This window comes from Phragmites australis, chromosome 19 (genome assembly GCF_958298935.1).
Source record: "Phragmites australis chromosome 19, lpPhrAust1.1, whole genome shotgun sequence".
Taxonomy (NCBI): domain Eukaryota; kingdom Viridiplantae; phylum Streptophyta; class Magnoliopsida; order Poales; family Poaceae; genus Phragmites; species Phragmites australis.
The window spans coordinates 25,586,524-25,708,594 of record NC_084939.1 but is presented as its reverse complement, the minus strand read 5'-3'; the positions used below and the strand labels follow the sequence as shown (position 1 = coordinate 25,708,594).

The following is a 122,071-nucleotide window of genomic DNA, read 5'->3' as shown; positions in this document are numbered from 1 at the left end:
GCGGCAGAAAATAACTGTATGGAACAAAATAACAAGTTAATTGACCTTACATAGAACTAAAACAACATATTGCTAAGATTACGTAAATATACAACAATATTACAAAGAAATAATTACATAAAGAATATTTATTTTTCAACAAAATAAAAAATTCTTAGACTAAATAAAAAATCTTATAGTAATAAAATTACCTGATTAGGGAGTGGAGGCTGAGGACTAGCATATTGCTGGTAGCCAAAGGCGGAGGAAGGTCATGGGGTCCTCTGAGTGGAATGCGTGGTTGAAGGATCGCATACAATAACGTCGGGCTGTCAGCACGATGTGCACTCCACGATACGTCGGGCCTTGGCGGAAAAGCGAGAGAACGCTTCAATGATATAATCGATCGTCATACCACATGTGCCTTGCTAGCGCAGTCTCGTAGCTGAACTCATCGCCTCCTCATGAATCTCTCTCGCGACGTTAGACTACGGTACACAACTAATCATTAGCAATAGTAGTAATGTGAATGTTGAAAGCCGTAAGAATTTGAACATTTCATGTACCGCAACATGTAGCGTCACTCCTGCGTGTCCTGGGTACATGGCAGCAGTGTTAGCGGAGGAACAATGTGGGGTCCATGACACGAAGGAGATATGTGCGAGTCCATGTGCTGTACCACTGCAGGTATTGCTGGTAACTGTAGTCATCGTAAGGCGCACCAAACTCAATCACGCTCGCAAGAGCATCGCCCCACAGCTGCACCTAGGGCTGCATCCTGATGGTCATGTCTACCATGCTCCTTGGTGGCCCCTTCATCAACAAACTACAATGGAGTGTCAATTAGAGAAAAACAATACATAGAATAAAACGATGTATGTGACATTAGAACTCATGTGTGTACGGAAGCAGGAACACGGTCCCCAGCGGGACCAGGACCTCCTGGCACCATCCAAACTGGCGCATCATGCGGTGGATGGCATAGTCTTCGACCAATGCGTCGAACACCAGTTTTTTCCTCGTCATCCAAAACGCCGAGTCCCTGAAGCACAATTCAGAGATCCCACGGCTAGCGGATCGTTGCAGCACGAAGTCGGCAGTGTACGGCTCCCAAACGACCATATCAGCCCTCAGGTAGTCGAACTGCTCAATGAAAGCTTCATACACTGAATGAACCCGAACTCATGCCCACTGTGGCTGTAAAATTATAGTTTATCTAAGTTAGGTTATCAATGTTACAACAGTAAAATTTGAATGGTACTATGATGGGCATACCCGTCGGCGTGTCCAAAATGATCCCATTGTAGGCTTGTCGATGTCGTCGCCAGCGTCTATCTCTAAGGTGTAATGCATAGGCACCACGAGAGGTCGTCCAACCTGAAAGCGCTCAAATGACCATAACTGAAGTAGAAGAGGCATACCCGTCAAGTTGGACGCATTGTGTGTCCTCACGCAGGCATAGCACAGGGCGCGGTAAATGGCATAAAGAACCATCGAACCCTAAGACACCTGAGGCACGTCGCCGACTGCTGTGTCAGCAATACCCCGTGCATAGGCTATCCAACATGCGTCCACAGTGTTGTCGTGGCTAGAGGTTAACATCACCGAACTAAACAACCACAGCAGGTAAGCCTCCAGGTGTCGAGCAACTTGGTACTCCGTGGGATCCTCGGCCATCCTATCCACCTTCATAATTCGATTGATTGTCATTACTGATAATAAATGAACAAAGCACGTGCAATATGAAATTAGAGAAGCAACATAAAAATTACTAACTATGAACTGCTCCAACCACTGCTTCTTGGGCCCGTGCTTCGATGCTCCTCAATGGGCCACATGTTTAGTGGCTCAGGTAGAACTCCTTGAAACCTCTTAAACAAGTCTTGCTGCCAACCAGCTGGAGTGACAGAGGGACCGATCGGTTCACCAGAAATCGGTAACCGAGTCAGCATGAAGACGTCCTCTAGCGTGACTACCATCTCCCCAAACAGCATGTGGAACATGCGTGTCTCCGGCCTCCATTGGTCCACAAAGCCAAAATAAGGGAACGATCAAATGGGAACCGACGTGACCACTCCAGCTATCCCTCATCCTCCTGTCCCTCAGCCACCTGATGCGAACCCGCGTCCTCATCTGTGGCCTGAAGCATCCGTGCTAGCAGAAGAAGTCCTACACGACCCAACCTGCAAATACATGAGCTGATTAGTTACAACACAATAAATGTTGCTGCATGCAAATTGAACCATCTGTACGACATGTCGAACAAGTTCGGGTGCAGTTGCCAAGCCATCTTTGGCGCACTAATCCGTAACACAGGAATACTCAAAGCGTCACTCATGGCGTGTAAGAAGCCACGGTGCTGCTTGTCCACACAACGGTCGAGAAGCTTGTACGATGCCTCCATCTCTACGAAAACAGACCAATATATAACACATAGTTATTGTAAATTGATGACCACATAATTCATATGTCAACAGCATAAACCATACACAAACAACTTCATATGACACAAAGAACATAAATAATACATAAATAAAAACATTTAGTTCTTACATCGAAAACAAAAAAATTACACAAATAATACCACTTAGTTTTTACATCAAGAACATAACAGTTCACAAATAACCGAAGAAACATATTTTTCCTAGATAACATATCCGTCAAGGTTTGCCCCAGTCCCGTGCACTGCTTGTCCTCCACATGCAACTCTCCCACATCGACTACCGGTGGATGGTCACACTCCAGCATCGCCACGGTTAGAGTGTGGGCAATCCTTTGTCTTGTGACCATACTCATCACACTCACTGCACCTCCTCACAGGGCTGCAACTTCAGCTTCATTAATATCATTATACGCCTAGTCTGCGGCTGACCACCTTTTCCATAGAGATGTCTAAGCAACATCATAGGGGGCAGACATATCGGTATATCTCTATTGTAAACTGTAAAGTCACCATGTGTATTGAATCCACAGAACTCTCCAGTCCAACTCAGCACCATATTTTCCTTCAAGTAAAATTGTGACACATATACTGAGCTTCCCACACCCAATTGTGGTAATGCAGCCAGCGAATGAGAACATGGGACATGTAAAAGCTTCGATTTGTTGCAGGAGCATTCGCACTATCTATTGAAAACTTGCCCTACGTTCACCTCATGAGTGACAATTCTGGTATCGCTCCCCACTCCTCCTTTTGATCCCAGGGTTATCTCAAAGCGGTGCTCATTGATGCCCATGCTATGAACCATATGTTGTACTGACTTCGTGTTCTTCTTTTACAGGTACTCCATCATCCATTGGTCATACGGTGTACGTATTGTTGTGCAGTGTATCACAGTAGTAGCATGCCTCTTCTGGTAGTAACCAATAATATCGTACAACATTCCCTCAATTATTGCAACAATAGGGAGTCCACACAACCCTCTCATGACTCAATTGTAAACCTCTGCTATATTTGTAGTTATGACACCATACCTATCAAATAACATCAAAATAAATAGGTATCAACTTTCAAATATAATAGCTCACACTACACATATTTGATAAAGACGTAGCACAGTACACAAACCTAGCACCTCCGGTGTCATAGAGTAAGGACCACTTCTCCTTTGGCTTTGCCTCAATCCAGTGGGAGAAATATTTGATATTTCTTGCCAACCTTCTTCTCATATTAGGAGGATCAATGCCTTCTCCAAGAGGCGGCAGCACCTTCGGTACAGTTTCGTCACCAGTAGTCGGCTCCTTATTTCTCTCCTGCACATGCGTCCTTGTTTCCTTATCCAACTCCTTCCACAAAGCATCAAACTTGTGACTTTAGTTCTGGCTGCACAACCTCTTGAACATGCCCATCAGTGCTTTTCTCTTAAATTGCTTATGAAAATTGTCTCCCATGTGACGCATGCACCATCTATTCTGCAGGTCATTCCAAGGGAACGGCTTATTTGAATTTTCTTACAGTGTCTTTATAGCAGATAAGATCCCAACATGCCGATCATCTATGATGCAAAAGTTAAGTCGATCATGGACAACCCCAACCTTAAGATGCCTAAAAATCTAGAGCCAGCTCAACCTGCTCTCACCCTCCATAAACGCAAATATCAAAGGAAATATCTAGTTATTTGCATCAACACCAATTGCAGTGAGAATCTAATCTTTGTACTTCCCAGTTAAGAATGTAACATCCACGCAAAGCAAAGAATGGCAATGCTAGAAGGACTGAATACACTGACCTAAAGAAAAAAAGCACGCCGAAAAATCCTAGGCTGGTTTTCATCAAGTTCAATCTCCTTGAAAGCAGTATATGTGTCAGTGTTCCTGACCTTCAGAATTTCAAGCATGCTGGCTAGGTTGCAATAAGAAGCCTCATATGTACCCTGTCGCTTCTCCAAGGCTTTCTGCTTTGCACGCCAAGCCTTTTGATAAGTAATCTCATATTTAAACTGTCGTAATATCGATCGTTGGATGAACGAGTATTCCATGTCCCGCTTCTGAATAATCTCAATGAATAATTCATTTGCAACTAGTACAGCAGTGAGGTTGCGGTGCTTTCGACCAACATTTTCCAGCATACAATTGTGCTGAACCACTCTTGAGGCTACCCAGTGGATCGAATGCTTCGGCTTGTATGCATAAACATAAAATCTGCATCCATGAGTTCTGCACTTGACACTGTACTTTTCTGTGCTTGAGATAGCAACAAATACCTCTTTGTGTGATGTCACTGACCACTGTATCACTGCATCCTTCATTTCAGACCGATTGGGGAACACCTGATTTAGGTGAACCATACTAGAACCATATTCCCAAGGGGAGTCATAGTTCTCCATAACATGCATCCTCGCTTTGTCACGAAAGTTCCATTCTTCTGGGATAATAGTATTAGAACAGTCATCGTCTGCATCATCCTCATCATCACCATCATCTTCATCTATATTTACAGATTCCAATAAAACTTATTCCTCATGAATTACGTTACGCTCCACGTTCTCGAGCTCAACAAAGATTTCTTCAATTTCCTCCCCTGTATCATCCTGACCCTCCTCAACCTCTGTCTCCCACCTATGCACAACAACCTCTGCCTCGGTCGTCTGCCTTTGTTCTACTTCCCCGTCGACACTGCATGCCCGCGTGTATCCTCTTCTTCTACTAGTGTTGCTGCACTGCTATTATCATCCGCTTCTTTTGGACATGGTTGCACCAGGATATTGAACTCAGCCCGATACTGCCTGGACCACTCCAACCATTTCAACCACTTATTCGTCCGATACACCGGCTTTAACTCCCAACAAACTATATTTAACGTACGAGTCCACATGCATTGCATCGTAACAGAATAAATCTGAGGGTCAAGCTGAAAGAATTGGGTGAACCATATTTTCATCTCCTTCATACTTGTACCCTTAGGATTTGGGTGCACAAGGATGGTAAATGAAAAATTGCTCAAATCAACATCTGATGGACCGTTACGGATTTGATCATTTCCATATAATACTCTAAGTTTTATATAGTTTGACATAACTGTCATGTAAAAAATATATAAATTAGAAATGAAATTAAATTACATTCATACAATACGATTAACTTAAAATTGACTAATGCAATGGTCATGCCAACCCACTGTTTATGGTCTTACAATAAAAAATATTATAATCTTCGTTGCCTAAAATCTAATCAATATTACTGTCCTAAATCTACAACGAGGATATCATTATTACATAAATATATTACTAGCACCAACAAATTAAATATATTTAATTCTCAAGAACTTATTAATTAATACCATTTGATATTAAAATTTTAACATAAATACTTCGGTGTTGCATTGCTTTTTGGATCCTCTCTTTGTTTTATTATTTTCTGTTGCAAACCACTAGTCATAAGTCCAAAATAACTAGAGTACCGAGGTCTAATATTTACACGTACATATATTTTATTTTCTTAATATAATACTAAAAAATCTAATACAAAGATTTATACTAAAATCAACAAAGAAAAAAATTATTTTTTAATCGCTGATTTAATTTAAATACACATAGAACGATAAACATCCATCTAAAATACAAATATAAAATAATTACCTTAATATTCTTCTTCTTCCTCCTTCTCCCTTCTCCCTTCTTCCTTCTTCCTTCTTCCTCCTCCCTTCCTTTTCTCTCTTCTCCTCTCTTTTGCTGGTGCGCTCCATCTCTGCTCATGACTAAAATGTGACGAGCAGGCACAGCCATGCGAACGCATGGGTGAGGGGATAGGGGGCCGGATTTTTCAGCCTCTCGTTTGATAAAAATACAATTTTCGCTGTACGGTTTAATGACAACTAATTTTCGTCAAACCGTTTAGCGAAAATTATCTCAAAACTGTTTTCAGCACCCCAAACCTTCTACCGGTGCCACATCACACCAAACCTTAATACTTGTTTGTTCAACGGTTTGGCAAAAACAAACAGCTATTAATTTTAGAATTTCCTTATTTTCGATATTATTTTCACAATATCTGTAAAAAAATAATATTAAAAAAATCCTCCATATACCGACTACCGAGGGACCAGCTTCAATGCAACGCCGCTGCCACAGCCTTCAACTTTCCTTCCACGGCTCAGCTCATCGGCTGACACTCCAATGCATGGCTCCTGCCCCGCCGCCTCTTCTCCTCCCCTTCCTCTCTTCTGAGTTCTGACATCACGTCCTGCGCGCGCACCTACGCCGCCGCGCGTCACCTTCGACTCGATCGCGTCCCCGCGAAGCTGAAATGGGGGAGGAGGCGCCGCCGCCGTCGGCGCCAAAGCCGGCCAAGGTGTACTATGACGGCTGCCCCGGCTGCGCCGTGGAGCGGAGGAAGGAGAGCCACCAGGGCGTTCCGTACAAGGAGCTGCTCTTCGTTGGGACCACCACGTTCGCATCGTGTACGTATGAATATACGTCGATTATGCAAATCAGCGTGCTGCTTGATTATTGATTTGTTAATCGATCTCCTGGTCTTTTTCTACTCCAATTCTTGTTGGATTTGGATATTCTTGCTTCCCTCACGACTGCTTGTGCCAGATATATATAGATAATGGAGTATTCCTGTTCTGAAATATAATACTAATTCTACTTATTTCTAAATACGACCCATCTTATCTTTTTTTTTCCAGCTCTGCCAATAACCTCCTTGTTCCCGTTTTTGTACTTCATGGTAAGCTGCCATGGCATTCTATAAGCATATTTTCTTTCTCTGTAATCTGTTTTTTGGCTGTTACAATGCTGATTTGATTTCTTGCAAATAAAAATGCTGATTTGTAAAACAGATAAGAGACCTGCATGTTGCTCAAAGAGAAGAAGACATTGGATTCTATGCTGGGTTTCTCGGTAAGATTTGTCACACCCAAGCGTCAATGAGAAACAAAATCCATGCATATTTCCTTCACCCAAAATTAATACATCAATATTCAGTGCGTACCTGGTCCATGTAATATTTGTGTTCCTATCCTTTAGGTGCATCATATATGATCGGCAGAGGTTTTGCCTCAGTTTTTTGGGGTATGGTTGCAGATCGTATCGGACGAAAGCCTGTGATTGCAATTTCATTATTTTCGGTGTATGTACTCATCGTTTCTTTCTTTCACTAAATGTGATCAAAATGTATTCATGAAAGTTAAATAGTATCCTGTTCCCGTTACTATCTGATTGCTAACCCATTACTAAATCTATATTTCAGCATTATATTCAACACTTTGTTTGGATTTACTGTGAAATATTGGATGGCTATTACTACAAGGTTGCTTCTTGGTGCTCTAAATGGATTCCTTGCACCAATAAAGGTATTTTGATATGTAATAGTGACAATTGCAAAGGACAAATAATGGAATGATGTCACTATCGGTCACTGTTCTAATTATAGCAAATGCCTAGTCAATAATTACTTGTTGCTTGAGACTACAGGCTTACTCTATTGAAGTTTGTCGAGCTGAACAGCAAGCTTTGGGTCTATCAATTGTAAGTTCCAATTCTACATGTAAAACACTTCACAATTACGCATATGCCATAACTATTACATATCATGAACTCTGTTTGATCCATTTCGCCAAATTTAGGTTAGCACAGCATGGGGAATGGGTGTTATAATTGGTCCAGCAATTGGGGGCTACCTAGCACAGGTACCTCACAAAGATTATAATTTGTGAAACATTTGTATGATTTCTCATCTTTTGTGTCATTATTATTACCAGCCTGTCAAACAATATCCACATCTGTTTCATGAGAAATCAGCTTTTGGGAGGTATACTTTTCGCCTGAAATTGAATTCTTTTAACACTAAGACAGATTTTTGTTTATTTTCTCTGCTTAACCAAAATCATGCAGGTTCCCATATCTTCTACCATGTCTATGTATATCACTTTTCGCTGCCTTGGTCTTCATAAGCTGTGCATGGCTCCCGGTAAGTATGATATACTCTATGTGTATATGTATGCTACTAGTTTATATGTTTTAATGTTATCCCAAAGAGCTTTTTGTATGTCTTTTATGATTTATGTATACATAAATATGTCCTAATTAAACCCAGAAAGAGCGGGGATTCATTCTCAAGCCAAAAAGAAATCACAGGATTTGTTCCTAAAGAAAAAAGAGAAGAGCAAAAAGGGAAAGGACTTTGGTGGTTGGGTTAATCCTAATTTAGCCGGGGGTGTGAAAGAACCACCCTTGGTCAGAAAAAAAAAAAGAACATAGATGTCTTGTTGGAGTACTAAAAGAGCCAAGACATATATTCAAATTAACTGCATGATCCATTTGAATATCCTATCCTACCTTAAAATAAACAAAATTCTCTGCTAGTTTATTTTGAACTTACATGTGAGCTTACTTCTATTGTTATTTTTTACTTGTAATTTACCAAGTAACTAAACAGGAGACCCTACATAAGCACAAAGGCCTTGAGAGGGCAGTTGAAACAGCTGAAGGTTCCACAACTCAAGAAAGTACAGAATTACCTAAGAAGAGTTTATTGAAAAACTGGCCATTGATGTCATCCATTCTCACATATTGTGTCTTCTCCCTTCATGACACTGCATATAGTGAGGTAACATTTACCGACGTCATAACATCTGATCTGCTACATTGAAATGCAATGGTTCTAAACATTATTTGTTACAATTCAACGTCAGATATTTTCTCTGTGGACTGTAAGTAATAGAAAATATGGCGGGCTTAGCTTTTCATCTAAAGATGTTGGACAAGTTCTCGCAGTCGCAGGTAATTATAGTTCAACCAACTGCTTTCCCGAGAACTTTAGAGAATCTTAGGCAGCCATTTAATTGTACGATGTTTGTGTTTTATGGTTATGCTGTACCAAATGCAATTAAGGAAAGTCAATACTTATCTTTTATTATACTGTAGGTGCCAGTCTTCTAGTATATCAACTCTTTGTTTATCGTTCGGTTGATAAAATCCTTGGACCTATCCACTCAACCCGCATTGCAGCAGTGAGTTACTAATGTCACAATTTTTTGACTTTGCAATTTACTCATCACTGATTTTTGTCCTTTTTCAGTAAAAAAAAATGTTTTTAATTCTTATCAGTTGACCTTAAGCATTGCAGGTACTATCTATACCAATAATTGTTGCCTATCCCTTTATGACACACTTATCAGGACTAAGACTTGGTGTGGCTCTCTATAGTGCAGCAATGATCAAAAGTATGCTTGCTGTAAGTACTTACGGTGTTATAGCTCTGCGATTCAGCCCATAAAATATTTCACCACTTACCACTGTAAATGGTTAAATACGTTCGACATTGTATAGAATCAGAAATTTAGAAGAAAAGATATGCTGGTTATTTTAGTTTATGGCTTTGTGCTTTATTCAAATATTCATCTTTGATGGTACTAACCTTTGAGTATGTTGATCAGATAACTATAATTACTGGCACTTCTCTTCTGCAAAACAATGCTGTGGTACATGCCCAATTTATCTCAGTTCAACCGATTATTGTCCAATAACCTAACAAAAATAAATGTCAAATAAATCTAATATTTTAACTGGATCCTATTTATAGCCACAAGAGCAAAGGGGTGCTGCAAATGGAATAGCTACAACAGCAATGTCCTTGTTCAAGGCTGCCGCTCCAGCTGGGGCAGGCATTATGTAAGTATAAACAGGGCTGTCTACCGCTCTCATGGGTTAGAAGAAAAAAGTGAGCCAAGCTGCTAGGATTTTTTTCTCAATATCAACTGCCATGATTGAATAGTGTATTTGTGAGCCATGAACAAACATCTCTCTTATGGTTCATATGATATAATTGCAGTGATTAGAATATTTGTAGTTTATCTGTTAATTCCTCCTAGCTTAGCGATTGTTCTTGCCTGATGAGCATGAAAGCATGAACCAATTCTAACAAGTGTGTACATGCGTTTTGAAAAAAGAGTCACTGTTGAAATGCCTCTGATTGCAGATTCTCGTGGGCACAAAAGCGCCAACATGAGGCGTTCTTTCCAGGTAAATATGGAGTTCTGGAACTATATAAATTGCGTTGTTTACTACAGTGATAGTTAAAGCACAGGTGTTTGCTAAATTGCTGTATATAAGAAATAGCTAGATTATGACCTTAATACGATTAGCTTGGCCCTTGGAGCTTTTTTGTAGTGATGTCGATTTGAATTGTGTTTTTAACTGACGCACATATTCTTTTATGAGCAGGTGACCAGATGGTGTTTCTGCTACTGAATCTGACTGAGGTCATTGGGCTCATTCTGACCTTCAAGCCTTTCCTGGCAGTTCCTCAACAGTACAAATAAAACATATAGAGGTAGTGTCTCCAGAGGACAAAAATGAACTAGTATATCTCTTAGTGCTAGAAGATGGCATAGCATGATCGCAGTGCATATAGAAGACTGAAACACAGTCGCTTGTGCAATGGCAATTCAGTGTGGAGTCAGATGTTGATGCTGTTCTTCTAGTTGGAGCGCATGGACCCGTGCAATCAAGTAAGCTATGTAATCACTAGGGCAATTGGGTTATCGCACTGTTGGAATGGTTTGTTGTCCTTGTTAGATGATTTTATGGAGTGTCGGTCTGTGTAATACTGTGAAACCAAATGAAAATATATCTAGGTTTATATACGATGAGCGATTGATAAGTGTGTTGATTTGATCTGATGTTTTTAGATTGTAAATGTATATAGATGTATTGTAATTATAATCATGACTAACCAAAGTTGCAGAGAAAAATAGAGTCTGCGTGTTTATCTCTGAGTTCAGGAAAATTGTACATGTCGGATGGTCTGGCGTTCTAGAAACTGAATACGTCGGAAGGTCCGGTGTTCAAATATGATTCATGTCGGAGCATTTTCAACTCAAAAGCAAAAGTTAGTGTACCCGCCGGATGATCTGGTGCTTGGGCAGCATACACGTCGGAGTATTTTTTGCAAAGAAGCTGAAAATTGGTTCTTTGTGACTTATACTCGTCAGATGATCCGGCCCTCAAGCAGTACACGTCGGATGCTTCACTGGAGTATTTCCTGCAAAGAGGTTGCAGAACAAGTCTGGAGAGGTTGAGCATGCCGGATGGTCTGGCACTCAGGAAATGTGTATCCGGCGTACACGATTTGTTTGTGATGTGCTGATCAACAAAGGATTTTAATTTTGACTAACCCATAATAGAGTTGGAGATATGTGTTTGTTTGTCTTATATTGTGCAGGTGATGATGCAACTTGGTGGCCGACGGCGAGACGATCGAAGCCAAGCAGGGTACTTGGTGTTGGACGATCGAGTAGGCCGGGCGGAGTCAAGAGTAATCCTAGTTGTACACGTGGAGGTCAAGCAAAGCATGAAAGATTGATGGAGACGGTGTGTTGACAAAGTCAAGCGAAGGAATGCTGGTGCAAGTGATAAGGCGACTCGAGGAATCGGGAGCGGGAGAAACTTGCCGACAGTCAAGATCGCCAGATGGAATACACATGCCGACATCGGAAGGCTTGCTCGAAGTCAAGTAAGTGGCAGTGAGTCACTTTGAGAAGCGTGCAAAGGGTTTCACGGCTTGGTCTCAAAATCGTGGGAATGATAGAAGTGCACGTAGCATTATCGCGAAGTTTGCGTTGAGGCGAAGCTAAGTTATGAATGTGCTTTGATCGTCTGATAGATGGAGGAGAAAATAGATCAAAATACTATCGGTGGTATGTAAGAGTATACTACAACAGAGAGATATTTTGAGAAAAAAATTAGAAAACTTAGAGGTCAAAGAACATAAGCTATAAATAGAGGGGAAGGCTAGTTGAGCCTTTTGAACCAGCCACTTGAGCCCCTTGAGTCTTTCATACAAGAGTTGTGTGTTAGGATTTTAGAGCAGAGGAAGATGAGTACTTAACCTATGTATTAGGTGAGAGCTATGTGAGAAAAAATCTTTGTAATCTGTTTAAAATAGATTTGATCTCTGCAACCAATGAAATTTGTGTTTACTTTTGTGCTTGTATTCACCTCCTTCTAGTTTCCCTCTATCGGTTCCCTTGTAAGTTTACAAGTTTCTCCTTTTTTTGTTGTATTTTCGTTCTTGTTGTTGAGCTAAAAAATTTTCACTTTCGAAAGTTGTTATTTTTGTTGCTAGAGATATAAAATTCATATACATATGTATATAAGTGAATCTTGAATTCTCTTGCCTTTAAATCATCAACTTGAAGAATTTTTTGTACTGGTGATCCGGTGATTTTTTTCTTTACTTCGAAGGTTGCTTTCCTCAAGTTGCTATCTTTTATGGTGATGACCTATGAAATGAGTTTTAATATAAATTAGGATTCATTTACATCTAAAAGAGCCATGCGTTTTTCTGAATATTTTCTTAGCAACTTGATTCTTTTCAATTTTACTTACACTATTAGTTTTTAAGATACATTAGTGATAAAAAAACAAAATTATCCATTTCAAAATAAAGTGATAAGACGTCTATCACCTCTCTGACCACCTTTCTCAATCCTTCAAATACGAGCCACGGGAGAGAAGCAGAGCTCATGAGAACAAACCGGAAAGTGGCGGTTTCACAGCACAAAGCGAACAAAAACTGCAGATTTGAATTGTTGCTGAATCGAATTCGTCCATTTATTCGACTCTCAAAGATTGAACCGGCGTCGTGAAGCGTAGATTAATTAAACTCGATTGAACAAGGAAGTGAGCGGTTGGTATCGTACCCTCAAGGCTGAAGCATTCATTGGTGCTGCTGATCCGACCCAACGGCCGCCGACGACTTGCCGCGAGTCGAATGCGCCATTAGCATCGAGACGTCTCCGTACACCGCCGTGCTCGCCCCGGGCAACCATATGGGGAAGGAGCACAGTCGGATCAGAAACTGTGCGGCCCAGAGGGAAAACTTTCAGAGCCCGTCCTGCGGCAACTTCCGTCGTGTCGTCGAAGAGGAGCGAGCCCAGCTAATCTCCACTTTCTTCTGAATAATACTTAGGTATACGTGCGTTACAACAGAAATAAAAATATAAATATTAAATGTGGTAATTAATATAAATTCAAGTATAAAGATGTGAATACGTTATGAGATTGTCACAAAACGAATACATTGAGAGCGATGTCGCAGTTTGATTTTGGATAAAAAAGAGGAGATTATCCGTTAATTTTTTTTTCTAATTTTTTTAATTTATTTTTATTAGTAAAATCGGTCCTATATTCATAGATAGTAGCGAAGCGGGAGGGCTGTAGGAGGAGGGTGATAGCAAAAGTTGATAAATTATTTAAATTTATGGTTTTTTATTAGATAGGAGGAGAGTAGTGAAAAAGATAACGTAAGAACCAACTCTTATTTTATATAGTAGAGAAGAGATTAAATAGAAAAAACTTAATGACATTTGACTTACTCGATGAACCTAGTTAACAGCAATGCCAGCGCGTAGCTTTGTGATTGGGTGCGACGTTGCTCGCCCCACCCGCTCGGTTCGATCCCTAGGATCAAATCCAGTGTCTCACCGGAGATTTATTCTTCAGTAGGGTACACACGTCTGTTTAGTGGTACTATGTATTTCCGCGCACCGGAGATCTCGAGCCTTCTAATCTCTTTATATGAGTGTGGAGTACGTGGGTAATATATGTTACCTTGTACTAAAAAACAGGCAATGCCACCAATGCCTTAAAAACGGCTAACAGGCCACGGCAATATATAACAAGATGAAACTTTTTTTTTTCGGAGATAACAAGATGAAACGTACGTTTGCAGAAAACTTGAAGCGACTAAGTGGACTTATATTTAGAATTCGGAGTGGCATGAAAGATAACATCTGTGGTCTAACAAACTTGTTTAGCTGTTCTATGTAGGGAGGTTTCTCTGATCAAACCAAATAATGTCCCATTCAAGATGCAACGTCAGGGGTGACGAGCAAGTTTCACGTACAGCATAATATATAGTTTATAGGCAGATGGCATAATTAAACAAACACTCTAGATACTTCCCTAGATGTTTCTGGGTCTCATGTTTCTTTTAGAACTCATCTTTCATCCTCCAACAAGCGATACATGCATGCGTATGTGGATCGAGATGGCGATGGATCGATCGAGTTGATGACGAGACGATCGATCGAGCGGCACATTTCACGTTGTCTCACACACTTATCGACCGATCCTTTCCTTGCATGCATCGATCAGGTAGCTTGGTAGGTGCGTGCATGAGAGGCCATGATCGATTCTGACTTTGACTCTGCAGTCTGGTGATCGACAACATCCATCAGCGCTGACACGCATCTTAGTTATTATATGGTCTGACCTGATGCACACAGAAACAGAGACGTACATTGCCCTCTGTTTCTCAGACACTCTGTTACTTCATGCTTGTCATCTCTTGCATGTATTCTAGAGCAACGTAGTACTCCCAAGTCATAGTTTAGCATTGCATATATTCATTTGTTGGTAGCTAGCTGCTTAGCGCTACCCCTTGGGTAATAATACCCGCACAAATGATATGTCCTGACGATCGACAATGTGTTCTTTTCAGCTTTACCAATATATCATCGTTTCCCCCCTTCCTGTACTTCATGGTATGTTTTTCTCACCTTAATTTATGCTCACACGGTTGCAAATAATAGCGCTTTCAGATTTTATTTAATGCACCTGAAGATTTGTCCCCACATCTTCTCTTTGTTCATCAGGTAGTATTATTGCATTATTTTCTTTCATTTTCTTATGATGGTATTATAAATTAACCGATTTGAGGGCCCCCGTTAAGATGGCTGTTCTTTTCACTTGTCGTCTTTTGTGTCTGTATCATTTTTCCTACACGGTTTTGTTGCTTGTAAAGAGTCAAGCACATGACATCGACTGTTTGAATGAGCAGGGCCAGAAAGATTTGAAAGAATTACAAATTCCATCTGTTGAGCCATAGATGTTTTTGGTTGCACCATCCAACAAGAAGATTTATGTATCCAGTAGTGTGTATCCCAGTTTTGCTGTCATTTGTGTTGGTTTCTATGATCCTCTGTTCGAGGATGGTCAGAAATTTTGATCGGCTGGCTGGCATTGTGTGCGATATAGAAGATAAGGTTATGCACGTCCTGGATGGTAGTTCTGCTCGGTTCGCTAAATATTCTCCTTGACCAAAATGCCATTTTTTCACTGATAATTCAGCTGGATGTTGGCTTGGCTAGCCAAAAGTCTGGTCTTGAAGCAAAAAAAACTGTTTCCTGCATAAAAAGCTCGCAGCCTAGTTGGTGCTGAGCTAGAAGGGCAATTTTAATTGGTCAGTAACTCCTTTATTGAGTACATGCTGCATGCTTAGCTTAGGTATGCCACACTTGCACCTGGCATCCAATTGTGAGATGCTGCTAGTCAACAGCAATGTTATCGAGCATACTATTGGCTGTGATTATGGCTCACTGATACGAGCGCATACTGGAAGACCGGAAGGACGACAGTCTTTGTAGAGTGTGGTCGGTGATCTGATGCCAGCTTTGTTCGTTTTGGAAAAGTTGGCAGCCGCCCACATCCACATGTATATATGTGTTTTGGCCGAAAATTAAATATCAGTTGGCACATATTCTCTCTTTACAAGGAAAGACAGAGCATTAGAAAAATGTCGAGCCTTTTTTATTTGGTGAAATTCCATAGAAAGTAAGGCTCTTTTTTACATGAAAAACTCGTGTTGACGAGCAGAGCAGAGCAGCTTGCTCCTCTGCACACCCCTGAAGCGTTTGCTGTCCCTCCCTGCTGCGTTGATGCCAAGCTCCGAATGTTCGCGACACTACGTGCATGCAAATTACGTACGTGACCAAGTATATAATGTGCCCTCGGCTCCTAAGTTTAGCCAACACAAGAGCAAGAACAGCAAGCTATTAAGAGAAATCGGTGGTCCTCCCTGCCGATCGAATTCCATCGATCCATGGTTGCGGGTGCATCAACCGATCATGCGGCATCTCCAACGGGATCACAAGAGATCAACCGATTGAATTGAGAGAAGAATGGATGAGGTGGAGCAGCAGCTGTCCAAGGAGCAGATCGACGAGTTCCGGGAGGCCTTCAGCCTCTTCGACAAAGATGGCGACGGTACCTTGTGCTTTGCCATTGCATTGTTCACCAATGAATTGCGCGCGCATGCATGCATGCAAATGCAGCAATCGATTGATGCAAATTAAAAAGAAAAAACATGGCAGGGACGATCACGACCAAGGAGCTCGGGACGGTGATGCGTTCGCTGGGGCAGAGCCCCACGGAGGCGGAGCTGCAGGACATGGTCGACGAGGTGGACGCCGACGGCAGCGGCGCCATAGACTTCCACGAGTTCCTCACCCTCCTCGCCCGCAAGATGCGAGACGCCGGCGCCGACGACGAGCTCCGCGAGGCCTTCCGCGTCTTCGACCAGGACCAGAACGGTTTCATCTCCCGCGACGAGCTGCGCCACGTCCTGGAGAACCTCGGGGAGCGCCTCTCCGACTACGAGCTCGCCGAGATGCTCCGCGAGGCAGACGTCGACGGCGACGGGCAGATCAACTACACCGAGTTCGCAAAGGTCATGATGGCAAAGTGAGTCGGTCCCAAGCTTCTTCGATCTTGGCATTTCTTTTCTACTTTCTTGCATTGCATTCGTCACCTTCTTCTCGATTGCCAGGTAAATTAGACTAGATTATTACCTAATCATAGGGTCGTAATAATCACTGGGTATTGATAGGCTGTTGCTTTTACTTAATCGGTTAGGCTTAGTTGTCGTTAGCGATATTGAGTTATATGCACCGATCAGTTGCAAGCGAAAACGCCGGTACCGTCGCTCCTGAAAAACGGATATCGCGTCTGTCGCTGGCTTCTTGCGTTTCGGATCTTGCAAATCGGCCGCCAAGTTAGACGACGGTACTCCATGAATGTGTATTTGCACGTACACATACTTGCATTGCATTGGGTGTCGAAAGTTCAGTAACGTTAGTAGTAAGCCAGTAACAGTGCACTCATGCATCAAACGCGATCTGAAACAATGCATGATTTGTATCTGAATCTGATAGCATATGATGTTCTTGTGTCGTTGTGTAGACGAAGGCAGCATATGATGGACGACGAGGGGAGTCATGGATCTCACTCTCACCGGAGCGACATCTGCTGTACAATCCTCTGAAACTCACCGAGACACCCAGCCAGAGAAATGTAAAAAGCAAGCAAGTAACTGCATGATTTACAGTGTAAACGGGAAATGAAATGATGACCAATATGAGTTCCCAATTGATTTGCTGGATTTTTATTGGGTAAAAATAGCTTAAGCTCTTCTGGTTCAGTACTGGACAATGGGGCAAGGTAGCAAGAAAATGCATAGCTACATTTCGCAGACTCTGATCATAGTGTTTCCACATGACTCATAGGCATATGGTGATATGGATTTACAATACTCACATACTCACAAAACCTACTGAATGCAGCATTTACAACAATGGTGGAGGGCGAGCACATCTTTAAAGGCCACCCACCAGTACTTACAAAATGCAGTGAATAAATTTGCAAATCCAGACTATGAAAATGCATTCTACTTGGAAGAATGGGACACAAATATCCTTTCCCGAGGTTGTGCTAAGAAGCAGGTTGCATTTGCAGATCGTCAGATTTCCAGACAACGTCCTTTAAGGTCTTCGAAAGGTTCTTGTAGAACTGCATAAAATTACAGCTTACACATTTAAGTATATATTGTTCAAAGAAAAGGTGCTAGAAGAACAAAACAAAAATTACAAAATTCAGTAACTAAGTGAATCCAAACTGCTGATGATCGGAAACGTATGGATAGGAATTAAACCACTTCTCCAACTAATGACAGCTTCTGAATCATAGTCCATGAATACATATGTTTCTTTTATTGGCATGATCCTTGTATGTATGGTAGTTACCTTATGAAATTCCAGCGTGTCGCCTTTTGCTTTTCGGACTTCTACCATATGAAGGGAGGGTGCAACTTGCAGTATCTGGATGAAAATGCATAATAAAAGTTAGGCGGAAGAAGTTTACTTAAAGCAGATTGCAGTTCAGTATTTTTTTTTTTTTTCCTGCATTACCTCGGTAGCAACATTGAGGTTTCCCTTCCTCCCTGCTTTTACCTTCTCGAGCCTCAACTGGTCAAACAATAAAAGGGAACTTCAGCATGCAGAAAGATTGATTTGAAGTTTGCATACATTATTGAGAAGTCGGGCCTTAACTAAAGAAATTCAAACAGTCAGTTATTAATGAGTTTGTGGAAAGGAACCTTGTAATTTTTCTTCTGAACGTCAAATCCTAGAGGTTTGGCAGCTTCCTCAATCTTGCGGACAATTTCTTTGGGTGGACATTTTGATGTGAATCTAGTTTCTCTTTTGAATTCCTGAAAAATAAAGTACAAAGTATAGAAGAATAAACTTTCGTAATCATAGCATGATAACAGTATGTTGATAGAAAATCTAACTTGAGAGTAAATGTATAATTTCAGAACGAATGTTCTAATCCTAGAGGCATATAGAACGATAGATTTTAACATGCATTACAAATGTGTGATTGACTTGACCTTCACTAGCTGAATTCAGACGAAATTCAAGTGCATATCATAGTCATGAGGCAATATACTTAGAAAATGATGACTTAAGCTAGCTATCACACATTGCAGTTTCAGTGTTCTAGGTTAATACAGAGGAATCAGGAACATACAATACCTGCTCTGAGTCGAATAAGTTTCCAAGGTTTAGGCCTGCTGACATTGAAATTAGTTGAAATGCATTCAGAGCTGCTGGTTCTTCTTCTTTCTTTTCTGTCACGTGGTGCTCCTGAATGAGGTCAAATAACAGTAGTAAAACTAATTAGTAAGTGAAATCTATGACATTCTGCATGAATTAAAAAACAAAAATGTGCCATTTACTCACTTCTGAATCATTGAAGACAGCATCCACATCATCCAATGTTGTGTCATATTTTTCGTCAAACTCTGGGCGCTTGTAGCCCTTTTTGAACCACCCATCCTCTAGTATTTCTGGGATTGTTATTCTCTGCCATGGTTTATCAAAACATGAGCCTAATGTTATGGAGAAAGATAAAATAATGAAGGCTCATTCTTCTAGAAACCAAACTCAGAACATCCTCATGATGAACCACAATCCAGTGTCAACTCTTCCCCCTTCACAATTCTTTCCTCACACAAAGGGTTTTATTTTGAAATTATGCACGTTTTTTGGTGTAGGAAAAATGAATGGATGGTGCTTCTATACTTTTCTCGAAGCAACTGAACTAGGTTTTTTTTTTCTCAACAACATCTATCAGTGCCTAGGTGCGTACTAGTAAGTACATTAGGAACTTCTAAAATGAGTGTCAATGTGAGTTACAAGACAACCGCTGTAGCAATTGGAACATCATTTTCTTGATGAATATCAGTGACATCAGGTGGTCTACTAGCCTACTAACGGATACATTGTATGGTGAGTACGAATCCGTTCTATTCAATTATTTTTAAGAAATTCTGTTGCGTTAGTATTTTTCCAAGCAGCTCTTGTGATCTGGCATACCGTCATTGGATTTGGATCAAGAATTCTTGTTAACAACCTCTTGGCAGGAAAAGACGTCCATGGTGGAAATGTAAATTCTGCATTTGATATCTGCCAGGAATAGCAGGAAAAAGTCAAAAACATGAATGAGCAAGACAACAGCAGTGATCTGAAATCCGTGCAATGCTCACTTTCTTATACAACGTCATAAGATTAGAGTCCTCAAAAGGCAAATACCCTGCTAGCAGAACAAACAGGATAACTCCACATGACCACAAATCTGCCATTGCACCGTCATAGCCTTGATCTTCAAGGACCTATGACGAAGGTGATTGAAATATTTAAATCATGATATTCCTAAACCAAATGTGGGTTCCATTTATTCATTTTTCTGGCATACCTCTGGTGCGACATAGTTTGGAGTCCCACAAGTTGTGTGCAGCAACCCATCATCCTGAACAAGAAAAAGAGAGAGAGAGACAAGGAACATACTTAAAAATATGTTGAGGGTTATGATAAATGTTCAAACATCAAGGAGGTATGATTATTTGTTAATGCACCAAGTGTGAACTTTTAACCTGTCGATACCCAAGTACTCGATACTAACTTAGAGGCATAACAAGAAGTCATTACCTTGATTTGCTGAGACAGCGCGCTCAGCCCAAAGTCAGAGACCTTCAGATTTCCGTATGAATCAAGCAGTAAATTTTCTGGCTGCAAGTATTTTTAGTTTAGATTCTGAAATGGAGTTCTTATTAATGACAGGGAAAAGCAGGCAAAGAAAATGAGCTCACTTTTAAATCCCGGTGGTACACGCCCCTGCTATGACAATAATCAACTGCGTTGATTAATTGTTGGAAGTATCTCCTTGCCTCATCTTCCCTCATTCGACCATAGTTAACCTATGATGAGGATTAAAAAGATTATCCGTTAATGAAAATTTGTCAACAATAGATTGAACTTTGTGGACGCTGAAACAGTAAGGCGGTGGGCATAGCAGAGACTACATATATTGGAATGGACAATGTAGCATCTCTCTTACAATTGTGTCAAAGAGCTCGCCGCCGGTTGCGTACTCCAACACAATGTAGATTTTTGTTTTACTTCCCATCACCTGAAGATTAATGAAAACGTTGATTTTGTCGAAGATCAGCGATCGCTCCAAATGGAAGGAAAATAGACGTGCTAAATGATCACGTACGTCCGAAAATTTTGACTTGGATCTTTTCTGATCAACAACTTCCTAAGATCAACTGGAATATCAACAAAGGAATAAGGACTTTTTCGATTACCTCATATATGCGGACAACATTAGGATGCTTAATCAACTTCATCGTCGAAATCTCTCGTTTAATCTGCATTCGACCATGTAATTTTTTCGTCAGCAACATTACTAATTGAACTCTGAACAAAGTTGCAAGCCCACTGGCCATTTAAAAGTGAAGACACTAAAGGAGGGAGAGAATCTGAAGGACGGGGACATAATCTACTAGATGTGAAATATCACCAAACATTAGAAATGCTGCAATAATTCAAAGTGTATATTTGACAATGACCTGCTCGACCATCTTGTGCTTGAGAACCTTCTCCTTATCCAGGATTTTAATGGCTACCGGCTCTCCGGTCTCAGTGTCCTTCGCAAACCTGACCTTTGCGAATGTGCCTTCGCCTATGGTTCGGCCGAGCTCATACTTCCCCACACGTCTCTTCACCTTGGTTGTACTCATCCCCTGCCTTGTTCCCCCTTTGGAGCCTCGGGAAGCTTCCACGCGCAGTCAAATTGTTTCACTGTCCTGTGTGGAAAACTCTACCCAGATTGTTACAGGTCATCAAGGAAAAGATAATATGCTGACACTTTTTTTGCTGGATGAAGTTCTTAAGTCTACTAAACATCAGTCATCACACGAGTTCAATTAGATGCATTCGGCAATTGTTCATCTATGATATGAAACAAAAAATGATATGCGAATGCATCTAATTGAACCAAACCTTAGGAGGTTTTTTACAACAAAACAACTTTTGGGAGGAAAGTCAAAATCCAAATGACTTTTGGGGGATTTTTGCATTTTTCCCATCTTATAATAGGGTACAGAACGTGCCCACATGCAAATCCAGGACTGGTGAACATCCCAAGCAAGTTAAAAAATCGGTGAACATGAATAATCAACTAGTTCTTCTATGATATGAAACTGGTTCTTGTGAAATCCAAAAACTGGTTCTTTTTTCCCCTCACATAGAACATGAATAATCAACTGGGAGTCAAAGAGGATTTGGTATCTGGACATAATATATCTCAATTAGCCACATGGAGCCTGCAAAGAAGCCATTGAATATTGGGCATATTCCATCAACTGGGCAACCCAAGAACATGAAACTTTTAGGGCTCTCAAACAGGAAAGAAAGAAGATGAGGAAGGAGTAGAAGAGAAGAAACCAAGAACAAGGAGGAGCAATGGAGGTTGCCGAAGCTCAAGGCATGCATAAAATCTAAGAGTGCCCACAAAGATCAGAAGTAACTCTACTTTAGATATTCAGCATAAGCCTTTAGCTTTTGGTTCATACAAAACACCAAACAACTTTTAATACATATGGTAGAGTAGATGCAGATAAAACAAGGAAGAGAAGAGGCGGCAGAACTTACAGGTAGCTCTCACTTAGATCAAACCAGGAAATGCAGAGTAGATGCCCTTTGCCCTCTCCTCTCCTGGTGGCTGGTGATGAAAAAGATCTCAAGAAATGGCTGCTGGGGTCAGGAAGCAGGAGGCAGCTGAAACAGGAGAGAACTTGGTGGCCTTCGTGCTGCGATTGTGATGTAGTTAGCTGCAGGGCCTAGCTATACAGTGGCAGCAGCAGAGCATGTGTATGAACGAGGGAAGATGAAGTGACAGGTGGGGAAGGGAGGAGACTAAGGACGTGTTGGAATAGTCCAAGTCCACCTATACGGACTTAGATGGTCTCAAACCATTTTCTTTTTATTTTGTTTCTTTCTTAATTATTTTCTATATTTTTATTTTTTTTATCTCTAATCGTTTCAATTCAAAGAGATTTGTAAAGAAAAAAATAAAAAAATCTCATTCTAAAATTTATAAAAAAAATCCTTCCACAAGAGGATTCTGAATGGAAATTCGTTTTTACGTTTTTATTTTATTTTTCTATATTCAACCGTTTCTATTCGAAGAGATTCATAAAGAAAAATAGAGAATTTCATCCTAAAATTTATTAAAAAAAAGTCTATTCACGAGGAGATTCTGAAATCGAAATTCACAAGCTCCAAGCTAGAAAAAGGAGCTGCTGTCGGAGGTGGGATCCACAGGGGGCAGAGTCCACACCATCTCGTACTGCTGTACCAGCATGCTGCATGATTGATCCCGGATTGCGATCGAGATCGGCGGATCTTGTGCACCGACCGTGACGGTACGGATCCACTGTGGCACATGTACCGCATGCCAGCCGCGGACGCGGATCCTCTGCGTTAAGCTGAATCTCCACCGTCTGATCAACATGTGACGGCCCAGATCAGACTGCTACAGAAGCAGCAAAACAGTGCGGTACAGCAAAAGACACACAATGCTCCTGATCCCGTACAACTAATACTGAAAGTTCTCCGTCAAATATATGAGTTTTGAAAGGTCTCTCTCACCATCCATGTTAGCTATACTAGCTAGATATGTGTCCACGTCATTTTTTTCATATGTGGAGGGGAGAGTCGGTGAAGAGAGAGAAAATATTAGCCAGTACTCTTTTTATTGTAAATATAGATTATTTTAAATTTGTGTACAAGAATTAAGAAAGTAGATCAAATGATCTTATTGTCTTTTATTTATTCTGTATTAAAAAGATAACTCATTCATTTGTGAGAGTGGTAATATTTATTGAACAAAGACAAGAAGGGAATGAAAAAGAAAAAAAGTGTATATAAGTTCGAGAATGATTTATATTTAGAGAATAATTGAGAAACCTAAAACAACATACATTTATAATCAGAGAAAGTAGTTAATAGATATACTACTTATTTAATATAATAAATTATAGTTTATTGTACGTAAGTCTACATCGATTTCGTAGACAACGATATCATTAGACTTTTAGCAACATTGTCTATAATGTTGTCTATTTTTTAAGATGTATAATATTATTTATTAGTGACATATATAATTTTTTATAGATAACAGCTATCTACACTTCTGAAGATACTCGGAGTGATAAATAGTATCCGCAATTAGCCACAAGGGCGCAGCTTGCCACAATCTAATCTGAAACTTGGCAGTGGTAGGTATATCCTGCTAACGATGTATAATAGCTAATGGTAGTATTCGGCACCTCAGTTGCCGAATTCGGCACCCACAGTTGCCGAATTCAGTGCATCATGTCACTTTCACGTCCTGTCGATGTTTTCGGTGTGTACGTGCCAGCGGGATGCTGCTTTTGCGCTTAATAAAAAGCTCTGGCTCGCAGAAGAGAGAAGGGAGAAGAGAAGAGAGCAGCAAAGGAGAGAAGGGAGAAGAGAAGAGAGCAGCAGTGGAGAGAAGGGAGAAGAAAAGAGAGCAGCAGTGGAGAGAAGAGAGCAGCAGCGGAGCAACGCTAGGAGAAGCAGCTCGAGCAGAGGGGGCAACCGGAGAGGATCGACGCGAGCAGCAGCCGCGCTCAATTTCCTTAAGGTAAGTTTTTAGATTACGTAGTTAATTAGTAATTGTAATTAGATTTTTCTTAGTTCGTTCAGAAGTATATTAGTCATTTCGTCAGTATATTGTTAAATTCATTCAAGTACATTTGATTAATTATATTATTTTGGTAAATTAGAGTATTTAAATTAATGATTTAGTTGGGTTATATAATTTTTATTAGTAAGTGTGATTAGATTCTTTACTTAATATAGTAACATGAATTTACGTGATTTAATTTAGGTAATTAGTTTTATTAAAGTAATATAATTAATCAATTAACTTGATTAATTAGTTTAATCACTTAGGTTTGGTAGAACCATAGAAGATAGTGTCCAGTAGCAACAAAGATGCGTATTAGTTGTATATTGTACTATTTAATTAGTATTATTTTTGTACTTATTATTTATTACATGTATATTTATTTAGGAGATACGGTATGATTTTCCATATTTATTATGGAGAACGTCCCACAGTTTTGCACGGGAGACTTGTAACAATTCAGAACTGCCAGCACATAGAGAGTTCGGTTGAGGTACCTATTGATCTAGATGGCCTGAAATCACATATTATGCGTCTTTTGCGTGTGAACCAGCAGTCCCATACTGTTGTCTTAGAGGGTGTACGGCCGCGGCTTGTTCCAAATAGCTCGGTCGTTGTCCATACGTTGTTCGAGATGAGTAGGAACAACGCATGGGCTTTGTACTCACGCAAGGCATTGGAGGAGAACTTTGATATAGCGGTGTACATAAACATAGTGTCACGACTGGTGCAAGGTGATGCAGTAACCACTGTGGAAGGCTCAAGCCAGCAGGTGATGCATGAAGAGGATGGAGGGCATGTCGGGGAGGGCAGTTCCAGTAGAGAGGGAGGTAGAGTGGACCCTGGTGAGGTCGATGCAGGATGCATGGATAATGAAGACGGTGGTAGCGGGGATGAAGAAGCTGCTGACAATGATGACCCGGTCCCGGCGATCCAGTACTTTCGTGGTACTGGGCTCCTGGAGTGTGTCGTCGTTGAGTATAACACCTTATCTAACTGGGGATACCAGAATAGCGACATTCAGGTCGGGCAATAGTTTTGTAACAGAGGGGAGGTCATCCACTTTATTAGCAACTATGCTGTAATAACAAGAAGGGACCACAAGTGCGCCCGGTCTAACCCTACGGAGTATGAGGTCAGGTGTACGAAGCACCCGAATTGCCCTTACTTCGTACGAGCACATCAGCCGAAATATGAGAACTATTTTGTGATCAGTAGACACACCCCACATACATGCAGCGAAGAGGCTATTAGGAATGTGAGCCACGCCGTTGATGCGAGGTTCGTAGCCCAACTCCTCATCACGCTTATTGGCACAGAAATTTGTTTGTCGCCAAAATCGATTATGGGGGAGGTGCACACTAAGACTGGCATGCTTATCAATTACCACACCGCGTGGCGAGCGAAGCAGAAGGCGTTGAAGATGCTGTTTGGAAGCTTCGAAGAGTCATACAACAATGCTCCGAGACTGCTGCAGAAGATTGCCATGATGAATCCAGGGACTCAATGGGCCATGGCGGATGAGCCGATCAGGCTAGATGATGGGTCATATAGCACCACTGACAGATACCTCATTAGGTTATTCTGGTCCTTTGGACAATGCATCGAAGCATTCAGGCATTGTAGGCCGGTTGTATGCGTGGATGCCACATTTCTAAGCAGCAAGTTCCATGGTACCCTTATGACAGCAATGGCGACGGATGCAAATAATCAGATTATTCCTCTCGCCTTTGCAATGGTTGAGAGTGAAAACAATGATAGTTGGCTGTGGTTCCTCACCTTGGTAAGGACACGTGTCGTGGGAAATAGGGAACGAGTTTGCGTCATCTCAGACCGCAACAAGGGTCTTCTGCATGCGTTGGACGTGCTGCATGATAGCACAAACTGCTCCATTGCATGGCCTGATGTGGAGAGAAGATGGTGCATGCGACACTTGGGCGCGAACCTGTACACAAGGTACCGCAGCAAGTCGCTTGTAAAGAGATTCAAAGGGCTATGTCTTCAGAACCAGCAGGCGAAGTTCAACGAGATATGGAGAGAGTTAAATGAGACCACTCGCAAGATGATGGCAGACCAGCAAGCAGGGGAGGATCAACTGCGGGTGCAAATGGTTGGGGGCCAAACTATCGTTAGTCGTTCACGTGGTACATTTAGCCAGTGGATAGCGGGGAAGCCGGCGGAGCGTTGGGCCCTTATCCATGACACTCATGGTGCCAGGTTAGCGCATAGAATTGTAATGATCATATTGTATCCCATGTTAGGTACTCCATCATGACAACGAACATAGCGGAGGCGTTCAACAATGTCCTGAAGGGAGTACGGGGCCTCCCGTTGTGTGCCATTATTGAGCTCACATTCTACAGAACGGCGGACTACTTTCGAGACCGTGGTAATGCTGCTATGAAGTTTAGCACACGGTTTGCACCTAAGGTGGAGCAAATCATATCAAGAAGGAGGAGCAAGGCACACTTTCATCGGTCGAGGATCTATGACTTGGCCAACAATGACTTTGAGGTCATGTGCCGCCGTAGGTATGCTTCAGGGTATAGCGCCGGGGACACCGTGCAGCAATGTCAACTTGGACCTAACGAGGTGAAGTGCACATGCAATAAGCCAAAACTGCACTATATCCCGTGCTCGCATGTCTTAGCCGCTTGCAGGGACATAGGTGGCAATGACGGATCACAGTACGTATCACCGTACTTCACGATCGATGCATTGAGGAGCACATGGCTTCCAAAGATGCGGTCCTTTAACATCGGAACCAACTACAAATCGATCGAGGGCCCTAAGTGGGTACCTTATCCACGAGCACGACGCACAGATCCTGGAAGGCCTAGATCTACGAGGCTGCAAGGTGACATGGATGAAGCAGATGCTGTTGATGGCTTTCGTAGGTGCAAACTTTGCAAACAACCTGGACATGACAAGAGGACTTGCCCGACCCGTCAGTAAACTATCAGCCCACTGTCAAACTGAACTGTCTTAGAGACTTTGTATTGTAAAATGTTATTCACATGTTAGTTGTACTACTTATTGTGCATTATGTGGTTTGCACTGTACCCCTTTAGACAAGAAGTGACCATTGTATTGTAAATGTAATTTTATTTATTTATTTTGTGTTTCTTAAATATTCATGGATCCGTGTTTTGATGCAGAGACAGAGCGTAGGTAGTCAGTGAGCAAGAAATCTATGGCGGGATCCTCTAGTACAGGCTTTCCATGGACACTTGCAACGATCGCTATAGCACTTAATGCCTCCTTACAGGTTGTGCGCGAAGGAAACGATGATCCGTTAAAGGAGAACAACATAATCCAAGCCGTGGCGAAATTGCATGCAAGACCCATATGTTCTAGGTTAACCGCGCCGCTCCAATGTGTAACCACCGAGTACCTTAGGGCCCTCTTGTATCACCGGCGTCAAATGTATCTGAGGGTCCGCGAACTGGCCGATCATCCTTCTGTGATAGGTTTCTCTAGGAGGCAAAGAACGATAGTAATGTCGCCGGACCAGTATGCATCCCATATTCAGGTATGTCATATAAACATTTGGTCACCCTACTTATCTTATTTCCATTGATTCGAACGGTCCTCTTCTGCGTCAGGCTTTCTCGGAAGACGAACAGTTGATCAACAAAGAAATCTCACACTTCTTGATGATGTATATGCTCTTCGGCGGGGGTGTGATGCCTGGTTCGCGTAGAAAATGACGACAGTCAGCGAATCAAAGGGGTACAGAGGCGACCTCTACGAATCATCCAGATAATGACGAGGACGAAGACGATGACGATTTCATGCCCCCCATGCCTAGACGTTCGAACAGAAATACAGGAGAAAGTTCTAGGAACACTGCAAGAGGACGTTCACGCACAACATCGAGATGCCATACAACTGATAGGGAAATAGGACGTGGTACCACCTCGGAGAAACCTCAAGATGATGACGACGACGACGATTTCATGCCACAACGACCCCGCCCTCCGAGGCTTCCATCTCCGGAGGACACCGATGACCCTGAAAATGATGATGGATTTGCTCGTACTCATTTTTACAACTTCCCAGAACCACCTCGGAGACGACAACCATCTTACCCGGATAGCTTTGACCATCGCACCTGGAATTCTTACGCTAATTTGCGTCGCCACTTTCCTTCGCCCTAAGCATCTATTGTAACCCTATATATTTTATTCCCTTAAGGCATGATATTATGTTCTTTAGGCGTATCGTACATGATAATGTTTGTTGTTGTTCGCTCTTTATGTGTAACCTCTGTACCAGGTTCCATGCTACTTATGCTTTACAACTACTATTGTTTCCTCTGTACTGAGAATTTTTTAAATTAACAATACAGTGAATAAGACATAATAGGGATGACCTCGACATTAAAATCAATAATACATGTGTCATGACAAATTGTCCTGGCTACTCAACGGCGACGATGCCTCACACAATCTCCAGGCGTGTAAGCGTCTGGCGGGTGTGTGGCTCTCATCCCAGCAGCCTGCGCAGGCCCCTGCCTTGCATGCCCTTGGTCGTCTTCATCATCATCTGCCTGCCCTGTGGGAACCCCACCGAACGTGTATCCCGCCCCGCTTACTCGGCTCTGCATGTACCATGCTGAAGGATCCTCGTGCGGAAGTGTGGACGGCCCTAGAACGTGCTCCGATGGAGTCCAGTGTGCCGAAGGCTCGCCATGCTGGTACCAATGTGAACTTCCAGGTTCATTGAGATCATGGGAGGACTGTCCGCCGAGTAGATCAGTGAAGGTGGCGGTCGCATGCATTGCAGCACCCCAGTCAAAAGCATTAGGGTCGCTCCAGCAAGGGGTCTGCTGCGTGTAGTCAACGACGTCCTCCTGATGAGTAGATGCTGCAGCCATACGCCATGGATCCCAATCTGCCATACGCCATGGATCCCAATCTGCCATACGCCATGGATCCCAAGCCTGGCGTGTAGTCAACCATCTGCAATTTCTTTTACTCGTGCCATACGCCATGGATCCCAATCCACTAGATCAGCGCTAAGGATGTCCAGATCACTTATCACCCTGGAGTAGTTACCATGGTCTTGCTGCTGACTCCATCTTAGCCTGGCATGAATCCACCGATACCCCATCGTTGCAGGCAACACTGCAGATCCCCAACTGTAAGATGTAGGCTCATAAGGATGTGACGCGAGGTGGGCTGCTAACCATACAATATGTGGGACGACATAATCGCCTGCCGTGTTGCAGAACATGATGCCTCCGAGCAGGACGTATAAGTACACCTCATAGTGTTGCATAAGTGTATTCTCGTCCGCATCCAGTGGGCATGGACCGAACTGTGTCAGCCCATGAACCCAGGACATGGAGAGGCCAGCATCCTTCCCGTCGTATTGCACACCAAACCTATAAGATACAGATGGTCAATGACGTTTTAATAGCACTGTAATATTTTAAGTGCATTACATAACAAATAATTACCTATCTGCAACATAACCCTTCCACTGCTCCCTTGCGGGTCGCGAAACTATTAACGGGGCACCCCTGATTGGCAGCCCGGTCAGCATGGCCACGTCCCGCAGTGTTACTGCCATCTCACCAAAAGGAAAGTGGAAAGTGTGTGTCTCAGGACGCCAGCGGTCGACGAGACCTGTGAGCAGTGCCTCATCAATTGCCGGGAGAGGTGTCCTACCACCGACCTCCATGGGAGCTCCGGCCATCATGAGAGCGAAAGGTAGTAGTCCCGCTCGTGCGAGTGGCTCGTGGAATCGAGGGTCCAACTCCTTAATCTTGTGCACACTCCGGGCTCGTAACGGACCCAACTGCATGAGTTATCCAATACATGTACAGCGTTAGTTCAAAATTCTCGTAGCAATGAAATAGCACATATAAACGTGGTACCTGTTGTCCCATGAATATCATCCTTCCCCTATAGTTCTCGTCGTACCACTGCTGAAGAAGCTCGGGAAGACCACCATGAGCCATGATAATGATTTAAGGCTTCTTGGTTCAACAAATAGGTGAACAACAGATTAGAATAATCTAAGTACTCTAATTAAATAAAGTAAGTACTCTTATTAAATAATCTAAGTAATATAATAACGTAATTAAATAATCTAATTTGTATAATCTCAGTACTCTAATTAAATAAACTAAGTACCCTAATTAAATAATCTAAGTAATAACGTAATTAAATAATCTAATGAGAATAATCTAAGTACTCTAATTAAATAAAGTAAGTACTCTAATTAAATAATCTAATAACGTAATTAAATAATCTAATTTGTATAACCTAAGTACTCTAATTAAATAAACTAAGTACTCTAATTAAATAATCTAAGTAATATAATAACGTAATTAAATAATCTAATTTGTATAATCTAAGTACTCTAATTAAATAAACTAATATAATTAAATAAATGTAATTGAACGGATTAAACAATCACAATCTACTTCTGAAAGAACTAATCTACTTCGAAACAGACTAACCAAATAAGCTAATTACTCTAAATACTATTACTAACCTAAGTATTAAATAGGTAATCTAATAACTAACCGGTATGAAAGTGAGTGCTCTCGAAGTATTAAACTGCCGCTGCTGCTGATCGCGTTGCTCCTCTTCTGCTGCTTTCTATACTTGAGCTGCTGCTACTCCCTTCTCTGCTCTGCTGCTCCCTTCTCGACTCTGCTGCTACTCTCTTCTCTGACGAACTCCATTTATTCACCTTACCTCGGGCCGTGCCAAACATCACGGGTTGCCAAAATCATGCATGCATCCGGCCACAGGTTGCAAAAAATGGTGAAAATGATTGATGTGACGCGAAAATGATTGATGGGACGCGGGAAAAAGGGATGGGATGGGTGGCCGGCTGTATTCGGCAACTGAGGTGCCGAATACGGCACTGTGGGCCGTATTCGGCACCTCAGTTGCCGAATACGGTGTTTTCGGAATTTCAGTTTCCGAAATCCAAATTTCGGAATTTGAGGTACCGAATACGAGTGCTAGATTTGCAAATACGTCGATATGTTATCTAATTTCGCAAATACGGTCGCGTATGTTGTCTAAATTTCCAAATTTGCCACTTCCCACATGTCCATCAGTTTACTATCAATTAGACTACTAGTATCTCTGCAAATCTTGTTGTTTGAAATAAGGATGCATCTAAAAATTATATGGGAATACTTTAGACTTATGATATACATACTTATTTTTAGTAAAAAAAATCTGAACATAAACATTTATTATATTTTTGGACATCCTTATATATGGACTTGTAACTTTTATCTGTGATCAACTTCAATGTATGGCAAAATACAGAGAAAGTATTTGATAAAAAAATCAATATGTATGTCTGTCTCTTAAATGCAGTTATATAAGTAATTTTGTAAAAAAAAAATTGTGAGCAAATTAGAATTGATTCGTGAGCAATTTAAGAAATATGTTAAGACAATTTAGATCGGGTATTCAACAATTTTTATGAGCAAATTACAACCATTCAAAAGCAATATTTGATCTAGCTACTACATATTTTCAATAAAAAGAGAACAAATTTGTTGCAAGTATGTTTCATAAAAATAAATTAGTTCAAACTCTCAAGCAATTTTTATACTTTTAAGAGCAAAATAGATATACATACTATAAATCTAAATAATACACGTGTAGTTTTTAGATTTTACCTTAAACAAAACAATCTTGCCAGACCAAACATGCATTGTAAGGAACCGTTGTACTCTACATGTTGTTGCGGCAAATCTTATGAAACTAAAATAAATTCCTGGCATTATATTTAAATCTGTATGACATGTTTGGTTTTGCGATCTAAATCCTTACTTAGATTACTAGTGAACTGAATTCTACTAGCTACTTACCTGTGTGTTGCAACGAAAACATAAATATAGAACATGATACCATTAAGCGCAAACTCAAGGTATAAAAATATGGATACGTCATGGGAGTGTCGTCGAACGAATACATCAAGAACGATGCTATAGTTTGATTTTAGATGAAATCTAAAATAAGAGGATATTATCCGCTAACTTTTATCATAATTTCTTTATTTATTTTAAGTAGTAAAATGTGTCTCTGTAACTGGTAACGAGATGAGGAGGCTCGATGGTGTGGGTGAATAGTAAAAGTGGATAAATTATTTAAATTTTAATAGCTTTTTATTAATAAGAGGAGAGTTAAGGAAAAAAATGATGTAAGAATCGATACGCAATTTATATAATAGAGAAATATTCTAAAGCAATCCTCCTCTCCGGAGCACATGGGCCTTCCAAGAAAGCCCTTTAGGTGTACTTTTTTTTAATATTTTTTCGAGTTTAAATTTAAATAAATAGATTCCCGGCGAAAAGATTTGCAAAAGTAGGCGCCCACCGCCCTCTCAGAGGGCTGCAGCCCTCTCAGAGGGCGGGTACGGGTGCTAACCGCCCCCTGAGAGGACGGTAGGCCTAGGCCTACCGCCCTCTCAGGGGGCGGTTAGGCCCTGGGGGGCGGTTAGCCCCTAGCCGCCCTCTGAGAGGACGGTTAGGGGCTTTTTTCATGTAAAATTAATTTTTTTTCCATTTTATCCTATAAAAATGTATTATTTTTTAATTGAAGGAAAAAAAAGAAGGGGTGTAAGGAAATTAAGAAATTAAATTTGGAGTAGGTTATGTAATAACGAGAGGAAAAAAAATCAGTAATTAGTAGTTGTAGCATTTTACGTGGGTATGGGGTGCGAACGAGGACAAACATAGTATTGAACACATGGTGAAAACATTACAATACACTGTAATCGCGACGACACGATGAGAAAACAAAGGTGGCATGTACGGTTCGCACTAAGACCTTATTAGTGCGCCGATCCTAATCATAACATGTCTTAGGGAAGGAAAGTATGTCGGGTTACATTAGGTACTCTCTACTGCGTGCATCTAGGATACTTTCCCTTTCGGAGGGCATTGGGACCTGCCGCCTTAGCACGGCGGGCTCTCTCCCGCTTCCTTTCATTCTCAGCCTCTCGAGCCTGAGCCACGGTACGGTCGTGCGCCGCCTTCCTCATGCGCTCTTCTTCCTCCCGCTTGAGACGAAGTTCCTCTTGCTGTTGCTCGTACTCCCGACGTGCGTACGCTTCCCTTCTCCACCTCATGTTCATGTCGATCCACAGCTTCTGTGAGTCATTTTGCTCATTGTTGAGCCACTGAATAAAATCACAGAGCGGTGAAGGGGACTAAACAAATGGAACAAGATGAGCGGTTAGTAAAAGAGGGTGCGTAATCGGAAGAGATGAGGTGGACATCTATTACCGTACCGGTCGATAACCAGTTGTTGCATTGCGAGGCTTGTCATACTCGTAGTTGGCACACATGAAGAAGCGTAGTCCATAGGTGTATGAGATGTCCTGCGACTCGCGGAGCTTACAAAGGTCACCACAGAAGCACATTGGTGGTTCGAGACCTTCAGGTACGGTAGTCCCCCAATGTTTCTTTGGTGGGCTCGATGGAGCTGAGGAAGACATTGCACTTGAGATATTTGAGAAATGAGCGATGCTTCTCCGTAAGGAGGTTTGGCTACTTATAGTTGGGGAAGGCAGGAGCATTGGATTCGCTCTTAAAGAAAGGAATTAGGGCATGGGTGTAGCTGGCGGGAGGAGCATCGAATTCCATCTTGAAGGATAGGACAGTTTTGTCGTTGCCCATGGTCAGAGATTCTACGTTTATTGGTACCCGTGTTGTCATTTACTGATTTGAAAAAGCTGGGTAGTGTTGTCACATCTTGTTTAAAGCCTGCGGCAGGAGGCATGTGTTGTCAAGTCATGGTTAAAGTTTAGTGGTGTGGTCACTTGTTCATTGAACATGTCTGAATATGAAATGCATTTACGAAATGCTAAGTCGACCATACAAAGTGAACGTGTCTTAATACATATGAGCACATCACGAAGCGAATACGCATATGTTAGTTACAAAAAATGTAAAATGCTACTCATGTCTCCCTCGTTGCCGTCGTCCGTGCGCCCCATCGTGGTCCCGATGCCGCTGGTTAACCCTCACGTGACCCCTGGAGTAGGTGAGGGGGTCAGGTGGGCCGACGTGTCTGCTAGGCCTAGTAGGGACCACCGGTGTCGAGGGCTCGTCATGCGTGGGCTGGGTCCGAATCGGTGCACTGGAAACCTGGGACCGTTGAAGGACGTCATAGTCAGGTGTGCCCCCGAAGAAGTCACGGACGATGTCGTATGCGGTGTCGGGGCCAGCCTCATCCTCCTGACTTGGGTAGGAGGACTGTGAAGGCTCGGCAGGCGTCCATGTGTACTGGCTGGAGGGGCCTGTGAACAAATAATCACGTTAGATACGAACAATATGGTATTGAAAGTAGTAGTAAAAAATGTATAATTGTACCTGCGTGGTACGACGGTGCAGCAGAAGAAGGCCACGCTGACGTGCCGTAGTACGTTGCGGGGGGGGGGGGGTAGGGTGTGGGGCCGCCGAAGACGGACCGGCCTCGTCACCGAAGTAATCTGAGCACAGTTGTAACTTATTTTGCTGAAAGTACTAGAAATTAGGAAGAAGGGTTCCCGGAGTACCTGACTGTGGACGTACAGGGCTCAATCTGCGAGGCTGCGTCGACACTTGTGCAGACGGACCTAATGAATGTTTAATAACAATAAGTAAAGGATATTGATCAATAATTTTCAAAAGTATAATTCGTACCATGTTGCTCGGACCCTCCAAGACGTGATAGAAGGGGTTGTGTGGGTGCCGACACTGAAGAACGTCGGTGCACGTCTGATGGCCGAGATGACTCGGCGTGTGCACCACTCGTCCTGGGAGGCGGCCCTGCTACATCTGTGGTAGATCGCCAGGAGGTGAGTTTCAGGGCGCGCGTCGTCTTGTCGAAAACCCGTCTAATGAAGCTCGCAACATCCGACGCACTTAGGTGATGCCCTTGCCGGACGCGGTCCATGACAGCAGCTGCATCCCTATTTACATCATAAATGATATCTGTCTGCGGATACGAACAATAGTGAACAATTAAAGTATACGGTTATGTTCATTCAATATGTAGTACGGACTTCAAAAAATGACTTACTGCTAAAGCGGCGTCCTCGTCCCAATGCACCGGGTATGTCTCCGTTGTCGATGCGACGTCCTGTAGCGCTTGGGCCCATGTTGCCACGTAAGGGGCCAAGCGGTCCGCCCAGAGGTGGCCAGCTGGCTGGCCTTTCCGCGTGTACCTGCATTGAAACCACAGTAAATGTAAGGCAAACTGAAACGAAGGTTGCTCAAACTAAAATTTATCAAATGTACCTGTGGACGTGCAAGGGGACTGTACGGATGGGGACGAGCGGGAATGCCTGGTGATGGCCAAACTGCCGCATGACACGCTGCGGTGAGTACTCTTCGACGTAGATGTCGAAGACAAGGGGCGCCTTGATGAGCCAGTACTCCTCATCACGGGTGCACAAGGGTGACAATCCCGACCCTGCACGTGTATGAACGGCCCGAACGTTGTATGGCTCCCATACCACATCGTTAGGACGTAGCCTGTCAAACTGGGTACGAAAATGCTCGTACGCGCTGCGAGGCTGCTCGTGGGCCCAGTGTGGCTGAGTGACAAACATCAATACAGATATTTAGAGAGTAACATAGTACGAACGAAACTGTTAATGTAAATTACGTACCCGTCGACGACACCACAGCGAGGCCATTGTCGGCGCGCCCTCTTCCATCTCGCCGTACCACTCCTCTGGGTACGGGGAGCGATCCACCACCGGCCTACCTATGGCGAAATGCTCGTACGACCATAGCTGAAGAATAAGTGGACACCCGGCAAAAGTGGCTAGCGCCTCCTTCTTCATGCATGCATCGCAGAGCGCCCGATACGTCGCAGCAAGAACAGCTGATGCCCAGCTGAACTGCGGTACATCCTCTGCATGTGCGTCCGCTATCGACCGGGCGTACGGCACAAGGGTCCTCGTAACCAGGTGGCCTTGGCCACTAGTGAACATCACCCACCCAAACAACCAAAGGAGGTAGGCCTCCAAATGTCTCGAGACCGCGTATGCGTTGGCTTGTGGGTGGATGTACGTCAGCTGCATATATGACTGGTGTCAGAAATAATCATTACGACATAATTTGTTAGAAATCGATAGGTTGCATGTTACCATACCTGGAACTGTAGGATCCACTTCTTCGTTGGCCCTCGTGCATCAGCTAAGAACTCAGGCACGTACGGGGGTGCATCCGCCTTTCGCTCCACCGGCCCAAATCGCTGATGCATGTCGTTCATCCAGTCAGCCTGCATATCGATCACCCCAACCGCAGCTCCCGTGCAAGGAAGGCCTAAGAGGTAGGAGACGTCCTGCAGGGTCGGGGTCATCTCTCCGCACGGTAGGTGGAACGTATGTGTCTCCGGCCTCCAACGGTCGACCAGTGCTGCTATCAGCGACCGATCGAAGTAGAAACGACGGGCCGCAACATCGGGGTCCTCCGTCGTTCGGGCCTCGACCAACCGGCAAAGCGGTAGGAGTCCGGCCGCTCCCAACCTATAAGTATTGCAGTACATCAATAATAGGTAACAACAGCAGCGAAATGATATGTAAAACCATCAGCTTTTCTAAGTACCTGTGGGTCCAGCGCTCGTCTACCGTCAGCAGCTCTCTAGGGCCTCGTGGGCGAAACACTCCTAGGTCCGTCTGGTGCTCGGCAGATAAGAAGCTGCGATGCTTCTTGTCCACGGCAGTGTCCAAAAGCTCTGGGGTCGAAGGCTGAGCCATCTTTGCATTTGAAAGACATGTACATTAGTACATTGAGAAATAAATACAAGAACAACAAACTTCGAATGCAAATTAACCGTACGCGAAATTAACACATATTAATACAAAGTACAAAACTAGCTGACCTAGACAACAGGTGCATCACCGCCTGCACTTTTGGGACAATATTTGTAAGTGTGACCTACTTCATTGCACTGACTGCATCGCTGCATCCTAGGGCCAGCCTCGGATTCATCCATATCGTTACGAATCCGCCGAGATTGTCTTCGGCCCGGTGCGTTCTTCATCTTTCCCAAATCAGGCACATATATTCTTGAAGGCCCTGGGTTACTTGTAAAAGTGTCAACAATGCTTTAACCATACAGCTCCTGGTTCCAGGTGTTCAGTACTTGATCTTTCATGAAATATTGTGACACATATTGCCTTGGAAGCATATGGTGCTCTGCGCACGCAGCTATGACATGTGTACAAGGTTTGTGGAGTAATTGTGGCTTCTGACAACTACATATGCATGTTCCACTCCTTAGCACACACTCTTGAACATGCCGCTCACGTCTACCCCCCCTCCGACCCTTATCCCGACACAGGACACTGAACCTGTGCTCTGCTGTGCCCTCTTGATTTGCGCGATGCATGTGGACCTTCCTATTTGCCTTCTCCATGTCCTCACATAGCATCCGACCATAAAGCATACGATTGTCCTCCATTACAACCTTAGCAGCTGCAAACCGATCAATGAAGTACTTGCAGGTGCCATGCAAAATGCCTTCTACAATTCCAACTAGTGGTAGGGATCTCATTCCTCGCATGACCCAGTTATAAACCTCTGCAAGGTTTGTAGTCATTACTCCATACCTGGCACCACCACTGTCGTACAGCAGAGCCAATTTTTCATTGGGCTCATTGCGTATCCACTGTGAAAAGCTCCTAATAGATGAGCCAGATCTCCGTACAATCTGCGGAGTATCGGTTGGGAGCCGACCGAGAGCTATTGGTTCCTCACGGTTAGGTGCGGCCTCCGCAGTTTGTTTAAGAGTCAGTTCATCAAGTCTTGCCCATAATGCATTGAACTTACGTTGTTGGTTTTGACTGCACAACTTCTTGAAGAGCTTTATTAACTCTTTGTTTTTAAACTGTCTGTAGAAGTTCGCATCCATATGGCGCATGTACCACCTGCTTTTGAGATCTGGCCACTGTACTGGTACACCCAGTCGCACGCTACCGTGTTGCATATCCAGCAAAGCCTGCAACAATCCTGCATGTCTATCATGAATGAGACACACATTTGGTCGGTCAAGAACAATTGCATGCTTCACCCGCTCTAGGAACCAATACCAGCTGTCCCCATTCTCACTCTCCATGAACGCAAACCCTAGTGGCAGCACTTGGTTGTTACCGTCGACCCCTATTGCAGACAATATCTGTCCTTTGTGCTTCCCAGTTAGGAATGTTCCATCTAGGCATATGATGGGTCGGTAATATCTAAATGCTTTGATAGTTGCACCGAATGCAAAGAAAGCACGCTGCAACACTCTTTTTCCGTTGTACTCCACATCAGTAGAGGGGTAATGCTTGATATCATAGTAGCTGCCTGGATTTCTTGCACAAATTGTGGCTAATTGACGAGGTAGATTGTGATACGAATCTTCATATGTACCGAACCTAATCTCAATAGCCTTTTGTTTCGCCCTCCATGCCTTCGCATAATTTATTGTGTACTGGAACATTTGCTCAATAGCACGGATTATTGATCGTGGCTCATACCTTAGGTTGTCCACAATCTCTCCGTACATAACATTTGCAATGAAAGCAGAAGACAGATTCCGATGGGCGAACTCTATTTCCTCAATATGACAATTATGTTCCTTAACTATTGAGCATTGCCAGTAGTTTGCCCATTTCCCTCTAAATGCGTGCACCCGCCAAGGGCACTCAGGAACCAAGCACTTCACATCGTACTCTCTTTTACTTGATTTAACAACCTTGAATTGCCTACGAAGAGACAACGACCAGAATTTCACAGCATCAATAACTGCCTCTTTTGTAGGGTACATAGCACCCTGTGACACCTCATTCTCATGGTATGGCCACGGTGTCTGGTCAGCCTCGCTAACCACCAACTTTGAAAATTCTTGATCCCGCCACTCCGTAGGAACTGCAGCATTACCCTCCTCATCAGAAGAATCCCCATCGGCAAGGCCTTCCTCCAACTCTTCATCCTCCAAATCCATATCTTCAATGATGCTAGGGATGTGCTCCCTTTCATCAGCTACACCCATCGGCTCTAGGTCTGGAACATCACCAACCTCCTCTCTGGACCCTACATTAGCCGCCTCTGACTCATCTTCCACTGCCTCACTTGGTCCTACTACTGCTTCTTCAGAGTTCACCTCATTTTGATCTTTCAGGTACGCCGCAGCTAATAAAACAAGCGGCATGCCACGTTCACAGCATATATCTACATACTGCCTCCAAGTTGATGTGGCTTCGATGGGAACAAGCTCACCAAAGTATCTATGACTAGCACGGCTCAGAACACCTTTCAACTTCAGCTCATATTGCTGCGGATCCAGTTGGAAAAACCGCATGAGCCATTTGCACACCCCCACAATAGTCCTCTCATTAGCCTTACTAAGCCCCTTCATAACATGGCGAAATCCAGAGAGATCTACACCGTTGGGACCGTACATAATTTCACCCTCACCATAATATATCTGAAAAATTAATTTATCTCCCATTCCTGGAAACACCCGCAAACATAACACATGTTAAGACAACAAACTATATTTCTGATTATCGGATAAAATAGTTTTTAAATGCCACCCTAGGTTCGCAAATTATCATCTACTGTTGACTCATACGTCTGCATGTATAAGTAATATACTATAAACTATATACTACAAACAACATACTAAAAATAATATACTACAAATAATATACTACAGGTAACAAATTGAAAATAATGTACTAAAAATAATATTCTATATTCAACTATTATCGTGCAATTTTCTAACTAAATTTTACAATTTTCTAAACCATAGATCTAACTATCTAAAATCTATGTCATATACTACTACTGCACTAATTAACAACAATAAAAAGGATAAAAAGATTGATCTGAAATTTTTTTCCAAATCCGCAGCCCAAATGCAGCAGGGCTTCGCCGATCTCTCTTACTCCCCTCTCCTCTCCTCTCTTCTCCTCTCTCTTCTCAACTTTTCTTTTTTTCTGAATTTTCTAGTTTTTTCTCCAATTTTCGGGGTTTTTATAGACTCAGGGCGCAGGGGGCCGGCGCGGGGCGGCGGGCGGGAGGAGCCCTTACCGCCCTCTCAGGGGGCGGTAAGGACCTCTACCCGCCCCCTGAGGGGCGGTAAGCGGTGGGGCCCGGGAGGTTAGGCCTACCGCCCTCTCAGGGGACGGTTAGCACCCGTACCCGCCCTCTGAGAGGGCAGTGGGCGCCTACTTTTGCAAATCTTTTCGCCGAGAATCTATTTATTTAAATTTAAACTCGAAAAAATATATAAATAAAAAAACTCCCAAATTTGCACCTTCCTATGGACCTAGCCCAGATAAAATCTATATGATTAGGCCCAATCAAGTGGCTCTCTCGTGAACTGAGCTTAGCTTGGTTGGTAAGTCGTCTCGTTGTAAACGCTAACTGTCTAGGCTCGAGCCCGTTGGCGCACACTGAGGCTTTGCCTATGAGGATTTCTTCCTATCTATCTCAAGCATCTGATGGATCACAACGAGAGAGGGGTGTGCTCATGCTAGCGGAGTCTAGGGTTTCTACTAAATCTCTTTAGTAGATATAGATTATATATCTAATATATGTCGGTGGTGCACTTATATAGAGTATGATATGAATTTAAATATACTATCGGGGCTTAAAAAGTAGCGATCTCTCCATGCATGTCTCTATCTGTCCCAAGTGTTCTCACTTAATGACTTGCAGCATAATGATGGATGTGCATGCCTCATGGTCTCATGAAAGTGAAACGCCCACAAGTCGACCGTGATGGTCCCGACCAATCACCACTGAGATCACTGTCATTGGTGCAATGGTGCTCATATCACACTCTGCTACGTGCCTAGCTTCCAGGTTCCAGCTGCTTTTGTGCTACTCTTCAGTAGAAAACTCGCTGGACTGGAGCAGTGGAAGAGCACGCTTGCATGCGCTTTTGGGTTAGGTCACCAACTTTTAGTTAGCATGCATGCCTCACTTTTGCCATCCCGAATCATGCTGTCTTGGAACTGCATACATGTCTCTACTCTTGAGTAGAGTGATCTCCATTCAGATTCAATCTATCACCATGTTCTTCAGATCAATTGCTATATTTGTATTATATCCTGCCAGGAGCTGGTGAAACTCATGTTCACTGCTTCGGCCATGTGTGTATGTACATTTGGAAGAAGCCAAAGAATGACAGTTTTTCTTTTTCTTTTTTCTTTGTCACGATTGAAAATGATCAGGACTCACTCAATATATTGTGTTAATACAGTGTTACCAGTACTATGCTTGCTACTTGATTCCTGTCATTCCACTGTGTTTCTTGGATGTTTTCAATTCTCACAAAACTTTACATGGTTGTCTTTTCCATGCTTCAACTGCAAAAGAAAACACCTGAAAGGTCCAAGGAGGCGAGGACCAACAGGCCGGTCGTGCGCAAACATTTTATCCTCCCCGAGGTAATTCTGATAAGCTTGTATAAAAAAGCTAGAGTGTCTAAGAGAATTACCATCGTTTTCTTAATGAAGAAGCTGACATCTAAATCCGAATCGAAAAGAACAAAGTGTAGGTGTTAAGCGTGTACATCTGGTGTACTAAGATTATCTCCAACGGTTTCCCTTCAGGGACCAAAATCCCTTCACGACGGGATTTTTGTTCCCTTCAGCGCTCCAACGGTTTCTCTTCACGGTTCCTGTCACGACGGGATTCCCAGGGTCATTCCCTTCAGGATGGGATTCTCTCTTCATTCTCTTCGCGATTCCCCTCGAGGGGAAGCTGTTGGAGATGAGAGGAAATAAAGGGAATGAGAACGGAGAAGGGAATCGGGAAGGGAACGAAATGAAGGGAATATTGTTGGAGATGGTCTGTAGCTCCATGCCGAAGGTATTATCCTGATAAAAGTCTGACTTGGTTGCATCATTCATCTAGTTAATCTCTTCACTAGAGAGTGGAGAAGAGAAAAAAAATTAAAGATATGTTTGGTTTTTGTGAGAGTGAAGATTGACAACCAAACATACCCTTATTTACTTCACTAAAGTTTCGTCTAATCCTTCTCAAAACTCGGCTCATCTGGAAGAAAAGACACCGGGTAAATAGTGATTGACTTTCCCCTATGAACATGACGTATGAAATAGTGATCTGGTGAACAGGAATTCCACAAACATTGATCATAAACAATATCCTATGAACAGTATTATAACAAACAGTAATCTACTGTAGATTACTGTTCACCATATCGTAACATACTATTCACATAACTATTGACCAGTGACTTTCCTTCCCTACTTAAGAGAGGAACCGGTTCCCAAACGACCAGCGCAGCCACAGCGCACACTGTAGTACTCCGAGCCGAAAGTACAAAAACTCAGCTCACAAAAATATATAATTAGTGAAGGAATTAAAAAAATTCCACCGGCAGGGGCAGGAGGAACAGACACTCAGGCAGTCAATCGGTCCCGCTCAAGCTCTCTGCTAGTCTGCTGTGCTGTGCTCAAGAAATTCGGTGATCAGTAGAAACTGAAGATTTTTTTGGGGTTTTTCTTTAAAAAAATCCATCTTTTCCTCCTCCCTTCATCTTGGCCGGGGGCGCATGTCTTTTCTTGGGGTAGCAGTCCATCGACCACGGAGAGCGGAGGCAGTTGGGACTACTAGTAGTCCTACCAGTCCAGCAGGTGCTCCAATCTAGCGCCCGCACCCGCACCCGCACCCGCACCCGCAGGCCGTGGGGAACGAGGACGACGACCCGGCCGCCTCATGGATGGTACGTGCTTTCCTCTTGCCTCAGGACCTGGTTTCCTCTCGAGGGGAGATGAGATAGCTTTGGTTCTAGATCTGCGCGGGGTTTCATGAGAAACTTGATTCAGGCGGTTTTGTTCTCCTTGATTTTTTTCCCGATTCCCGGTTAGTTTTTGTAGTCCGAGCTGTAGAATACATGTTCAAATTCCCGGTCGATTGTTTGTGCTGTTCTTGATTTTGCGTTGATTCTTTGCGTGGATATATCGGTAAGGATTAGGGACAAAGAGGCACAGGTTCAATTTTTTCTTTGAGGAGTTCTGACTTGTGACCTTTAGGATGCCATTCTAGGATTTTAGCTTTGAATGCCGTGTTTTATTGAAGTCTTGCTCCCAGGAGAATGCCCGGTTGCTCACACCGGGACTATTTTGCAGGTACGGGTCTTGTGATAGAATTTTTCTTGAATTTTGGCTCCTGCTTTGGCGTGGTATAAGACGGAATTAAACTCTTTCACATGATAGAGTATGGCTGCGTAGCTTTTGCGGTTCATGTTTTATGGGTGATTTGGGCCTTTATATAAGATTATCTTTTCTAATGTAGGACAAATTCAATTTTAAGCCACTCAACCACTTTTCAGTTTAATGTGTGCAATTTGTGAACAAAATTAAGATAGGTAGAAAGGAAAGCAATTCCAGTCCTATGGGTTAGTTTAGAAATGATATTACAGAAATTACCATATACATCTCGCAAGTGCAGTTGAGCTTGCCACTTTAGCAAACAACAATACACTAATACAGAATGCATTGCACATTTCTGCCACATAAGTTTCTGAATTTTGTGATGCTCTAGTGTAGATGCCATGCATGATTTGGTCAACAGCAATGCCATGTATAATTTGGTCAACAACAATGCCATGTATAGTTTGGTCAACAGAGGTGCCATGTATAATTTGGTTAACAGCAATTCCATATCCTTGTCCCCCTTGTGACAAGAATATAATGAAGTGAAGATTACTAAACGTAGGAATGTCCAATTCAGTTCATTTAGGATTTCCGTCGTATTTTGTTTATTTGGTTGTCTCAGTATTCTTGAATGCCTGGTAATCAATGTGTTCAAGGCAGATTAACTTGAGTGGTCCTTTTTGTTAGTAGATTGGTCGATTGTTCTCTGATCCTAAATGTCCTGAACATTGTGTCCATATTTAAGCTTCTATGCTTTTTCTTTGATCTGTATGGACTTGTTGGATACGTCTAGAAAAACACAAAAAGTCATGTCCATATTGTATTGTACTGGTATTGGCATGCCAGTATTGGTTAAACCTAGTCTGCAATCTTTCTAAGCTATCTTGAAGATGTCAGTATTTCTTGTCATATGTATGGTTTCGTAGTACACCTGTTATCTATTTATCTTCAGTACTCTAGTGTTTATCTGTTACTTCCTGTTTCTTTACACAGCTTCAATCCTAGAATTTTCTTGAAGCCCCTCACATTCAATTACTCTGAAGTCTGAACATCTTTTATGTACATACTTTACATTTCGTAACTGAGGAATTTGATGGCATTTTGCAGACCAATTGCCTGACCATATATCAGTTGATTCAGCTCCAAAAAAGTCTAATACTTCATCACGAGATAGACAGCGTAATTTTTCATCATCTACATGTAAAGATTTTCTCCGGAAGTTTGTGGACAACGAACTTCTGACTTCGAGCCTAGAGGATTGGTTCTCTGGTCACAGTGAAGATTATGGTTTCAGGAAGCCAGCATTTGATGTTCCTTTTGACCTTACTGAATTACAGAATTTTGATTATGCTCTGGAGGGTGTTACTTTTCAGCAGCTAGTGCGGATGCCAAATGCTCTTTATGCATCAACATCAGATGTTTTTGAAGCTACTGCGTACCTTGCTTTGGAAGATTTCCTACATGCAGGCATTAAGGGATTGTGGCAAACTTTCTGGGGTCCTGATGAAGCAATGCCTTGCTCAGTTGCCTGTATACACAGCACAAGCTCCAAGTTTTATCCAGCTGAGAAGGCTATTAGCAGTGGGAAACTCGATGGTGTTTGTGCAACAGCTGTCCTGCTGAAGAATTTAAAGCATTCACAAGGAAGATGGGATCATATTGTTGTATTGGCTTTGTTGAGACCTGATATTGGAATGGTTTCTTCACAAGGTGACCAGAAGCCATCTCCTGGTATCTTGGGGGAGGCACTGTTCTTTGCCTTGCGTGTTCTACTATCTCGAAGCCTTAGCAGATCCTCCACCGTTCTTCGAAATTCAGATTGTGTTTACTTGCTTCTTGTTGATTCACAGTTTGGAGGAGTGATCAAGGTCCAAGGTGATCTGAACAAGCTGGATTTTGATCTGAACAATGTTTATGACTGTGCTGCTGAATGGATAAAGAAACATGCCAAAATTACAGTTTCTTCCATAGATCAAGTATGGAACAAACTTGGGAATGCTAACTGGGGAGACATTGGGACCCTTCAAGTTCTCCTTGCAATGTTCCACTCAATGATCCAGTTTTGTGGAGAACCTAAGTATTCTCTTGATGAAGTAGCAACGGAACATAGTTCCCGGCTACAAAGTCGCAGATCAGAAAGACATTTGGTCGACAAACAAGCTAATGGAAATGGTTTATTTCGATTCCAACAACGAAGTCATTCACCTGAAATTGTTGAAGTACAGGAGGAAGCAGCTGTTGATGTGAAACCACAGGAAACCTTGAAGCTTGAAATAGGATCTGTTGTATTGATGGAGGATGCTTACTGCCAAAAGGGTTTCCAAATCAATGACATTCTAACAGACAGTGATCCTCCTATTTATACTTCTACTCCTGTAGAAGAGCCTACCAAAACCTATTTGTTCTATGTAGGTTCCAGCCCTTCTCAATTGGAGCCAGCATGGGAGGATATGAATTCATGGTACCAGGTACAAAGGCAGACGAAAGTACTGACTTTGATGAAACAAAGAGGCATTTCAAGCAGATATATACTACAGATGGTAACTTCTGGACGCGTCGTCCATCCAGGCCCATGTAACAAGCCTAACTCAAGTGGGAGTTGTGGTCACCCATGGTGCAGTACTCCAATACTTGTCACTTCACCAGTCGGTGAGACCATTTCAAATCTTATACGGAATGGATTGTTCGGTGTTGAGGAGGCTCTGAGATGTTGCCATGACTGTTTATCTGCACTTGCTGCTGCAGCATCTGCAGGAATTCGTCACGGTGATATCCGGCCAGAGAATGTGATCCGTATGAGTAACGGTTCAAGGCATCCATATTTTGTCCTTATTGGATGGGGTCATGCTATCCTAGAAGACAGGGATCGACCTGTAATGAATCTGTTCTTCTCATCTACCTTTGCGCTCCAGGAAGGCAAGCTATGTTCAGCATCTGACGCAGAAAGTTTAATTTATCTTCTATATTTCTGTTGCGGTGGAGTTTGCCCAGAGCTTGACTCAGTTGAAAGTGCACTTCAATGGAGGGAGACGTCATGGTCAAGGAGAGTTATACAGCAGAAGTTGGGTGATGTCTCAGCAGTATTGAAAGCTTTTGCAGATTATGTTGACAGCCTCTGTGGGACCCCGTACCCAATGGACTATGATATATGGTTGAGAAGATTGCGAAGAACAATCAATGAAGATCATGGGAAGGAGATCGATACATCAAGTTAATACTGCAGCATATTTTCTTGCAAATTCAAAACGTGGAAGATCAAGAACGATCAGCCCATTACCTTTTGTTGTTGTTGTAGATAATTGATTTGTGAAAGGTCCATAGCTCATAGTATTGTCCTTGGTCTTGCACCATTTCATTGATAAGGTTATTTCCAATATTGCAATCTGCTGCTGCTATCCTCAACTTTTGGATCACTATCACTGTTCACCGTTCGGTGGTTTTGCCTTCAGCCCTTCACACAAGAATGGAGTTATAGGTCCTTGAGGATATCAGCAACATGATGTATTTTGTGAACAGTCTTTGGTAAATTGGTGAGCTGCTCTCTGGTTGCCCTCCGAGAGTCTGGGTCCATTTTATTCGGTACGGCTGGGCTCGTCGATGATTTTATTTTTCTCATGGTCAGTGTTTAAACTGTTAAGAAGTAGGTAAATGTGGATCTCGAGTGTGGGTATAGTCGATCAAGTTTTGGTCCTTTCTCTTTTTGTAATTTGACCAGAATGTATTTGTGATTAGTGGTGGTTTGGCACAGTAGCATTTTATTCCGAGTTCTGACTAAATTATTTGTTGGGTGCAATGCACCAAGTTTCCTGTAAATGGTATCTTGCTAAGTTGTTCAAATTCCTATCCTGAAACTGCTGGGCCTTTATTATTTGATGATGCTAACTTGCTCCATGCATCAAGAAATGGCTTTCTGATGGTGAGATTGTTGTTTGCATCAATAAACATTCAGCGGCTTCATGGGATCGTTACTTATGGGGCCTCAAACTTGTGTTGGTCACTATCTATAAGCTTTGGATGATGTCTAAATTCTGTTGTAATGAATGTTCCTGCATTGTTTCTGTGATTGTTAAGACAGTTTTTGTCCCCAGGTTTTGAACTCGTTACAATTTGCAGTACAAGTCCACCAAAGCGGAGAGCTGCATACAAACACGAATGCTGTAAATATGTACTTTTGCAAATGCTGGTTCCTGTTTATGTGTGTGCCATTGTTGTAATCCACATCGACCATAGTCACCATGAATCAAACTATCTACTCCCTACGTATCAAAATAAATATCATTTTAGGTTCCGTGTAGTTACTTGTTTTAAATTTTAGTTATAAATTACTTTCTATGTATTGAGTTTGGATACTTAAAAATAACACGTGATCTATTTATCTTAAAAAATATTTTTCACAATAGTATACTTTTACTATATTTTATTAATATATTATAATAAAAAATAGTAGTCATTGTTGTATTTTATGGATCGTATCAATGTCTAAAACAATATTTATTTTGAACCAGAGGGAATATATCTATACTTCTATAAAATAGACAAGTTATGACAAATTTAAACGATCTCTACCGTACATCTTTCACAATCAAACATTTCACAATCAAAATTAGTATTCCGTCTCCTTGCCTCTCAATTACCTGGAAGCTTCTAATCAATTTAGAATATTGCAATTAATAGATACTATAAATAATAAAAAGTATTAATACACAATTATTTTCTTCCATCTATAGGTGCATCCTCAATTTTGTTTTTTAATTTTTTTTCTTGTGCATTTTTTACTTTCATCATAATATTATTAATTTCACATGTGCAAAATATGTGGTTGATTGCTAGTTGAGTTAGGCCCTCTTTGTTTAAACTAGAGATTATGGATTGTGACTTTTACAATCTAGCCTCCGAATTTCAATAATCTATCTCCCACCCCGTAAATTGTGAAGTATGAAAAGACCAAAATACCCATAGGATAAACAAGATGTCCAAAACACTCGAGGGCATTACAAATTTTTAACATCTAAAAGCAGCCATCTAACCTTAGAATCTAAATTACCAAATAACTATTAATTTTTTCGATCTATAAACTATTTTTCGTAATGCTAACTGAAAGAAAACAAACACGGCCTTCAGTTAAAAAGACAAGAAAACAGACTGGTTGGCTGCTCTCTGTAAAATGCCATCCTCATTTGTGCGCTGGATCGGACGGTCCCCGAAGCGAGCCAGGCACTCCCCGCTCCTCCGCCTCCGCACCCGGCCGTCTCCTCTCGCCGCTTCAATTCGAGGAGAGGGATCGATGGCGGCCGCGGCGCCGGCGTACCGGCGGGTTCTCAAGGCGGTGCAGAAGCACGTCGGCGGGGGAGCCTCCAAGCAGCGCTTCCGCGACTTCGTCGCCGCCGAGTTCCGCGCCCCCGCCGGCACGGAGGCCGACGCCAGGGCGAGGCTGCGGCTCACCGGGGACTACGCCTACCTCCTCACCAGCGTCCACCACCACAAGGTAGGAGGTTAAGCGCGATAATTCGATGCGGAATTTTTAGCTTCTGCTTTTGAGAAGGATTCGTGGCTTGTTTTACGGGGGAGGTCATGCGTTCGATGAATTGCCAAAGCAGAGTTCTTTTTTGCCTCATTTCATTTGGCTTACTTGCTTTCGACGTTATATGAATTACTTACAGAAAACAGAGTTAACAAAGCAAGAGCTTATAAATGTGAAAAATTTGGGCCAGGGTATCAGATATAAATTGGATATGCAGGAAGTGCTAGTAGCTGGCTGTCTGAATCTCACTCAGGTCTTTGAAGGTGTAGTTTTGTTGATGATTATACAACGAATAGGATAGAAAATTTCATCATGTCTCTATGTCTGTTAATCATAATGTGCTCACATGCTTTCTAATTGCTAATTACCGACATTTTACCTAATCAGGTCACCTATTTTACACCAAGCAAGTTCAAATCGTTTCGATGGTTGCATGATACTATCTGCTTATCATGCACTGATTACTCCATTAACTCTAGATCATGTTTGATTGTCCAGGACCTGCTATTCCCATATAATATAGCTGTAGACCGATCCGATGAAATGAAGAAAATATTGAACAAATCTGCTGCTAGTGTAGGCCTTCAGCTTCCAGATGTCTACCAGCCATGAGCTTTTCTGCACGTTTATGGGACCCATGGTGATGGTACTGTCATTTAGCTATGTAACTTTGTTCTGAGTCCTACATTCCAGTTGCTATGGAAAATCTAGCTTATTGTGCACTTTTCCCAATATTGAGCAATGTCATTGGTTTGTTGATGATGTCTTGTTCCATGCTGTATGAATTCCTTAGATGAGAATCAATCGCTTCCCTGCTGTAACCGCACAGCATCTAAATTATATTACATCTTCCGTTGTTCCTTTTCACTGTCTCTTCAATTTTATCATTCTGACCTGGCATTAAAAAAGCAGGAAAGCAATCAATAAGTGTACCTGCTTTGTTGATACGTCCACTTTTCTTATCCAAGGTCAACGTGCTCTTGAAAAATAAAATGCAAAGATATTATGAATAATGCGTGGGAGATATAGAAAATAATTAGATTTAATACACTCTCATTGAAAACATTTGCTGTGGACTGAGGTATAGAATAAGAATAGTACTACACTTTCCATTTTTGTTAATCATGTTATAAAGAATCATGATGGTCACTTTGCACCAAGGGTCAGCTTTGAGCCCTTATCTTTTTGCTTTGGTGATGGATGAGGTCACAAGGGATATACAAGGTGATATCCCATGGTGTATGCTCTTTGCAGATGATGTGGTGCTAGTCGACGATAGTCGGACGGGGGTAAATGGAAAGTTGGAGCTGTGGAGACAGACCTTGGAGTCGAAGGGTTTTAGGCTTAGTAGAACTAAAACTGAGTACATGAGGTGCGATTTTAGTACTACTAGGCACGAGGAGGATGAGGTTTGCCTTGACGGGCAGGTGATACCTCAAAAGGATACCTTTCGATATTTGGGGTCGATGCTGCAGAAGGATGGTGAAATCGATGAAGATGTGAGCCATCGAATCAAAGCCGGATGGATGAAGTGGCGCCAAGCTTCCGGCGTCCTCTGCAACAAGAGAGTACCACAGAAGCTAAAAGGCAGGTTCTATAGGACGGCAATTAGACCTGCGATGTTGTATGGCGCAGAATGTTGGCCAACAAAAAGGCAACATGTCCAACGGTTGAGTGTAGCGGAGATGCGCATGCTGAGATGGATGTGTGGCCACACAAGAAAGGATCGGGTTCGGAATGATGACATACGTGATAGAGTTGGTGTAGTACCAATTGAAGAGAAGCTTGTCCAACATCGTTTGAGATGGTTTGGGCATATACAACGCAGGCCCTCAGAAGCGCCTGTACATAGCAGAAGAATAAAGCGTGCGGATAATGTCAAGAGAGGTCGAGGTAAACCAAACTTGACATGGGAGGAGTCTATAAAGAGGGATCTGAAAGACTGTAATATCACCAAAGAACTAGCCATGGACAGGGGTGCGTGGAAGTTAGCTATCCATATGCCAGAGCCATGACTAGACTTGCAAGATCTTATGGGTTTCATCTCTAGCCTACTCCAACTTGTTTGAGACTGAAAGGCTTTGTTGTTGTTGTTATAAAGAATCATGTCAACTGAAAATCACAATGGCCATATCTACAAACAAGCTCCCAAATGTACTCAAGTAAAACAAAGCTATCAGCTCATGTCCTTTGAAGATCAGGCAGTTCTATTTGAACTATTACTTTCTTTAGCATCATCCTCACCTGGTGATTCTGCGTTAGCTTCAGCAGATGTTTGTGTGGAAGATGTATTTGGACTACTAATCTCGTTAACATCGTCCTCACTTGTTTCATCGTTGCATGCTGCGGTAGCTGCTGCAGATGTTCCAGCACCTTCATTTCCTTGTGCCCAAGCTGGAGGAAAATGCCCTGATTTGTTGCCCTCGTTCCTGTTCTTGTCATCTGAACTATCTTCAAAGGAACCATAGTCTATGTTCTGAAGTACTGTTGGAATCTGCATACCCCCAACAAGTACTTCTTTGTTTTCCATGTCTACATCAATCTTTTCCCTTGGGGTTGTCACATCTATCCCAATATATGGAGTGTAGAACCCAGCTTCAAGTGCTCCCTCAACTACCCGTGAACGGAAATCATTCCGCGGAGGAGGTATCTTGGTAAAGAACACTTCCACAAAGTTTGCTGCTATGCTCTTTCGGTAGGGATTGTCCTTCTTATCGTAATGGTATCTGAAGTTCTCATATGTTGTCTGTAGTGCAGAATATGTAGTTAGTATTTGTAAAACTATAGGAGCTTGAAGTACTAATACGATTAAAACAGTCATTGCAAATGTTGGAAACTTTTAAACTACTCTGTCGACCATAAAGACATTTTAATTTGGATATTATATAGCTCACAACAGTAGACCATAAAGCCATTTTAATTTGGATATTATATAGCTCACAACCTTAATCTGGAGTTTTTACATTGTACTTGGTTACATGTGATCTGAATTGGGAATTCGAATCAACAATAAATGTTCTAACAGAACCAAATTTTCCTTTCTTTTCCTTGTGTATGGCCCTGTACAGTCTTTGCATCTTAATAACACTTTCAGTAGAGATCTGGCCCATGCCAAAAGTAAAATTCAATCAAAATATTTGGTCAGTGCAAAATTCTTGTTGCTTCTACTGGATCTATCAGTACCAGAGCAAGAAATCATATGGAGTTGCTAGTTCAAGAGACCAAAACTGTCTTATTGTTGTCCAGTCAAATGCATTACTCAAATTCTGGTATAAGAGAATCAGAATTCTTAACAATATTCTAAAAAGATATGCAACAAAAGGAAGTAAAACCACCTGATTAGTACTTATCAGATAGAGATGAAATACTGTGAGGCCACCAACAAACCAAACAACTATGGAAGTATATATGATTAGCGCAAAAGAGTATGCTTCCTTGCGCAAGGCCTTCCAGATAGAGCCACTGTTGTCTTCCATTTGGCTGTAGACACTCAGCCATGAAAAAATAAAGACAAATATGCACAGGAAAGTCGATGTTGCTATGAACAGAAAGAAGTAGCGGTAGTTCCTCTGCAAGGAGCATGAAAAAACAATGGTGATTATTCTTGGCCAATGGAAACTATTTAAGAACGCAAATACCGATGGAACTTACTTAGACCGTTTATTTGTAAGATATTATTGCATTTCTGAAATATGAATTTGGATTATGCTTGACTTATCAATTTTTAATGCAAACTATGACACATGTCTGCGAAGCCTCAAAAGTCGGTCAGTGAGACATATGTTATGTGTGGTTCAGTGCTTATAAAAAATTGGAAGTCCACTTTCCTACTTAGGTGTCTAATCTGATTAACAAATCCGGTCAGAGCTAACAATTTTCCCTGGTGATTTTGTAAAAAAGTAAGCTACCACTGAGAGTTTGGTCAAACACAACTAATTGGAACTTTTTTGGTTAATAGTACAACTAAAGCTGTATGCATAAGTCCAAATTGCTTGGTAGTGTCTGGAGAATCAGGAACAGATTAAAATTAGACAAATATCGGAGATGATTAAAGGAAATTAGGCTAGGTTTGGGCTCCTTGCTGTCTCTTATTGAAAGCAAAATTCATTCCACAGTGCTTAGTTGTACTCTAATATCTGTTTGATGCCAATGATATGCATACTAGCAGTGAAATAAGTAACAACTAACACGTGATCTTTCACTGGAGGTCTGGAGCTAGAATTTCAGAATTACAACATACTAATAACTGTTTAATGAGTTGCTTACTTACAAGTCCGATGCACTGACCGACCCATGGGCAGTGGTGGTCAAACTTGTGGACGCAGTTATTGCAGATGGAGCAGTGCGAGGATCGTGGTGGGCGGTACCTTAGGCAGGTCTCGCAAAACTTCACCTTCACTGTGAAACCATTCACAATGACGTCCTTTGGCCGATGGAACCTCATCCGTGGGGTTCTCCCGCCGCTCCAGTCCATGGACGGCGTGCTAGAGCCAAGCAATTCATCAGCTTCAGGTGGCGGCGCTCTTGTGTTCCTTGGTACTATTCCTGGGTCTCTGGCAGATGTCATGTAGAGGAAGACCAAATCCTGCATTTGAGCCATGGGTTGTTCAATTTTACGCTCTAGTGGCAATTGGAATGTTTAATTCTTGAATTCTGGATGGTCACACTTTCAGATGTTAAGGCTAAAATTGTTGTGGATGGTCACACTTTCAGCTGGTATGAAAGTAGAGATGACAAAGGGGCTGCTCAAAAAGTTGCAGTAACGACTTGATGGCAGCATATACTGACCATAATTGTTGTGATGATCACTATCAGCAGTGCCGCTCGATGCATATACTGTTGCCCAGTGGTGTGCTCCTGAGAGTGGTAAAATTTGGATTTCATCTGGTAGCAGAAGGTGATGGTTGGGCCGACGACGAGGAACGTCGACAGCAGCAGTGAGGCTGCATCTGGTCCAAGTATCAGCCGCCCACCACACAAGAATACCTTCAGATTAAGCATGATGTACGTCAGTAAATGTCTCTCTGTTGCAGGTAAGAACTTTGAGGCTTGAAGAATTCTCATGTAATTTGAATTTTAAAGGCTATGTATCTAACTATCTATCAAGAGTTGTACAGGTGCCCTATGGCATGGAGCTTTTTGTGAAGAACAAATAACTGGAGATGACAAGGCTATGGGATGCTGTGCCCGTGCAGACATGGTGGCTAAAGGCTAAAGCACACATGTACAGGTGAAGTGGAAATGAGGAAGGTGATGAGGTGAATTAAGCTGGGGTACGTACGTTGTTTCCTTTCCAAGCTTGGTAGAGCCTCCTGGGTTTGGCGTCCAGCTGCTGCAGTGGCTCATCGGCCTCTGGCTTCATGATCATGTCTTCTCCTCGCCGCTTCTGTGTGAAGCTTTCCTCGTCTCATGAGTCATGGCATGGTGATGAGAAGGAAATCTGTGTGTTCTTTGGTTTGAACGGATCTGCAGAGCAGAAACATTGTTGTTGCCGTAGGAGGAGGACGGATCATTGGCACACTCCCGCAGCATGTACCAACTGGGTTTCCCTTTTTAATTTATGGAGTCCCCAAGGACAGGAGAAGCCGTGTGAGTATGCATGCAAGCATAGGGAGGAGGGTTCTTTGTTTGCAAGCATAGGGAGAAGGGTTCTTTGTTTTCTCCTCTTGTTTAGGTTAGGTGTGTGTTGACAAATCACAGTGTTGATCCCAGTTATATCCTGCCGTGATCCCCGGCTTTGTAACGCAACGCTGTCCTCTCTCTCTCTCTCTCTCTCTCTCTCTCTCTCTCTCTCTCTCTCTCTCTCTCTCTCTCTCTCTCTCTCTCTCTCTCTCCACTTGTTTGGTTTGCTGTATGGAGATCACGTAGATTGAATACAACAGTAGTAGAATAATCCTTGTGGATGCTCGGTTAACAGCTGGGAACTTAGTTTATTGTGCTGCTGGTTTTTGGGATCGATTATCTAGTCAATGTTGACGGGCATATTGGTGTGGTGTGAGCAAAGGCTTCGAAGCTGCTGCACATGACAATGACATGCATGAAGAATGCAGCCAATTGAGAAGCAGTAAATCGCCAGCGAGTCCATACCAATCGACGGCGGCTACAGGTATTACGCACCTTCTTCTGCATTTCCTTTTCTGAAATCCACTTTCGTTGAACGTCGGACAGAAGAAGGAGAAGAACCAGACGACGAGAAACGACTAACGAAACAGAGCCGTCACCTCAGTCAGGCTCAGTTGGAGCTGGAGCTGGCCTTGGCCGACAGCAATACTGGAGTCATGTGTAGTACGACTTGGGCAACGTGGTCGGGCCAATCGAACGGCTCCAGCTCCAACCAAAATGCAGGTCCCTGGGATCTTCCATGGATCACGGGCCGTGCGACTAGTGTGGTTTCCGTAATAACCAACGATAACGGGACGGAGTGCTCTACGCTCTTACGATATAAAAACCGTACAGATCCTAAACGTCAAAGAAGTCTGTGAGCTAGTCAGAGAGTGGTCGAAAGACGTTTTTAGGTGGCTCAGCAGTCGGATCAAAATCTCAAATAATGGTAGTGTCAAGTGAAGAAGGAGGTTCATTATGAATAACAAAGGACAGTGGCAACAGTCATCATATTCCTATTTTGAAATATATTGATAGAGCGGAACAGATATATCTTTAATGACATTTTTATGTAGCTAATAGAAGTATTTAGACAGATTAAGGAAGAGATCGTTATACACTCTTTTACATATGAATAACTGGTTGTAGGATAATTTGCTCTTTTATATTATTTTCTAAGTAGAGTGTGTCTTTTTGCCATTTATAATCTCATGTACCGCTCCCGCCCATCATCAGACCGGTCACTACCATCCACCCTTTAACCCCTAATCACATGTAAAACTTGAAATTCCAAATTCTAACCTCTTCCCTAAACTTATCAACGTTCACACGACGTTGAAATAGAGCGCGCGATTTAAAACGCATGAAAAAAATATACTATAAATTCGATTTTGGCAAGAATCCAAAAGTGTTACAGGTCGTAAGATTCTACCAACAGTATAAGACGTACTCAGCCAGCTCCTCCCATCGGCCATCGAAACCACACGGCTTCTTCTTCTCTTCTCTTCTCTCCTTTTCTTAGCCGCGCTCGTCTTCTTCTCGGACGGATTCCCGTTCTTTGAACTAGACCGCTACTCCTCCCGTACGGTATATACTACCGTTACTAGCCCAATTCACTGTAGCCTCCAGAGCCTAGAAGGTTCTAGAAGGCCAGGATGTGCGGGATCTTCGCGTACCTGAACTACAATGTGTCGCGGGAGCGGCGCTACATCCTGGAGGTCCTCTTCAACGGCCTCCGCCGCCTCGAGTACCGCGGGTACGACTCCTCCGGGATCGCACTCGATGCAGACCTCCCCGCCTCCCTGTCCTCTCCTCCTTCAGCGCCCTTCGCGGGTGCTCCCGCGCTCGTGTTCCGCCAGGAGGGCAAGATCGAGAACCTCGTGCGATCCGTCTACTCAGGTCAGTTCTTCTCCCTTCTGATTTCCCTCCAGTTCGGTTGAATCTTTGGTTCCTGTTGTGATGCTTCCTGGCGCAAAGCTAGGATTTTTTTTACGAGTTCTTTTGTTCAGGGTCTGCGTTGGCTGTTCCACGCGGTGACGGCAAAACTTTGATTTTGACTGGGTTTCAAGACACATTTGGGGGGAATTTCGTTGTGTCGTGTAGTGATTTTGGATAATTCTCCTGTTCCCACTTCGCATTTTTATATTGGAATCGCGTGCTCGTAAAATTCAGATTTTTTTTTTCTCGATCTCGGATTTTACATGGTCCTGTCACAAAATATGAAATTCGACTAATTCCGAATTCCGATCAAGCATATAAGTTTCTTGCGTTTAAGCCATTTGTCAATTTCTTGTGCGACCTTTTATTTTGGATTTCCTTGCAATTCCACGCTATACAAGTTTCTCTTGTAATTTCGGTGCCCCCGTTACGTGCAACTCTTGAACTATAGGAGTAGCACAGAAGCTAAATCTTACTAGCTTTCGTGCTTATGTTTTTCAGAGGTTGATGAGAAGGATGTGAACTTGGATGCCGCATTCAGTATCCATGCTGGAATTGCCCACACCAGGTGGGCCACACATGGTGTGCCTGCTCCAAGGAACAGCCACCCCCAATCTTCTGGCTCTGGTGATGAGTTCTTGGTCGTCCACAATGGCATCATCACGAACTATGAGGTTTGCTTATATTATTGCTGTGATATTGTATATATAATTCTTGCGTATTGTGTGTTTCATATAATCTTCAATTATTTTTAGTTCTGGGTGCACATGTATCATTGAAACTACGTACTTGTACCAACTGGCACACTATGCCAAAGTCTAATGGTTTGAGCCCCTCCACATGGGCTGTCTTGTTATCTTCCTTTGTATTTTATAGAGAGAGAATCCACCTTTTAATTTCGAAGCTCATATACTGGTGCTAAACAACAGTAAGTACTGTGGTACACTATTTACTATTTAATAAGTCAAATATCAAGAATCGTTAAATCAGTTTGGTGGCGTTGTTTTCTCCATAGTGCAAAATTTCTTTATCACATTGTTTAGAGTAAATTTCAATAACCTATAACTATTTTGACACATGTTGCAAAAAATTACAACTTTCTTACCGTGAGCTCACCTGTCATCCTCTAGCAACAGATGGGCTCATGGTTAATACTCCTATTACATACCATAGAGGATGACAGGTGGGTCCACGGTGAGAAAGTTATAGTTTAAATAGTTGTAGGTTTTTATAATCACTAGAAGTTGTTGTTTTCTGCAACATATGTCAAAATAATTATAGGTTTTTGAAATTTACTCTATTGTTTATAGAATTCTCAATACAGAAATGTTATATTTCAAAAGTTGATCATTTGATTATCAGACATTTATGACTCAAGTTTCAACCATCTGAAACTTGAATGTGTGATCATGTGCAACCTCCTGATACTTTTGTAAAGTGTAGACTGGTGCAGCATCACATGATAACACAATAAATCACATTTCTAACATGTTTTTTCTGATATATCTGTTCAGGTCCTGAAAGAGACACTAACTCGGCACGGGTTCACCTTTGAGTCTGATACCGACACAGAAGTCATTCCTAAGCTAGCAAAGTTTGTTTTTGATAAAGCTCATGATGAAGAAGGTATATACTTATATATATTCTCTAATTGTAATATTATTGTCATAGCCAAAGCTGAAAAGATATAGCGTTCTGACTTCTGATCGTTATTTGGACCATTTATTCTGTAGTTACTCTTAAGCTATGGCTAAAGCATTATTGTCCTCTAAGAAGCAGATGAGGCAATAATTGATACATTTGTTATGCTATTTATGCTCAAAACTTTTTATTAGCACGCAGAGACTTCTTAGGCAACACACTGCTCTAAACTTAACAGAAGAGTTCATTAGCATGCAAGAGTACTTATTATTACATTACAAAATAAATAATTGTTCCTTCCAGTTAAGGCCATTCTTTACATTGCTTTCGTTTCCTCAGGTGATGTGACTTTTAGCCAAGTTGTTATGGAAGTTATGAGGCAGCTTGAAGGAGCCTACGCGCTTATTTTTAAAAGCCCACACTATCCCAATGAATTGATTGCTTGCAAACGAGGCAGTACACTGATACTTGGTGTCAATGTAAGCAAAATAAAATCCTCAATTCCTTATTCCCTTTGGTTGATTGGGTGGGTGGGTTTAATTTGAGCAAAGTAAAGTAGTCAATTTCTTTTGTGAAAGAGTTATATATTTTTGTTCTGAGCTACATTTTCTGTTAAAATCAGAGACTAAAGTTTACCTTTTCTTGTCATCATCGGCTTAAAACATATTGCTAGGGAAAAATAACATAATAGAGAACGTAAAGCATTAAAGCAAGATGTTACTTCCACCTTTTGCATCATATGCCCTATAACTGCCTTTTTTTTTTTACCATATCTTTTTTCTCATCAATGGAAACTCTTAACAAGGTCTGCACTCAAGTACTCAATATAGTAACCAACTGGCTAATTGTCCCCACACTGTTCGAACATTAAGAACTATGCAGTTAATTGGTTCCAGGTTGATCTTAGGTTTGTTGGTAATGACTTATGACTAACCTTTTCTGTAATCCTTTTTTTTTTTTTTTGCATTACTGCACTACATATTTTGTTATTGCAATCGTATAGGTCTTATAATAATCTTTTATTGAATTTGAACCCTTCCTATGTAATGTACAAAGCATGTCCATTATCTCTTGTGTTTCAGGAGTTGAGTGGTCAACACAGTGGGAAACCATTTCATGATGTCAACGCCTTGACAACAAACGGAAAGCCCAAAGAACTATTCTTCTCCAGTGATCTATGTGCTATCGTAGAGCATACCAAGAACTATTTAGCTATTGAAGATAATGAAATCGTTCATATTAAGGTATTCATTAAGGACTTATTCGCTAGTTTACATGCCTTTCTTGTTCTGTTTTGCTGGTCTTTTTAAGGTTCCTCCATTAGTTTGAGAATGACCTTCGTTTCTAGACTCCATATATTTTGTAATCACCAGTGCCATTATTAGTTCCTGCCACAATGATGTCATGTCCAATAAATATAATTCACTACCTTTGCTGTTGGTATTTTTTATTGTTCTTCTTTTCTACTGTCTAATAAATGGAGATGCACTACGTGCAGAAACTCGTTTGTTTCTTCCACATCTTTATGCTTTATACTTCACCCAAATTCTAAGTTCTCACAGTTTGGGCATTGCATGCAGGACGGCAGTGTGTCTATCCTTAAATTTGACCATCACAAAGAGAAGCCAGCATCTGTGCAACGAGCATTGTCTGTTCTTGAGATGGAAGTTGAGCAAATAAAGAAAGGAAGCTATGACCACTTCATGCAAAAAGAAATCCATGAACAGCCACATTCATTGACAACAACAATGAGGGGTAGACTGAAGGATGGTGGGGTTCTTTTAGGTGGACTGAAGGAACATCTCAAAACAATTAGGCGCTGTAGAAGGGTGGTTTTTATTGGTTGTGGTACAAGTTACAATGCTGCCTTAGCTACAAGACCTTTTGTGGAAGAACTGACTGGTAAGTCAAATCAGCTACTCCAGCTCTATTGTTTTGATGCGGAAATTTTGGACACCGTGAAAGCAATTAGTATTCAGCTAATGATCCTTTAACTTAAATCTTTCTCCTTGCTTTATTTGGATGATATAGGTATTCCTGTGACTATGGAGGTAGCAAGTGATTTGCTCGACAGACAAGGCCCCATCTATAGAGAAGACACTGCAGTTTTTGTTAGTCAGTCAGGGGAGACAGCAGATACCCTCCTTGCTCTTGATTATGCACTAGAAAATGGAGCACTTTGTGTTGGCATAACCAACACCGTTGGAAGCACACTGTCAAGAAGAACACATTGCGGAGTTCATATCAATGCTGGTTGTGAGATTGGTGTTGCCAGCACCAAGGTTGGCCTATGCACATTTTCATGTTGCGATGTTTTTCCCTTTCTTTAGCCATCTTGTTTCCTAAAAGTACCTGAAATCTTGCAGGCATATACAAGTCAGATAGTAGCCATGACTATGATGGCCTTGGCTATTGGATCGGATCAAATATCCACTCAAGCTAGAAGGGATGCTATCATCAGTGGTCTTTCCAGTCTTCCAAGTATGTTGTGCTGGATAAATAAGTGTATTATGTATTCAAGCAAATGTTGTTTCTGACTGATGTTTCTAAACGTGTATGTTCCACGATGCAGGCAATGTTAGCGAAGTTCTCAAACTTGACGTTGGAATGAAGGAGCTTGCCTCTTCCTTGATCGATTCAGAGTCGCTCCTTGTGTTTGGAAGAGGTTATAACTATGCCACTGCATTGGAGGGCGCTCTCAAAGTTAAGGAGGTCGCACTGATGCACAGTGAAGGCATGCTTGCTGGTGAGATGAAACACGGGCCGCTGGCACTAGTGGATGAAAACCTCCCCATCATTGTCATCGCAACACGTGATGCGTGCTTCAGGTAAGCACTTCGAAATGGAACCAGGACAGCTTTTGGTTGCTTAATAACAGGACTCCCCAAAAGTAAGTTTTCCTCCTCTTGCAGCAAGCAGCAATCTGTGATTCAGCAGCTCCTTTCACGTAAGGGGCGCCTTATAGTCATGTGCTCGAAGGGAGATGCATCTTCTGTATGTCCTAGTGGATCTTGCAGGGTTATTGAAGTTCCAGAGGTTGCAGATTGTCTCCAGCCTGTGATTAACATAATTCCATTACAGGTTTGTCTAAGCTTATTTTGTTATTTTTTGCCGAGTCCTCAAACCTCCTTTTACACCTTTGCATTTTTACTACAATTCTGTTCACCGTACAAATTTTGTTATTTTTGGTTCAGTTGCTCGCATACCACCTTACTGTTCTTCGTGGATTCGACGTCGACCAACCAAGGAATCTGGCAAAGAGCGTGACTACACAATAAGTAGAGGGAGTGGATAACTGTCAGAAATGTTGTATCAGGGTTCTATACAGGGCAGGATGATTGTGCTTAGCCATTTTGTGTAGTGTAATTATTTCTAGGCAACAATGATTCTTGAGGTGGTCATTGTTATATTGTGGTAAACAACTGATTGTGAAATGTATGACATGGATGCTATTTGGGAATGAAATGCCACGCTTTTTCACGTGTTTATTTCTTGGACTTGCCAAACTTAAGAATTCACTCGGGTCGCTGAAATTTTTTGTAAGCAGTGCGTGGAGTTCACAAGGCACACATATGTTACAGCCATCGAGGCGGCTATTACGAGCCAATCCTAGTCACTACAAGTGTGGAACTCTCAACTCTATCTCAGTGCCGCTACAGCCTCACACGCCCGACTCCTCATCACAGGCAACTTTGTCTTTGATCGAGGATGTCAATAGGGGTGTAAATTGGCGAATCTAAAATTACCGTCGATACTTTTTAGTTCAACTAATAGTATTATTTTTTTAAATTGAGTAAAAATTTAAAAAATATTGTAATTGATGGAACTAAAGAGGGTCGGTGGATACCTTTAAATTAATTAATTTGCATCCCTTGTCAACGGTTAGATAGGTAGATGTAACTTGAATATGTTTGTCTGCACAATGATATTACTTAGGAAACAAGTCCAATTTACACCCTCACTTATTACCTCGATTTATTTTTCACTATTTTGAACCAATAAACTTGATAACTCAACTATGGTGTTAACGGATCTGATTTTTACATGTCAGACGTTGACATCGTCAAATTTTACTTAGATGGGAACGAGCTAAAAAATGGATACATGAAAATATACTGTGACTAGCGATAACTTGGCTGGCTTCTTGAACATCAATAAGACAATAACTTCTTATAAAAGGGACGAATAAAGGATACTTCATAGAATGTCAAATCATCTCATTATTTCTCGTACATTTAATTTCAAATTGTTCAAATAGATTTGTCTTTCTATAAATTTCAAATTCATCTAATTCGCTGAAGTACTCATAAAAAAAAGAATGTTGGTAAGATTAAAAACACGAAGGTTCTAAAGTATTCTCAACATTGCAATTCATAATATCCTAGAACAAACTATCTAAAAGGACCTTCATGATAAATTTATGTTCATGTAGAGTTTGATATTTTTAGGAAATGTCATAGAGGTAATATATTTATGTGGAAAAGAGTTTGGGATCTTACAATGTCATGATGATGCAACAATTTACCTTAGCTATAAATAAAGGTGTCTTGGCAGCTTAGACTCACGTTAGACGAAGCATAAAGAACCACAAACAAGTTATGATGTCGATCCGAGAGACATTGCATATTGAGACGACAAAAACCTAAGTAGACCGTGTTATACCAAAATGTGCATAATAAAGTATGAGTTCTTGTCTTATGTAACAATATGCCCTTTATTCATACAGTGTATATGCCTGTTGGCTACAAGTAACACAACTCAATTTTTGAAAAAAAAAATACACCTTATGTTCTATGCCTTATTTACTTATTTTATTTTAGACTAGGGCCCCCTTACCCAGTGTTCTTTGGACACTTTACAGGGGTGTGCAGGGCACGAGGGTCGAACTCCCATTGGCTCACTCCGCCCATAGAGGTGTTGTCACTAGGTTACAAACAAACCCGTCCGCATGTTATATGCCTTTTTTACCCGGTGGAGATCCTTGTATCACCTAAGTGACTTAAAACTATGTTTGTCATCTTATATGCCTTGTCAAATTATCTGTAATTTTGGGGTTTGTCCAAAACTCCCCTATTTTTTTTCTTTAGTTTGATTCTCGCATGTCTTCCTTGATGTCAAATAACCCTAAGACCAAGACCATTGACCATTCAATATGCTGCTTGTGTTTCTTCTAGAGTAACATGATGATCTCTAGTATGACATATAGCATCATGATAGTGTGTCTTTTAGAATCATGGGGACCATTAAATCTGACCTACCACTCAAATGTTTGCACTCTCAACACGCTCACTTGAGTGGATTCATTCTCTTCGAGCCTCAAAGAAAAGAGTGTCAAGTTAGATTAAATGGTCCTAAGATGCCAAAAGTCACGCAAGAAGTCACCACACTACACCGGAATCCATGCAAGCACTATACCGTGTGTTCAATGGGCATATGGTGATATTTACACCAAGAAAGAGATGTGGGTGCTAGATTGGCAATTAGAAAAAGTTGCAATGTTTTTCTTTTTTCACAAAAATGGTAATTTTATATTAATTCCTTCTTCTCAATCTCTGTTCTTCTTTAATTATTTCCCTCCACCAATTACCACGAACCAAACATACATCCAGTATAATGTAACCCAAAATCGGAGACACTACAAGAGTATTTTTCTCCCTTTATCTAGCCTAGCAGTAACAAGATAGACGTGCACCACAAAACCAAGAAATGATCTCTCTCCCATGTCAACTATATTTGCATTTGGAAATCCCTACACAAAAAAGTATGTTACCTTTACGAATTTCTTCAGCTTCTCTCTACAAATTAGCTCTTCATCCATTGCACTCCAAGGGTTCTTGAGGGACAAATCTTCAGGACAAATGCAAAATTAAAACTCAAATAAAAAACACCTCAAATAAAAAAACATTAGCAAGAACAAGGGAACAAGAAGGGTGAAGCACCCGCTAAAGCTGGCCAACTGATCATCTACATTTTTTTATGGATCTGAGATGAATTGTGTACAATGTTTTTGATTTTTTACATTTTTTTATGAATCTGAGATGAATTGTGTACAATGTTTTTGATTTTTTTTTTAACATCTCGCCCTCAAAATCCGCTTATAGCCTAGCCCCCGTGTGGAGTGGGCCCACGTGCGTATAGCGTCTGTCGGAGGGTAAACTCCTCAAGTAGGGATCCGGAGGGACCCCTTTGAGATTCGGCCGGGGGATGATTTTGAATTCGTTTTGCAGGTGAAATAAATGGGCGTAAATGCGATACAGGTGGAATGGAAGGATCGGATGCAGAAAGTAGTAAATGCTCGGGAGGTTTTTAGACAGGTTCGGGCCGCACTGAGCGTAACACCCTACTCCTGTGTGTATGCTATAAATGTTCTGAGAATGTCTCTCAGAGGTTCTGCTGGGTTACAAAAATATTTGTCTAGTCTAGAGCTTCAGGCTCCTTGTTCTTCGGTGGTCTGAGCTTCTGTGCTTCAACTAATTTGGTTGTAACTAACTTGTCTTCTCTGGGGAGCCCGCCCCGCCTTAAGTACCCGTCGGGGCGGTAGCGTGCCCAGAAAGAAAGGGCGCGAGTTCCAAGGCGCTATAAATGAAAAGCAACCATCATGGGCTGCTGCACGAGGTGACGGAGAGGGTTGAAAACGCGCCCCCGTCCGGTCTTGTAGGTCATCATACCGTTCTTCAACGGGCGCCGCGGGAAGGGCCCACCGGGCAGCCACCGAGCAGCCCGGCGTGCCCGCCCGGTCAGAGCAGGCTTAACACAGCAGGGCGGCAGGCGGGACGCCTTGGGCTTCGCGATGTTATCCCGAGGCGCACCGGATGTCCCGCGATGGGACCCGTGCATTAAATATCCCCACGCCTCCCTACCAGGCCGTGGCAGGGACTGACAGCAAGCGTGGAGGAGCAGTTGGAGGTGACAAGCCACGCGCCCTCTTAAATGCAGCATCGGGCCTTTCACTGGTTGATACCTCACCGCTGGACCTCTGTGGGGGCCGCCGGCGAAGGACTTCTTAGGCCCCTAGGGAACCGAGTGATCGGGGGCCACTGGTGAAGGACTTCTTAGACCCCCAGGGAACCGAGTGCTCGGGGGCTACTGTTCACAGCCCCGAGCACTCTCTCCCGGACATGCCCTTTCTTGGTCCTCGGGGAACCAAGTGCTTGGGGTCACTGTTCGCGGCCCGAGCACTCTCTCCCGGAACTGACTGTTCGAGTCCTCGGGGAACCGAGTGCTCGGGGGCTACTGTTCATGGCCCCGAGCCCTCTCTCCCGGAACTACTTCCCTTGGGTCCTCAGGGGACTCGGGTCCTCGGGGGCCACTGTTCGCAGCCCCGAGCACCCTCTTCCCAGCACTTGGTCTTCTCGGGTCATCGGGGAACTCGGGTACTCGGGGACCACTGTTCATAGCCCCGAGCACTCTCTCCCGGAACTTAGTCTTCTCGCACCTCGGAGAGATAATCCCTGCGGAAGGGCGCCACATGGCAACCTGCTGATCTGGCCTCGGGACTCGGGGACTCCTGATTCCTGTGTTACCGACAGCGTCTATCTTACACTTTCGTCATCGCTTCGTATAAAATAATTAACCCAAAGATACTATATTTAGAGTGTAAAAGTTTATAAATTGGTCTTAACCTATCTAAACTATCTAGTAGGACTACTTTCATCATGCCAAAACACTAGCACACGGGTCTTAACCAAAACACTAATAAGCCATGTATTACAATTTTCAGTTACAAAGTTTTTGTTGTGTGAATGAGAAGTATTTGATATGTTAGTAGAAAGTTTTCTTGTTGAAAGTTTATTCAAACCAGTTTGAAAGCTTATTTTTTTTTGGAATCAATTGAAAGTTCTGATCGAAGGTTTCTTTTGAATCAATTGAAAGTTCTTCGAAACACTATATGGAATGTTGGCTGCCTCTCGGTCGTTGGATTTAGCACTCAGCAGCCATCTGCCCGTCCGTTACTATTTGGCCTCGCCGTCGCCCGTCAGCAAGCCATCACCGCTCTCTCCCCCCTCGCCCCTCTGTTGCTTCCGCCGCCGCCGCCGCCGCCTGCGCCGCTCCGCTGCTTTCCCTGCCGTTGTCTTTACTACTGTGAACCCCAGGCCCCCAACCCGACCAAACAAATCGACGATGCCGAGCTTCCCTCCGCCCGGCGCCGTCACCGTCTGCGAGATCAACCGCGACCTCGGTTCGTACCTTCCTAGCTGATCGATTCCTCCTCCTGCTGAACCAGTTAGCATTAGCCTCTTTGCTCATTTGATTCGATCTGCTTTGGCCTCGCAGTTGCGTCGGATGCCCTGTCCGACGACCGCGCCAAGGACGCCTACGGCGATGTCCTCGTCAGCTCGCTTCCCTAAAAATCTCGCCTTTACTGTTCGTCTATGAAGCGTATTGTGCTTATCTGACGAGGGATTGGATTTTGGGGTTTGGCATTTGCAGGGGATGGTCTTCAGCCCTATCCCTTTCCAACCCGATACTCTTCTCACCAACCGCAACCCTCCTGCTGCCGACCAAGCCGAGCCTGCCGTTGAGAGCGCACCAGCAGCTAGTTTGTTATCCACCGTATCCGAGTTCTTCAAACGGATGATCTTCCCTCCATTAGATGTGAGTTGGATCATCGTATCTGAGTTATTTTACTCCAATGTTCTTTTTAACTCCATAACTTGATTGCTTCCTCCAGCATACTTCTAAATTTTTGGCATTACCCAGCTATCTCAAAATGCATCCTCCAGCATACTTTCTAAATTTCTGGCATTACCCAGTTATCTCAAAATGTATCCTCCAGATTTTTTCTTGTCAGAAGCGCTCTGGATTTGCTTCCTACCTGTTGATTTTTTCTGTGTGGACCTTTTTGAGAAAGTCATTATACTATACTCACAAATAATCGTTCTGGTTTACCAGCCAAATCTGCTAGAAGAATTTGACACCCAGAAAGTAAATTGGAATCCACACAAACATTGTTTGGCATTTGTGTCTGGAAAGAACCAGGTTACAGTGCATGACTTTGAGGATTCAGGTGAGATCTGCCTACTTTGTTATGTTGCATTAGTTTCGTGAACTAAACTATGTTCATCAACTTAGTTGCAGCCCATAATAATGTCTGATCTTTTAAACAGATGGTAAAGAACCGTGCATTTTAACAAGTGACCATCAAACGAATGTTAAGGCTGTTGAGTGGAGGCCAAATAGTGGGAAGATGATTGCCGTTGGCTGCAAGTGTGTATTACTACCACCTGACCATAGAACACTTCTCCACACTCTTGTCATGTCTTACTTTTGGATTGAGTTGCTCATTTTGTTTTCAGGGGTGGAATATGCCTCTGGTCATCATCATATCCTGGCAATGTTCCGTTCATGAAATCTGGAGTCACCTCTTCTTCCTTTAGTGCCTTTCCTAGAGGTTCTGGTGGTCAGTGGATACTGGTGGATGTTCTTCGGTGTTCTTCTGCTGAGCAAATTAGTGCACTTTGTTGGAAGCCTGATGGAAGATATCCTTGATAAATTTTCATAGTAACATCGAGCAAAGGTTACTGTTGGTTTTCATCTCTTATTTGAAAGCTAAAATAACATCAAATTATCAGTGTGGGCTAACTGTAAAATTCCATTTTGCCAAATTAGTATTTACTATGCGCCATGCATACAGAAAGGTTTACGATAGCTGTAGCCATTATCCGCGGGAACTATCAACATCTATAGACATTTTTTCTTGACATATCTCCACATACTTGGCATCCGCCTCCTGTAATAGTCCATCCTTCACAATTTGGGATGTTTCTCAAGGTAGGTATAGCAGTCCTTTTCTAAATGCAGACAGCCAATCCCATTTCACACAGAACTGTGTACTAATTAATATCTGGACACCTTTCTTTTGCTACAGGCTTGGGAACTCCTATACGGCGCGGATTAAGTAGTATATCATTAGTGCGGTGGTCACCTAGTGGAGATTACCTTCTAGCTGCTAAATTGTATGTTCAATGTCATTTCCTTCTTACATTTATTGTTACTAATCTTTCCAAAGAGTTACAAAATTGATTTTATATTAGCGATGGAACGTTTCACTTCTGGGAGACAAGCACATGGACGTCAGAACCCTGGTCTTCATCTAATGGATATGTGTCTGTACGTAATACCTTTACTCCTAAATACCTATTTTTTGAACATTCAACATCATTTGTTTGCCTTGCAATGCTTTTATAAAATTTTACGTTGGAGCGCAATACTCCTTAGTGAGGAGGGAATAAGAAACTTAATGCATTTTATTTATTGCTTGTTACTTTAGAAGTTATATGGGAGCTTCCTTTAGAAGTTATATGGCATCTGCCGGAAATGAGTGTTCTCCTATGCAGCTTTATTCATGAATATGTTAGGGTATCACATAAAGTTATCTTGGCTGCGGAAAAAATTGAAGCTTCATTATCTTGGTTTGACCTCCTTTGAGCGCACCATTGCGCGGCTGCGTTCTCATGTCCTTTTTCTAAAGGAGGGGGATGCTAACACTTCATTCTTTCATCAACAAGCAAGATATAGAAAGAGAAAAAATTTCATTCCCAAGCTCCAAGTGGCGGGTCAGATAGTGACGAGCCAAGATGGCATGCTGCAGTTTCTGAGTTTTATTCAGATTTGCTGGGTACTGCTGTCCAGCGAGGTTCCTCTCTTGATCTCTCTTCCTTCCATAAACAGCATCACGATCTGGGTTCTCTTGATGAGCTGTTCTCTGAGGAGGAAGTGTGGGCTACCATCAAAAACCTCCCTCCGGATAAAGCACCGGGACCCGACGGCTATACAGGTCGGTTTTATAGGTGCTGTTGGGCGATAATTAAGGAGGATTTGATGCAAGCTTTATTGGCCGTTCAGCTTGGAAGAGGCGCCAAAATGGGTCTTTTAAACACAGCCTTCATCTCTCTGTTGCCTAAGAAAGTGGATGCTCTGCAGGTCTCTGATTATCGCCCCATAAGTTTAATACACAGCTTTGCAAAATTAATCACAAAGATCATGGCTAACAGATTGGCTCCGAGGTTATCTTCCATGGTCTCGGCTAATCAGAGCGCTTTTATCCGTGGGCGTTGTATTCATGATAGTTTTATGCTTGTCCAGCAAACAGCCAGGCAATTATACAAGCTGAAGATCCCATATATTCTCCTCAAGTTAGACATTTGCAAGGCATTCGACTCGGTCTCTTGGTCCTTTCTCTTGGAGGTATTGCAGAGCTTGGGTTTCGGTCGTCGATGGTGTAATCTTCTGTGCACCCTGTTATCTTCATCTTCCACCAGGATTTTATTGAATGGGGAACCGGGGGAGTTGATTGTGCATCAGAGGGGTCTTCGGCAAGGCGACCCTCTTTCACCCATGTTATTTATTCTTGTCATGGATGTTCTTAACTCTTTGATCGAGAGGGCTGACCTGGATGGTCTTCTGCAGCAGCTTCCTGTTCGAGGTCTTAAGCACCGGGTTTCTCTTTATGCTGATGACGCGGTTCTGTTCATTCGGCCAGTAATCTCTGAATTAGGGCTGATCAAGGACATTCTTAAGATTTTTGGCGAGGCTTCTGGGCTTAGGACCACTTTTTTGAAATGTTCTGTTTCTCCTATACATTGCCAGGAGGGGGATTTGGAGATCATTCAGGGCGTCATGCCGTGCGAGATAAAGCAGTTCCCTTGCATGTACCTGGGTCTTCCGCTGTCGGTCAGAAAGCCTTCTAAGGCGGTTCTGCGGCCTCTCGTGGACAAGGTTGCTGATCATCTTCCTGGGTGGAAGGCCTCTTTGATGAACCGTTCTGGGAGGCTAATCATGGTGCGGGCGGTTCTCTCGGCGACTCCTATTTATAATATGATTGCTATGGATCTTCCGAAGTGGGCACTTAAGGAGATTGATAAGCGCAGAAGGGGGTTTCTTTGGAAAGGAAGAGATCAAGCTAATGGCGGCAACTGCTTGGTTTCTTGGCCTCGGGTGTGTCGGCCTTTCCAATTTGGAGGGCTGGGTATTCACGATCTGTCGACTTTTGGTTGGGCTCTTCGGATGAGGTGGTTGTGGTTGCAGAAGACGGACTCGACAAGGCCTTGGGCTGGGTTGCAGATCCAGGTGCACCCAAATGTTAAGGCCTTGTTCTCTATAGCGGTTAGCACTGTGGTTGGAGACGGGGGTAACACAAAATTTTGGACTGAGCGCTGGCTTCATGGCCGTTCCGTGGCTGAGGTGGCTCCTCACCTTGTTACCTTGGTGCCCCGGCGAGTAATCAACCAAAGAACAGTTCAGCAAGCACTAGAGAATCGACGTTGGGTGGCCGATATCAAAGGCGCGCTTTCTGTGCAGGCTATTAGTGAATATCTGCAACTTTGGGTTTTACTGGAGGACTTTGAACTCCATCAGGGTGTTCAGGACCATCATGTTTGGAGATTTGCTGAATCTGGAGACTATTCGAGTAAGTCTGCATACGGCGCTTTTTTTGTTGGATCCATCCGGTTTGCGCCTTGGAAGCGCGTTTGGAAGACCTGGGCGCCGCTTCGCTGTCGTTTCTTTGTGTGGCTGGCCATTTTGGGTCGTTGTTGGACGGCGGACAGATTGGCTAAGAGAGGGCTCCCTCATCCAGCAGCCTGTCCTCTTTGTGATCAAAATAGTGAAACCATCCATCACCTGTTGGTCTCTTGTGTGTTTGCTCGACAGGTCTGGGCTGTTGTTCTTGCGAAGGTGGGGATGCAATCCATCTCACCTCAGCCTGGTTTGGCTTCTTTTTCTAATTGGTGGGGCCGAGCGCTCAAGATGGTCGACAAGCAAAAAAGAAAGGGTCTTAATACCCTCATCATCCTTGTTGCTTGGGAGATTTGGAAGCATCGCAATGCTTGTGTTTTCAATGGGGACTCGCCTAATCTGGCAGGGCTTTTGAGGTTGATTGCTGATGAGGGGGCGATGTGGTGCATGGCCGGAGCGGCAGGGCTCCAAAACTTGTTGGCTGGGTAGCCTAGGACCCTTCCTGGGGTTTGTTAGGGTCGTTCTTCCTTTGTGAGTGGTGCGTTTGTTTGTTTTTGATTGGCTGTTTTGGCTTTGTATTTGTATTTGTAATTTTATTCTTCTTCTTTAATGAAATGACACGCAGTTCTCCTGCGCGTTCGAGAAAAAAAAAAAGCTAATATACTTATCATCTGATTGATGGATATGGAACATTGCCAATTTTCTCGTTACATATGGGACCTTGGATTTCAATAAATATACTTTTAAATGTTAAGGGTATAATAGTCAAGGGTATTATGGTAATCTCTTAGTCCTAGGGTTTCCCTCCTGTACTTTATATATTGCCCCCATGGGGCTACCATTGAATACAAGTGCTATTCATAACATGATATCAGAGCCTGTTTAGGGTTAGGGTCAGGGTTTTTGTTTCTCTAGCCACCATTCCTTGCGTGTTACATGTATCATGCTTCAAAACTTTGTTTATTTTCTTTATTCACGACAACCTTGCAACCTTTTTTTTGACTTGTTAACCATTTCTGAATGATTTGTAGTCCCAACAGCTGAAAATAGTTTGCTTTTTTATACATGAAATGAGAATTGTTTAATAGGTGGATATAATTTTGTCCCACAAGAAATATACATGCCTGTTTAAAAGTTGATGGTGCCTAACTTTAGTTTGGTAATAATGTAGATATTGCATAAAGCTTAATTTGATATGAGTGTCTAAGCTATACCAATACATAATCAGCTTTATGGACAACCTATTGGTAGTACACATACACATCCATTGGTCCCTTAAACATTATATTGGATGATATCTTGTTCTACAACTGTTTCTCATATTTGCTTATTTTTATTTTGGTTCCTGTCAGGGAGCAAATTGGGACCCAGAAGGTCGTGTTGCATTGTTGTCCTTTTCTAACTCAACTACACTTGGCTCAATTCACCTCTCATCTAAGCCACCATCTTTAGGTATATGCAGACATTCGTCCAAATATTTTGTTGCTAAAGCTATGCTGTTCCATTTTTTTTGTCTGGATCCTGATAATTTGTTCTGCGGTCCATATCTTCAGATGCCCATCTCCTGCCTGTTGAACTTCCAGAAATTTCGTCCCTGATTGTTAGGTAACAACAGAGGAATTACTATTCTATACTCTTGACCTCATACGCACCTTAAGCTACACATTTTTCTCATCTTGGATGCTAATTTTAGCCGATGATATTTCCACTAACATCATACGCAATTAATTGACAATTTTATTTTCCATGTAACTTTTTTTGAAGTAAGTCTGCTCTCATCTTTTCTTAGCTCGGAAGTCATTCTTGATGTATATAGCATAGGATTGTAAGGAAAGACAAGCTTTCGTTAACCAACAGAAGCATGTAACCATTTATTTCCCTAAATTTTTGTCTTCAAAATCTGCCTTTTGCCATCACACATGTTCTCATTTAGTGTACACTTAATATTCAGGAAATTTATCCATTATTATAGCCTAGAATCTTACTTCCATTCATTAATTTATGCTTTAACTGCTTCATCTAGCCGAGGCATAGAGAAATTAGCATGGGATGCTTCAGGGGAACGTCTGGCATTGTCGTTCAAAGATGGAAATGAAATGTATTGTGGTCTTGTTGCTGTATATGATGTGCGGAGATCTCCAATTGTCTCACTATCACTAGTGTAAGAGCAAAATCTTCTGATTTACCACATCATTTTGATCATTAAAATTCTGTTCCAATGGCATTCCTTGACCATTCTTCGATGATATTCCTGTGTGCATATCTAGTGGATTCATCAGAGGACCTGGAGAAGGAGCAAAGCCACTTGCTTTTGCTTTTCATAACAAATTTAAGCAAGGACCATTGCTTTCTGTGGTAGGAGATCTGTGAATCCTGTACAAATGATTAAAAAACAATGACATCCTTATGCTTCCAACTTGTTTTGTTCACATATTGTTCCAACCGCACATGCAGTGTTGGAGTAGTGGCTGGTGCTGTACGTATCCACTGATACTTCGTTCTCATTAACTCCTTCGTTGGAGGTAAGTTTCTTCAACAGACTGAATCTTTCAGCTGCCTTTGATGACTTGATATTGGTGTTGCCTACAGTTTGATAATTCCAAGTTTGTTTTCTTTTGTTGTCTAGCGTGGCATCTCACCTGGTTCAAGACTGAATGTTTATGCATGCATTGCAACGTGGCATTTTGTGAACAGGGTGCAATTTCTATGCGCCTAGGTGAAATGCAAAGCATGAATTGTATCCTCATGTATGTAAAATTGTGGCTTGAGAAAGAGTGTCTACTGTACGGATACAGCTCCAGATATATTTGCTTTGGATGTACATTTCCTTATGTTGATTGTACCAGTTTCTGTCGGTAGAGATGGCCATCGTCTTTGGTTTTCGAAAAAAGAGATGGCCATCATCTTTGCCATGTTCAGTGCACGTGAGGCTGTGCGTTCCGGAAGTGCATTAGCTATCTTAAGCGTTTGGTGCAAAGCTCTAACCAACGGTCATTCTGTTCCCACGGATCATTTGTTTCGTGCAAAATTATGTGTGGTTTTGCATCCGTGAGATTGAGAATATTTTGGTTTTATGTGGGGCTAGTCTATGAGATGTGATGGGGATATGTTTGTTCAGTTCCTGTGCTGGTTCTCAGAAGCAAGTTTCCCTAGCAGAGCATTTAATCCCCTGCAACTATATGTTCTTGCATCAAATATTAATCCAAGGACTTGAGCAAATACAAGGCAAATCATGCATGATGCCGATATAGGATGACTATCTGAATAACTTCAGATGCATTACACCTTGAGAAACTAGGGTTCACTTTGATCAAGCGAAAGAAAAGTAGCAAGAAATCAGCCTGCCACAGTATGCTTGCAGTCTCATAAACAGAAGGATAACATAAGGCCTGATAGGCAAATACCAGAACGCAGATCACACTATGCTTTCTGCAATTATGTTACCACACATCATGTCTCTTACGTAAATCTTGCTCTATTGTTTCACATCTCTGCCACACGTCTGTATTCATCCAGAGCTAGGTCGAATGAAGTGAACGAGTAAGGGCTGAGCAAGGCTTGCATCACTTCTGCTGCATTGGGTAGCTCTCTCGTAACTGGCACAACCTGCATCATTCACAAGTTTATGTTAGATGAACTATCTGACACATGAGAATGGTGTGTTACATTTAACGCAACAAATCCCTGCAAATTGATTCTAGAGTCTAGACACTACCGAAGGAGATGACAGAGTCTAAGTGTAGGCTTCAAAGTTCAGAAACAATTCACCTTGACATATGGAAGTCATGCTACTATACTAGTTGACAGATGCGCTATCGGATGCAGTGCTTCTACTCAAAACGTTGCTGAACTCACTAAATATGGTTGATAATGTATGCAATACGAAAAAGCTTGTAAAAAGCAGTCACCCGCTTACATTATTTGGGTTGCTGAACGAATTTTCATCCATCACATTGCTGGACGTCAGAACAGTGACTCTTGATCCCATTGTATTGACACCAGCCTGAAGTCCAGTTGCACATATGGTAAGGTTCACAGCATGAGATCCAAAGTTTACAATCTGCAAAATATTTGAAGGTCAATATAAGGTTATAAGAAATCCTTATCTACGGATATCTGGATCCAGTCATTTCAAACATTGCGGTACATATGTAAGGAATTGAAGAAATCACACACATGCAAGAAGAAAATAAGAAACCACTGGATTTACCTTCACCCTCAGGAAGCTGTTCTCAGTGTCCTGCCAGGTAATAGCAGATGCTGCCAATGAATCGGAGTAGCTGGATGTGACTGTAACTGGATGAATCACAGCACCGTTGGATTCACGAAAAAATATCTGCATCCAGTAACTAGGAGTCCCATACTGCTGCCAGGAATTGAAGACTATCGCATCTGGGTTCCACTTCCAGCTGATAAAAGGGTCGAAACATAAACACTGCAGGTGTCACAAATAAGAAGGCTAGAGCAAACAAAAGCATGAAGCTTATCAATACTAACCCAGGATGGTTGTCATTTACGAAGAGTGGTGCATAACATGCCATCTGAACAATGTCACTACAAAGAAGCATGCCAGAGAGCCATCTCATTAACCCAAAACAAGTAATTGTTTGTTACTCACTGTCAGTGTATATAAGATTACTCTATATATATTTTCTTGTTATCTCTTAACATGATTCTTTCCCCAAAACGAGGTCACAATTATCAAAGACAATGTCAACATATATTCACAAAAAACTAGTGCTTGATCTAATGACAATAGGCAACCATATGATATTTCCCCAGATCTCATGATAACGACGTGCGAAGGGGATTACCTATTCTTTTCCAATCCAGTAAGAAAAGCAGCCTCTGCCAGTGAAGCAAGGAGGCTTCCTCTACCAGCATCCTTTGCTTCAGTAACAGCATATTCACTAACAAACACCTGGAATATGAACATAGCATGGTCAGTCTACTTCCTGTCTACCTAACATCCAATGATGTCAATAAGAAAGATAACTATGTTGAACAGCGTTTCTTGAGGTCTGATGAATAGTGTGTTTATACTACTTGATAGTTACCTCATCTGCTCAAAAAATGTAGTATAGAGAAGATAGTCACCACATGTCCACATCTATATAATAAGTTTGCCAAATGTCTAATGTTTTTTTTAGGGAAATACAGTAGGGGAGGCCCCTGGTGATGTCTAATGTATTTCGTTAACAAAGGTTCCAGTCTCAATTACAGAACATGATGGAAAAAAAAACAATGTCTTATGAAAGTCAGGAAGCTTGATCCATGAAAGGTACATCCTTCTAAGACTTTTTTAATGGCATCTATTACCAAAATGAACCACTTCATAGAAACCATAAAGACTAGATTATACCTTAGGCCCCATACGTGATGTCCTGTCAAACTTATTTTTCATGAGGAAAAGATCAGTTGCATTGTTATAAATCTGCGAAAAAAAGGTGATATTTTTAGATATCTGTCAATAAAAGCACACCAAGATCTTTGTTTCGAAGTCACAAGACAAAATTAAACAGGGAGGAAATGACAGACTCGGAAGCAATAAGCTTACATGGAAATCATACAAATCTGCAGGATGGTCAAGTCCATCACAGTTTGAAATCATTTGAATGTCTGGATAGGCCTCTCTTATAGCATTGTAAAATTTGAGGTAGTTTCCTGTTCAATAGAATTAAAGAACATGTGCAAAGTGAGTATTCTTGGGAAGCTCACTACAACTTCAGAGAAATTGGTGAGGCTACTGTAAATCTATAAGTTATGATCAAATATAGCTTCATTCGTGTGCGAAACAAATGTACCCTAAGGAATCTGGTTTTGACGGTATTGTTTTCAATTTTTTTGCTTGATAATGCTTTTTATTGCACTTTATTGGGATGCAAACATATATCACCAGGATCAAGTTGATTCCACAAAGTAATAAAAGGAAAAAGATGAAAGAAGGGGGACATGATGAATAAAAATGTGGTTTCATATATACAGTTTAATAGAAAATGAGTGCCGGATTGTGTTAATTACACTTGCCATGACATCAGTTCAGTCCTAAGATAAATATAAACGCCTATGTTAATGATGAAAAATAAGTTCTTTATACTTTGTATATGTTAATTAATCAACTTTACCAAGGTAAAATTCCTTCCGACAGTCTTCATTCCCAATTGCGACATACTTTAGTGGGAAACGTTCTGGATGCCCCATTGCAGCTCTAAGATAGCCCCATGTTGATTCTGCACTCCCCCTTGCAAACTCAAGACTATCCAATACATCCTATAGAAGGAAAAATAAAATTATTTTGAGAAATAGTGAAAGTAAATTTATTGAGAAATGCACATTGGCATGGTATTTTCTATGAGTATGAGATGGTATTTTCTATGAGTATGAGAAAAAGAAGAAGGAATAACTATTTTAATAAACTAGACAATTCTTATTTGCTTGCCTTTTTTCTTTAAAGACCAATTACGGCAGTTTGGCTTTATCATAGATTAGTGTGTGGCCTTAAGAATGGCAAAGTAAAGAATTATGCGATGCCAACCACATCCCTTATTAAATATCAACGAAGTATGAGTTTTTTTAGGCATTTGATCAAGCATACACAATATATGTGGTCGTGTCATTCAGATTCTGGAAAATAGTCATAATAGGGTTTCCTTTTGACAAGATCACCAAGCTTACCTGCACTAAATATGCTGATAAAAATGTTCCAGAGAGAACAAATTGAGCTAGATGTTGAAGTATAAGTAAATTGTCCATCTTTCCTCATCAGCTTAAACTTATGGGTGAACTGGTCGGTGCATGCAGCTCAATATGGTATCAGGGCTAGAGGTCTCGAGTTCGAGTCATAGCGGGCGCAATTAAATAAAAAATTACAGCCCACTCCTATTTCTACGTCTGAGGCCTGAGTATAAGTGAATTGCCCACCTTTCCTCATCAGCTTAGGCTTATGGGTGAACTGGTTGGTGCATGCAGCTCAATACTAGCTTTAATGGTTGACAATTACCAATGAATTAAGTGCAAAGGTTGACAATTACCAATGAACTCTTACTCACCAGGTTAAAGCCCAACTACCATTTTAGTTTATTGAAGGAGGAAAATTTTCTATTACATTACATCATCCAAACAACGAAAGATCTAGGGATTTCAAAAAATACCTTGACAAAAGGTGCGATAATAGTGGTGTCAACTCCCTCATTGTGACCAATTCCTAAAATTCGGGATAAAAAGTCCAAGAACTTAATGGTATGCTTTTGATTATTAAAGATATAAAAAGGAAAAACCGTCAAAATAACAAAATCATATTTACCAGCATTGAAGACCCAGATTGGGGCAGCACCCAGGTCTTCTGAGAGCTTTTGTAAACATTTGAAACAAAGAGTTATGGTGAAGTTATGGTGAAACCAAAAGAGGCAAACTCAGATGTCATTAATCAACATTTACCTGAAGAAGCTCATAATATCCAAGGCCATCATCGGTCCAGTAATTCCATACGTCTCCATAGTGTCCAGGTCTCTCTTCCCATGGACCGATAGTTTCCTTCCATCTGAAAGCATTTCTTAACAAGTTGCCTTCAACAAAGCAACCCCCTATCAAAAATGATGCACAAATATTGTTACTCAATCTGTGTACCATTGGAGGACTGATACAAAGTTGGCTCGTTCAACTCACTTTCAAGATGAAAAAAAGTATGCATCATGGTAACCATAAGTAAAATACAGTCATTTTAGACTAACCATAAATTTTAACATGGCATTACAGATTAACTCACCATAAGATTTGAAGTTTATTCGAAAATCTTACATATTTTTGTGTTGTACAGTACTAGTAATAATCAAGAGTTCCCTTGGAGTATGTTTGGATGTGACATTAAAGTAGTAGCAGGAAACGTGTTCTCAAAATGTTAACTTTGTTCCTTGAGAGGTATAGGTAGTGTTGTATTCCTGTGGTTTTGTTAAAAAAAAAAGGTGTTATATTCCTATGTTGCCCATATTTTGGGCTATGCCACAAGGAAAAATTGTCTCGTGGGTACACCATCTGCAATAACTTCTCTGTTCGGTCAATTAACTTGATACTTGATAGAACACTAGTTACGTCTGCAACAATGAAAATACTGTAAGTCTGGTGAGTGTTATGTGTTCTAAACATAAGCATGTCAGCACAGAGGAAAATACAGTGTGTTTCTATTATATTGTGCTAGGTGAGTCGCTAGTAATTTATTTGACAAACCTAGTATAGTTATATCATCAAAGCATGTTTCCTTTCATTTGCCTGTATTCTAGTTTCTACCTACTCCTAATGCAAAGGAATGTAAAGTAGCAGTTCAGTGAGAAAACATTGAATACAGTCCATAGTTGGTTTTGATCAGAAAACATAGAAAATACCAGGAAATCGTAAGAACCGTGGTTTTAAATCCAAGAGCATAGACATGAGTTCCTTGCGAAAACCGTGTCCCTGTATGTGTAGAACAAAATGCAATTAGCAACTCATGTCAATGTCATAGTAAGCAAGGTCTGGCGTTAGAAAAGGAAGACTATTTTTTTTCAAATTTCTATAAAAATGAATATAATTTATCTGATTTGATCTATTGGTTAGCAATGTTAACTCTTGGACCGACATTACGGTGATGATTGAATAACTCTGATGGCACACATAATATGAAAAGGGTACCCATTGAATATATGCCTGCTAACTAACAAACAGTGCAAGCTTGTATCTTTTCTTACCAATTAATTCATGGTACTAAATTTTCTTCTTGGATCTTCATGAGCCATGCCATAATATCTTTGTTCTTGCAAATAGCCAAAATCGAGATAAAGAATAAAAATGCAACGCACCTTGTATGTATCTGAAGGCATGAGCGACACTTGATCAAACCACATAACTCCCCTTTTGGAAGTTGTTAGATCAAGTCTTGAAGTTCTGCATGTTCCTTGAGCTAATAATTTCAGGTCTACCTTTGTCCAATTTGACAAGTCAATATCACTGTAACAGTGCAATGTGCAATTATATCAGTTAGCAAAGAAAAAGAACAAATTCAAAATACTCTCCATGTCAGGGAAAAGATACATACTGTATAGAAGCTGATGCCAGGTTTTGCAATGCACCTGAAGGTCTTGAACATGTGAGTGAAGCTGTCAACTCCACAGATTCTGGTGATTTGACGTACATGACTAGATTATAGGTTTTTCCTTCTTCTATGTTCTAGAAAATCAAATGTGGTCAGAATCTTCATAACACCAGAAGGGAAAAGTAGAAATGTGGTCAGAATCTTCATGCTGATATGCCAGTGGAGTTATGTATTCATACCATGCCCCAGAATCCCGGGTTGTAAATGCCAACACCACCAGCTGGACACTTGTCACAGAGAACCTCCATTCTTAAGGCAACAATATTTCTAGTGAAGCAGGAGACACGATCAGTCATCACGTATATGGAGGATTCATCTCCAATGATGCCCCATGGGTCTATGTTTGAAGGGGTGTGGGGCCCTCCAGCTTCAAAACCTAAAGCACAAATTATGCAACAGTCAGTTAAGGCTAAAACTTCAAGTGTTAATGACAGTTATAAAAGAAAAAGGTCAAATATTTTTTTCCCCTGTTGTTCTATGGTTTAATACTGCTTCAGTGTATTTAGTTATGTAACAATGCTCAGAATTATCTAAGTAACAGAACTGAATTAACCAACAAGCAGCATAAAGAAATGAGGATAAATAACACCGTTTACAGAACTTTTTGTAGAATTATCCTTTTATAGGATTGTTGCGTGTTTCAGCAAAAGATTCACTTCTGTACTTAAATTCATTAATCCAATCGGCCTGTATGAACCACTGTTATTAGGGACATTTTGGATATATCTTGCTAAGGTTTCAGGTTTCGAAATATGCTACTAGGTGCCGCACTAAAAGGTGTAGTTACATTTTTTGAGGGGAAAACAGCAGGGGAGGCCCCTACTGTGAACTGCACCTTTTATACAAGGTGCAGTTTCATTGCCTAGATTTTGAACTATCTATCAATTCCCTCGGAACAAGCAAGCAGGCAACCTGATGAACTGCAACCAGTCACTTGTCAGAGAATTTTGCCCAGAAGTGTATATAGAAGCTAAGAGTAATAGTAGTACCTCTGTTGTTAACAAGCTCTGCCCATATTCCGCCAGCTCCAGCATGGTTGATCTCCTGAAAATTCACTAATATGGTTATCATGAATATATATAGGATAATATGAAATAATCAGATTTTTGTTATCATGCAGTGAAAATTAAAATAAGTATTAACCAAAAAAAACTGTCATACTGAAGAAAGGAACAACTGGAGTACTTGACTGCTTCTTGCTCCAACAAGTAATTGCAAATAAAATTTCATAATTGGCATTACGAAAGAAAGAAACTAGAAATAAGAGGTGCTAAATGATATATACCTAGGAGAAAACTCCCAGTACAAGGAAGTCTTTTTTTTTTCTGAACCATGCGAAAAAATGGCCATGAACATGAAATGGCACCGTAATTTGCACTGCAGTGTACTACAACCTCGGATGACAAACTAGTTCTTCCTTGTAATCGAGAAATAGAAAAATATGACAAGCTAATTATGTCTCCTAGATTCACTAACTTGTATTCGTTGGACCTTCAATTTCCAATGCCTATCGAACTGATGTAGGGAAATCGAGGAGACGGTACAGAAGCACAAATTTCTTTTGGAACAAATACAGAAGCGGATCGCTAGAGAATGTAAGAAGACGAACTGACAGGAAGTTAAAGAAGCAGGATCTCACCTCAAAGAATAATCCAAATAATGTTTCAGGGATCTTCCGAGCAAGCCTCCACGAAGCATCAACCTGTAGTAGTGCTGCCTGAGTCCCCTCCAATTCAGCAGCGAGGCCTTTGCAGCTCACTGAGAACAAAAGGAAGGAGCAGAAGATGGCACAGGAAAACACTTGCTTGGAAGCCATATGCACACTGCTGCATTCCGATAGAAGGTAAATGTAACAATTCGAAAGGGGTTAAACAGCAACGAACAGAAGATAAAGAAATCAACTGAATAGGTAAAGAGCATTTAAAACAGAGGAGAAAATGACAAGGATCATTGGATTAGGACTTCATTATAAATTAAAACTGCCACGTACAAGATAAATCCTCAAACTGACACAGATAAAGAGGCTCAGCAACCACCGCTAGACCCATCGAAACTTGCAACGAAACCGATACTAAATTGTCATACATTGAGCCAAGAACGCGAGGGGAGCTCTACGATCTCTTAGGCATTTCATCAAACACCTGAGGCGCTCAACCAAGAATATACAATCGGAAGAGATAAGACGTGAGAAGAGAAGGTGTGTCACCTGACGAAGTGCGCTCAAGCATGAGACGCTGTGAAGTGTGAGCTCGGGAAGGACGCTGTGCTGCTTTAAGTAGGCCATGGCGTGGCATGATGCTACCAACATGGAAGCGGTGGAAGGGGGCTAGCAGAGCAGAGGAGGGTTGCAGCCGGGGCCGGAGCCACGCAGGGTGCTCTGGGGGGGCATAGTGACCGTCGGATCTTGAACGGGCGACTGATACGAGGTGATGGGCAACCGCTTGGCCGTTGCTTCCCGGGAGAGACGAGACGTGTCCGTTCCCTGGGGGAGGGCCCGGATGTCAGAAAAGATATCCAAATTCTATAGAAGAAGTGTTTTTTCAGGGAAAATGATTTTGTAGCTAAAAGTGATTTTTTAAGAAAAAAAAGTGAATTAGAGAAAACTAATTTTTTCAGTTCCTAGCATCTAATTCATTTTAGAAATCACTCTCACGAAATCTTTTTAAACTGAAAATTGTAAACTGGTCCTTAGCAAAGCTCTCCTAATTCTCCTAAGAAGTTGATCCGGAGCTCAGGGCCTATCTCTCTCAGCATGCATGCAAGTGGTAGAAGAAAAGCAGCCATTGCCTGCTTGCGTTATTGTTTTCTGATGAGTATAAATGTCCTTTGTGAAGTTAAGTAACTAATCGGTGGTTAGGTTAATATCTGCATGTGCACCGGCAGTACAGAAACTAATTGGTTTTCTTGATGAGCTTTGCTTGCTATATATCACAGGAACTGCCAAATCCTATCCTAACAAGAAGCAAAGCAAAGCAATGCAGCATATATATGAAGGTAGACAAGCGATCAATGATGCGTGGAAATGATTGAATCATGCATCAGTTGTGGATACAAGCCAAATGGAAGGAAAAAGAGGCTGGTTTGCAAGCTCGTCACGCCGTCTCTCTCTCTCTATATATACACTATATGCCAGCTTTGTGTGAGTTCACATTTCTCGTTTATTGCTCGTCCTTATTTGTTGTCCTCTTGCATTGCTACGCATGTATGTATTGGGAATGGACTTGCGTGATTAGTAACAAAGACAAAAAGCCACACAGGGGTGAGAAAGACTTGCATGTGATCATCACCTTCACACCATAAAAAGATTTTCATATTTAGAGGCAGTACGTCTAGTTAACCAGAGATATACAACTAAGGCCGTCCGACACGGTACAACTGTAATACCGAATTTATTTTGAAAAAAAAGAGAGAGAAGATTTTGACCAAAAGTTGACTTTTTGATCCGTTGCTCGTATGGACGATCGGAGACCGTGGTTGCGTTCATCTCGTCAAGACGAACCCATTTTGCTATTCATATGTCCGTTTCGGGCACTTTGTGACCCGTAGCAAGCCCATTAAATTTAGACCGTTCGTTGTTTTGAAAAAAAATTAAAAAAATAGATAAGTACTGGATGGATCTTCAACCCGATCCATGCAGACTCTTCACGCGCCTGCGTTTCTTTCTCTCGCTCTCTCTCCATCGCTGCTGCGCGCTGCTGTTCCCGCGCCGGCCGTCGCCGCAAGAGCGCCGCGCCGCCGCGCCACCGTCCGCCGCGCGCCGCCGCCGTGTGTCGCCGCCGCTGCGCCGCGCACCGCCCGCCGTGCGTCGCCTCTGCGCCGAGCCACCGCTGCCGCCGGCTGCTGCGCGCCGCCGGCCGTCGCCGCCTGCTGCTGCCCTCTCCCTCTCTCTGTATTCCGACGAGCAGCCAAGCCGGCCAGAGAAGAAGCCAAATAGAGCAGCGCGGGAGAGAAGCCAGGAAGAAGAAGGAAGAAAAGGAAAAAAGAGAGAGAAGAAAAAAAAAGAGAAAGGAAGAAAAAAAAGAAAAAAAGAAAAAAAAAGAAAAAAAGAAAAGGAAAAAAAAGAGAGGAAAAAAAAAGAAAAGAGGGAAAAGTTGGAAATTTCGGAATTTCGTCGGATTCGTCATCAATCTTTCAAAGGCGAATTCTCGGTAATTTCTGGACGTTTGTGGTTGGATTAAATCAAATCAAGCAATTCGTGTCGTATCATTTCATGTGATCAATAGTTTGATTCGTTTTGATAATCGCTGTTGATTCGAAGATACGACATCCGAGTCGAAGTAATTCGTTCATCGAAGCGAAGTCTAAGTAATGAGAATTTTAGTTCGACTCTGAATTGGAAATAGTGTATTATTTCATGTGATACAGTTCTCTGTTCAGTTGTCTGGAATATAGGCGTATATGCGACGTTTTCCGATGTAGGAATGACGCCTCATATTCTATGTGTTTTAAATGTGCTTTAGTGCTAATAGCATACCTGTACAGGTGGTACCACTTCCGGGGGTTCTTGATCGGAATTTTTTCTTCGTCGCTTTTGGGTAAAAGGCAAGTAACGTGGGGGTGTGATTTCATGCTATTTTTATATTCACGTCTTACTTCTTTTGCAAATAAAATTGAAGTATATGGTTTTCTTTTGTAATCCATTTAAATCATGGATGTCGTTGCATTCGATTATTTAAATCAATGCTTTACTTATTGATTTGGATTGAACATTTGTCTTCATGAACCAGTTTGTTTTCATGAATCAGTTGTGGTTTTTATCATGAGCTATTCAAAAAGAAATAAAGAATTGACGTCAATTCACATGCATACATATGCATTTATGCACTTCATATGGTGATAAAGGCCGATCACTGCCATCGCGCGTGATTCGTACCGGTACATGGAGTTGCATGAGATGTTGGCATCGTCCAGCTCTCAAATGGAGTTGCATCATGGCATTCCTACATTTTTTTTATGATATCTGGAGAATTCAGCTTTCTGGGGGGGTTGAATGCCATATTCTTGTGGGAGGATGGGTTGAAGTTTGTCTTTACTGTCTCAACAAAAATTCTGAAATGATGGTCTCTTTAAAACCATGTGGTTTGTTCTGGTTGCTGGAAGAAGAATGTTTTATTCCCAAATGCTTTCGTTTTAAATGAGACGTGTATATATTCATAGCTGTTACTTGCTGAGCTCGTCTCATCCCCCTGTTAAATCTTTACAGGTATGTTTAGCTGCTGACGTGCATTTTGGGGTTGGATCTGGGTAGTTGCACACACTACCTCCTCACAATGTCGATAGCTCACCCGGTGCTTAGAAGTTGTGTTTTTGATGGTTTGTCGTTGCTTGGTTCATGTTGTGGTAAGACGCTGGTTGCGTCATGATGATTTCTATAGATATGCTGGTTATATCTGTTTCTGTCTGTCTGAGATCTTACTTTTGTTCAGTTATACCTCTCTATAGAGGAAATGCTGCCAAAATGTCCTATTTTCATATAAATAGGCTTAGTTGTAAAGTGAGGTGTTACAACAACCCAAACCCAGCTAGGCACGGTCCATTAGCCAAGCTGGACATACTGTATCAATCCAGTGAAGAACCTTATAGGTTCAGGCATGGCTCACTTATGGTTATACTGTACCGTGTCGATCCACAGCATGGTAGATTTGATGAATTTTTTTGACATGTTAGTCTGTTATCATGTCAAAAATTGAAAAAATAGGTGCCATCCGAAATCGAACCCGCAACCTTGTGCTAGGAAGTAAAGTACATTACCACTACACCATAATTTATATATGATATTATCTCTAAACAAATTATTATATATTTTTAAAAAATAAAAAAAGTTTAAACGAGTCATGCCGTACCAGCCCAATGTGTGGTGCTGGCACAGGCCGTGTCATGCTTAGACCGGACAAAAATACCATACCTTGTACCGGCCCATTTGATCTGGTACAATTGAACACCTTTAGTTAACCATATATATGGCCATCATTCGCCCATTTCTAAACCCACCCCTTGCTTTCGTGAATTGATATATTGATTTAACAACATGTCTCTCTTCCGAAAGAGTAGGCGGCCTGCCTGATCAACAAGTTCACCCCCATGCAAAAAAAAGGGAGAGCTATTCTCCTGAAATCCAATTCTCTTTGAAAAAAAAGAGCTATCCTCTTTGGAGAAAAAAAAAGGAAGAGCTAGGGAACTGACATCTCAGAGGCGCAAACCCAATAATCAAGTGTTAGTCCTGAGATCGAAGAAGCATTTTAGTGTAAATTAAGAAAGAGGTTGAAACAATGGCACTTGTTTGCTTGCTTGTCCTCTTGCTGGTCGAGTTCACATTTAGCATTTGTTTGCTTGTTCTCTCGCAATGCTACGTTATGTATGTATTGGGAATGAACTTAATGTGAGTAGTAAACCCAAAAACAAACCACAGAGCGGTGAGAAAAGGACGATTCTAATGGATCGGATTTTTCGGTGAGAAAGACGTGCATGTGGTGAGCAACTTAGCGTCGCCGGTGACCATGCAGGACGACTGAGTTTCAGGATGTGTTGTAGTACAACTGAGTAGTCCTGGAACTGCATGCCTTTTCGAATAAATAAAATGAGTAAACCGAAACACCTATGGCGTGATCTGTCATGTAAAGCAAACACGGAGAAGGCATGCATGTTAATCAGCCTCAAACAAACAAGCCTGATGCCATTTTTTATTTAGTATACTGTTCGTATTGCGCTATATATACAACGCGTCATCAAGATCCTGACAACTCTCTGATTACTTGTATTTGGGTATCACTCCTCGTAGATTATTCCTCCAGCCTCGTGTTGGTGTCGCCACTTCACATCTCCGCGACAAGTTTGGACTGGGCCAGCGCGAGATCAAACGAAGTGAAGGAGTGAGGAGCCAGCGTGACCTGCATCTGCTCTGCAGCGTTGCCCAGCTGGCTCTTCACCGGCACAACCTGCACAATGGTTCACAAGCAAGCTTTGGATTCAGATCACCCGAGAGACAAGGACAGCAAAACCTACAAGATCTAACTATTGTGACGAAATTAAGTGATATGGCCATTTAGACACGAGGAAGAAAAAAAGGGGTTAACGACCTTGTTTGGGTTACTGAAAGAGTTTTCGTCCATGACATTGCTAGATGTGAGCACAGTGGCGGTTGATCCCGGCGCGTTAACACTGGCCTGAAGTCCACTTGTGGAGATTGTGAGGCTAACAGCATCCGACCCAAAGTTTACCACCTGCACAAGAGCTTTTCTAGATTTAGTACAAGTTTATAATCCTTCAGGTGCAGGCTAGGATGGATGCGAGAAATTTTACTTGCCTTTACTCTTAGGAAGCTATTCTCTGAATCCTGCCAAGTAATTGCAGATGCTGCTAGTGAACCAGAGTAACTGGAACTGATCGTAATTGGATGAATCATAGCACCACTAGACTCGCGGAAAAGTGTCTGCATCCAGTAACTAGGAGTACCATAATGTTGCCAGGAGTTGAACACAATAGCGTCTGGGTTCCACCTGATATTCAAATTATCATTACTGCAATGTTAAATCAACAGGAACACAAGGAAGAAAGAAAGCATAAAGCCTTAAATACTAACGTTTGATCATTGTCATTTACGAACAGCGGTGCATAACTTGCCATCTGAACAATGTCACTGCAAAGAACAAACAAAAGGTCATCTAGCATTGTAACTCACACTAAAGACTAACTCCATTAGATCATGGTGACTCAATGAGCAAATATAACATCCAAAATTTATCTAGGAAAGCTCAGGCACCAAGCAACCAATAGCCAACAATTTTATTAAAGGAGAGATCACCTATTCTTCTCCAGTCCAGTAAGGAAAGCAGCTTCTGCCAAAGAAGCAAGAAGACTTCCTCTGCCTGCATCACTTCTCCAAACAGCATACTCACTAACAAAAGCCTGCATTTCAACCATATTCAGAACGGTATATACTGTCTAAACAGGATATGGTGATGCCAATAGGCATGTATGATGATCTAAATAAGCAAGAAAATCAATGAAGTTCTTGAGAGTCTCCAGAACAGGGAAATAACATCACACAACATAGTAGTCACTACTTAGGCTCCACATATATAATACTCATTGTCCTTTAGAATTACAATGCCCCTAAGAATTGTAACCTTATTCTTCCTTTTTTGGGGGGGTTAGGATTTGACCCTAAGAGTTGTAAGTTATAACCCTTTAGGTTGTTATTGAGCGGATATACCCAAGGTTTTGCACAATTATTATATAAGAAACAGAGGACCCTTTTCATACTATCCTAAGAACATCCCAAGAGAAATGTCATGAAGTCCTGAATCAATGTAAATGCTAGGTCATGAAAGAGGCTGTTTCTCAAGAATCTTCCTTGTGAAAATTGAGACTTACCTTGGATCCACTACGAGATGTTATGTCAAATGTGTTCCTCATGGAAAACAAAGTCTTAGAATCGGTATAGACCTAGGAAAAAGAAGCATTGTCGGAATTTAAGAGAAGGCAAGTTGACTTTGACGGCGAATAAGGAAACAGAACCACAGAATCTAGACAGAGGATATGAGACAAACAGACTTGGCAAGTTGGCAGCAAGAACTTTACATGGAAGTCGTATAAATCAGCAGGATGATCAAGTGGTTTAGATGAACCATCACAGTTTGAAATCATTTGAATGTCTGGATAGGTCTGTCTTATAGCATTGTAGAACTTGAGGTAATTACCTGTTCAACAGTATTAGAGAATATCATGTAAATGTAACTAAAAGTAGGTTTCATCTGTCGTACTCTGCAGTTTTAAGTTATGTATTCCCCTTGTGGAGTACCACTGGGAGTTATGTTCAGTTTTAGTTTCTTCGCTAGTAAAGGCACATTGGGTAGGAACTGCCCTTGTGCACAAGACCTTTTCGAATTATTCTCTAAAAAGGATGCAAGAAAAATGTAGTCGATCAATTTACCGCGGTAAAATTTTTTCCCGCAATCTTCATTTCCAATTGCAACATATTTGACTGGGAATGGTTCAGGGTGCCCCATTGCAGCCCTAACGGAGCCCCATGCTGATTCTGCACTCCCTCTTGCAAATTCTAGACTGTCCAACACATCCTGTAGAAAGACAAATAGTTCCAAAATAATGAAGCTAGGATTATGAGTATAAAAACTACTTAAGTCCATATAATATATATATGGTATTTTATTGAGTTTGCTACTATTCATATAAACGGACGAAATTGGTTCATGGACAATCTTGGTAAATGCGAATGTAAAACTCAAGTCAAGTATCTCTGTGTGTGAACTACATGAATAAGAGAGTAAAGAATCAAGCCCACCATCATATCTTTGCAGTGCTGATTAAGAAGAAAAGAACTTTAGCATTATTCAAGCAGACTGATCATAGGCGATTGTCTCATTATGGTCTGAGCAATAAAGTTTTTAATCTCCAAATACACTTCCTTGCTCAAAAAAAAATGGAACACTATTATAGCATCCATTGCTGAGGAAGTGCAATGCATTAAAAAATTAAAGGCTCTTATATAATTACATCAAGAAATGCTAGTCTGCTCGAGAAATAACTTGGGAGCTTAAAACATACCTTTACAAAAGGAGCAATAGCAGCAGTATCAACTTCATCATTGTGGCTGACTCCTGAGTTTTCAGAGGGGACTTTCCATCAGCTAAGAAGGTCAACAGTGATCAAAGATCTAACAAATCTGAAAATAGTTACCATTGTTGAATACCCAGATTGGGGCAGCACCCAGATCCTCTGCAAGCTTTGATGTAGATTTCAAAGTTATAATTAGGGCGATGATAGGAAAGGTCAAAGCAGTGTAAACTGGTACCTGAAGAAATTCATAATATCCAAGGCCATCATCAGTCCAGTAATGCCAAACATCCCCAAAGTGTCCAGGCCTCTCTTCCCATGGACCAATAGATTCTCTCCACCTGAATGCATTTCTTAGCCAATCACCTTCTACAAAGCAACCTCCTACAAAATTTGCACACAATCTAGTCAATTATCCCAAACATGTATGAACATATATCAATGTATCATATATGTCCAAACATCAAGAACCTGATTTTCAATCAGAAAACATAGCACATACCAGGAAATCTCAAGAATCGTGGTTTCAAATCCAAAAGCATGGATATAAGTTCTGTGCGAAAACCGTGTCCCTGTGCATGCAGAGAAGAATTGGTGGTAAATACTCAGATAAACTCTTGCACGAAAAAAATGTCCATAAACTAGAAAGAGATCAATTTCATTTCTAAGTTTCTAACAAGATAAATAAATCCCTAGATATTGAATACACTAAAGAGATAAAGCTACATATAAATTCAACCAAACAGGGTATCCATCAGAAACATTTACTTGGTGATTAAATTCTTCAAACAAACCTAAGCTGTTGTGGCCTGTTTCCTTCCCGCGACGCCTATAAGCAGTGAACTGGGTGCTACGCTAGTACACTATTGTTCTCTTGAGGTAAATGGCTATAAGTGTCCAAACAGTAGTATGGTTCGTATGCCCTTGGTTCATGAAAAGTAGTATGGTTCAAAGGATGATGGAGTGCACATCATAGTAGAAATGCTGCAGCCAAGTGGGTGCCACAAAGCACAATTGCACATGATCAAGGTGGCCAGTCCAAGATTTAATGGAAATGGGACGTAATTATTAGATTACTGAAAAGGGCATTCTCAACCTACTGACCTAGCAAATTCTTTTGTTTCAAAGAGTAAGATTTTGTTGCCAGGAAGAATTAATTGGGTGGTGCTTTATACTCAGAGGTTTGTCGTTCATTTATATGTATTATTCAAAGTGTATACAGGTTTCTTTCACTATCAAGATCGTGAATAATAATATAATATACCTTGTATGTGTCTGCAGGCATGAGTGATACTTGATCAAACCATACAACTCCCTTCTTGTTAGTTGTTATTTGAAGCCTTGAGGTTCTATTGGTTCCTTCAGCAACCAAAGTCTGCTCCAGTTTTGTCCAATTTGATGCTCCAGAAACTCTGCAGCAGTGCAATCCTCTGAGTGAATGTGAATAGTCAAATATCCTCCCCTGGTCCATGTACTGAGAGAAAAGATACTAACGTGATCGTAGCTGAAGCCAGATTTTGCAACCCATCAGAGCTTGTTAGAGAAACTGTCAAGTCCGCTGTTTCCGGTGACTTAACATACATAACTAGATTGTAGGTTTTTCCATCTTCTATGTTCTGGAAGTTCAAATGTAAAATTATTGAAAAGAAAAGATGTGAAGAAAAGCAGTAAACCAGAACATGTACAAAGTATTTGCGTATAACATCAGAGCACGAAAGCTAACACTACCTGAATGATCCAAAAAAAAATGCATAGAACTTGATGATTTCGCTAGTAACTTTATGACAAAAACAAGATCATAAAGCACTACTGCATTAGGCAACAGCACTATCATACAAATCACTGATATTAAATAACTAGTTATGATAAAAACTAGCTATTTCTCATACTGATAGGAGCAAGCAATATATAATCAACAAAAAGTCATACCATGCCCCAGAATCCTGGGTTGTAAATGCCAACACCACCAGCTGGACAGTCATTGCAGAGGACCTCCATCCTTAAAGCAACAATGTTTCGACTGAAACTTGATGTACGATCAGTCGACACAAAAATGGAAGAGTCATCTCCAATGATGGACCACGGGTCAATATTTGATGGAGTATGGAGGCCTCCAGCTTCAAAACCTGAAGAATAAGTCCAGAAACTGGTTATGCTAAACCTTCAACATCGGCATTCGACAGCAGCTTCTGAAGAAAAAGGCCTATTATGTTATTTCCAGCTAATGCTCAAAACAAAATTCTGTATGTTCATTGTTTTACAGAATCACAGATATGATCAGAATAATCTTGGTTTGCTCAAAGTTGTTCTGGGAATACAGAATTGAGTTATTTAGACAGCATGGCAAATTATCACATTCAGACAGTGATAAACAGGAATAGATTTTTCTACTTTTGACCCAACCAAAATAAAGGCATCTAGCCACTATTCAGACAGTTCACACCAAAAGGCACATGATAAAATCAAGAATTACTGAAGTACCTCTGTTACTAACAAGTTCTGCCCATATTCCACCAGCTCCTGCATGGTTGATTTCCTACAGTGCTAGTTACTGTGAGAACGTAATGGAACAAGGAATATATTTGAATTATTCTGAATATATGCCATGAAATTTGAGAAGCCCAACAAGCCGGCGTCTACAAAGAAATTACTCCCTCACCTCAAAAAATATGCCAAATAGTGTTTCAGGGATCTTCTGAGCGAGCTGCGGTGAGGCATCAACCTTGAGGGTTGCCGTCTGGGTGGCCTCTAATTCTGATGCCAGACAATTGCAGCCCACGAAGGATATAAGCAAGAAGCAGAAGATGGTACGAGAGGTCACTTCCTTGGAATCCATATGGTTCACTTGTAAACACTAATGCAGCCAACGCGTCTATTGAACAAATAACGTTACGAGACGTCAGACATCAATTGAGTTAGGTGGAAATTGATAGGTGCAAGCTGCTGTAAGCTGATGCTTCAGATTAGAAAACTGTAGTACCGCTAGAAGAAACAAAAAGCGGACTCATCTTACATATAGAACAACTATATAGGTGCCCAAAACCTCATCCATAAGCTAAACAATTTGTTGGCAACTGTACAACTGCAATATAAGAATTGAAGTTCTTTATAAAGCATACAGCTGAACAGGCATTTTAAATAGGAAAAGAGGAGGTGGGTTCAAAATGATCCTGTCAATTCATCATTAATAAAAGCACATAGAGATTAGCCAAATCTTGTCTCTTGAGCATTATATGGAACAACTTGTCTGCGCAGCAAGAGCCTAATTCGAACAGGAAGAGCTTGAAACTAAAGATCCCAGAGCAAGTAGGTGACGAAAGATGGAGTCTTTAGCGAGTTCCTCACCATGCATCCACCATCCAACACCTCGGGAAGAAGAGGCGAGCTCCCTGCTGCGAGTGCAGGGATAGAAGCCCGGGAGGCGTGCGCTTAAGTAGAGGAGCACAAAGCAGTGGCTTTGAAGGGAAGTGTGCCTACGGGCTACGGGAGCCACGCAAGGGGTGTGGGGGAGACCTCCGCCGTCAGATGCCGATCGGGTGCCGGAGACGGGGGAGAGCCAGGGCGGGGCACGGCCAGTTGCTTGCCGGAGTGGACTTCGGCGGCGGCGGCTAGCTGTCTGCGCGCGCCCACGGACGCGTGGGGCCCGATGTGGGCCGCCGTCTTTGTCATGGATAGGGGTCATCGTTGATTTGTCCAACGGCTTCGGAGGCTTCATTTAGCTGCGGCCTCTATCTTTAGATCAATCCCAACCGTTTCTTTCTCTTCCCACTCCAAAATCCCTTCCCAGCAGGATTTCCTTCCCAGATTCATTCCCTTCAGGATCCTGCACTCCAACAGCATTCCCTTCCCCATTCCCTTCCCCAACAGACTTTTAATATTTTAATATACTTGGTACCGAATCTGTATATTTACGATGAATGCGTTTATACGGCGTATGCAGTACAGGATTAGAGTGTTGAATGGGTAGACGGCTTGTGGTGGAAGGAAACGTTGGACTTTTCAAACGGCTTGCAATGGAATCTACTGAAGTGTGGCTTCGCAGGGAAGATTTGTAGCACTACAAAAAGGGCCGGCATGCTCACAGCGGACTCACACTAGTTCCTCCTTTTGCCAAATACAAGATGAACTCCTCAGATTCGGAGGAAATGATGATGTTCTCCTCAGATTCGAGTGACGAAGAGGATGAGCTGCTTGTGCTGATTGCCATCGAGGAGGAAGAAGCAGCAGCTGCGCGTCGTAGCAGGCAGCGTGGGTTGATGCCCGGCCATGCGGTTATAGACCGGCAACACCGCGAAGGTGCTGCTAGGCTGTACAACGACTACTTCGCCGACAACCCTGTGTACGGCGATATCCTGTTTCGTCGGAGGTAAGTTCGATTTTGTAATGGAAGCCGTAACCTTCCTTGTGTACACTGAGTCATGTATTTTCACGCACCCAGGTTTCGTATGTCGCGGCGGTTGTTCTTGCGTATTGCGGCCGTTGTGGAGGAGCATGACACCTGGTTCAGGCAGAGAAGGGATGCAACCGGCCTTAGCCCCTTGCAAAAAATGACAGCGGCCATACGGCAACTAGCATACGGAGTCAGTTCCGATGCAGTTGACGAGTACGTGCGGATAGGAGCGAGCACGGCGATGATGACATTACGGAAATATGTGCAAGCTATTGTGGAGGTGTTCGGAGAAGAATATCTCCGGGCTCCCAATGAAACTGACACCGCCCGTCTCCTGGCAGAAGGGGAGCGTCGTGGGTTTCCCAGGATGCTCGGGAGCATCGATTGTATGCATTGGGTATGGAAGAACTGTCCAAAAGCGTGGCATGGCGCGTACACAGGCCATACTCGCAAGCCTTCTATAGTTTTGGAGGCGGTTGCGTCGTATGACTTATGGATTTGGCATGCTTTTTTTGGCATGCATGGGAGTCTTAACGATATAAACGTATTGCACCGCTCTAACTTATTTACTAGGCTTATCGATGGGAGTGCCCCACCTGTTTCGTACATCATAAATGGTAACAGGTACGACATGGGATACTACCTCGGCGATGGCATATACCCCGAATGGGCGACCATAGTGAAGGCAATTCCTGCTCCACGAGGCAACAAGAGCATCCATTTCTCCGCGATGCAAGCTGCTCTCCGCAAGGATGTCGAACGTGCATTTGGTGTGTTGCAATCTAGGTTTGCTATTGTTCGCAGGCCGGCTAGAGTATGGGATCAGTCTACCTTGCATAATATCATGACCGCATGCGTTATTATGCACAACATGATAATTGAGGACGAGCGTGGTACCGCTTCCCCGGTGTAGGTGTTCGACTTCATGGGGGAACCAACTCAAGTCCATCGAAGTGGTGACGAAGGTGTCCTGCATTATGTCGAAACAACTCAAGCTATCCGCAACCGTGCAGTGCACCGCCAATTGCGGGCGGACCTTGTAGAGCACCTTTGGAGTATGCATGGAGCACAGTAGAATTCAGAAAGTATGTATTCCATAAGCTAGTTTGAAGCATGAAGTTTGGTTTTAAGTTCCCAATAGGGTCACCGTTTCGCATGTACTTTTGTGTGATGTTTCCAGTTGAGTCGGCTTTGGCATGTACTTTGGTTTGTAATGCTACTACTATGAATCAATACATGAACCACTATTGCAGTCCTCAATGACAGTACTTCAATGTGACAAATATTACAAAGCAAAGTTCATAATTCCAAAGTTGCATAGTACCAGGACACACACATGTCCATCAATATTACAGTCCGATTAACAACTATTTGACGAGTTCAACCATCCTAATCTCGGTTCTCTAGGACCTTCCACCACGCCATTATGTCTTCCTGGCGCTTCCTATAATACTCCCGCAGTGGTCCCGAAACAGTGTCCAAATCAACCTTCATAATTCTTTCGTCTTGGTCATTCATTCGGACAGTCGCTTGGAGACGCATCACCTCCAGCTGCTCCTTCTTAAGCTCCACCATCACTTTCTTTGTTTCACTGATGTCTTGCAATTGTCGCTCATATGCTCCTCCAGACACGGTTGGAATTGAGGACTGCGACGGCGACTTGCGCGCTCGGGAAGCTTTCGCTTGGTCACGGCCAATAGGACAGGGAAGGTCCGTCGACGCGTTGGAAGCGGCATCATTTGGGATGTCATTGCCTGCAGCTTGGCTGCACTGTGCTTCTGCAAGCTCCAAGACCTTCTGTGCCTTTGCCGCTTCGTGTGCATGCCACTTTGGGTGCTTGGCCAGCAGCACCCAACAGTGGGTGTATGCGAAGGGTTTTCCCTCAATTGCTTTATACGCGGAGCACGCTCTAGCCATCTGCGAAGCATATAAATATAAGTCGTGTTCGACTATACATGCATGGACAATATCAGCGAAATGTACAGTTACCTTGTCACGTTCATTGGTGCCACTCGGGTTCAGCTGCTCCACCTTCCTGTAATGCACCGTAAACTTTGTCACGGCATCCGTGATCAGCTTCATATGATTGATGAGCGCTTTGTCGGTCCTCGGCATCATGGTGTCCTTCTTGTAAGTGTTGAAATACTTTGCGATACGGCCCCAATAGGTCTCTCTGGACTGATCCATGCCCACAACCGGATCTTGGCTTACGTTAAGCCAGGCCGACACCAACAACTCATCTTCCTCGTCAGTCCATTTGGTTCTATCAGTTTTCGCGTCCACCTTCTTCTTCTTCCTCGAGGTGACCTTCTTCGTACCCTTGTCATCGCTCCCTAGACTGAACTGCCCTAACTCGGACTGCCCTCCAAGATCAGTAGGCTGTGAGAACTGCGACATCTCTGCTTGTGGACCGTCGATTGACCCACCCTGGGTACCCATGTCTTGACCCCCCCCCCCAAGTCATACGGTCGAAACCGTCCTGCAGGATGCTCTCGTAAAAAGGATCCATTCGGCCCCTTCAATTAAGATAAGTTTCAAAATTTATGATAAACATCACAGGTAATAGGGCAACAAGCAGGTAATATGTGATAAAGATGACACTTACAGTCCAAAGGCTAATAGACATATCACCCAAATGTAGCAAGCCGAACATTGCAAAACATTGTGCATAGTACATCAATCTTTGATTCAGCAGAATGTACTCTACTCAGGGCCTTTGGACCACCTATGGCATATTCATAAACAAGACTACCTAATCACTCCTATTGCACACTTACAGTCCAAAGGCTAATAGACATATCACCCAAATGTAGCAAGCCGAACATTGGAAAACATTGTGCATAGTGCATCAATCTTTGATTCACCAGAATGTACTCAACTCAGGACCTTTGGACCACCTATGGCATATTCATAAACAAGACTACCTAATCACTCCTATTGCACACTTACAGTCCCAATGCTAATAGACAATTCACTCCAGCAAGCAGAACATTGGTATACATTATGCATAGCACAGCAATCCTTGATTCACCAGAAGGTGCTTTCCTCCATACAAGATACATTATCAAGTATTGTAGTTTCTACTAAATTTGATGCATTTACCCTTTACCAGAACAATCAAATTGTAATTACAAATGACATACACCTGGTTCAGTAAAATTTGCTAGTGTACAGTGTGTGTACCACATGACCCAAGTTCTACACTGCTTGCAACAGTTTATTAGGACATAGCAGAATCTGGGTTGTTAAGTATTCCGCAAAAAATTGCCTCCCAAATTTGAGTCAAAGACTAATGCAACTTGGGTACTCTGGATGTACACCGAAACTCAAGTGATGGCCATTCCATGGACCAGTACAAGTAATCAAATTGTGGACACCAAATGCGGACAACATTCTTATTGCCATACAGAGGAAATAGTAGTGCCATACTGATACAAAATAATTGGGGACAACAAACATGATAGCAGTTCAGTTCATCACAGAGCTTAAGGCGACAACAAACAAGCATTTTCGAGTTAGCAAACTAACTACGGGCACCACACGCACTGCGCACAAGACCATAATTGAGGATGACACCTTTCCATCCTTACCGGCGCCCAGATTACAGCTGCCACGACCTATCGGACTCAACCGAACCACAATCTACACTACTGGAGCACAGCACGTCATCCGAGCTCCCTTCAGTTTGGTTCGAGTCATCACCGGCGATGTTGAAGGAAGCCCATGCCTCTCCTTCGACCCCATCGGTAGTCCTGTCCTCCTCCTCGGTGGACACGGACAGAGAACACCGGCGCATCGCATCCTCCACCTGGAAGACTAGCTGACCCAAATCGCCGGCAATTGCATCCACTTGTAGAAGCGCCATGTTGAGATCGACGGCCGCTGGTGTGCTCTCTGGGCTCATGTTGTCGGATGCTACCTTCTTCAACGCGTAGGCCGCTTCCTGCACTTGGTCTTGCATCAACGACACAAGCATCGCCAGAGCTGCCGCGTCCATCTACATAGTCCACCACGGCAATCCGATGAGCCCGAAGACTCCCCTTCACCGACGGCAACGCAAGTTCACCCCACCCTCCCACCACCTCCTCCGCCGTAGTTCGATGCACAGAACCCAGGACCCCTGCGATGCCTCCATCGCCCACCCCGTCCGGACTTGCCCCATGTCCGAGGACTCCTCAATCGACCTCCGCCGCCGCCGCCTACCCACCCCTCCGCCTATTCACTGCATCTCGCTCACCCCGTCCGGACTTCCCCCATGTCCGAGGACGGCTCATTCTAGCGCGAGCGCCGCCTGCCCCCCCTACTCCGTCCCCCACGCCGCAAGGGCCGACGACCCTCCTGACCTCAACTACACGCCGGAACCCAATCCATGTACCCACCCTTCCCCGGATCTACGGATCGGGTATGGCGGCTGGGACGTACCTGCCGTCGATTCGACGCTGCGCCGCCTGGCCACCTCCGCCGATGTCGACGTGTCCGTCCCCGCGCGATCGCCCTGCCCCCCTGGCCCCAGTCGCCGCTCCTCTGACCCTTGTGCCTCCGTCCTCCCTGCTCATGCCGCCTCCGCTCCGGCTCTCCGCGGCTTCCGCACCAGCGCACGACGCCAACTGCCGGACACTTCTCCGCTCTCCGTCTACGCGAAGGGAACGGAGAGAGGTTCCCACGGCCGAGGGAATCTCTCTCCTTTCCCATCCCACGCCGCGCCGGGAGGGGAAGCGATTGGGAGTGCTCTGGCGTTCCCGTCTCGGGCGTTTTCCCATCGCGAAGGGAACGAGCCCCGGGATGGGAACCCGTTGGGTTCGGTCTTATTGCCTCTACTGTGTGTTTTAAATTTGATGTTCTGGCATCAGTATTATCAAACTTTTCAATCATTACTGTGTAAATAGTTATATAAATCAGTGACTGAACAGGGTCCGGTAGAATCTTATTCGAAATAAATACTTAGGATCAAGATATCCATCACAAGTTAGCTGAAATGCTAAAGATTATCATTTTAGGGTAGGATTGATGATGCTGAAGTAATATTTTCTTTGTTTTGGTACTTCAATATCAAATATAGCACTAAGCAATATATATGAACTTCTGATAAAATAAGGAAATTTGTGAAATAATCAAAAGACGGAGACAAGACGATGTTGTTCCCGAAGTTCAGATCCTTGAGGGGATACTACGTCTTCGTTGAAGAGCTCAGTCATATTTGAGTCGGGTCTTTTTCAATCTTTTACCTCCCGAGGTTGCACGAAGCACTCCTCGATTTTCTTGTGGTATTTGTTCCCATGCGAAGGCGAAATCTAGCATTTACAAACTTTCTCACGACATATCACAAACGTGTTGGTGGCTCGTTAGCGACTCCTTGCTGTCTAGGAGCCCTCAACTCCAAGATAAATGAATGCAAATACAAAAGCTTGGAGATGAAACATAGTGCTAAAGAGATCAAAATTTTCTTTCTAGCACTTAAGGGCTCGTTTAGCAGGGCTCCAGATTCTCCAAGAAACGTTTCGGTTTCAGATTCTCCCTGGAAACTTTTCTCTAGTGAATCACCCTCAATTTTCTGAAAACGTTTGGCAAGGATTCTGGATTCGGATTCTTGAAGAAAAATGACCTGAGTGATTCTCAAAACGGCTGAAACACCATTTTGGGTGATTCTCCTCGTAGTGTTAAAAATGAGAAACGTTTCAGGTGATTCAAGGTGAAACGTTTCACGTTTTGGTGCGTTTGGCAAGGATTCTAGAGAATCACCAGAGAATCTGAAACGTTTCTTGCAACCAAACGGGACCTAAACTCTCTTTTCAAACCCCTCTTAAAAGACGGGATACTTTCTTGGGAGAGGAGAGTTACTTTTTTGCTTTGAAGAGAGCTCATATTCGAAATGGCAGAGTGAAGGAGTGGGGAGGAAGAATAGGTATATAAATAGACCCTTTTAAAAATTAGCCGTTGGACATCTTTTCATCCCACATAGGAAGTTTTGATCCCTAAAACATCCAATTTGTTCAAAATAACAGATTTGAACTTCAAAATCGAACCCAAATCTGATAAAAATAACACATCAGAATATCTGATGTAAATGGATTAGAACATCCAATCCAAAAATTAATTTGAAATCAAGAGGTCCATGTTCACAAAAACTGGATGCTCTAACTCAAATCGGAACATCTGTTCCAACCATTGGAACTTCCGATATTGAATTTTAATTCGAGACAGAGAACCCTATGGTTGAGAAAATCAGACTATCCGGCCTACATCGAGACTTTCGATGAAAATATTGGAACATATGATGTTAAAAAGAATTCCAACCCGAGAACCCCATGTTTTGAAATTTCAGACTGTTCGATGATATCGGAACTTTCGATGAAAACATCGGAACTTCCGACTTCACTAAGAAACTATGGCTTGGTGCCTGTGTTGTGAACTTTATTTCTCTCTCTCTAAAGTGAATGTAGATCTTTTGAGCACTAAGCTCCTGACCAAATTACAACGCTGCACCCCTCTTAATAGTACGATAGTCATATACTCAATTTTAAAAACAAAAGAGTACTTTAAGGAGTAAAACCGTCCACCGTCTTCTTTCTTCAATTTTTGAGGATCGTCAACGTCGTGTCGCTTACATCAATAAGACTTTTACCTATTAAAAACTCATCGAATATATCAGTCCCTTAATTGTTTATCGTCAATCATCAAAACCAATATAGAGACCTAGATGCACTTTCACTTGAATTGTCTTGCAGTGACAAGAGCATCAATGTATAGTGACATCATCATGTACTATTATGGAACGGGCGTTCACAGACATTTTTACCCAGTTTGAATGGCAGATTAGACTTTGGATTGATGCTCCGTTATAACCCACTAGGTGGATCGTCTATGCTTCTTTATTTCTGTTTGTTGTTTTTCTTCTTTTTTTAGACCATGTGTATTCAAGCAATGTAGAAACTGGAAATAATGTATTATGTGTTTGTATCTTCTCGATGTAACAATAAGAGTCAATAAAACTTCATTTATCAAAAAATCAAACTTTTCAAGGTTTGATCATTTGTTACGAACAATCACCGACTCACCGGGGGAAGAGAATCCATACTAAGCTTTAGAAGTAAACTTTAAACAAAAAGTACAAATGTCATTACAAACTATATACATAACAAGGTACAGATTATACGAGAGACGCAGTTATTGATAAAAAAACGTAGGAGATATAATCGTGCCAAGATGGCATGTGTACCTTAAACCTTGTAGCAATAACAGCACAAGCAGTCGAGGTCCTGGACAACAGCCCAAAGGATAGTCGGCACGTGTTCACGTACGCTTCCTTTTTTTCTAAGATGTCATATTCACTTTATTTCGTTTCCTTTATTTAGTTCCCTTCCAGATTCTCTTTTTCGCTCATATTACATTTATTTTCTTTCATCTTCAACAGCTTTCTTTCGAGGAGAATCGTGAAGGAAAATGAGAGAGAATCCTGTCTTAGAGGGAATGATTTTGAGAATCCCTTCGTGACATAAACCGTAAAGAGAAACTGTTAGAACGCTAAAAGAAACAAAAATCACTTCACAATGGGAATTTGGACCTATCTAAGTTGAGCACGACGTTGCTGCAGGCATTCTACACCCTCCAAAGAGAGATGGTGAGAGAAAGAGTATCAAGACAACTGACGGGAGAGAGGCCCAACGAGTATGAGGTGAAATGAAGGAGAGGCAGTACCAAACTTTCACAACCTTAGACAAGCCTTCTAGCCTATCCTTCCTAGATAAGGGACTTGAGTTTACCAAGGAAAGAACTTGAGTTTACCATTCACGACATTTATCAGAAAATAATTGTTTTGGCTGAATTATCAAAAAATAATTGTTTACATGTATTCTCACGACAAATTTAGTAAAATGATTTTTATATCAAAAAATGATAATACTTTCATGTATGTTGGTGGCCCTCTTTTGAAAGTCGATTGCAGTGGCTCTAAAATCAGATCATTTGGATAACAAAAGGAGTAGTTTTCCTAGTAGAAATTAGGAATGTGCAGAGTTAAAATGTCCCTTCAGCATATATTTAACACTCTTTTGTTGTACCATTGGGAAAAGAAAATCCCATCTCGGTTGAAGCACACTGGCAAGCTACTAGTTTGCTAAAACAGAAGCTGAAGGGGCTGCTGCCACAAAGTTGAAGGGTTCCAACATCCAAGTTGTTCACAAAAATCGGGCCAATTCAGAAGAAATGGATAAATCAAGTGATAATTAATCAATTGATTGGTCTTGTTGAAGAAGCTGCTCTGGTTATGTCATCTAGCTCGGTCAAGCAGTCAGCACAACAGTACATTTCCTGTTTGCTCATCTGCCTTGGAAACGACAAGAGATCTAGCAAGAAAAGACAGCCACGCGTTCTTCATATTCCGGGCGACACAGTCACAGAATCGATAGCTAGCTAGTAACAGGCGAGGCATATTCGCACAGCAGGTCAGCAGCCTATCGAGAGATGGCATGGATCGACACATCAGTGTAGGCATGAATTTAGGAGCACGCATGCATGCACTCTATCGATATATATATTGACGAGACAGAGGGAGAGAGAGAAAAGTAGTACGCTCGCACTGATTGAATTCGACGTTTTGCTGTCTCTTGCGCATACATATTATATATCTGCATACATAGGAGCATTATGTATATATATGTTATGCGTGACGCGATAGCCTTGCTTAGCTCTGAACGCAAGAAACATCGATCAACCATGAGTGGATGGATGCGCAGTAGTGGCTGTCGATCATTTCCCCGTGCAGCACGCATCGACCGGACAGGTGCTGATGCGCCACTGCTGGATCCACATGGAAATTCAACCGCCAAAACTGAAACAACGGCGGCGTATTGCGTCGACGATCACATCCATTCAGTTTAATTTCCTCCTTGCTTTTGCAAAACTGCACGCGCACGCATCGGGAGGAAGTGACGATCATGTTTGTGGATGGATAGTCGACGATGTATAGACAAAGATTGCTACTAGCCAAGCTAAAAGATTGAGACATCATTGCACGCGAGCGGCATGGCCACGGATCCATATGTGTGTGTGTGCTTGCTTAATTTGATTCCCCCGAATATAGGATCGATCGGATTAATTAATTTTCCTTGCCTTTGCATGCATGCTACTCAAGTGTGTGCGGTGTGTGTGAGCGTAAGTGTGATAAACATGTTATAATTAAAGTATATATATATATATATGTTATTTTTTGAAATATATATTTTTATAAATAAAGTATATTTTTCTGATATATATATATATATACTATATATATATATATATTTACACATCTATTATAGGGTGAGTGTGTACATCTAACAGTATATAAAATGCTTTATATATATTTGGCCCGGAATGCACCCACAAAATTCTCTCCTTCTCCCTCCACACTTGCGCGCTTGCATTACCCGAAGCTCCTGCACTCAACACATGTCACCTTTTTTATTTTCCTTTTAGAGGAATGGGATTTCTTTTCTTTTTCCATAGAGAAAGGAAAACAAATACTATTTTATACTATTTCTAGTGGTTTATTACAACCCAAGCAGATTATCAGGCCATGTTGGGCCCTTATTACAAGTAAGAGTGCAATCAGGAAGCCCATCTAAAGGCCCATCTAAAGGCCCTTCCCTCCCTTACCCTTTCTGAGAGGAAAGCGAAAGCCACCTCCGTTGATTCTTTCTTGCGAACAAGCAAGGAAGAGAGAGAGGCTGCGAAGACGAGGGCATCAAGCAGCCGAATCATCTTCAGAGCAGAGCAGAGCAGAGCGGAGTCTGAGAGAGGAAGCGAGAGCCATGGATGCTTCGGCCCTCAACAACCCGCGGCTGCAGAAGCTCATTGAGGTAATCTTACGGAAAGCTCGGTATTGCTCCGCTCGATCGATGCCCTCGGCACCTGTGCTGGAAAGCTTACTGATTTAGCCTTGAATGTAGTACTAGTTTTTATTGTGCCCTGCGAATCATTAGTTCCTTCGTGGAATTCGCGTTGACTCCCTTACCCCGTCATTTAGCCGGCCTAAACAATCTAAACTAACAAATCTTATATTTAAGACTAACGAATTGATCTTATCTCTAACTAATCTAATCTGATCCCTAACATTCACATATGTATTGCTCACTCGGTTCCTGTTCACGCACATACCAGATCTAACCGGTGCTAAAACCCTAGGGGCATTCAGGAAGGTAATGACACTCGTGAGATATCCACTGTCACTTCAGTGCACGAATGCATTGTATAGGTCTTGATAACGGGGGTTCTGATGGTTGCAAAGCTGATTCAGTTGTTAAAAGGGTCTCAGATCCATTGTACAACTGCCAGCCAAGCTGCTGGTACTGGATTTTGACCGATTCCTTGTGTACATAGCCCTGACCCTAGACTGAACCATCTCCCTGAATTTTTGCGCAGCCTAAATGGCACTAGTGACTCATGATGTTTTTCCAAGAAAATGTTTCTATCTCCTAATAAAGGGGACTTCCTAACTGGTTTCTTGTAACCTTTAACGACCATGATTGTTCAAAACACAAGTTAAAATCAAGCTCATGGACCTTTAAAATAATAAATTGGTCTCATGGACCTGTAAATAGAGTTTGGCCTCATGGTGCCAGGGAAGTAGTTTAGTTTGTAAGCTAGTCGCTCAAATTTAAACACGCTTGAATCCTAAGGTGCATGTCTGATATATACAATGGAGCCGGCTTGTTACTTCCTGTGAATTTAACAGATGTGCGCGCCTATTTTGGATCTAACCAATGTTACTGCACATTATTTCACCGAGATTAATAACTTGCAGTCAGCATCTGTGATGGCAATAGCGTATAAATTTGATCTGTGAATCATGTATATATCTTTTCATGGTGAAACATGTACATAGAAGTTGCTTGGCTTCAAATAACATCAAACGCAACATGTTTACACTTACTGAATCCAATACAACGTGGAAAAAAAAATGGCAGCATTGCATGTGAAGAGAAGTTGCTTCCGTTCATTACAGAACGGGGACAAGGTTGCTTAATGGCACTGCATTTTCTTAAATGTGATGCGACCAGTCTTTTTATAGTAAAAGGTGGTAAATGTAACGTGTTGTGGTAATTTGCAAGGTTCTTTCTTTGGTGTGACATGTGCAAGAAAGTTATTAGTTTACAAACAGCATCAAAGTCTGCATTTCTGTAGCTATGCAGTCCAACCTTAGGGAAAAACTGATGGGTGGTAAGGCTGCATTACATCTAGGATGCTTCAGGGACCATTATCATGGTTTTTGATATTGAATGGGCAGAAACTGATTACTTTCTGTTGTTGTGTACTCAAGGAATTGTTTTCTTTCTGAGTTCCTTATCTCAATATTGGAGAATTAATCAGTATCTTTTGGTTCATTTTCTTTCGTGTAGCATTTACAATTAATATCCATGCCTTCGGTTTCGCTTTGAAGAAAAACAGAACACCTGTGGAGCTAAACTAGCATGGTGATTGGTTATTGTTACTTCGACAGAGAGAAATGTAGATGCAGTCACCATTATTTTTCTGTGCAGGAGGAGAGAACGAAGGCCCTCACAAACGAGCTTGTGGCGAAGCTCACTGACGTTTGTTGGGACAAATGCATCACTGGGAGCATCGGAAGCAGCTTCAGCAAGAGCGAAGCCTCGTGCCTCTCCAACTGCGCAAAACGCTTCGCCGAACTGAAGATGCTGACCATGCAAAAATTGACCAGCAGCAGTAGATAAAAACCACATAGGCCTCTCTCTACATCTAAAAATGTAGTTCCCTCTGGAGTCGATGCAGTCTAAATGGTGTACCTTTCTTCTTCTACAGCACGAGTTTTGTTATCTTTTGCTGGTATACTGTTGCCAGTGAGATTTTGCAAGATATGCCCATGGCTGAAGGTGATTTTTTTGAACGGGATGGCTGAAGGTGATTGAGATGCTATGTACAATGTTCTAGTGCCACTTTTAAGTTTCAACCTGGAAGAAAGAAGCTGAGAGAAGCAGAGGCTAAGAAAATGTGTTTTTGAGGTGTAGTTGGATTAAAATGAGTTTGAACTGCTGATTCAATAAGATTCACAAATTTTACGTTCTAGTCTGGCCACATCAACTACAACCACTGGTACCTAGATACAAATACAGGTGTCAAAATCCGACTTATATTCGAGTGTTTGATTCGGTAAATAAAATTTAAACACGTGAAATACAACTTAGAATCTGATTTATATTTAAAATGTCCGATAAAAAAATAGGCACAGATGTCCAAATACCACTTACTACAACGCTGTTTCATCAGTTTAGCAACAACCAACCATTAGACTGTTTTGAGTCGTTTCCAGCTGATTCATGCGGCGCGAATCTCAAGGTTCATCCAAGTCCAGCGGTGGAGGGTGGAAACACTGTTTGTGAGGTGAGAGCCGGAGATTAGTGATCGGTGACACAACTGACCGTGCAGTGTCCGTACACGTGTATAACGAGGGACAACCCCAACACTACTAGTAACTAATGCCTTTTTGTCCTACTTGTGTGACCTCTGACACGTTTGCTCGGTTTGCTCCGACGACATCCTCAACGTTACACCGCTCGTCTTCTCGTTCCTAGCTAATTTGCTACCAGTTTTAGTTCCTCGTCATCTCTTTTTATTGACAAGTTCTTGTAATTTTTCTGGTGTTCCTCGTCATCCTTTTTGCCAAGTTCTTGTGATTTTTCTGGTGCTCGTTTGGTTTGGGTAAATGGTTGTCTTGAATAACTTTAGATTTGGATTGTCTTTGTGAAAGAACTGGCCGCTCTTTTCTAGTTGCTTGGACGAGCTCCTGGATGTCGTACTGCATATAATTTTTTCCATTCTTTTTTTATTGACAGCTCCTTTTTTTGGTTAATATCTAAGGTGGAGCATGCAGCAAGAGCACGCTGAAACATTAAAATGCTTTTTGTGAAATCACACTCACCCCAAGCTACACATTTAGATCATATGAATACTTGATGCATATACCTCGCCACAACAAATGTGAGCTATCAGTACTCAGCAGCATACTAGTGATCAAAGTATGCAATTTGATTTTCCTGTTTTCTGATTATTGCATTTCACGAGATATTGCGGTCCTGTTCTTTCAGTTTAGAAGTTGATAATTCAGAATTTACAGATGTATTTCTTGTCCTTTGTTTGCTATCTCTATTCTCTCATACATCCTGTTCTTAGATTCTTCTATCTGTGTTTAATCTTTTTTTTAGATAAGGGCCTAAGCCCGGTCGGTGACTTGCCAACCGAGCTAAGCTCGCTTCCCAATCTGTGTTTAATCTTTCTTGTCTCTACAGGTTCTCTAATATATCCATCTCACAAAATTCTTCTATTTGCGTGCATTGTAGGTTTACATGCACCTGCCATGTAGGCTGACTTGAAGGCTGGCACGCTCATGATGCAGAATGGCCTGAGAATTAATAACCTGAAAAGCATAGGACATGTACCTGGTGTTGAAATTGGAGACATTTTCTTCTTTAGGATTGAAATGTGCATTGTAGGTTTACATGCACCTGCCATGGCTGGTATTGATTACATTTCTGCTAAGCATGTTGGAAGAGATGAGACTGCAGCCGTTAGCATTATCTCATCTGGTGGTTATGAGAATGATGACCATGACACAGATGTTTTGGTGTACACAGGCCAGGGAGGCAATAGTCGGCACAAGGAGAAGCTTGAAAGGGGTAACCTTGCTCTCATGAACAGCATCAAAATGAAAAACCTGATCCGTGTTGTGCGCAGCGCACAGGACCCCTTCTGTAACTCCGGGAAAATTTACATTTATGATGGGCTCTATCACATTGAAGATTCTTGGATGGACACAGCAAAGAATGGTTTTAGTGTTTTTAAGTACAAGCTGAGAATGGAAGCAGGGCAGCCAGATGGAATTTCAGTTTGGAAGATGACAGAAACGGAAAGAAAATCCTGCCACAAGAAACAAGGTTATACTTCTGGATTTATCATCAAACATTGAGAACCTACCTGTATGCCTTGTTAATGATGTTGATGATGAGAACGGACCAAGCTACTTCAACTATGTTACTGGAGCGATGTATTTGCGACCGCTTAGCAAGACTAAACCATTACAGAGTTGCAATTGCCATAGTGTGTTCTTGCCTGGCAACGCATATTGTTCATGCGCACAACTGAATGGTGGTGATCTTCCTTTTACCTCATCAGGATTGCTTGTGAAATACATTCCGATGATTTACGAATGCTCTTCTAATTGTCAGTGTTCTCAACATTGCCGAAACAGGATCACACAGAAGGGTATCAGTCTGAACTTTGAGGTCTTTTGTACTGGGGACCGTGGATGGGGTGTCCGGTCTTGGGACCCGATCTGTGCTGGCACATTCATTTGTGAGTATGCTGGCGAAGTCATTGATGAAACAAATATGAACATGGACGACGAGGAAGATGAATATACCTTTCACACATCATGGCCCAGTGATAAGGTTTTAAGATGGAACCTGTCACAAGTGAGAGCTTAAAGAAATTACCTATCGTCATAAGTGCAAAAAAATCAGGCAATGTGGCTCGTTTTCTGAACCATAGCTGTTCCCCCAATCTCCTTTGGCAGCCCATACAGTATGACCATGGCGATGGCAGTTACCCACATATCATGTTTTTTGCAATGAAACATATTCCTCCCATGATTACGGTACAAGAGGAGCTCCTCCTGGCATTAAGGGAAAATTTCCAAATGCTTGCAAACTCAAGCCATGCGTATGCGGCTCTACCAATTGCCTAGGTTCTTTCTGATAAAAGACGTGATGTGGGCATGTATGAACTAATGTACTAAAGCAGGTAAGAAACATTATCATCTCTGATCACTATGCCTGGCTGTCGAAGGTAAATGTTCTCACATATTATGCAACAAAATATTTTACAATGTAATTTAATATGGATCCATTCTGCTGAACTCTTTATTGTTCTGTCTATTTTTGTATCGATTTTTCATCAGGCATCAATGTGATCATTCTGAACTTGAATAAATCTTATTACTCCAATCCTCAGTGGTCAGTTGGTTCTACTTTGTCACCGAATTCAGCAATATCAGTATATATTTACATACTGAATGAACCCTTATATGAGTAGCTAGTTTATCCTTCATGGCACTTTTTAGATTGCTTAATAATTCACTTTTGTACTTGGTGAACATTTAAACAATGCATGTGCATTTCAACCCCAATGTTTTTTTCTTGTTTCTACCCCCAAAAATCACGAGTGGGTCTAATTTTTCTGATACGCACAATACGAGAACTCTCATCAGGAGTCTAGGTCATTCCACACATAAGCATAAAGCAGTTGACCTTCATGCTTTGATAAAATCTGGGAAATTCCATCGGCAGCTTGGAGTTAACATGTTTTATTGTTCTTGCGCTCGTCAATGTGTCTAATATTCTGACGAATTGAGTAGTTTGGCAAGCCCAATGTGGCCCTGGTTGCCTAATGCTGATCCCATGCCTTTTCCAGGTTGTGTTGCTGGATGCTACTGGTAGGCAGCGGTGTTTTGCAAGGGAGTCACCAGTCTCGAATTTTGGATGCTGCTGGCAACGCGGGAGACAAGTGGTAGAATGAAATGCTCCGTCAGCAGACAGGAGGTGCTCGGTTTTTGTGGTATCTTCTGTAATAATGTATGACTGGAATTCTGTGTTCTCCCGACTCTGGAATGCTAGTATATGACATGTAAATCTTGCGCTACCAAGTTAATCTCTACTGTAAAACATGAGTTAGTTTTTTATCATCTTTTCTCCTATTTTTCTCTATCTAATAAAAACCTTAAAAATTTAAATAATTTACCTATTTTTATTATTCACTTTGTTCTTCAGCCTTCCTGTCTTCTTACTGGCTATAAATATAGAATCTGTTTTACTAATAAAAGTAAATAAAAAATTTATAATGGAAATTAGCGGATTTTTTTAGATCCTATTTGGAATCAAACTACGGTAGCGCTCACGACGTATTTGTTTGATGATGCTTCTATGATATATTCATATTTTCATACCTTAAGTTTGTATTTGATGTTATAGCATCTAATATTTATGTTTTCGTTGCAACTAACAATGAAGCGTCAATTGCTCTTAGACCATCCTCAATCATATTCCCTTCATTTTATTTCCTATATGATTCCTCTTTCTATTTTCAATCCTTTTATTTTTACTCTATCTCCAACAACTTCTTTTTGAGAGGATTTGTGAAGTGAAAGGAGAGAATCTCAGAGTGAAGGAAATAAATGTGGGAATCCCTTCGTGATGAAAACTACGGAAAAAAAACCGTTAGAGCATTAAAAAAAAACAAGAATTCAATTAGAGATGGCCTTAAGTGGTGTTCCAGTAGCGTTCATGATGGGACACAAGAATGACAATGTTGGGATTACAAAATCATAAAATGTGAAAAAAGATTTCAGAGTAATGTGAAAAAAAATTCATTTCGAGAGTGATGTGGTTATGTTCCTGCTAGCTTTTCCAGTAGGGAGGAAAAAAGAGGGGAAAAAAGTTGTCTGAGCCCAGGTTCGAACTGGGGACCTTTAGTGTGTGAGACTAACGTGATAACCAACTACACCACCCAGACAATCTGACAGACTGGCTATCAGATACAGTTAAACGTTAATCACAGCGACTAATGAGGACGACGGAACTGGAACTGGAACTGGAAACAATATGCACATGATATGAATTCGCAGTTTTTTATGAACAGTGATCGTAATCATCTATGTTGGAACAAACAACAGTAGTATGAGCTCTAATATCAAAACGGGAGTATATGATAAATAGAAATCTACGAACAGGCGGTCCTACTGTAGAACACAAGATATTGAGTATTTACCAGAAATCGATCTTCACAGGAACACTCCCCATCTGTCAAGTGATGATCTGATCTCTCTTCCATATCCCCAGAGGCAAGCTGGAGCGGAAGCAATCAGCGCAAAGGCAATGGCGAGCCTGCCTCTCAGTGTGGTAGGGCAGGGTATCAGCCTTGTCTTCCTCCTCAACATTTTTCTTTTAACAATGGAACCCATTTCTACATTTTTTTTTAGGTAGGGTCAAACGAGGCCGTTCTATATGCGTTCGCTCCGTACATACCCGTGCAAATGTTCAGACTCAAACACAGGCTGACTCGAACGTTAGAACCATACGAGCACCATCCTTACTAACCGGGCTAGCGCTCAGATGCTTCCTCCTGGACATCAAACAGCATGGCTGAAAGAGTTAGTGGCCTGCCTTTTTTTTAAGGGAAGTTTGTGGGCCTAAATACGGCCCATTTCTGTCTTCTAAATGGTCTTCTTCCTCCTCTTGGGAGCGGGGCGCATGCAGACAGATACAGCTGCTCCAGTGCAGCAGTGGAGACCTCCGAGCTTGAGCTTGAGCATCAATGGCTGTCAAACCCCAGCCACATGCATGCTTGATGCTTTCACTCTTCTCCTGAGCGGAAGGTCAGATCTCTCATGTGCCGTCCCTCTGTTTTTTTCTTCCAAGTCATGTGCGCGTAACCAACCATGGATTGGAAGCACATACAGCCACCGACAGATTAGAGTACTAGCTAGTTCATTAACGAGAGAACACGTACGTTGCATTGCAGTAGCTACTAGTTCAAGCGATGGATGAGTACGTGCGTGTGAAAGAATAACTACGTGTTGGATTTCCCAATATACTTAAAGAGGAGTCAAATAACTACGGTCTTACCGGTACAACTTTAATGTCTTTCTCAAGACTTCACAAACACACCTTTATAATTTTTTTAAACATCTTTTTCTTTCTTTCTTTTTTTAATGAAGCCCTTACAAAGCAGTCAAGCACACAACTTGAGCCTATGGTAATTGTCCCAAGAACTATGAATTTTTATCACGACTAGTCCCTGTTTGTTTTCCCAATTGACTCGACATTGCGAGAAACATGGGCTTTTGGCTCATGGTTTTTGTGTGAAATTGTGTGCTTGCTCCATCGGCATGCCAAATCAAACCCTCTATTTAATTGCTTCATATATAAGAAGCTTCGAATCAATTTCCAAGGAACTACTTTTTTTTTCAAAATTAAAATCGGTCAACTTGTTAGAACCTTCTGACGCGTCTAAGCATTTTGAGATGCAAGCTTTCACAAGTCTGCAGCATTAGCATCGGGGAATGCGTATTTAACACTTGTTTAGACAAAAAAAACAAGCTACATCTATCTTTTGTTTTGCTCGATGCATATAATACAGTATGAAACAGGATCCGAATTTACTTAGCTTGCATGTCATGTTCATTTGATTGACATCGTTAGCTTGTGATGTGAAAAAAAGGTTGCACCAAATTGTATTATTGGAAGGACCGTGTATGGGTTGGCGACTTGGCTTGCATTCTAATTTGTGATTCAAATTAATTTCAGTAATAAGCAACCATCACAAATCATTTTCCATTTTCAGTTTAACGATGTCCCTTGATTCTATAAATAATGATTTTTTGTCATCGTTATCTAATAATTGCAATGCATCGCAATTGAGGTTTAGGATGTCCTATATGAGGGCAGCTACGCTTATCAACTGTTAGTACTACATTGAACTAAAGCGAACTTTACCACAATGTTTTAGTTGTCAAAATCATCGGAAAGAGACAGGTACTCATTTCTTTAAAATAAGTGTTGTTTTGGGTTACATGTACTCAACTATTTTAAATTGTAGTTATAAAATATTTTTATGTATTAAGTTTGGGTATTTGAAAATGACATGAGTAGATTTATTTCGAAAAGTACTTTTATAATAATATACTTTACTATGTTATTATCAATATATTACAACAAAAGTAGTAGTCAAAGTTATATTTTAAGGACCATATTGATTTCTAAAACAATATTTATTTTAGTCTGGAGAGAGTATACACATATTAAAAAAGATAAGCTAGGGCCATTTTGTATTTGCACATATTTAAAAGGTATACTGTTAAAATCCTCTTGCTCGTTTGCCTTTGTCTTTTCAAATACAACTTCAGGGATTTACACATTACTGGTTTACTTAAACACAACAGCTCACATGTTCTATGTTCAGGAATTAAAAAAAAAAGATATTTCTTGGAGTTCACACATATTTCTACCAAATTCAAGTTTGGACGCAGTCCAATTCATTTCTATGCACTAGCATTTTAGGGATAAGTTATATAAATAATTTATTCCATTACAAACAAAGTTTCTTGTCACCTTGCTAGCTTGAGAACGAATTTGATTCCTAGACATTTGGACAGACATAGGAGAGGAAAAGATAGGATGTCATTTTCTTGTCACCTTACTTGAGAACGAATGGTGATTTAACCGAAGAAATCGTATTAAGAATAGAAGGAAGTAAAGCAAGTTGAGTGACATGTATACTCTCTCTCCCTATATAAGATATGAGTTGCTTCCTTAGTCATATCTTCTCATACTCTTCCATCTAATAAAAATTTCTAAAAATTAAATAATTTATTCACTTTTATTATCCATCCTTACCATCCAGTTTCTCTAACTTGTTACTGGCTACGAATGCAAAACTTATTTTATTAATTAAAATAAATAAAAAAATTAGAAGATAAATTAGTGGATAATCTTTTTTTTTTCAGATCTTATCTGAAATCAAACTATAGTATCACTGCTGATGTATTAATTCGATGACGCTCTCATAACATATCTAAATCTTGGTACTTAAATTTGTAATTAACGATGCTGTGTTCAATACTTGTGTCTTCGTTGCAATGTATATGTGCTGCTTATGTAGTATATATATAGTCCCGAGGCACATAGGGGCAGATCTGGGATTGAGAGGCAGTTGTCATCGTTGCAAGAAGAAGGGCAAGGAAAGGGCACTCACAGAACACCCCAAGGGATCCATCGTTTCGAGCCAATCGAGCGCGGAGAGCCGGAGGGAGAGGTCCGCGTCCCAAGTAATCACTCTGCTCCTTCTCGATTTCCCCTTTTTTTTGGGGGTCATTTTTGGGCGATCTGTGCTGGTTTTCCGGCGTGCTATGCTGAACAAGCGCGATTTGGGGACCGGTTCTTAGGTGGCCTGTCGGTGTGACGCCGCGCTGCTACGTTTGATGGGGTTCCGCGGACTAGTGTTTGGTCGCTGTTCGGATCTATGGTTGTTTGGTTCTAGGCTGTGGAAGTGCGGATTTTGGTGTGGATTTAGTTGGCTAGATCACATTCCATGCTGTGGCTATGGAGGTTCTCAAATTGGAGCCAAAGGGGATTCAATTAGGAATGGAAAGGGGTGGAAAACAAATGGTGGATTACTGGATTAGGTAGGTATGAGAGAATTGTTTCATGGGATACCCTTCTCTCTTTCGTTTGCTTGTTGGAGGGTAGTGGAGACTTGAGTTCAACAGCGGGAAGCAGTAGGTTGCTTGTATCATGAATCAACGTTGCAAGTGAAAACACAAAGAGCCATTGTATCATTGATTCAGTTTTTGTAACCCCTGTATAATCACTTGATCTTTGCTGCAAATCTCAGGCCCAGGCATAACCTGCCCATATCTTGTAAATACTGTATTGCTCTGTATGGTGTATACAAATATTTCTCCTTACTGGTTGAACTGATGTGGTTACATTTCACACCGGTGCACACAGCATGCTCTGATTGATGTATAATCATTTGTTGTGATGTTCCCTGCTACATTTGGTCACTTAATCACTTCACTTTCTGCAGTTCAAGCATGGATTCCTGGGTCTAATGGCATTGGTTTCTTGGGGATTGTAGTTCAGCAAGCATTGAATTGAAATCGTGAAAATAGAGATGACTTCTCTAAAGAAATCTGACAAGAAAGCTGTCCTAGATTTTGCAGCATGGAGTTTCAATGTTACTACTTCTGTTGGAATCATCATGGTCAACAAAGCTCTAATGGCTACATATGGATTTAGTTTTGGTATGTCTGTGCTTTAGCGAAGATTTGTTTATCATATCTCTGATTCTCACCATAGGCATCCGTTTCTTGTATCTGTGGCTATTGAGTGGTATAATCTTGTGCTGTGCGTTATTCTTCTTTTTTTTTCCTACTTTTGTAACACTTCGAACTGAATGTTGTGTGCGTATTTCATGTTTGGAATGACAAACTAGTGTTATCCTGTTGGGTCATTCTGAACAAAGTGATAGGGGTCTTATTTAATTGTGGAATTCAGGTACATTTTCCTTAGAGGGCACACATTTGGAGAACTGACAGACATCTTATTAGAGTTTAGTAGTTTTAATAACAATGCTAATACAAATTCAGTTCCTAACATTTTTTAGGAAAGGGGTTCTTACCTCTATCTGAATCATGTAGGCTCTTTTGCCTATAAATTTTAATTGTAAATACCAATTTATACCAAAATATACACCGCATTGTCTTTGTTAATGATCTGAAAAAATAATTGTAACACGAACCCACAAAGTGCTTAGTCTATCGGAGGTTTCTACTGAAACCTGAAACTTACCTCTTCTAGCTGCTAACATGAAACTTCCTTTGTATAAATTGGTAGTGTGTCTGTTGAGCTAAATGGTCATAATGGAAGCAATAGAAACATGCTTACGTTATGTGATTTCTTACGATGTACTAGTGGCAGTATCTACCACAGTTCTGCATCGTCCCAACAAATTGTACATGGATGGGAACCTGGATATATCTCCTGCCTTGTCATTGATTATGGTTTGTTCTTTTGCAGCCACAACATTAACTGGGCTTCATTTTGTGACAACCACCTTGATGACTATCGTATTTCGGTGGTTAGGCCTGAGCCAGCCCTCCCACTTACCGCTGTCGGATCTGATTAAATTTGTGATCTTTTCAAATTTGTCAATTGTTGGGATGAACGTGAGCTTAATGTGGAACTCTGTGGGTTTTTATCAGGTCAGTGATTTTTCAGTAGCTAAACTCTGTGTCTTTAAATTGTTAACAACTAAATTCATTCTTTTTCTTTGTTCAGATAGCAAAGTTATGCATGATACCTGCATCATGTCTTCTGGAGGTTGTCTTTGATCATGTACATTATTCCCGGGACACAAAGCTGAGCATAATGGTTGTGCTTATAGGTGTTGCAGTCTGTACGGTTACTGATGTCAGTGTGAATGCAAGAGGTTTAATTGCGGCTGTTATAGCTGTTTGGAGCACAGCTTTGCAACAATACGTAAGTTTAACCACCTTTGTATGCCGATTTCTTATATGTCAGCTCACCAGTAAGACTGCTTGGTATAACTGATTGCCTTCTTCTGTTTGCAATGAACTGCAAGTTCTTTGGCATACTTCAAACCTTTACAAAGGACAAAGTATTAAAATATGGCACTATAGTGACAGTGATACTTGTTCATTCTTCAAAGTTATGAATAATTAGCAGTTACTGAATCATTTGTTGGTGTTGCTGCTGCTTTAGGATATATCCCCTTTTTTTAGACATTAGGATATAGCTACTCACCCTACCAGTACGTGGTATTTGCCATTTTTGTGAACTGTAAGACTTGATACAATTTCCTCATGATATTCGTGCTTAATCTTTACACAAGTTCTCACTCCATTTCCCCAAATGTGGAACACATAATTTCGTTGAATATCACAACTTTGGCATTTTTCTACTATTTGATTGCCCTTGCTGGCTTGCTGCCCTACATTTTCAGTAATTGTTCTATTAGCACTGCACATGGACTTTAGTCCTATCATATACCCAATTAAAAGGTGTATTTTGATTCTTTTGTAATTCCTGCTCTTTTTTCAGTACGTTCATTTTCTCCAAAGGAAGTACTCACTGAACTCATTCAATCTCCTGGGCCACACTGCTCCAGCCCAAGCAGGATCCCTCTTGCTAGTGGGTCCATTCGTAGATTTCTTGTTGACAGGCAAAAGGGTGGATCACTTCAATTTCTCATCTCTTGCTCTGGTAAGGGCAGTGTCTCATAACAGTGTCTCTCTCTCTCTAATCATATGATCTATGCTGCAGCTTCACTATAAATAATTCATCGTTTTTTGCTTAGAGATAAAAGGGTGATTAGCCAGTATTTAGTAGGTTGAGATTTTCCAGTACTGCATGTGCAGTAGTTTATAAGTTTACGGAACATTTATATTATGGCCTTGTGGATGTTATGTAAGAAATTTTCACACTACTTGAATGCATTTGTGTTTATTCTTTTTTGAGATCAGCATTTACATTTATTCTTGTGGCTGAAATGCCTTCATTTTATCACTCGCCATGGTAGCAATAACTTCTAACAACTATAGCTTCCTTTAAGTGTCATCATTTGCTGGATCAGAATTTTGGATTTGAATATTATTACCAGAGTTCCCCTCATTCTGCAGTTTTTCCTCACACTCTCATGCTTCATTGCCATTGGCGTTAATCTGAGCCAATTCATCTGCATTGGGCGGTTTTCTGCTGTATCCTTCCAAGTCCTGGGCCACATGAAGACTGTGCTTGTTCTGTCCCTTGGGTTTATCTTCTTTGGCAAGGAGGGTTTGAATCTTCAAGTAGTCCTCGGGATGATCCTCGCTATTCTTGGAATGATATGGTATGGGAACGCATCAGCTAAACCAGGTGGCAAAGAGCGGCGTAGTGTCCTGCCAGTGAGGTCTGCGAGTCTCAAGGGAAATTCAGAAGAAAAAATTGGTGCCGAGAAATAGTCTTGCTATCTCACTGCAACAGAGATTAGCATTTTTTTTCCCCTGTGAGATCAATTTCTGGTGATGCAAGTATCACAAAAGTGGAAGGTCTTATGTTTACAGCAGAAGCTGAACTCACCCCTTCTAGAAACTCAGCATTGTTATAGTCACAGGTATACAGTACAACCTCATTGTTGGTTCTCCGAAACATATGTCGCGAGGGGAATGACGGTTTTTTGCTAGGCTTCAAGACAGTTTTATTGAATATAGTGTAATTGTTTGCAAAACATAGCCTTTTGTATTTTGGGCGACTTTGTGCTGAGAACCGTCTGAAGTTGTTGACTTGCAGTAACAAAGATTGAAACTGTAGGTTTTGAACTGTCGATATGAATATCATTTATCTTATAAGTTGCTGGTACCAATGGTGTGTTTGGGAGCAAGCACTGATCAAGCTTAAACTCGAATGACCCGGCTTGTTGGTATCTCCTACATTCCGAGTGGGTCACTCCTACATTCGGGAGGCCTCTTCACGGTCAGATTTGCACATGCCACGGCGTACTCCGCGAGTCCACCTCCGGGCTTTTACAGCAAAAACAACATTCCTTCTTAAATTAAGAGTTGAGACATATAATTTCACCTTGGAATAGGAAATTTTATTTATACTGACGCACAATGAACATAAGAAAATATGTTCCAAGTGCTAAGAGATCACTTGCATTGCATCTCTGTCGATATCTTTGGAGTTTGTTGCAGGTTTGGCAATTACTAGGAGCCTTTTTGGTAGAGCTTTCTTTGATCTAAATTTTCTACGGGAAGTGATTATGTTGCTGAAATTGATTATCTAGTGATTTTTTAAAATAAAATATATAAAGAAAGTGATTCTGTGCGGGAAGTAAATTAGAAGAAGTTTTTTTTTATTTTTCTAACTTTTAGTTCATTTCAGATAATTACTTCTACGAATTTTACTTAAAAAGCTAAAAGCTGAAAGCTGCTGTTTGACAGTGCTTTTTTAATTTTAATAAAAAATCTGCTTTAGGAGAACTACTAAACAAACCCTAGATCTCTAGTTTTAAACCCATCGACTCGCGAACCAACCTCACAACTACTTCTGCCACATCAGTCACTGCAGAAAAACGAAGGAATTAGCATACGAGTAGTATGAAAGGATCCGTATAACATTTACGTGATTATAAACAAAAATTTGGTTATTGCTAGAGAAGTGCAGTTGGCATGAGCAGAGAACAGGTAGAACTTTTTTACATTCTTCTTTCGCTGAGGGGCCGGCAACTTCCACATACATGCTGCATTACACCGAGGACGCTCAGATGACCTGATCGACTCAACTTGCACATGAAGCATTTTGCAGGTCATTCGGGTGGGCGCCGGTGACAAGAAGACTCACGGGAGGAGCGGTGAGACTTTTTTTTTTATTTTTTTTAAAAGAGATTAGCTCGACTTGTATGGAAAGCTAATAAAAATGTTCACAACCAAACAGAAAAGAAAAAGATCACGAAATCGGAACAAAAAGAGCTGGGGACACCAGCGAGCTGTATAGGACCAGAACGTTTACAGACCAGGGCCTCAACCAACTATCCTATTACTCCACCAAATCATATTTCGCCAACATCAGATACAGACCTAGGAGTAGGATTGAAGTCTCGCAGCTACCCCCAAAGCTAGGCTGAGGCACTGTCTACCTTCATTTTATCGTTATCATGAAGAAGGATACTCTATTTCTGCACGAATGATACAGCTAAGATCAGAACTTCATCTAGCATTTTGAGGAACTTCTTCTCGATCGCCATATTATTCCTCGTCCTCCACAGCGTCCAAGCATGTCAAATCCCTAAAATTTATTCCCCTTTCCCCCTCCTTCTCTCTCTTCTCTCTCTCTCCCCGTGACCCGACTGCCACCGCCGCACCGCGTCGCGCTGTCCCGTCGCCGTGCGCTAGTAGACCTCGCGCCCCACGCCTCGCCTCGTCCCGCGCGCCGCTCCATCGTCGACCCCTATAAAAGGTGGTGAACAGTGTCTTCTTCTCCCCACCTCACTCCCACTCTCTCACTCTCTCTCTCCCGAGCCCCTCCGCTCGCCGCCGCTTCTCTCTCCGAGAACCCCCGCCACCGGTGAGCTCCCTGGCCCCTTCTCCTCTCCCTCTCCCTCCTATCCCTTCCCTGTAGACGTACCTGGTCCTTCCCATCGCCGGCGCGCTGCTCTCCGTCGCCCGACTGCCGCCGCTTCTCCGCGCCGGGCTGAAGCCGCTCCCCACCGCCGGCCGCCCGCCAGCCAGACCTGGCCGGCGAGGCCTGCCGCCGTCCTCCGCCGCCAGTGCCCCGTCGCCGCCCTTCGCCGTCGGCCCGCCGCCGCCGCGCTAGCGCCGCCACGCCCCTTCCTCTCTCTCCCTCCTGTTCTCTCTGCTACCCGAGCCACTCCCCTCCTCTGCTCTCTCTCTCTCTCTCTCTCTCTCTCTCTCTCTCTCTCTCTCTCTCTCTTATATCTCCCTCTCTCCCTGTGTGGCTGTCGTGTGGGCCCCCTGGTTGCTGAGCCAAGCCGCCCGTGCCCGAGCCGAGCCGAGCCCACCGACAGTCTGAGCCGAGCCGAGCCCACCGACAGCCTGAGCCGAGCCGAGTCTGAGCCGAGCTGAGAAACCGAGCCACCGAGTCTGAGCCGAGCTGCGAGCCGAGTCCAATCCCGAGCCGACTCAGCAGAATATTTCAGGAATATTCTCCTCTTTTCTTTTTTTTGAATTTCCCTCCCGGCAAAACTTCCGAAGCCCGTTTCTCCTCCGTACTAACTCCGTTTTCATTGATTCTTCCACTAATATTCATCTAAATTCGAGATCTATTCAATCATGTCAATTTCATAATTTTTGTAAATTATTTGGTCATTATTTTAATTATTTGATTGATTGTGCATTTGTCGTTGTTGCGATTATTAGAGGAAAGAGCATTCGAGGAAGACCCCGAGGACCCAGAGTTTGAAGAAGGAGCAGACGAGAACTTCAACGAAGGCAAGTCCTACAACCGTTGATCATGTTGATCCTATATTTTTAAATACAACCCGTAGAGCCATTGTTTCAAACAATAGGAGTACGCATGATTAGATTAATAGTTGTGATTTTTAAAGAAATGCTAGAATAGTTATTACCCAGCTTGTTTATCTCATGCCTTGTCATTGTTACCTTTATTCCGTTAAAACCTTAGAAGGATCTCAACATCAACTATAATGACTGTTTGGATGAATGCTTGTTTACTAGTATGCTTAGGATTGCTTTGCTCAAAAGAAAGAACTAGATTATTTACATGTGATAATCATGCTTTACAATGTGAAGTGATGTGTGCTTGGTGCGTGTGCGTGTAAAACTTGTGTTCTTGGGAAAACTCTAGAGTAGTGTTGACGAGGGTGAGTAAGGTGCCCCACGAAGGTGGGAACTACCTTGGAGCAAGGTTCGCCTTTGTGGTGTTCTTGCTGTGAGACTCTTGCCTCGGTCATATAAAGACCGGTTCGCTGTGACATCTCACCTAGTATCCACTCGTACAACCACATGGCATGTATGGGCAGGACTTGACCTAACCCCTCTAACTTAGTGCGGTACCCACCCGGAGGCCGGTAGTGGCAATGGGGACCAGGAGAAAACTTGGGTAGTGTGTAGCCCAAGGTCCGGCTGGTGATATTGATTGAGGCTATGTAAAGCCTTGGGATTGCTAAGTGGTCCTTCCCGTGAATTTTCTAAGGCTCCTGGTATCTTAGTGCCCCATGGGTGGATATTGTGACTTCGTTGTGAGGTCGTTGCGTCTCGTTATGACAGCTTCACCAGTTGCTGAGGTGGGAGCCTGTGCATATCTTGTGGGTAAAGTGTACAACCTTTGCAGACTGTTAAACCTATCCGGATAGCCGTGTCCTCGGTCAAGGACGTGCTATGATTTGGTCACAATGATTAGCTTTTCGGAGTGAGTATCTCCTTGGTGTGTGAGTGGGCTGTGTGCCCGTGTTTTCGAAAAGAAGGGTTTTGGCTTTGTGCCCCAAGCCTCCTGGACTGTGTGTCCTCTGGCAAAAGACTTGTGGGAACTGGCGGGACGGATGTATCTCCCCCAGGGCCGTCAACCCCCATAAGCTCAACTTATGTGTTCTCTTCGGAAATATTTTTATTAAAGTTAGTCTTTGCAAAATGAACCCTGCATCAATAAAACTAGCTTTCCGCAAAACCTAAAAGACTCTACAGCCTTATCCTTAATCTACCCTTAAGCATCTAATTTTTCCCCTTGAGGTAGGACTTGCTGAGTACCTTATGTACTCACACTTGCTAATTGTGGATCCAGATGATCCAGAGGCTGATTTCGTCGAAAGAGAAGATGAAGATTAGAGAAGCCAGTTTCGTCTGCACTCAAGCTGCCTGTAGGGCTTGGGTCGCTTTTGTGTGTTTCCGCTGTGCTTCGAGAGTTTGATTAATTTATGCCTACGGGCTTCTGTTGTAATGAACTCTGTGTTGTACTCTATTATCGTATTTATTCGATGTATGACTG

The 122,071-nt window shown here is 42.0% G+C and overlaps 16 protein-coding genes and 1 non-coding gene across 28 annotated transcripts; 11 read left to right on the top strand and 6 right to left on the bottom strand.

Moving 5' to 3' along the window:
• Positions 1–6,522: 6,522 nt before the first annotated feature.
• On the top strand, positions 6,523–11,092 carry LOC133900368 (protein ZINC INDUCED FACILITATOR-LIKE 1-like). Of its 2 annotated transcripts, none has more exons than XR_009906526.1 (17): positions 6,523–6,877; positions 7,109–7,149; positions 7,262–7,322; positions 7,449–7,551; positions 7,672–7,774; positions 7,896–7,949; positions 8,048–8,110; positions 8,183–8,232; positions 8,316–8,391; positions 8,860–9,030; positions 9,116–9,203; positions 9,348–9,433; positions 9,550–9,657; positions 9,860–9,904; positions 10,006–10,143; positions 10,402–10,445; positions 10,647–10,665. XR_009906526.1 is itself a non-coding variant. In XM_062341475.1 (17 exons), exons 1-17 carry the CDS (start codon positions 6,724–6,726, stop codon positions 10,742–10,744), a joined length of 1,434 nt encoding a protein of 477 aa, XP_062197459.1. In that variant the 5' UTR covers positions 6,523–6,723; the 3' UTR covers positions 10,745–11,092. The 2 variants fall into 2 exon arrangements, 1 of the variants encoding a protein (XP_062197459.1); XM_062341475.1 differs by having other exon boundaries at positions 10,006–10,094; positions 10,647–11,092.
• A 3,793-nt stretch (positions 11,093–14,885) lies between these two features.
• On the top strand, positions 14,886–17,642 carry LOC133900370 (uncharacterized). 2 transcript variants are annotated; one of them, XM_062341480.1, is made up of 4 exons: positions 14,886–14,971; positions 16,234–16,472; positions 16,580–16,949; positions 17,448–17,642. In XM_062341480.1, the coding sequence occupies exons 2-4, from the start codon at positions 16,388–16,390 to the stop codon at positions 17,527–17,529; spliced, it is 537 nt and encodes a 178-aa protein (XP_062197464.1). In that variant the 5' UTR covers positions 14,886–14,971; positions 16,234–16,387; the 3' UTR covers positions 17,530–17,642. The 2 variants fall into 2 exon arrangements, with proteins under 2 accessions (XP_062197464.1, XP_062197463.1); XM_062341479.1 differs by lacking the exon at positions 14,886–14,971 and having other exon boundaries at positions 16,100–16,472.
• Positions 17,643–17,706: 64 nt separating this feature from the next.
• LOC133900369 (CBL-interacting protein kinase 32-like) lies at positions 17,707–22,772 on the bottom strand. Of its 3 annotated transcripts, none has more exons than XM_062341478.1 (15): positions 22,541–22,772; positions 21,457–21,707; positions 21,193–21,255; positions 20,943–21,014; positions 20,695–20,802; positions 20,534–20,614; positions 20,301–20,354; positions 20,092–20,217; positions 19,922–20,011; positions 19,286–19,408; positions 19,079–19,189; positions 18,640–18,753; positions 18,452–18,508; positions 18,287–18,361; positions 17,707–18,053 (listed from the first exon to the last, which is right to left on the bottom strand). In XM_062341478.1, the coding sequence occupies exons 2-15, from the start codon at positions 21,625–21,627 to the stop codon at positions 17,976–17,978; spliced, it is 1,323 nt and encodes a 440-aa protein (XP_062197462.1). In that variant the 5' UTR covers positions 21,628–21,707; positions 22,541–22,772; the 3' UTR covers positions 17,707–17,975. The 3 variants fall into 3 exon arrangements, with proteins under 3 accessions (XP_062197462.1, XP_062197461.1, XP_062197460.1); XM_062341477.1 differs by having other exon boundaries at positions 21,457–21,688; XM_062341476.1 differs by having other exon boundaries at positions 21,457–21,693; positions 22,541–22,771.
• Positions 22,773–26,333: 3,561 nt separating this feature from the next.
• On the top strand, positions 26,334–29,358 carry LOC133900313 (uncharacterized). The gene is made up of 3 exons (XM_062341401.1): positions 26,334–26,819; positions 26,864–27,019; positions 29,322–29,358. Exons 1-3 carry the CDS (start codon positions 26,338–26,340, stop codon positions 29,356–29,358), a joined length of 675 nt encoding a protein of 224 aa, XP_062197385.1. The 5' UTR covers positions 26,334–26,337.
• Positions 29,359–29,558: 200 nt separating this feature from the next.
• LOC133900312 (protein MAIN-LIKE 2-like) lies at positions 29,559–30,359 on the bottom strand. Its single transcript, XM_062341400.1, has 3 exons — positions 30,067–30,359; positions 29,713–29,991; positions 29,559–29,649 (listed from the first exon to the last, which is right to left on the bottom strand). Exons 1-3 carry the CDS (start codon positions 30,306–30,308, stop codon positions 29,559–29,561), a joined length of 612 nt encoding a protein of 203 aa, XP_062197384.1. The 5' UTR covers positions 30,309–30,359.
• A 12,548-nt stretch (positions 30,360–42,907) lies between these two features.
• Positions 42,908–47,728, top strand: LOC133900409 (uncharacterized). Of its 3 annotated transcripts, none has more exons than XM_062341540.1 (2): positions 42,908–43,327; positions 44,868–47,728. In XM_062341540.1, exons 1-2 carry the CDS (start codon positions 43,321–43,323, stop codon positions 46,973–46,975), a joined length of 2,115 nt encoding a protein of 704 aa, XP_062197524.1. In that variant the 5' UTR covers positions 42,908–43,320; the 3' UTR covers positions 46,976–47,728. The 3 variants fall into 3 exon arrangements, with proteins under 3 accessions (XP_062197524.1, XP_062197522.1, XP_062197523.1); XM_062341538.1 differs by lacking the exon at positions 42,908–43,327 and adding an exon at positions 43,342–43,467; XM_062341539.1 differs by lacking the exon at positions 42,908–43,327 and adding an exon at positions 43,513–43,733.
• A 1,187-nt stretch (positions 47,729–48,915) lies between these two features.
• Positions 48,916–55,235, top strand: LOC133900711 (uncharacterized). 2 transcript variants are annotated; one of them, XR_009906585.1, is made up of 4 exons: positions 48,916–49,245; positions 49,780–49,927; positions 51,634–54,314; positions 54,399–55,235. XR_009906585.1 is itself a non-coding variant. In XM_062341931.1 (2 exons), the coding sequence occupies exons 1-2, from the start codon at positions 48,925–48,927 to the stop codon at positions 49,891–49,893; spliced, it is 435 nt and encodes a 144-aa protein (XP_062197915.1). In that variant the 5' UTR covers positions 48,916–48,924; the 3' UTR covers positions 49,894–50,148. The 2 variants fall into 2 exon arrangements, 1 of the variants encoding a protein (XP_062197915.1); XM_062341931.1 differs by lacking the exons at positions 51,634–54,314; positions 54,399–55,235 and having other exon boundaries at positions 49,780–50,148.
• On the bottom strand, positions 49,607–54,700 carry LOC133900710 (probable protein S-acyltransferase 1). Of its 3 annotated transcripts, none has more exons than XM_062341927.1 (6): positions 54,563–54,700; positions 54,070–54,267; positions 53,552–53,866; positions 52,617–52,850; positions 51,526–52,027; positions 49,607–50,175 (listed from the first exon to the last, which is right to left on the bottom strand). In XM_062341927.1, the coding sequence occupies exons 1-6, from the start codon at positions 54,647–54,649 to the stop codon at positions 50,114–50,116; spliced, it is 1,398 nt and encodes a 465-aa protein (XP_062197911.1). In that variant the 5' UTR covers positions 54,650–54,700; the 3' UTR covers positions 49,607–50,113. The 3 variants fall into 3 exon arrangements, with proteins under 3 accessions (XP_062197911.1, XP_062197914.1, XP_062197912.1); XM_062341930.1 differs by having other exon boundaries at positions 49,607–50,170; XM_062341928.1 differs by lacking the exon at positions 49,607–50,175 and having other exon boundaries at positions 50,443–52,027.
• Positions 55,236–56,338: 1,103 nt separating the features above from the next.
• Positions 56,339–61,949, top strand: LOC133900709 (glutamine--fructose-6-phosphate aminotransferase [isomerizing] 1-like). The gene is made up of 11 exons (XM_062341926.1): positions 56,339–56,781; positions 57,322–57,494; positions 58,335–58,446; positions 58,801–58,940; positions 59,544–59,705; positions 60,042–60,363; positions 60,493–60,743; positions 60,828–60,942; positions 61,034–61,289; positions 61,374–61,542; positions 61,656–61,949. Exons 1-11 carry the CDS (start codon positions 56,538–56,540, stop codon positions 61,737–61,739), a joined length of 2,028 nt encoding a protein of 675 aa, XP_062197910.1. The 5' UTR covers positions 56,339–56,537; the 3' UTR covers positions 61,740–61,949.
• A 4,453-nt stretch (positions 61,950–66,402) lies between these two features.
• Positions 66,403–73,748, top strand: LOC133900451 (aladin-like). 2 transcript variants are annotated; one of them, XM_062341604.1, is made up of 15 exons: positions 66,403–66,640; positions 66,736–66,791; positions 66,892–67,056; positions 67,354–67,468; positions 67,569–67,668; positions 67,758–67,943; positions 68,177–68,232; positions 68,330–68,417; positions 68,496–68,571; positions 72,270–72,369; positions 72,471–72,522; positions 72,941–73,078; positions 73,185–73,272; positions 73,372–73,439; positions 73,522–73,748. In XM_062341604.1, exons 1-14 carry the CDS (start codon positions 66,583–66,585, stop codon positions 73,423–73,425), a joined length of 1,332 nt encoding a protein of 443 aa, XP_062197588.1. In that variant the 5' UTR covers positions 66,403–66,582; the 3' UTR covers positions 73,426–73,439; positions 73,522–73,748. The 2 variants fall into 2 exon arrangements, with proteins under 2 accessions (XP_062197588.1, XP_062197586.1); XM_062341602.1 differs by having other exon boundaries at positions 66,404–66,640; positions 73,544–73,748.
• Positions 73,749–74,266: 518 nt separating this feature from the next.
• On the bottom strand, positions 74,267–82,512 carry LOC133900450 (alpha-L-arabinofuranosidase 1-like). Of its 2 annotated transcripts, XM_062341600.1 has the most exons (18): positions 82,248–82,511; positions 81,681–81,867; positions 81,031–81,085; positions 80,221–80,417; positions 79,985–80,115; positions 79,749–79,896; positions 79,296–79,365; positions 78,355–78,500; positions 78,221–78,266; positions 78,069–78,121; positions 77,043–77,187; positions 76,475–76,581; positions 76,280–76,351; positions 75,732–75,838; positions 75,415–75,471; positions 75,128–75,326; positions 74,834–74,977; positions 74,267–74,523 (listed from the first exon to the last, which is right to left on the bottom strand). In XM_062341600.1, the coding sequence occupies exons 2-18, from the start codon at positions 81,855–81,857 to the stop codon at positions 74,401–74,403; spliced, it is 1,977 nt and encodes a 658-aa protein (XP_062197584.1). In that variant the 5' UTR covers positions 81,858–81,867; positions 82,248–82,511; the 3' UTR covers positions 74,267–74,400. The 2 variants fall into 2 exon arrangements, with proteins under 2 accessions (XP_062197584.1, XP_062197585.1); XM_062341601.1 differs by lacking the exons at positions 78,069–78,121; positions 78,221–78,266 and having other exon boundaries at positions 82,248–82,512.
• A 4,185-nt stretch (positions 82,513–86,697) lies between these two features.
• On the bottom strand, positions 86,698–93,283 carry LOC133900392 (alpha-L-arabinofuranosidase 1-like). Its single transcript, XM_062341511.1, has 18 exons — positions 92,960–93,283; positions 92,274–92,486; positions 92,096–92,150; positions 91,544–91,740; positions 91,109–91,230; positions 90,879–91,026; positions 90,117–90,186; positions 89,853–89,998; positions 89,738–89,783; positions 89,606–89,658; positions 88,974–89,118; positions 88,622–88,740; positions 88,415–88,486; positions 87,843–87,946; positions 87,621–87,677; positions 87,345–87,537; positions 87,118–87,261; positions 86,698–86,976 (listed from the first exon to the last, which is right to left on the bottom strand). Exons 2-18 carry the CDS (start codon positions 92,448–92,450, stop codon positions 86,854–86,856), a joined length of 1,971 nt encoding a protein of 656 aa, XP_062197495.1. The 5' UTR covers positions 92,451–92,486; positions 92,960–93,283; the 3' UTR covers positions 86,698–86,853.
• A 452-nt stretch (positions 93,284–93,735) lies between these two features.
• LOC133900311 (uncharacterized) lies at positions 93,736–94,917 on the top strand. Its single transcript, XM_062341399.1, has 3 exons — positions 93,736–93,980; positions 94,053–94,487; positions 94,578–94,917. Exons 1-3 carry the CDS (start codon positions 93,736–93,738, stop codon positions 94,915–94,917), a joined length of 1,020 nt encoding a protein of 339 aa, XP_062197383.1.
• An 8,737-nt stretch (positions 94,918–103,654) lies between these two features.
• LOC133899986 (mitochondrial import inner membrane translocase subunit TIM8-like) lies at positions 103,655–105,885 on the top strand. The gene is made up of 2 exons (XM_062341047.1): positions 103,655–103,840; positions 105,521–105,885. Exons 1-2 carry the CDS (start codon positions 103,793–103,795, stop codon positions 105,710–105,712), a joined length of 240 nt encoding a protein of 79 aa, XP_062197031.1. The 5' UTR covers positions 103,655–103,792; the 3' UTR covers positions 105,713–105,885.
• Positions 105,886–107,490: 1,605 nt separating this feature from the next.
• Positions 107,491–108,738, top strand: LOC133900310 (histone-lysine N-methyltransferase, H3 lysine-9 specific SUVH3-like). Its single transcript, XM_062341398.1, is given in 3 exon segments — positions 107,491–107,900; positions 107,902–108,455; positions 108,458–108,738. Coding segments are annotated over 3 exon segments (1,230 nt in total). The 5' UTR covers positions 107,491–107,505.
• Positions 108,739–110,487: 1,749 nt separating this feature from the next.
• On the bottom strand, positions 110,488–110,561 carry TRNAV-CAC (transfer RNA valine (anticodon CAC)). Its single transcript has one exon. It is a non-coding gene; the product is annotated as a tRNA-Val (tRNA).
• A 3,155-nt stretch (positions 110,562–113,716) lies between these two features.
• LOC133900541 (UDP-rhamnose/UDP-galactose transporter 5-like) lies at positions 113,717–117,932 on the top strand. The gene is made up of 6 exons (XM_062341715.1): positions 113,717–113,874; positions 114,636–114,852; positions 115,628–115,812; positions 115,889–116,089; positions 116,672–116,833; positions 117,250–117,932. The coding sequence occupies exons 2-6, from the start codon at positions 114,723–114,725 to the stop codon at positions 117,568–117,570; spliced, it is 999 nt and encodes a 332-aa protein (XP_062197699.1). The 5' UTR covers positions 113,717–113,874; positions 114,636–114,722; the 3' UTR covers positions 117,571–117,932.
• Positions 117,933–122,071: the final 4,139 nt, after the last annotated feature.

What these genes read in the sequence shown, in the direction of transcription:
- LOC133900541 (XM_062341715.1), top strand. Translation starts at nt 114,723, where the DNA reads ATGACTTCTCTAAAGAAATCTGACAAGAAAGCTGTCCTAGATTTTGCA. An exon ending in GCACAGCTTTGCAACAATAC is followed by an intron (nt 116,090 to 116,671) that starts GTAAGTTTAACC and finishes CTCTTTTTTCAG; the next exon opens with TACGTTCATTTTCTCCAAAG. An exon ending in ATTTCTCATCTCTTGCTCTG is followed by an intron (nt 116,834 to 117,249) that starts GTAAGGGCAGTG and finishes CTCATTCTGCAG; the next exon opens with TTTTTCCTCACACTCTCATG.
- LOC133900392 (XM_062341511.1), bottom strand. Translation starts at nt 92,450, where the DNA reads ATGGATTCCAAGGAAGTGACCTCTCGTACCATCTTCTGCTTCTTGCTT. An exon ending in ACGATTCTTGAGATTTCCTG is followed by an intron (nt 89,999 to 90,116) that starts GTATGTGCTATG and finishes CAAATTTTGTAG; the next exon opens with GAGGTTGCTTTGTAGAAGGT. An exon ending in CTGATTTATACGACTTCCAT is followed by an intron (nt 88,487 to 88,621) that starts GTAAAGTTCTTG and finishes TCTTTTTCCTAG; the next exon opens with GTCTATACCGATTCTAAGAC.
- LOC133899986 (XM_062341047.1), top strand. Translation starts at nt 103,793, where the DNA reads ATGGATGCTTCGGCCCTCAACAACCCGCGGCTGCAGAAGCTCATTGAG. An exon ending in GGCTGCAGAAGCTCATTGAG is followed by an intron (nt 103,841 to 105,520) that starts GTAATCTTACGG and finishes TTTTCTGTGCAG; the next exon opens with GAGGAGAGAACGAAGGCCCT.
- LOC133900450 (XM_062341600.1), bottom strand. Translation starts at nt 81,857, where the DNA reads ATGGCTTCCAAGCAAGTGTTTTCCTGTGCCATCTTCTGCTCCTTCCTT. An exon ending in ACGGTTCTTACGATTTCCTG is followed by an intron (nt 78,501 to 79,295) that starts GTATTTTCTATG and finishes CATTTTTGATAG; the next exon opens with GGGGTTGCTTTGTTGAAGGC. An exon ending in TTATCGCACCTTTTGTCAAG is followed by an intron (nt 77,188 to 78,068) that starts GTATTTTTTGAA and finishes TTCCTTCTATAG; the next exon opens with GATGTATTGGATAGTCTTGA.
- LOC133900710 (XM_062341927.1), bottom strand. Translation starts at nt 54,649, where the DNA reads ATGATCATGAAGCCAGAGGCCGATGAGCCACTGCAGCAGCTGGACGCC. An exon ending in TGATCATCACAACAATTATG is followed by an intron (nt 53,867 to 54,069) that starts GTCAGTATATGC and finishes GCTCAAATGCAG; the next exon opens with GATTTGGTCTTCCTCTACAT. An exon ending in AGCTAACGCAGAATCACCAG is followed by an intron (nt 50,176 to 51,525) that starts GTGAGGATGATG and finishes TTTTAATGCCAG; the next exon opens with GTCAGAATGATAAAATTGAA.
- LOC133900313 (XM_062341401.1), top strand. Translation starts at nt 26,338, where the DNA reads ATGGTTGAGAGTGAAAACAATGATAGTTGGCTGTGGTTCCTCACCTTG. An exon ending in CATGACACTCATGGTGCCAG is followed by an intron (nt 26,820 to 26,863) that starts GTTAGCGCATAG and finishes ATCCCATGTTAG; the next exon opens with GTACTCCATCATGACAACGA. An exon ending in GCTATGAAGTTTAGCACACG is followed by an intron (nt 27,020 to 29,321) that starts GTTTGCACCTAA and finishes GTGAACTTCCAG; the next exon opens with GTTCATTGAGATCATGGGAG.
- LOC133900709 (XM_062341926.1), top strand. Translation starts at nt 56,538, where the DNA reads ATGTGCGGGATCTTCGCGTACCTGAACTACAATGTGTCGCGGGAGCGG. An exon ending in GCATCATCACGAACTATGAG is followed by an intron (nt 57,495 to 58,334) that starts GTTTGCTTATAT and finishes ATATCTGTTCAG; the next exon opens with GTCCTGAAAGAGACACTAAC. An exon ending in CACTGATACTTGGTGTCAAT is followed by an intron (nt 58,941 to 59,543) that starts GTAAGCAAAATA and finishes CTTGTGTTTCAG; the next exon opens with GAGTTGAGTGGTCAACACAG.
- LOC133900311 (XM_062341399.1), top strand. Translation starts at nt 93,736, where the DNA reads ATGAACTCCTCAGATTCGGAGGAAATGATGATGTTCTCCTCAGATTCG. An exon ending in GATATCCTGTTTCGTCGGAG is followed by an intron (nt 93,981 to 94,052) that starts GTAAGTTCGATT and finishes TCACGCACCCAG; the next exon opens with GTTTCGTATGTCGCGGCGGT. An exon ending in GTTTTGGAGGCGGTTGCGTC is followed by an intron (nt 94,488 to 94,577) that starts GTATGACTTATG and finishes CTTATTTACTAG; the next exon opens with GCTTATCGATGGGAGTGCCC.
- LOC133900312 (XM_062341400.1), bottom strand. Translation starts at nt 30,308, where the DNA reads ATGATGGCCGGAGCTCCCATGGAGGTCGGTGGTAGGACACCTCTCCCG. An exon ending in AAGGGTTATGTTGCAGATAG is followed by an intron (nt 29,992 to 30,066) that starts GTAATTATTTGT and finishes TGTATCTTATAG; the next exon opens with GTTTGGTGTGCAATACGACG. An exon ending in GTGTTGCCTGCAACGATGGG is followed by an intron (nt 29,650 to 29,712) that starts GTATCGGTGGAT and finishes TAACTACTCCAG; the next exon opens with GGTGATAAGTGATCTGGACA.
- LOC133900409 (XM_062341538.1), top strand. Translation starts at nt 43,413, where the DNA reads ATGAGAAACTTGATTCAGGCGGTTTTGTTCTCCTTGATTTTTTTCCCG. An exon ending in GATTTTTTTCCCGATTCCCG is followed by an intron (nt 43,468 to 44,867) that starts GTTAGTTTTTGT and finishes GGCATTTTGCAG; the next exon opens with ACCAATTGCCTGACCATATA.
- LOC133900368 (XM_062341475.1), top strand. Translation starts at nt 6,724, where the DNA reads ATGGGGGAGGAGGCGCCGCCGCCGTCGGCGCCAAAGCCGGCCAAGGTG. An exon ending in GAGAAATCAGCTTTTGGGAG is followed by an intron (nt 8,233 to 8,315) that starts GTATACTTTTCG and finishes AAAATCATGCAG; the next exon opens with GTTCCCATATCTTCTACCAT. An exon ending in CCAGCTGGGGCAGGCATTAT is followed by an intron (nt 10,095 to 10,401) that starts GTAAGTATAAAC and finishes CTCTGATTGCAG; the next exon opens with ATTCTCGTGGGCACAAAAGC.
- LOC133900369 (XM_062341478.1), bottom strand. Translation starts at nt 21,627, where the DNA reads ATGAGTACAACCAAGGTGAAGAGACGTGTGGGGAAGTATGAGCTCGGC. An exon ending in GCGAGCTCTTTGACACAATT is followed by an intron (nt 20,803 to 20,942) that starts GTAAGAGAGATG and finishes TCCTCATCATAG; the next exon opens with GTTAACTATGGTCGAATGAG. An exon ending in ACTTATTCGACTCAGAGCAG is followed by an intron (nt 18,754 to 19,078) that starts GTATTGTATGTT and finishes TTTATTTTTCAG; the next exon opens with GAATTCAAAAGAGAAACTAG.
- LOC133900711 (XM_062341931.1), top strand. Translation starts at nt 48,925, where the DNA reads ATGCCATCCTCATTTGTGCGCTGGATCGGACGGTCCCCGAAGCGAGCC. An exon ending in CCAGCGTCCACCACCACAAG is followed by an intron (nt 49,246 to 49,779) that starts GTAGGAGGTTAA and finishes TTGATTGTCCAG; the next exon opens with GACCTGCTATTCCCATATAA.
- LOC133900451 (XM_062341604.1), top strand. Translation starts at nt 66,583, where the DNA reads ATGCCGAGCTTCCCTCCGCCCGGCGCCGTCACCGTCTGCGAGATCAAC. An exon ending in CGAGATCAACCGCGACCTCG is followed by an intron (nt 66,641 to 66,735) that starts GTTCGTACCTTC and finishes TTGGCCTCGCAG; the next exon opens with TTGCGTCGGATGCCCTGTCC. An exon ending in ATCTAAGCCACCATCTTTAG is followed by an intron (nt 72,370 to 72,470) that starts GTATATGCAGAC and finishes CCATATCTTCAG; the next exon opens with ATGCCCATCTCCTGCCTGTT.
- LOC133900370 (XM_062341480.1), top strand. Translation starts at nt 16,388, where the DNA reads ATGGATGAGGTGGAGCAGCAGCTGTCCAAGGAGCAGATCGACGAGTTC. An exon ending in CTTCGACAAAGATGGCGACG is followed by an intron (nt 16,473 to 16,579) that starts GTACCTTGTGCT and finishes AAAACATGGCAG; the next exon opens with GGACGATCACGACCAAGGAG. An exon ending in GCAAAGGTCATGATGGCAAA is followed by an intron (nt 16,950 to 17,447) that starts GTGAGTCGGTCC and finishes GTCGTTGTGTAG; the next exon opens with ACGAAGGCAGCATATGATGG.